Below are 144,179 nucleotides of genomic sequence, written 5' to 3' on the forward strand. Positions count from 1 at the left end.
ACTACACACAAATATGCCCTGAACCTGTACCCCTCCATAACCTCCTTGTCTCACTGGAACGTACCACTGCAGAACTCAACACAAATATGCCCTGATGCTGTACCCTCCATAACGACCCTGTCTCACTGGAACGTACCAATGCAGAACTCCACACAAATATGCCCTGAACCTGTACCCGTCCATAACCTCCCTGTCTCACTGGAACGTCCCACTGCGCAACTCCACACAAATTTGCTATGAACCTGTACCCTCCATAACCTCCCTGTCTGACTGGAAATTACCAATGCAGAACTCCACACAAATATGCCCTGAAACTGTACCCGTCCATAACCTCCCTGTCTCACTGGAACGTACCACTGCAGAACTCCACACAAATATGCCCTGAACCTGTACCCTGCATAACCTCCCTGTCTCACTGGAACGTACCATTGCAGAACACCACACAAATATGCCCTGAACCTGTACCCCTCCATAACCACCCTGTCTCACTGGAACGTACCAATGCAGAACTCCAAACAAATATGCCCTGAACCTGTACCCGTCCATTACCTCCCTGTCACACTGGAACATACCACTGCAGAACTCAACACAAATATGCCCTGACGCTGTACCCTCCATAACCTCCCTGTCTCACTGGAACGTACCACTGCAGAACTCCACACAAATATGCCCTGAATCTGTACCCTGCATAACCTCCCTGTCTCACTGGAACGTACCATTGCAGAACACCACACAAATATGCCCTGAACCTGTACCCCTCCATAACCTCCTTGTCTCAATGGAACGTACCAATGCAGAACTCCAAACAAATATGCCCTGAACCTGTACCCCTCCATAACCACCCTGTCTCACTGGAACGTACCAATGCAGAACTGCACACAAATATGCCCTGAAACTGTACCCGACCATAACCTCCCTGTCTCACTGGAACGCACCAATGCCGAACTCCACTCAAATATGCCCTGAACCTGTACACTGCATAACCTCCCTGTCTCACTGGAACGTACCATTGCAGAACACCACACAAATATGCCCTGAACCTGTACCCCTCCATAACCACCCTGTTTCACTGGAGCGTCCCAATGCAGAACTCCACACAAATATGCCCTGAAACTGTACCCGTCCATAACCTCCCTGTCTCACTGGAACGTACCACTGCAGAACTCCACACAAATATGCCCTGAACCTGTACCCCTCCATAACCACCCTGTCTCACTGGAACGTACCAATGCAGAACTGCACACAAATATGCCCTGAAACTGTACCCGTCCATAACCTCCCTGTCTCACTGGAACGTACCATTGCAGAACACCACACAAATATGCCCTGAACCTGTACCCCTCCATAACCTCCTTGTCTCAATGGAACGTACCAATGCAGAACTCGAAACAAATATGCCCTGAACATGTACCCGTCCATTACCGTCCTGTCTCACTGGAACGTACCATTGCAGAACACCACACAAATATGCCCTGAACCTGTACCCCTCCATAACCTCCCTGTCTCACTGGAACGTACCAATGCAGAACTCCACACAAATATGCCCTGAACATGTACCCGTCCATATTCTCCCTGTCTCAGTGGAACGTCCCACTGCAGAACTCCAAACAAATATGCCCTGAACCTGTACCCGTCCATTACCTCCCTGTCTCACTGGAACGTACCACTGCAGAAATCAACACAAATATGCCCTGATGCTGTTCCCTCCATAACCTCCCTGTCTCACTGGAATGTACCAATGCAGAACTACACACAAATATGCCCTGAACCTGTACCCCTCCATAACCTCCTTGTCTCACTGGAACGTACCAATGCAGAACTCCACACAAATATGCCCTGAACATGTACCCCTCCATAAACTCCCTGTCTCACTTGAACATACCAATGCAGAACTCCACACAAATATGCCCTGAACCTGTACACCTTCATAACCACCCTGTCTCACTGGAACGTACCAATGCAGAACTGCACACAAATGTGCCCTGAAACTGTACCCGTCCACAACCTCCCTGTCTCACTGGAGCGCACCAATGCCGAACTCCACTCAAATATGCCCTGAACCTGTACCCTGCATAACCACCTTGTCTCACTGGAACGTACCATTGCAGAACACCACACAAATATGCCCTGAACCTGTACCCCTCCATAACCACCCTATCTCACTGGAACGTACCAATGCAGAACTCCACACAAATATGCCCTGAACCTGTACCCTGCATAACCTCCCTGTCTCACTGGAACGTACCACTGCAGAACACCACACAAATATGCCCTGAACCTGTACCCCTCCATAACCGCTCTGTCTCACTGGAACATACCAATGCAGAACTCCACACAAATATGCCCTGAACCTGTACCCGTCCATAACCACCCTGTCTCACTGGAACATACCAATGCAGAACTCCACACAAATATGCCCTGAAACTGTACCCGTCCATAACCTCCCTGTCTCACTGGAACGCACCAATGCCGAACTCCACTCAAATATGCCCTGAACCTGTACCCTGCATAACCACCCTGTCTCACTGGAACGTACCATTGCAGAACACCACACAAATATGCCCTGAACCTGTACCCCTCCATAACAACCCTGTCTCACTGGAACGTACCACTGCAGAACACCACACAAATATGCCCTGAACTTGTACACCTCCATAACCGCCCTGTCTCACTGGAACGTACTAATGCAGAACTCCACACAAATATGCACTGAACATCTACCCGTCCATATTCTCACTGTCTCAGTGGAACGTCCCACTGCAGTACTCCACACAAATAATCATTGAAACTGTACCCTCCATAACCTCCCTGTCTCACTGGAATGTACCAATGCAGAACTACACACAAATATGCCCTGAACCTGTACCCCTCCATAACCTCCTTGTCTCACTGGAACGTACCACTGCAGAACTCAACACAAATATGCCCTGATGCTGTACCCTCCATAACGACCCTGTCTCACTGGAACGTACCAATGCAGAACTCCACACAAATATGCCCTGAACCTGTACCCGTCCATAACCTCCCTGTCTCACTGGAACGTCCCACTGCGCAACTCCACACAAATTTGCTATGAACCTGTACCCTCCATAACCTCCCTGTCTGACTGGAAATTACCAATGCAGAACTCCACACAAATATGCCCTGAAACTGTACCCGTCCATAACCTCCCTGTCTCACTGGAACGTACCACTGCAGAACTCCACACAAATATGCCCTGAACCTGTACCCTGCATAACCTCCCTGTCTCACTGGAACGTACCATTGCAGAACACCACACAAATATGCCCTGAACCTGTACCCCTCCATAACCACCCTGTCTCACTGGAACGTACCAATGCAGAACTCCAAACAAATATGCCCTGAACCTGTACCCGTCCATTACCTCCCTGTCACACTGGAACATACCACTGCAGAACTCAACACAAATATGCCCTGACGCTGTACCCTCCATAACCTCCCTGTCTCACTGGAACGTACCACTGCAGAACTCCACACAAATATGCCCTGAATCTGTACCCTGCATAACCTCCCTGTCTCACTGGAACGTACCATTGCAGAACACCACACAAATATGCCCTGAACCTGTACCCCTCCATAACCTCCTTGTCTCAATGGAACGTACCAATGCAGAACTCCAAACAAATATGCCCTGAACCTGTACCCGTCCATTACCTCCCTGTCTCACTGGAACGTACCACTGCAGAAATCAACACAAATATGCCCTGATGCTGTTCCCTCCATAACCTCCCTGTCTCACTGGAATGTACCAATGCAGAACTACACACAAATATGCCCTGAACCTGTACCCCTCCATAACCTCCTTGTCTCACTGGAACGTACCAATGCAGAACTCCACACAAATATGCCCTGAACATGTACCCCTCCATAAACTCCCTGTCTCACTTGAACATACCAATGCAGAACTCCACACAAATATGCCCTGAACCTGTACACCTTCATAACCACCCTGTCTCACTGGAACGTACCAATGCAGAACTGCACACAAATGTGCCCTGAAACTGTACCCGTCCACAACCTCCCTGTCTCACTGGAGCGCACCAATGCCGAACTCCACTCAAATATGCCCTGAACCTGTACCCTGCATAACCACCCTGTCTCACTGGAACGTACCATTGCAGAACACCACACAAATATGCCCTGAACCTGTACCCCTCCATAACCACCCTATCTCACTGGAACGTACCAATGCAGAACTCCACACAAATATGCCCTGAACCTGTACATTGCATAACCTCCCTGTCTCACTGGAACGTACCACTGCAGAACACCACACAAATATGCCCTGAACCTGTACCCCTCCATAACCGCTCTGTCTCACTGGAACATACCAATGCAGAACTCCACACAAATATGCCCTGAACCTGTACCCGTCCATAACCACCCTGTCTCACTGGAACATACCAATGCAGAACTCCACACAAATATGCCCTGAAACTGTACCCGTCCATAACCTCCCTGTCTCACTGGAACGCACCAATGCCGAACTCCACTCAAATATGCCCTGAACCTGTACCCTGCATAACCACCCTGTCTCACTGGAACGTACCATTGCAGAACACCACACAAATATGCCCTGAACCTGTACCCCTCCATAACAACCCTGTCTCACTGGAACGTACCACTGCAGAACACCACACAAATATGCCCTGAACTTGTACACCTCCATAACCGCCCTGTCTCACTGGAACGTACTAATGCAGAACTCCACACAAATATGCACTGAACATCTACCCGTCCATATTCTCACTGTCTCAGTGGAACGTCCCACTGCAGTACTCCACACAAATAATCATTGAAACTGTACCCTCCATAACCTCCCTGTCTCACTGGAATGTACCAATGCAGAACTACACACAAATATGCCCTGAACCTGTACCCCTCCATAACCTCCTTGTCTCACTGGAACGTACCACTGCAGAACTCAACACAAATATGCCCTGATGCTGTACCCTCCATAACGACCCTGTCTCACTGGAACGTACCAATGCAGAACTCCACACAAATATGCCCTGAACCTGTACCCGTCCATAACCTCCCTGTCTCACTGGAACGTCCCACTGCGCAACTCCACACAAATTTGCTATGAACCTGTACCCTCCATAACCTCCCTGTCTGACTGGAAATTACCAATGCAGAACTCCACACAAATATGCCCTGAAACTGTACCCGTCCATAACCTCCCTGTCTCACTGGAACGTACCACTGCAGAACTCCACACAAATATGCCCTGAACCTGTACCCTGCATAACCTCCCTGTCTCACTGGAACGTACCATTGCAGAACACCACACAAATATGCCCTGAACCTGTACCCCTCCATAACCACCCTGTCTCACTGGAACGTACCAATGCAGAACTCCAAACAAATATGCCCTGAACCTGTACCCGTCCATTACCTACCTGTCACACTGGAACATACCACTGCAGAACTCAACACAAATATGCCCTGACGCTGTACCCTCCATAACCTCCCTGTCTCACTGGAACGTACCACTGCAGAACTCCACACAAATATGCCCTGAATCTGTACCCTGCATAACCTCCCTGTCTCACTGGAACGTACCATTGCAGAACACCACACAAATATGCCCTGAACCTGTACCCCTCCATAACCTCCTTGTCTCAATGGAACGTACCAATGCAGAACTCCAAACAAATATGCCCTGAACATGTACCCGTCCATTACCGCCCTGTCTGACTGGAACGTACCACTGCAGAACTCAACACAAATATGCCCTGGTGCTGTACCCTCCATAACCTCCCTGTCTCACTGGAATGTACCAATGCAGAACTACACACAAATATGCCCTGATCCTGTACCCCTCCATAACCTCCCTGTCTCACTGGAAAATACCAATGCAGAACTCCACACAAATATGTCCTGAATCTGTACCCCTCCATAACCACCCTGTCTCACTGGAACGTACCAATGCAGAACTCCACACAAATATGCCCTGAAACTGTACCCGTCCATAACCTCCCTGTCTCACTGGAACGCACCAATGCCGAACTCCACTCAAATATGCCCTGAACCTGTACCCTGCATAACAACCCTGTCTCACTGGAACGTACCATTGCAGAACACCACACAAATGTGCACTGAACCTGTACCCCTCCATAACCACCCTGTCTCACTGGAACGTACCAATGCAGAACTCCACACAAATATGCCCTGAAACTGTACCCGTCCATATTCTCCCTGTCTCAGTGGAACGTCCCACTGCAGAACTCCACACAAATATGCATAGAACCTGTACCCTCCATAACCTCCCTGTCTCACTGGAAAGTACCAATGCAGAACTCCAAACAAATATGCCCTGAACCTGTACCCGTCCATTACCTCCCTGTCTCACTGGAACGTATCACTACAGAACTCAACACAAATATGCCCTGATGCTGTACCCTCATAACCTCCCTGTCTCACTGGAATGTACCAATGCAGAACTACACACATATATGCCCTGAACCTGTACCACTCCATAACCTCCTTGTCTCACTGGAACGTACCAATGCAGAACTCCACACAAATATGCCCTGAACCTGTACCCGTCCATAACATCCCTGTCTCACTGGGACGTCCCACTGCAGAACTCCACACAAATTTGCTATGAACCTGTACCCTCCATAACCACCCTGTCTGATTGGAACGTACCAATGCAGAACTCCACACAAATATGCCCTGAACCTGTACCCCTCCATAACCACCCTGTCTCACTGGAACGTACCAATGCAGAACTGCACACAAATATGCCCTGAAACTGTACCCGTCCATAACCTCCCTGTCTCACTGGAACGTACCACTGCAGAACTCCACACAAATATGCCCTGAACCTGTACCCGTCCATTACCTCCCTGTCACACTGGAACATACCACTGCAGAACTCAACACAAGTATGCCCTGACGCTGTACCCTCCATAACCTCCCTGTCTCACTGGAACGTACCACTGCAGAACTCCACACAAATATGCCCTGAACCTGTACCCTGCATAACCTCCCTGTCTCACTGGAACGTACCATTGCAGAACACCACACAAATATGCCCTGAACCTGTACCCCTCCATAACCTCCTTGTCTCAATGGAACGTACCAATGCAGAGCTCCAAACAAATATGCCCTGAACATGTACCCGTCCATTACCGCCCTGTCTGACTGGAACGTACCACTGCAGAACTCAACACAAATATGCCCTGGTGCTGTACCCTCCATAACCTCCCTGTCTCACTGGAATGTACCAATGCAGAACTACACAAAAATATGCCCTGATCCTGTACCCCTCCATAACCTCCCTGTCTCACTGGAAAATACCAATGCAGAACTCCACACAAATATGCCCTGAATCTGTACCCCTCCATAACCACCCTGTCTCACTGGAAAGTACCAATGCAGAACTCCACACAAATATGCCCTGAAACTGTACCCGTCCATAACCTCCCTGTCTCACTGGAACGCACCAATGCCGAACTCCACTCAAATATGCCCTGAACCTGTACCCTGCATAACCACCCTGTCTCACTGGAACGTACCATTGCAGAACACCACACAAATGTGCCCTGAACCTGTACCCCTCCATAACCACCCTGTCTCACTGGAACGTACCAATGCAGAACTCCACACAAATATGCCCTGAAACTGTACCCGTCCATATTCTCCCTGTCTCAGTGGAACGTCCCACTGCAGAACTCCACACAAATATGCATAGAACCTGTACCCTCCATAACCTCCCTGTCTCACTGGAAAGTACCAATGCAGAACTCCAAACAAATATGCCCTGAACCTGTACCCGTCCATTACCTCCCTGTCTCACTGGAACGTATCACTACAGAACTCAACACAAATATGCCCTGATGCTGTACCCTCATAACCTCCCTGTCTCACTGGAATGTACCAATGCAGAACTACACACATATATGCCCTGAACCTGTACCCCTCCATAACCTCCTTGTCTCACTGGAACGTACCAATGCAGAACTCCACACAAATATGCCCTGAACCTGTACCCGTCCATAACATCCCTGTCTCACTGGAACGTCCCACTGCAGAACTCCACACAAATTTGCTATGAACCTGTACCCTCCATAACCACCCTGTCTGATTGGAACGTACCAATGCAGAACTCCACACAAATATGCCCTGAACCTGTACCCCTCCATAACCACCCTGTCACACTGGAACATACCACTGCAGAACTCAACACAAATATGCCCTGACGCTGTACCCTCCATAACCTCCCTGTCTCACTGGAACGTACCACTGCAGAACTCCACACAAATATGCCCTGAACCTGTACCCTGCATAACCTCCCTGTCTCACTGGAACGTACCATTGCAGAACACCACACAAATATGCCCTGAACCTGTACCCCTCCATAACCTCCTTGTCTCAATGGAACGTACCAATGCAGAGCTCCAAACAAATATGCCCTGAACATGTACCCGTCCATTACCGCCCTGTCTGACTGGAACGTACCACTGCAGAACTCAACACAAATATGCCCTGGTGCTGTACCCTCCATAACCTCCCTGTCTCACTGGAATGTACCAATGCAGAACTACACAAAAATATGCCCTGATCCTGTACCCCTCCATAACCTCCCTGTCTCACTGGAAAATACCAATGCAGAACTCCACACAAATATGCCCTGAATCTGTACCCCTCCATAACCACCCTGTCTCACTGGAACGTACCAATGCAGAACTCCACACAAATATGCCCTGAAACTGTACCCGTCCATAACCTCCCTGTCTCACTGGAACGCACCAATGCCGAACTCCACTCAAATATGCCCTGAACCTGTACCCTGCATAACCACCCTGTCTCACTGGAACGTACCATTGCAGAACACCACACAAATGTGCCCTGAACCTGTACCCCTCCATAACCACCCTGTCTCACTGGAACGTACCAATGCAGAACTCCACACAAATATGCCCTGAACCTGTACCCGTCCATATTCTCCCTGTCTCAGTGGAACGTCCCACTGCAGAACTCCACACAAATATGCATAGAACCTGTACCCTCCATAACCTCCCTGTCTCACTGGAAAGTACCAATGCAGAACTCCAAACAAATATGCCCTGAACCTGTACCCGTCCATTACCTCCCTGTCTCACTGGAACGTATCACTACAGAACTCAACACAAATATGCCCTGATGCTGTACCCTCATAACCTCCCTGTCTCACTGGAATGTACCAATGCAGAACTACACACATATATGCCCTGAACCTGTACCCCTCCATAACCTCCTTGTCTCACTGGAACGTACCAATGCAGAACTCCACACAAATATGCCCTGAACCTGTACCCGTCCATAACATCCCTGTCTCACTGGAACGTCCCACTGCAGAACTCCACACAAATTTGCTATGAACCTGTACCCTCCATAACCACCCTGTCTGATTGGAACGTACCAATGCAGAACTCCACACAAATATGCCCTGAACCTGTACCCCTCCATAACCACCCTGTCTCACTGGAACGTACCAATGCAGAACTGCACACAAATATGCCCTGAAACTGTACCCGTCCATAACCTCCCTGTCTCACTGGAACGCACCAATGCCGAACTCCACTCAAATATGCCCTGAACCTGTACACTGCATAACCTCCCTGTCTCACTGGAACGTACCATTGCAGAACACCACACAAATATGCCCTGAACCTGTACCCCTCCATAACCACCCTGTTTCACTGGAGCGTCCCAATGCAGAACTCCACACAAATATGCCCTGAAGCTGTACCCGTCCATAACCTCCCTGTCTCACTGGAACGTACCACTGCAGAACTCCACACAAATATGCCCTGAACCTGTACCCTGCATAACCTCCCTGTCTCACTGGAACGTACCACTGCAGAACACCTCACAAATATGCCCTGAACCTGTACCCTTCCATAACTTCCCTGTCTCAATGGAACGTACCAATGCAGAACTCCACACAAATATGCCCTGAACCTGTACCCGTCCATAACATCCCTGTCTCACTGGAACGTCCCACTGCAGAACTCCACACAAATTTGCTATGAACCTGTACCCTACATAACCACCCTGTCTGATTGGAACGTACCAATGCAGAACTCCACACAAATATGCCCTGAACCTGTACCCCTCCATAACCTCCCTGTCTCACTGGAAAGTACCAATCCAAAACTCCAAACAAATATGCCCTGAACCTGTACCTTTCCATTAGCTCCCTGTCTCACTGGAACGTACCACTGCAGAACTCAACACAAATATGCCCTGATGCTGTACCCTCCATAACCTCCCTGTCTCACGGGAAATTAAAAATGCAGAACTACACACAAATATGCCCTGAACCTGTACCCCTCCATAACCTCCTTGTCTCACTGGAACGTACCAATGCAGAACACTTCACAAATATGCCCTGAACCTGTACCCCTCCATAACCTCCCTGTCTCACTGGAACATACCAATGCAGAATTCCACACAAATATGCCCTGAAACTGTACCCATCCATAACCACCCTGTCTCACTGGAACGTACCAATTCAGAACTCCACACAAATATGCCCTGAAACTGTAGCCGTCCATAACCTCCCTGTCTCACTGGAACGCACCAATGCCGAACTCCACTCAAATATGCCCTGAACCTGTACCCTGCATAACCACCCTGTCTCACTGGAATGTACCACTGCAGAACACCACACAAATATGCACTGAACTTGTACCCCTGCATAACCGCCCTGTCTCACTGGAACGTACCAATGCAGAACTCCACACAAATATGCCCTGAAACGGTACCCCTCCATAACCACCCTGTCTCACTGGAACGTACCAATGCAGAACTCCACACAAATATGCCCTGAACCTGTACCCCTCCATAAACTCCCTGTCTCACTGAAACGTACCAATGCAGAGCTCCACACAAATATGCCCTGAACCTGTACCCCTCCAAAACTTCCCTGTCTCACTGGAACGTACCAATGCAGAACTCCACACAAATATGCCCTGAACCTGTATCCGTCCATAACATCCCTGTCTCACAGGAACGTCCCACTGCAGAACTCCACACAAATATGCCCTGAACCTGTACCCCTCCATTACCACCCTGTCTCACTGGAACGTACCAATGCAGAACTCCACACAAATATGCCCTGAAACTGTACCCCTCCATAACCTCCTTGTCTCACTGGAACGTACCATTGCAGAACTCCACACAAATATGCCCTGAACCTGTACCCTGCATAACCTCCCTGTCTCACTGGAAAGTACCAATCCAAAACTCCAAACAAATATGCCCAGAACCTGTACCCGTCCATTACCTCCCTGTCTCACTGGAACGTACCACTGCAGAACTCAACGCAAATATGCCCTGATGCTGTACCCTCCATAACCTCCCTGTCTCACTGGAATGTACCAATGCAGAACTACACACAAATATGCCCTGAACCTGTACCACTCCATAACCTGCTTGTCTCACTGGAACGTACCAATGCAGAACTCCGCACAAATATGCCCTGAACCTGTACCCCTCCATAACCTCCCTGTCTCACTGAAACGTACCACTGCAGAACACCACACAAATATGCCCTGAACCTGTACCCCTCCATAACCGCTCTTTCTCACTGGAACGTACCAATGCAGAACTCCACACAAATATGCCCTGAACATGTACCCGTCCATATTCTCCCTGTCTCAGTGGAACGTCCCACTGCAGAACTCCACACACATATGCATTGAACCTGTACCCTCCAAAACCTCCCTGTCTCACTGGAAAGTACCAATGCAGAACTCCAAACAAATATGCCCTGAACCTGTACCCGTCCATTACCTCCCTGTCTCACTGGAACGTACCACTGCAGAACTCAACACAAATATGCCCTGATGCTGTACCCTCCATAACCTCCCTGTCTCACGGGAAATTACCAATGCAGAACTACACACAAATATGCCCTGAACCTGTACACCTCCATAACCTCCTTGTCTCACTGGAACGTACCAATGCAGAACTCCACACAAATATGCCCTGAACCTGTACCCCTCCATAACCTCCCTGTCTCACTGGAACATACCAATGCAGAACTCCACACAAATATGCCCTGAACGTGTACCACTCCATAACCACCCTGTCTCACTGGAACGTACCAATGCAGAACTCCACACAAATATGCCCTGAAACTGTACCCGTCCATAACCTCCCTGTCTCACTGGAACGCACCAATGCCGAACTCCACTCAAATATGCCCTGAACCTGTACCCTGCATGACCACCCTGTCTCACTGTAACGTACCATTGCAGAACACCACACAAATAACCCCTGAACCTGTACCCCTCCATAACCACCCTGTCTCACTGGAACGTACCAATGCAGAACTCCACACAAATATGCCCAGAAACTGTACCCCTCCATAACCTCCCTGTCTCACTGGAACGTACCAATGCAGAACTCCACACAAATATGCCCTGAAACTGTAACCATCCATAACCACCCTGTCTCACTGGAACGTACCAATGCAGAACTCCACACAAATATGCCCTGAAACTGTAGCCGTCCATAACCTCCCTGTCTCACTGGAACGCACCAATGCCGAACTCCACTCAAATATGCCCTGAACCTGTACCCTGCATAACCACCCTGTCTCACTGGAATGTACCACTGCAGAACACCAAACAAATATGCACTGAACTTGTACCCCTCCATAACCGCCCTGTCTCACTGGAACGTACCAATGCAGAACTCCACACAAATATGCACTGAACATGTACCCTTCCATATTCTCACTGTCTCAGTGGAACGTCCCACTGCAGTACTCCACACAAATATGCATTCAACCTGTACCCGTCCATAACCTCCCTGTCACACTGGAACGTCCCACCGCAGAACTCCACACAAATTTGCCCTGAAACTGTACCCGTCCATAACCTCCCTGTCTCACTGGAACGTACCACTGCAGAACTCCACACAAATATGCCCTGAACCTGTACCCTGCATAACCTCCCTGTCTCCCTGGAACGTACCATTGCAGAACACCACACAAATATGCCCTGAACCTGTACCCCTCCATAACCACCCTGTCTCACTGGAACGTACCAATGCAGAACTCCAAACAAATATGCCCTGAACCTGTACCCGTCCATAACCACCCTGTCTCACTGGAACGTACCAATGCAGAACTCCACACAAATATGCCCTGAAACGGTACCCGTCCATATTCTCCCTGTCTCAGTGGAACGTCCCACTGCAGAACTCCACACAAATATGCATAGAACCTGTACCCTGCATAACCTCCCTGTCTCACTGGAAAGTACCAATGCTGAACTCCAAACAAATATGCCCTGAACCTGTACCCGTCCATTACCTCCCTGTCTCACTGGAACGTATCACTACAGAACTCAACACAAATATGCCATGATGCTGTACCCTCCATAACCTCCCTGTCACACTGAAATGTACCAATGCAGAACTACACACATATATGCCCTGAACCTGTACCCCTGCATAACCTCCTTGTCTCACTGGAACGTACCAATGCAGAACTCCACACAAATATGCCCTGAACCTGTACCCCTCGATAAACTCCCTGTCTCACTGAAACGTACCAATGCAGAGCTCCACACAAATATGCCCTGAACCTGTACCAATCCATAACTTCCCTGTCTCACCGGAACGTACCAATGCAGAACTCCACACAAATATGCCCTGAACCTTTATCCGTCCATAACAACCCTGTCTCACTGGAACGTCCCACTGCAGAACTCCACACAAATATGCCCTGAATCTGTACCCCTCCATAACCACCCTGTCTCACTGGAACGTACCAATGCAGAACTCCACACAAATATGCCGTGAAACTGTACCCCTCCATAACCTCCTTGTCTCACTGGAACGTACCAATGCAGAACTCCACACAAATATGCCCTGAACCTGTACCCTGCATAACCACCCTGTCTCACTGGAACGTACCACTGCAGAACACCACACAAATATGCCCTGAACCTGTACCCCTCATTAACCGCTCTGTCTCACTGGAACTTACCAATGCAGAACTCCACACAAATATGCCCTGAACATGTACCCGTCCATATCCTCCCTGTCTCAGTGGAACGTCCCACTGCAGAACTCCACACACATATGCATTGAACCTGTACCCTCCAAAACCTCCCTGTCTCACTGGAAAGTACCAATGCAGAACTCCAAACAAATATGCCCTGAACCTGTACCCGTCCATAACCTCCCTGTCTCACGGGAAATTACCAATGCAGAACTACACACAAATATGCCCTGAACCTGTACCCCTCCATAACCTCCTTGTCTCACTGGAACGTACCAATGCAGAACTCCACACAAATATGCCCTGAACCTGTACCCCTCCATAACCTCCCTGTCTCACTGGAACATACCAATGCAGAACTCCACACAAATATGCCCTGAACGTGTACCACTCCATAACCACCCTGTCTCACTGGAACGTACCAATGCAGAACTCCACACAAATATGCCCTAAACTGTACCCGTCCATAACCTCCCTGTCTCACTGGAACGCACCCATGCCGAACTCCACTCAAATATGCCCTGAACCTGTACCCTGCATGACCACCCTGTCTCACTGTAACGTACCATTGCAGAACACCACACAAATATCCCCTGAACCTGTACCCCTCCATAACCACCCTGTCTCACTGGAACGTACCAATGCAGAACTCCACACAAATATGCCCAGAAACTGTACCCCTCCATAACCTCCCTGTCTCACTGGAACGTACCAATGCAGAACTCCACACAAATATGCCCTGAAACTGTAACCATCCATAACCACGCTGTCTCACTGGAACGTACCAATGCAGAACTCCACACAAATATGCCCTGAAACTGTAGCCGTCCATAACCTCCCAGTCTCACTGGAACGCACCAATGCCGAACTCCACTCAAATATGCCCTGAACCTGTACCCTGCATAACCACCCTGTCTCACTGGAACGTACCAAAGAAGAACTCCACACAAATATGCACTGAACATGTACCCGTCCATATTCTCACTGTCTCAGTGGAACGTCCCACTGCAGGACTCCACACAAATATGCATTTAACCTGTACCCGTCCATAACCTCCCTGTCACACTGGAACGTCCCACCGCAGAACTCCACACAAATTTACTATGAACCTGTACCCTCCATAACCTCCCTGTCTGACTGGAAAGTACCAATGCAGAACTCCACACAAATATGCCCTGAAATGTAAAATGAAGAATGTAAAAGGAAACTTAAGAAAGAGATTAGAAAAGCTAAAAGAAGTTACGAGTTTGGTTTGGCAAATAAGGTGGAAGTAAATCCGAAAGGCTTCTACAGTTATATTAAAAGCAAGAGGATAGTGAGGGATAAAATTGGTCCCTTAGAGAATCAGGGTGGTCAGCTATGTGTGGAGCCGAGGGAGATGGGAGAGATTTTGAACGATTTCTTCTCTTCGGTATTCACTAAGGAGAAGGATATCGAATGGTGTAAGGTGTGGGAAACAAGTAAGGAAGTTATGGAACCTATGACAATTAAAGAGGTGGAAGTACTGGCGCTTTTAAGAAATTTAAAAGTGGATAAATCTCCGGGTCCTGACCGGATATTCCCCAGGACCTTGAGGGAAGTTTGTGTAGAGATAGCAGGAGCTCTGACGGAGATCTTTCAGATGTCATTAGAAACAGGGATTGTGCCGGAGGATTGGCGTATTGCTCATGTGGTTCCATTGTTTAAAAAGGGTTCTAGAAGTAAGCCTGGCAATTATAGACCTGTCAGTTTGACATCAGTGGTGGGTAAATTAATGGAAAGTATTCTTAGAGATAGTATTTATAATTATCTGGATAGACAGGATCTGATTAGGAGTAGCCAGCATGGATTTGTGCGTGGAAGGTCATGTTTGACAAACCTTATTGAATTTTTTGAAGTAGTTACGAGGAATGTTGACGAGGGTAAGGCAGTGGATGTAGTCTATATGGACTTCAGCAAGGCCTTTGACAAAGTTCCACATGGAAGGTTAGTTAAGAAGGTTCAGTCGTTAGGTATTAGTGCTGGAGTAATAAAATGGATTCAACAGTGGCTAGATGGGAGATGCCAGAGAGTAGTGGTGGATAATTGTTTATCGGGATGGAGGCCGGTGACTAGCGGGGTGCCTCAGGGATCTGTTTTGGGCCCAATGTTGTTTGTAATATACATAAATGATCTGGATGATGGGGTGGTAAATTGGATTAGTAAGTATGCTGATGATACTAAGGTAGGAGGTGTTGTGGATAATGAGGTGGGTTTTCAAAGCTTGCAGGGAGATTTATGCCGGTTAGAAGAATGGGCGGAACGTTGGCAGATGGAGTTTAATGCTGAGAAGTGTGAGGTTCTACATTTTGGCAGGAATAATCCAAATAGAACATACAGGGTAAATGGTAGGGCATTGAGGAATGCAGTGGAACAGAGAGATCTAGGAATAACAGTGCATAGTTCCCTGAAGGTGGAGTCTCATGTAGATAGGGTGGTGAAGAAGGCTTTTGGAACGCTGGCCTTTATAAATCAGAGCATTGAGTACAGAAGTTGGGATGTAATGTTAAAATTGTACAAGGCATTGGTAAGGCCAAATTTGGAATATTGTGTACAGTTCTGGTCACCGAATTATAGGAAAGATATCAATAAATTAGAGAGAGTGCAGAGACGATTTACTAGGATGTTACCAGGGTTTCAGCACTTAAGTTACAGAGAAAGGTTGAACAAGTTAGGTCTCTATTCATTGGAGCGTAGAAGGTTGAGGGGGGATTTGATCGAGGTATTTAAAATGTTGAGAGGGATAGATAGAGTTGACGTGAATAGGCTGTTTCCATTGAGAGTAGGGGAGATTCAAACGAGAGGACATGATTTGAGAGTTAGGGGGCAAAAGTTTAAGGGAAACACGAGGGGGTATTTCTTTACTCAGAGAGTGATAGCTGTGTGGAATGAGCTTCCTGTAGAAGTAGTAGAGGCCAGATCAGTTGTGTCATTTAAGGTAAAATTGGATAGGTATATGGATAGGAAAGGAGTGGAGGGTTATGGGCTGAGTGCGGGTAGGTGGGACTAGGTGAGATTAAGAGTTCGGCACGGACTAGGAGGGCCGGAATGGCCTGTTTCCGTGCTGTGATTGTTATATGGTTATATGGTTATATGAAACTGTACCCGTCCATAACCTCCCTGTCTCACTGGAACGTACCACTGCAGAACTCCACACAAATATGCCCTGAACCTGTACCCTGCGTAACCTCCCTGTCTCACTGGAACGTACCATTGCAGAACACCACACAAATATGCCCTGAACCTGTACCCCTCCATAACCACCCTGTCTCACTGGAACGTACCAATGCAGAACTCCAAACAAATATGCCCTGAACCTGTACCCCTCCATAACCACCCTGTCTCACTGGAACGTACCAAAGAAGAACTCCACACAAATATGCCCTGAAACGGTACCCGTCCATATTCTCCCTGTCTCACTGGAACGTACCATTGCAGAACACCACACAAATATGCCCTGAACCTGTACCCCTCCATAACCACCCTGTCTCACTGGAAAGTACCAATGCAGAACTCCAAACAAATATGCCCTGAACCTGTACCCGTCCATTACCTCCCTGTCTCACTGGAACGTATCACTACAGAACTCAACACAAATATGCCATGATGCTGTACCCTCCATAACCTCCCTGTCACACTGAAATGTACCAATGCAGAACTACACACATATATGCCCTGAACCTGTACCCCTGCATAACCTCCTTGTCTCACTGGAACGTACCAATGCAGAACTCCACACAAATATGCCCTGAACCTGTACCCCTCGATAAACTCCCTGTCTCACTGAAACGTACCAATGCAGAGCTCCACACAAATATGCCCTGAACCTGTACCCCTCCATAACTTCCCTGTCTCACTGGAACGTACCAATGCAGAACTCCACACAAATATGCCCTGAACCTGTATCCGTCCATAACATCCCTGTCTCACTGGAACGTCCCACTGCAGAACTCCACACAAATATGCCCTGAACCTGTACACCTCCATAACCACCCTGTCTCACTGGAACGTACCAATGCAGAACTCCACACAAATATGCCCTGAAACTGTACCCCTCCATAACCTCCTTGTCTCCCTGGAACGTACCAATGCAGAACTCCACACAAATATGCCCTGAACCTGTACCCTGCATAACCACCCTGTCTCACTGGAACGTACCAATGCAGAACTCCACACAAATATGCCCAGAAACTGTACCCCTCCATAACCTCCCTGTCTCACTGGAACGTACCAATGCAGAACTCCACACAAATATGCCCTGAAACTGTAACCATCCATAACCACCCTGTCTCACTGGAACGTACCAATGCAGAACTCCACACAAATATGCCCTGAAACTGTAGCCGTCCATAACCTCCCTGTCTCACTGGAACGCACCAATGCCGAACTGCACTCAAATATGCCCTGAACCTGTACCCTGCATAACCACCCTGTCTCACTGGAATGTACCACTGCAGAACACCAAACAAATATTGACTGAACTTGTACCCCTCCATAACCGCCCTGTCTCACTGGAACGTACCAATGCAGAACTCCACACAAATATGCACTGAACATGTACCCGTCCATATTCTCACTGTCTCAGTGGAACGTCCCACTGCAGTACTCCACACAAATATGCATTCAACCTGTACCCGTCCATAACCTCCCTGTCACACTGGAACGTCCCACCGCAGAACTCCACACAAATTTGCTATGAACCTGTACCCTCCATAACCTCCCTGTCTGACTGGAAAGTACCAATGCAGAACTCCACACAAATATGCCCTGAAACTGTACCCGTCCATAACCTCCCTGTCTCACTGGAACGTACCACTGCAGAACTCCACACAAATATGCCCTGAACCTGTACCCTGCATAACCTCCCTGTCTCACTGGAACGTACCATTGCAGAACACCACACAAATATGCCCTGAACCTGTACCCCTCCATAACCACCCTGTCTCACTGGAACGTACCAATGCAGAACTCCAAACAAATATGCCCTGAACCTGTACCCCTCCATTACCTCCCTGTCTCACTGGAACGTATCACTACAGAACTCAACACAAATATGCCATGATGCTGTACCCTCCAAAACCTCCCTGTCACACTGAAATGTACCTGGACCCCTGCATAACCTCCTTGTCTCACTGGAACGTACCAATGCAGAACTCCACACAAATATGCCCTGAACCTGTACCCCTCGATAAACTCCCTGTCTCACTGAAACGTACCAATGCAGAGCTCCACACAAATATGCCCTGAACCTGTACCCCTCCATAACTTCCCTGTCTCACTGGAACGTACCAATGCAGAACTCCACACAAATATGCCCTGAACCTGTATCCGTCCATAACCACCCTGTCTCACTGGAACGTACCAATGCAGAACTCCACACAAATATGCCCTGAAACTGTAGCCGTCCATAACCTCCCTGTCTCACTGGAACGCACCAATGCCGAACTCCACTCAAATATGCCCTGAACCTGTACCCTGCATAACCACCCTGTCTCACTGGAATGTACCACTGCAGAACACCAAACAAATATTGACTGAACTTGTACCCCTCCATAACCGCCCTGTCTCACTGGAACGTACCAATGCAGAACTCCACACAAATATGCACTGAACATGTACCCGTCCATATTCTCACTGTCACACTGGAACGTCCCACCGCAGAACTCCACACAAATTTGCTATGAACCTGTACCCTCCATAACCTCCCTGTCTGACTGGAAAGTACCAATGCAGAACTCCACACAAATATGCCCTGAAACTGTACCCGTCCATAACCTCCCTGTCTCACTGGAACGTACCACTGCAGAACTCCACACAAATATGCCCTGAACCTGTACCCTGCATAACCTCCCTGTCTCACTGGAACGTACCATTGCAGAACACCACACAAATATGCCCTGAACCTGTACCCCTCCATAACCACCCTGTCTCACTGGAACGTACCAATGCAGAACTCCAAACAAATATGCCCTGAACCTGTACCCGTCCATTACCTCCCTGTCTCACTGGAACGTATCACTACAGAACTCAACACAAATATGCCATGATGCTGTACCCTCCATAACCTCCCTGTCACACTGAAATGTACCAATGCAGAACTACACACATATATGCCCTGAACCTGTACCCCTGCATAACCTCCTTGTCTCACTGGAACGTACCAATGCAGAACTCCACACAAATATGCCCTGAACCTGTACCCCTCGATAAACTCCCTGTCTCACTGAAACGTACCAATACAGAGCTCCACACAAATATGCCCTGAACCTGTACCCCTCCATAACCACCCTGTCTCACTGGAACGTACCAATGCAGAACTCCACACAAATATGCCCTGAAACTGTACCCCTCCATAACCTCCTTGTCTCACTGGAACGTACCAATGCAGAACTCCACACAAATATGCCCTGAACCTGTACCCTGCATAACCACCCTGTCTCACTGGAACGTACCAATGCAGAACTCCACACAAATATGCCCAGAAACTGTACCCCTCCATAACCTCCCTGTCTCACTGGAACGTACCAATGCAGAACTCCACACAAATATGCCCTGAAACTGTAACCATCCATAACCACCCTGTCTCACTGGAACGTACCAATGCAGAACTCCACACAAATATGCCCTGAACCTGTACCCTCCATAACCTCCTTGTCTCACTGGAACGTACCAATGCAGAACTCCACACAAACATGCCCTGAACCTGTACCCTGCATAACCACCCTGTCTCACTGGAACGTACCACTGCAGAACACCACACAAATATGCCCTGAACCTGTACCCCTCATTAACCGCTCTGTCTCACTGGAACGTACCAATGCAGAACTCCACACAAATATGCCCTGAACATGTACCCCTCCATATTCTCCCTGTCTCAGTGGAACGTCCCACTGCAGAACCCCACACCAATATGCATTGAACCTGTACCCTCCATAACCTCCCTGTCTCACTGGAAAGTACCAATGCAGAACTCCGAACAAATATTACCTGATCCTGTACCCGTCCATTACCTCCCTGTCTCACTGGAACGTACCACTGTAGAACTCAACGCAAATATGCCCTGATTCTGTACCCTCCATAACCTCCCTGTCTCACTGCAATGTACCAATGCAGAACTACACACAAATTTGCCCTGAACCTGTACCCCTCCATAACCTCCTTGTCTCACTGGAACGTACCAATGCAGAACTCCACACAAATATGCCCTGAACCTGTACCCCTCCATAACCTCCCTGTCTCACTGAAACGTACCACTGCAGAACACCACACAAATATGCCCTGAACCTGTACCTCTCCATAACCGCTCTGTCTCACTGGAACGTACCAATGCAGAACTCCACACAAATATGCCCTGAACATGTACCCGTCCATATTCTCCCTGTCTCAGTGGAACGTCGCACTGCAGAACTCCACACAAATATGCATTGAACCTGTACCCTCCATAACCTCCCTGTCTCATGGAAAGTAACAATGCAGAACACCAAACAAATATGCCCTGAACCTGTACCCGTCCATAACCACCCTGTCTCACTGGAACGTACCAATGCAGAACTCCAAACAAATATGCCCTGAACCTGTACCCGTCCATTACCTCCCTGTCTCACTGGAACGTATCACTACAGAACTCAACACAAATATGCCATGATGCTGTACCCTCCATAACCTCCCTGTCACACTGAAATGTACCAATGCAGAACTACACACATATATGCCCTGAACCTGTACCCCTGCATAACCTCCTTGTCTCACTGGAACGTACCAATGCAGAACTCCACACAAATATGCCCTGAACCTGTACCCCTCGATAAACTCCCTGTCTCACTGAAACGTACCAATACAGAGCTCCACACAAATATGCCCTGAACCTGTACCCCTCCATAACCACCCTGTCTCACTGGAACGTACCAATGCAGAACTCCACACAAATATGCCCTGAAACTGTACCCCTCCATAACCTCCTTGTCTCACTGGAACGTACCAATGCAGAACTCCACACAAATATGCCCTGAACCTGTACCCTGCATAACCACCCTGTCTCACTGGAACGTACCAATGCAGAACTCCACACAAATATGCCCAGAAACTGTACCCCTCCATAACCTCCCTGTCTCACTGGAACGTACCAATGCAGAACTCCACACAAATATGCCCTGAAACTGTAACCATCCATAACCACCCTGTCTCACTGGAACGTACCAATGCAGAACTCCACACAAATATGCCCTGAAACTGTAGCCGTCCATAACCTCCCTGTCTCACTGGAACGCACCAATGCCGAACTCCACTCAAATATGCCCTGAACCTGTACCCTGCATAACCACCCTGTCTCACTGGAATGTACCACTGCAGAACACCAAACAAATATTGACTGAACTTGTACCCCTCCATAACCGCCCTGTCTCACTGGAACGTACCAATGCAGAACTCCACACAAATATGCACTGAACATGTACCCGTCCATATTCTCACTGTCTCAGTGGAACGTCCCACTGCAGTACTCCACACAAATATGCATTCAACCTGTACCCGTCCATAACCTCCCTGTCACACTGGAACGTCCCACCGCAGAACTCCACACAAATATGCCCTGAACCTGTACCCTGCATAACCACCCTGTCTCACTGGAACGTACCAATGCAGAACTCCACACAAATATGCCCAGAATCTGTACCCCTCCATAACCTCCCTGTCTCACTGGAACGTACCAATGCAGAACTCCACACAAATATGCCCTGAAACTGTAACCATCCATAACCACCCTGTCTCACTGGAACGTACCAATGCAGAACTCCACACAAATATGCCCTGAAACTGTTGCCGTCCATAACCTCCCTGTCTCACTGGAACGCACCAATGCCGAACTCCACTCAAATATGCCCTGAACCTGTACCCTGCATAACCACCCTGTCTCACTGGAATGTACCACTGCAGAACACCAAACAAATATTGACTGAACTTGTACCCCTCCATAACCGCCCTGTCTCACTGGAACGTACCAATGCAGAACTCCACACAAATATGCACTGAACATGTACCCGTCCATATTCTCACTGTCTCAGTGGAACGTCCCACTGCAGTACTCCACACAAATATGCATTCAACCTGTACCCGTCCATAACCTCCCTGTCACACTGGAACGTCCCACCGCAGAACTCCACACAAATTTGCTATGAACCTGTACCCTCCATAACCTCCCTGTCTGACTGGAAAGTACCAATGCAGAACTCCACACAAATATGCCCTGAAACTGTACCCCTCGATAAACTCCCTGTCTCACTGGAACGTACCAATGCAGAACTCCAAACAAATATGCCCTGAACCTGTACCCCTGCATAACCTCCTTGTCTCACTGGAACGTACCAATGCAGAACTCCACACAAATATGCCCTGAACCTGTATCCGTCCATAACATCCCTGTCTCACTGGAACGTCCCACTGCAGAACTCCACACAAATATGCCCTGAACCTGTACCCCTCCATAACCACCCTGTCTCACTGGAACGTACCAATGCAGAACTCCACACAAATATGCCCTGAAACTGTACCCCTCCATAACCTCCTTGTCTCACTGGAACGTACCAATGCAGAACTCCACACAAACATGCCCTGAACCTGTACCCTGCATAACCACCCTGTCTCACTGGAACGTACCACTGCAGAACACCACACAAATATGCCCTGAACCTGTACCCCTCATTAACCGCTCTGTCTCACTGGAACGTACCAATGCAGAACTCCACACAAATATGCCCTGAACATGTACCCCTCCATATTCTCCCTGTCTCAGTGGAACGTCCCACTGCAGAACCCCACACCAATATGCATTGAACCTGTACCCTCCATAACCTCCCTGTCTCACTGGAAAGTACCAATGCAGAACTCCGAACAAATATTACCTGATCCTGTACCCGTCCATTACCTCCCTGTCTCACTGGAACGTACCACTGTAGAACTCAACGCAAATATGCCCTGATTCTGTACCCTCCATAACCTCCCTGTCTCACTGCAATGTACCAATGCAGAACTACACACAAATTTGCCCTGAACCTGTACCCCTCCATAACCTCCTTGTCTCACTGGAACGTACCAATGCAGAACTCCACACAAATATGCCCTGAACCTGTACCCCTCCATAACCTCCCTGTCTCACTGAAACGTACCACTGCAGAACACCACACAAATATGCCCTGAACCTGTACCTCTCCATAACCGCTCTGTCTCACTGGAACGTACCAATGCAGAACTCCACACAAATATGCCCTGAACATGTACCCGTCCATATTCTCCCTGTCTCAGTGGAACGTCGCACTGCAGAACTCCACACAAATATGCATTGAACCTGTACCCTCCATAACCTCCCTGTCTCATGGAAAGTAACAATGCAGAACACCAAACAAATATGCCCTGAACCTGTACCCGTCCATTACTTCCCTGTCTCACTGGAACGTACCACTGCAGAACTCAACACAAATATGCCCTGATGCTGTTCCCTCCATAACCTCCCTGTCTCACTGGAATCTACCAATGCAGAACTACACACAAATATGCCCTTAAACTGTACCCCTCCATAACCTCCCTGTCTGCCTGGAACATACCATTGCAGAACACCACACAATTATGCCCTGAACCTGTACCCCTCCATAACCACCCTGTCTCACTGGAACGTACCAATGCAGAACTCCACACAAATATGCCCTGAAACTGTACCCGTCCATAACCTCCGTGTCTCACTGGAACGTACCACTGCAGAACTCCACACAAATATGCCCTGAACCTGTACCCAGCATATCCTCCCTGTCTCACTGGAACGTACCAATGCGGAACTCCACACAAATATGCCCTGAACATGTAACCGTCCATATTCTCCCTGTCTCAGTGGAACGTCCCACTGCAGAACTCCACACAAATATGCATTGAACCTGTACCCTCCATAACCTCCCTGTCTCACTGGAAAGTACCAATGCAGAACTCCAAACAAATATGCCCTGAACCTGTACCCGTCCATTACCTCCCTGTCTTACTGGAACGTACCACTGCAGAACTCAACACAAATATGCCCTGATGCTGTACCCGCCATAAACTCCCTGTCTCACTGGAATCAACCAATGCAGAACTACACACAAATATGCCCTGAACCTGTACCCCTCCATAACCACCCTGTCTCACTGGAACGTACCAATGCAGAACTCCACACAAATATGCCCAGAAACTGTACCCGTCCATAACCTCCCTGTCTGACTGGAACGTACCACTGCAGAACTCCACACAAATATGCCCTGAACCTGTACATTGCATAAGCTCCCTGTCTCACTGGAACGTACCACTGCAGAACACCACACAAATATGCCCTGAACCTGTACCCCTCCATAACCGCTCTGTCTCACTGGAACATACCAATGCAGAACTCCACACAAATATGCCCTGAACCTGTACCCTCCATAACCACCCTGTCTCACTGAAACGTACCAATGCAGAGCTCCACAGAAATATGCCCTGAAACTGTACCCATCCATAACCACCCTGTCTCACTGGAACGTACTAATGCAGAACTCCACACAAATATGCCCTGAAACTGTAGCCGTCCATAACCTCCCTGTCTCACTGGAACGCACCAATGCCGAACTCCACTCAAATATGCCCTGAACCTGTACCCTGCATAACCACCCTGTCTCACTGGAATGTACCACTGCAGAACACCACACAAATATGCACTGAACTTGTACCCCTCCATAACCGCCCTGTCTCACTGGAACGTACCAATGCAGAACTCCACACAAATATGCACTGAACATGTACCCGTCCATATTCTCACTGTCTCAGTGGAACGTCCCACTGCAGTACTCCACACAAATATGCATTGAACCTGTACCCGTCCATAACCTCCCTGTCTCACTGGAACCTCCCACCGCAGAACTCCACACAAATTTGCTATGAACCTGTACCCTCCATAACCTCCCTGTCTGACTGGAAAGTACCAATGCAGAACTCCACACAAATATGCCCTGAAACTGTACCCGTCCATAACCTCCCTGTCTCACTGGAACGTACCACTGCAGAACTCCACACAAATATGCACTGAACCTGTACCCTGCATAACCTCCCTGTCTCACTGGAACGTACCACTGCAGAACAGCACACAAATATGCCCTGAACCTGTACCCCTCATTAACCGCTCTGTCTCACTGGAACGTACCAATGCAGAACTCCACACAAATATGCCCTGAACATGTACCCCTCCATATTCTCCCTGTCTCAGTGGAACGTCCCACTGCAGAACCCCACACCAATATGCATTGAACCTGTACCCTCCATAACCTCCCTGTCTCACTGGAAAGTACCAATGCAGAACTCCGAACAAATATGCCCTGATCCTGTACCCGTCCATTACCTCCCTGTCTCACTGGAACGTACCACTGTAGAACTCAACGCAAATATGCCCTGATACTGTACCCTCCATAACCTCCCTGTCTCACTGCAATGTACCAATGCAGAACTACACACAAATTTGCCCTGAACCTGTACCCCTCCTTAACCTCCTTGTCTCACTGGAACGTACCAATGCAGAACTCCACACAAATATGCCCTGAACCTGTACCCCTCCATAACCTCCCTGTCTCACTGAACCGTACCACTGCAGAACACCACACAAATATGCCCTGGACCTGTACCCCTCCATAACCGCTCTGTCTCACTGGAACGTACCAATGCAGAACTCCACACAAATATGCCCTGAACATGTACCCGTCCATATTCTCCCTGTCTCTGTGGAACGTCGCACTGCAGAACTCCACACAAATATGCATTGAACCTTTACCCTCCATAACCTCCCTGTCTCATGGAAAGTACCAATGCAGAACACCAAACAAATATGCCCTGAACCTGTACCCGTCCATTACTTCCCTGTCTCACTGGAACGTACCACTGCAGAACTCAACACAAATATGCCCTGATGCTGTACCCTCCATAACCTCCCTGTCTCACTGGAACGTACCATTGCAGAACACCACACAAATATGCCCTGAACCTGTACCCCTCCATAACCACCCTGTCTCACTGGAACGTACCAATGCAGAACTCCAAACAAATATGCCCTGAACCTGTACCCCTCCATAACCACCCTGTCTCACTGGAACGTACCAATGCAAAACTACACACAAATATGCCCTGAAACGGTACCCGTCCATATTCTCCCTGTCTCAGTGGAACGTCCCACTGCAGAACTCCACACAAATATGCATAGAACCTGTACCCTGCATAACCTCCCTGTCTGACTGGAAAGTACCAGTGCAGAACTCCAAACAAATATGCCCTGAACCTGTACCCGTCCATTACCTCCCTGTCTCACTGGAACGTATCACTACAGAACTCAACACAAATATGCCATGATGCTGTACCCTCCATAACCTCCCTGTCACACTGAAATGTACCAATGCAGAACTACACACATATATGCCCTGAACCTGTATCCGTCCATAACATCCCTGTCTCACTGGAACGTCCCACTGCAGAACTCCGCACAAATATGCCCTGAACCTGTACCCCTCCATAACCACCCTGTCTCACTGGAACGTACCAATGCAGAACTCCACACAAATATGCCCTGAAACTGTACCCCTCCATAACCTCCTTGTCTCACTGGAACGTACCAATGCAGAACTCCACACAAATATGCCCTGAACCTGTACCCTGCATAACCTCCCTGTCTCACTGGAACGTACCACTGCAGAACACCACACAAATATGCCCTGAACCTGTACCCCTCATTAACCGCTCTGTCTCACTGGAACGTACCAATGCAGAACTCCACACAAATATGCCCTGAACATGTACCCCTCCATATTCTCCCTGTCTCAGTGGAACGTCCCACTGCAGAACCCCACACCAATATGCATTGAACCTGTACCCTCCATAACCTCCCTGTCTCACTGCAAAGTACCAATGCAGAACTCAGAACAAATATGCCCTGATCCTGTACCCGTCCATTACCTCCCTGTCTCACTGGAACGTACCACTGTAGAACTCAACGCAAATATGCCCTGATACTGTACCCTCCATAACCTCCCTGTCTCACTGCAATGTACCAATGCAGAACTACACACAAATTTGCCCTGAACCTGTACTCCTCCATAACCTCCTTGTCTCACTGGATCTTACCAATGCAGAACTCCACACAAATATGCCCTGAACCTGTACCCCTCCATAACCTCCCTGTCTCACTGAAACGTACCACTGCAGAACACCACACAAATATGCCCTGAACCTGTACCCCTCCATAACCGCTCTGTCTCACTGGAACGTACCAATGCAGAACTCCACACAAATATGCCCTGAACATGTACCCGTCCTTATTCTCCCTGTCTCTGTGGAACGTCGCACTGCAGAACTCCACACAAATATGCATTGAACCTGTACCCTCCATAACCTCCCTGTCTCATGGAAAGTACCAATGCAGAACACCAAACAAATATGCCCTGAACCTGTACCCGTCCATTACTTCCCTGTCTCACTGGAACGTACCACTGCAGAACTCAACACAAATATGCCCTGATGCTGTACCCTCCATAACCTCCCTGTCTCACTGGAATCTACCAATGCAGAACTACACACAAATATGCCCTTAAACTGTACCGCTCCATAACCTCCCTGTCTGCCTGGAACATACCATTGCAGAACACCACACAAATATGCCCAGAACCTGTACCCCTCCATAACCACCCTGTCTCACTGGAAAGTACCAATGCAGAACTCCACACAAATATGCCCTGAAACTGTACCCGACCATAACCTCCCTGTCTCACTGGAACGTACCACTGCAGAACTCCACACAAATATGCCCTGATCCTGTACCCTGCATAACCTCCCTGTCTCACTGGAACGTACCATTGCAGAACACCACACAAATATGCCCTGAACCTGTACCCCTCCATAACCACCCTGTCTCACTGGAACGTACCAATGCAGAACTCCAAACAAATATGCCCTGAACCTGTACCCGTCCATTACCTCCCTGTCTCACTGGAACGTATCACTACAGAACTCAACACAAATATGCCATGATGCTGTACCCTCCATAACCTCCCTGTCACACTGAAATGTACCAATGCAGAACTACACACATATATGCCCTGAACCTGTACCCCTGCATAACCTCCTTGTCTCACTGGAACGTACCAATGCAGAACTCCACACAAATATGCCCTGAACCTGTGCCCCTCGATAAACTCCCTGTCTCACTGAAACGTACCAATGCAGAGCTCCACACAAATATGCCCTGAACCTGTACCCCTCCATAACTTCCCTGTCTCACTGGAACGTACCAATGCAGAACTCCACTCAAATATGCCCTGAACCTGTATCCGTCCATAACATCCCTGTCTCACTGGAACGTCCCACTGCAGAACTCCACACAAATATGCCCTGAACCTGTACCCCTCCATAACCACCCTGTCTCACTGGAACGTACCAATGCAGAACTCCACACAAATATGCCCTGAAACTGTACCCCTCCATAACCTCCTTGTCTCACTGGAACGTACCAATGCAGAACTCCACACAAATATGCCCTGAACCTGTACCCTGCATAACCACCCTGTCTCACTGGAACGTACCAATGCAGAACTCCACACAAATATGCCCAGAAACTGTACCCCTCCATAACCTCCCTGTCTCACTGGAACGTACCAATGCAGAACTCCACACAAATATGCCCTGAAACTGTAACCATCCATAACCACCCTGTCTCACTGGAACGTACCAATGCAGAACTCCACACAAATATGCCCTGAAACTGTAGCCGTCCATAACCTCCCTGTCTCACTGGAACGCACCAATGCCGAACTCCACTCAAATATGCCCTGAACCTGTACCCTGCATAACCACCCTGTCTCACTGGAATGTACCACTGCAGAACACCAAACAAATATTGACTGAACTTGTACCCCTCCATAACCGCCCTGTCTCACTGGAACGTACCAATGCAGAACTCCACACAAATATGCACTGAACATGTACCCGTCCATATTCTCACTGTCTCAGTGGAACGTCCCACTGCAGTACTCCACACAAATATGCATTCAACCTGTACCCGTCCATAACCTCCCTGTCACACTGGAACGTCCCACCGCAGAACTCCACACAAATATGCCCTGAACCTGTACCCTGCATAACCACCCTGTCTCACTGGAACGTACCAATGCAGAACTCCACACAAATATGCCCAGAAACTGTACCCCTCCATAACCTCCCTGTCTCACTGGAACGTACCAATGCAGAACTCCACACAAATATGCCCAGAAACTGTTCCCCTCCATAACCTCCCTGTCTCACTGGAACGTACCAATGCAGAACTCCACACAAATATGCCCTGAAACTGTACCCCTCCATAACCGCCCTGTCTCACTGGAACGTACCAATGCAGAACTCCACACAAATATGCACTGAACATGTACCCGTCCATATTCTCACTGTCTCAGTGGAACGTCCCACTGCAGTACTCCACACAAATATGCATTCAACCTGTACCCGTCCATAACCTCCCTGTCACACTGGAACGTCCCACCGCAGAACTCCACACAAATTTGCTATGAACCTGTACCCTCCATAACCTCCCTGTCTGACTGGAAAGTACCAATGCAGAACTCCACACAAATATGCCCTGAAACTGTACCCCTCGATAAACTCCCTGTCTCACTGGAACGTACCAATGCAGAACTCCAAACAAATATGCCCTGAACCTGTACCCCTGCATAACCTCCTTGTCTCACTGGAACGTACCAATGCAGAACTCCACACAAATATGCCCTGAACCTGTATACGTCCATAATATCCCTGTCTCACTGGAACGTCCCACTGCAGAACTCCACACAAATATGCCCTGAACCAGTACCCCTCCATAACCACCCTGTCTCACTGGAACGTACCAATGCAGAACTCCACACAAATATGCCCTGAAACTGTACCCCTCCATAACCTCCTTGTCTCACTGGAACGTACCAATGCAGAACTCCACACAAATATGCCCTGAACCTGTACCCTGCTTAACCACCCTGTCTCACTGGAACGTACCACAGCAGAACACCACACAAATATGCCCTGAACCTGTACCCCTCATTAACCGCTCTGTCTCACTGGAACGTACCAATGCAGAACTCCACACAAATATGCCCTGAACATGTACCCCTCCATATTCTCCCTGTCTCAGTGGAACGTCGCACTGCAGAACTCCACACAAATATGCATTGAACCTGTACCCTCCATAACCTCCCTGTCTCATGGAAAGTACCAATGCAGAACACCAAACAAATATGCCCTGAACCTGTACCCGTCCATTACTTCCCTGTCTCACTGGAACGTACCACTGCAGAACTCAACACAAATATGCCCTGATGCTGTACCCTCCATAACCTCCCTGTCTCACTGGAATCTACCAATGCAGAACTACACACAAATATGCCCTTAAACTGTACCCCTCCATAACCTCCCTGTCTGCCTGGAACATACCATTGCAGAACAACACACAATTATGCCCTGAACCTGTACCCCTCCATAACCCCCCTGTCTCACTGGAACGTACCAATGCAGAACTCCACACAAATATGCCCTGAAACTGTACCCGTCCATAACCTCCGTGTCTCACTGGAAAGTACCACTGCAGAACTCCACACAAATATGCCCTGAACCTGTACCCAGCATATCCTCCCTGTCTCACTGGAACGTACCAATGCGGAACTCCACACAATTATGCCCTGAACATGTAACCGTCCATATTCTCCCTGTCTCAGTGGAACGTCCCACTGCAGAACTCCACACAAATATGCATTGAACCTGTACCCTCCATAACCTCCCTGTCTCACTGGAAAGTACCAATGCAGAACTCCAAACAAATATGCCCTGAACCTGTACCCGTCCATTACCTCCTTGTCTTACTGGAACGTACCACTGCAGAACTCAACACAAATATGCCCTGATGCTGTACCCGCCATAAACTCCCTGTCTCACTGGAATCAACCAATGCAGAACTACACACAAATATGCCCTGAACCTGTACCCCTCCATAACCACCCTGTCTCACTGGAACGTACCAATGCAGAACTCCACACAAATATGCCCAGAAACGGTACCCGTCCATAACCTCCCTGTCTGACTGGAACGTACCACTGCAGAACTCCACACAAATATGCCCTGAACCTGTACATTGCATAAGCTCCCTGTCTCACTGGAACGTACCACTGCAGAACACCACACAAATATGCCCTGAACCTGTACCCCTCCATAACTGCTCTGTCTCACTGGAACATACCAATGCAGAACTCCACACAAATATGCCCTGAACCTGTACCCTCCATAACCACCCTGTCTCACTGAAACGTACCAATGCAGAGCTCCACAGAAATATGCCCTGAAACTGTACCCATCCATAACCACCCTGTCTCACTGGAACGTACCAATGCAGAACTCCACACAAATATGACCTGAAACTGTAGCCGTCCATAACCTCCCTGTCTCACTGGAACGCACCAATGCCGAACTCCACTCAAATATGCCCTGAACCTGTACCCTGCATAACCACCCTGTCTCACTGGAATGTACCACTGCAGAACACCACACAAATATGCACTGAACTTGTACTCCTCCATAACCGCCCTGTCTCACTGGAACGTAACAATGCAGAACTCCACACAAATATGCACTGAACATGTACACGTCCATATTCTCACTGTCTCAGTGGAACGTCCCACTGCAGTACTCCACACAAATATGCATTGAACCTGTACCCGTCCATAACCTCCCTGTCTCACTGGAACCTCCCACCGCAGAACTCCACACAAATTTGCTATGAACCTGTACCCTCCATAACCTCCCTGTCTGACTGGAAAGTACCAATGCAGAACTCCACACAAATATGCCCTGAAACTGTACCCGTCCATAACCTCCCTGTCTCACTGGAACGTACCACTGCAGAACTCCACACAAATATGCACTGAACCTGTACCCTGCATAACCTCCCTGTCTCACTGGAACGTACCACTGCAGAACAGCACACAAATATGCCCTGAACCTGTACCCCTCATTAACCGCTCTGTCTCACTGGAACGTACCAATGCAGAACTCCACACAAATATGCCCTGAACATGTACCCCTCCATATTCTCCCTGTCTCAGTGGAACGTCCCACTGCAGAACCCCACACCAATATGCATTGAACCTGTACCCTCCATAACCTCCTTGTCTCACTGGAAAGTACCAATGCAGAACTCCGATCAAATATGCCCTGATCCTGTACCCGTCCATTACCTCCCTGTCTCACTGGAACGTACCACTGTAGAACTCAACGCAAATATGCCCTGATACTGTACCCTCCATAACCTCCCTGTCTCACTGCAATGTACCAATGCAGAACTACACACAAATTTGCCCTGAACCTGTACCCCTCCATAACCTCCTTGTCTCACTGGAACGTACCAATGCAGAACTCCACACAAATATGCCCTGAACCTGTACCCCTCCATAACCTGCCTGTCTCACTGAACCGTACCACTGCAGAACACCACACAAATATGCCCTGAACCTGTACCCCTCCATAACCGCTCTGTCTCACTGGAACGTACCAATGTAGAACTCCACACAAATATGCCCTGAACATGTACCCGTCCATATTCTCCCTGTCTCTGTGGAACGTCGCACTGCAGAACTCCACACAAATATGCATTGAACCTGTACCCTCCATAACCTCCCTGTCTCATGGAAAGTACCAATGCAGAACACCAAACAAATATGCCCTGAACCTGTACCCGTCCATTACTTCCCTGTCTCACTGGAACGTACCACTGCAGAACTCAACACAAATATGCCCTGATGCTGTACCCTCCATAACCTCCCTGTCTCACTGGAACGTACCATTGCAGAACACCACACAAATATGCCCTGAACCTGTACCCCTCCATAACCACCCTGTCTCACTGGAACGTACCAATGCAGAACTCCAAACAAATATGCCCTGAACCTGTACCCCTCCATAACCACCCTGTCTCACTGGAACGTACCAATGCAGAACTCCACACAAATATGCCCTGAAACGGTACCCGTCCATATTCTCCCTGTCTCAGTGGAACGTCCCACTGCAGAACTCCACACAAATATGCATAGAACCTGTACCCTGCATAACCTCCCTGTCTCACTGGAAAGTACCAGTGCAGAACTCCAAACAAATATGCCCTGAACCTGTACCCGTCCATTACCTCCCTGTCTCACTGGAACGTATCACTACAGAACTCAACACAAATATGCCATGATGCTGTACCCTCCATAACCTCCCTGTCACACTGAAATGTACCAATGCAGAACTACACACATATATGCCCTGAACCTGTATCCGTCCATAACATCCCTGTCTCACTGGAACGTCCCACTGCAGAACTCCACACAAATATGCCCTGAACCTGTACCCCTCCATAACCACCCTGTCTCACTGGAACGTACCAATGCAGAACTCCACACAAATATGCCCTGAAACTGTACCCCTCCATAACCTCCTTGTCTCACTGGAACGTACCAATGCAGAACTCCACACAAATATGCCCTGAACCTGTACCCTGCATAACCTCCCTGTCTCACTGGAACGTACCACTGCAGAACACCACACAAATATGCCCTGAACCTGTACCCCTCATTAACCGCTCTGTCTTACTGGAACGTACCAATGCAGAACTCCACACAAATATGCCCTGAACATGTACCCCTCCATATTTTCCCTGTCTCAGTGGAACGTCCCACTGCAGAACCCCACACCAATATGCATTGAACCTGTACCCTCCATAACCTCCCTGTCTCACTGCAAAGTACCAATGCAGAACTCAGAACAAATATGCCCTGATCCTGTACCCGTCCATTACCTCCCTGTCTCACTGGAACGTACCACTGTAGAACTCAACGCAAATATGCCCTGATACTGTACCCTCCATAACCTCCCTGTCTCACTGCAATGTACCAATGCAGAACTACACACAAATTTGCCCTGAACCTGTACTCCTCCATAACCTCCTTGTCTCACTGGAACTTACCAATGCAGAACTCCACACAAATATGCCCTGAACCTGTACCCCTCCATAACCTCCCTGTCTCACTGAAACGTACCACTGCAGAACACCACACAAATATGCCCTGAACCTGTACCCCTCCATAACCGCTCTGTCTCACTGGAACGTACCAATGCAGAACTCCACACAAATATGCCCTGAACATGTACCCGTCCTTATTCTCCCTGTCTCTGTGGAACGTCGCACTGCAGAACTCCACACAAATATGCATTGAACCTGTACCCTCCATAACCTCCCTGTCTCATGGAAAGTACCAATGCAGAACACCAAACAAATATGCCCTGAACCTGTACCCGTCCATTACTTCCCTGTCTCACTGGAACGTACCACTGCAGAACTCAACACAAATATGCCCTGATGCTGTACCCTCCATAACCTCCCTGTCTCACTGGAATCTACCAATGCAGAACTACACACAAATATGCCCTTAAACTGTACCCCTCCATAACCTCCCTGTCTGCCTGGAACATACCATTGCAGAACACCACACAAATATGCCCAGAACCTGTACCCCTCCATAACCACCCTGTCTCACTGGAACGTACCAATGCAGAACTCCACACAAATATGCCCTGAAACTCTACCCGTCCATAACCTCCGTGTCTCACTGGACCGTACCACTGCAGAACTCCACACAAATATGCCCTGAACCTGTACCCAGCATATCCTCCCTGTCTCACTGGAACGTACCAATGCGGAACTCCACACAAATATGCCCTGAACATGTAACCGTCCATATTCTCCCTGTCTCAGTGGAACGTCCCACTGCAGAACTCCACACAAATATGCATTGAACCTGTACCCTCCATAACCTCCCTGTCTCACTGGAAAGTACCAATGCAGAACTCCAAACAAATATGCCCTGAACCTGTACCCGTCCATTACCTACCTGTCTCACTGGAACGTACCACTGCAGAACTCAACACAAATATGCCCTGATGCTGTACCCTCCATAAACTCCCTGTCTCACTGGAATCAACCAATGCAGAACTCCACACAAATATGCCCAGAAACTGTACCCGTCCATAACCTCCCTGTCTGACTGGAACGTACCACTGCAGAACTCCACACAAATATGCCCTGAACCTGTACATTGCATAAGCTCCCTGTCTCACTGGAACGTACCACTGCAGAACACCACATAAATATGCCCTGAACCTGTACCCCTCCATAACCGCTCTGTCTCACTGGAACATACCAATGCAGAACTCCACACAAATATGCCCTGAACCTGTACCCCTCCATAACCACCCTGTCTCACTGAAACGTACCAATGCAGAGCTCCACAGAAATATGCACTGAAACTGTACCCATCCATAACCACCCTGTCTCACTGGAACGTACCAATGCAGAACTCCACACAAATATGCCCTGAAACTGTAGCCGTCCATAACCTCCCTGTCTCACTGGAACGCACCAATGCCGAACTCCACTCAAATATGCCCTGAACCTGTACCCTGCATAACCACCCTGTCTCACTGGAATGTACCACTGCAGAACACCACACAAATATGCACTGAACTTGTACCCCTCCATAACCGCCCTGTCTCACTGGAACGTACCAATGCAGAACTCCACACAAATATGCACTGAACATGTACCCGTCCATATTCTCACTGTCTCAGTGGAACGTCCCACTGCAGTACTCCACACAAATATGCATTGAACCTGTACCCGTCCATAACCTCCCTGTCTCACTGGAACGTCCCACCGCAGAACTCCACACAAATTTGCTAAGAAACTGTACCCGACCATAACCTCCCTGTCTCACTGGAACGTACCACTGCAGAACTCCACACAAATATGCCCTGAACCTGTACCCTGCATAACCTCCCTGTCTCACTGGAACGTAGCACTGCAGAACACCACACAAATATGCCCTGAACCTGTACCCCTCATTAACCGCTCTGTCTCACTGGAACGTACCAATGCAGAACTCCACACAAATATGCCCTGAACATGTACCCCTCCATATTCTCCCTGTCTCAGTGGAACGTCCCACTGCAGAACCCCACACCACTATGCATTGAACCTGTACCCTCCATAACCTCCCTGTCTCACTTGAACGTCCCACCGCAGATCTCCACACAAATTTGCTATGAGCCTGTACACTCCATAACCTCCCTGTCTGACTGGAAAGTACCAATGCAGAACTCCACACAAATATGCCCTGAAACTGTACCCGTCCATAACCTCCCTGTCTCGCTGGAACGTACCATTGCAGAACACCACACAAATATGCCCTGAACCTGTACCCCTCCATAACCACCCTGTCTCACTGGAACGTACCAATGCAGAACTCCAAACAAATATGCCCTGAACCTGTACCCCTCCATAACCACCCTGTCTCACTGGAACGAACCAATGCAGAACTCCACACAAATATGCCCTGAAACGGTACCCGTCCATATTCTCCCTGTCTCAGTGGAACGTCCCACTGCAGAACTCCACACAAATATGCATAGAACCTGTACCCTGCATAACCTCCCTGTCTCACTGGAAAGTACCAATGCAGAACTCCAAACAAATATGCCCTGAACCTGTACCCGTCCATTACCTCCCTGTCTCACTGGAACGTATCACTACAGAACTCAACAAACATATGCCATGATGCTGTACCCTCCATAACCTCCCTGTCACACTGAAATGTACCAATGCAGAACTACACACATATATGCCCTGAACCTGTACCCCTGCATAACCTCCTTGTCTCACTGGAACGTACAAATGCAGAACTCCACACAAATATGCCCTGAAACTGTACCCCTCCATAACCTCCTTGTCTCACTGGAACGTACCAATGCAGAACTCCACACAAATATGCCCTGAACCTGTACCCTGCATAACCTCCCTGTCTCACTGGAACGTACCACTGCAGAACACCACACATATATGCCCTGAACCTGTACCCCTCCATAACCGCTCTGTCTCACTGGAACGTACCAATGCAGAACTCCACACAAATATGCCCTGAACATGTACCCCTCCATATTCTCCCTGTCTCAGTGGAACGTCCCACTGCAGAACCCCACACCAATATGCATTGAACCTGTACCCTCCATAACCTCCCTGTCTCACTGGAAAGTACCAATGCAGAACTCCGAACAAATATGCCCTGAACCTGTACCCGTCCATTACCTCCCTGTCTCACTGGAACGTACCACTGTAGAACTCAACGCAAATATGCCCTGATACTGTACCCTCCATAACCTCCCTGTCTCACTGCAATGTACCAATGCAGAACTACACACAAATTTGCCCTGAACCTGTACCCCTCCATAACCTCCTTGTCTCACTGGAACGTACCAATGCAGAACTCCACACAAATATGGCCTGAACCTGTACCCCTCCATAACCTCCCTGTCTCACTGAAACGTACCACTGCAGAACTCCACACAAATATGCCCTGAACCTGTACCCCTCCATAACCGCTCTGTCTCACTGGAACGTACCAATGCTGAACTCCACACAAATATGCCCTGAACATGTACCCGTCCATATTCTCCCTGTCTCAGTGGAACGTCGCACTGCAGAACTCCACACAAATATGCATTGAACCTGTACCCTCCATAACCTCCCTGTCTCACTGGAATCTACCAATGCAGAACTCCACACAAATATGCCCTTAAACTGTACCCCTCCATAACCTCCCTGTCTGCCTGGAACATACCATTGCAGAACACCACACAAATATGCCCTGAACCTGTACCCAGCATATCCTCCCTGTCTCACTGGAACGTACCAATGCAGAACTCCACACAAATATGCCCTGAACATGTACCCGTCCATATTCTCCCTGTCTCAGTGGAACGTCCCACTGCAGAACTCGACACAAATATGCATTGAACCTGTACCCTCCATAACCTCCCTGTCTCACTGGAAAGTACCAATGCAGAACTCCAAACAAATATGCCCTGAACCTGTACCCGTCCATTACCTCCCTGTCTCACTGGAACGTACCACTGCAGAACTCAACACAAATATGCCCTGATGCTGTACCCTCCATAAACTCCCTGTCTCACTGGAATGTACCAATGCAGAACTACACACAAATATGCCCTGAACCTGTACCCCTCCATAACCACCCTGTCTCACTGGAACGTACCAATGCAGAACTCCACACAAATATGCCCAGAATCTGTACCCGTCCATAACCTCCCTGTCTGACTGGAACGTACCACTGCAGAACTCCACACAAATATGCCCTGAACCTGTACATTGCATAAGCTCCCTGTCTCACTGGAACGTACCACTGCAGAACACCACACAAATATGCCCTGAACCTGTACCCCTCCATAACCGCTCTGTCTCACTGGAACATACCAATGCAGAACTCCACACAAATATGCCCTGAACCTGTACCCCTCCATAACCACCCTGTCTCACTGAAACGTACCAATGCAGAGCTCCACAGAAATATGCCCTGAAACTGTACCCGTCCATAACCTCCCTGTCTCACAGGAACGCACCAATGCCGAACTCCACTCAAATATGCCCTGAACCTGTACCCTGCATAACCACCCTGTCTCACTGGAACGTACCACTGCAGAACTCCACACAAATATGCCCTGAACCTGTACATTGCATAAGCTCCCTGTCTCACTGGAACGTGCCACTGCAGAACACCACACAAATATGCCCTGAACCTGTACCCCTCCATAACCACCCTGTCTCACTGGAACGTACCAATGCAGAACTCCAAACAAATATGCCCTGAACCTGTACCCCTCCATAACCACCCTGTCTCACTGAAACGTACCAATGCAGAGCTCCACAGAAATATGCCCTGAAACTGTACCCGTCCATAACCTCCCTGTCTCACTGGAACGCACCAATGCCGAACTCCACTCAAATATGCCCTGAACCTGTACCCTGCATAACCACACTGTCTCACTGGAACGTACCACTGCAGAACACCACACAAATATGCACTGAACTTGTACCCCTCCCTAACCGCCCTGTCACACTGGAACGTACCAATGCAGAACTCCACACAAATATGCACTGAAAATGTATCCGTCCATATTCTCACTGTCTCATTGGAACGTCCCACTGCAGTACTCCACACAAATATGCATTGAACCTGTACCCGTCCATAACCTCCCTGTCTCACTGGAACGTCCCACCGCAGATCTCCACACAAATTTGCTATGAGCCTGTACCCTCCATAACCTCCCTGTCTGACTGGAAAGTACCAATGCAGAACTCCACACAAATATGCCCTGAACCTGTACCCTACATAACCTCCCTGTCTCACTGGAACGTACCACTGCAGAACTCCACACAAATATGCCCTGAACCTGTACCCTACATAACCTCCCTGTCTCACTGGAACGTACCATTGCAGAACACCACACAAATATGCCCTGAACCTGTACCCCTCCATAACCACCCTGTCTCACTGGAACGTACCAATGCAGAACTCCAAACAAATATGCCCTGAACCTGTACCCCTCCATAACCACCCTGTCTCACTGGAACGTACCAATGCAGAACTCCACACAAATATGCCCTGAAACGGTACACGTCCATATTCTCCCTGTCTCAGTGGAACGTCCCACTGCAGAACTCCACACAAATATGCATAGAACCTGTACCCTGCATAACATCCCTGTCTCACTGGAAAGTACCAATGCAGAACTCCAAACAAATATGCCCTGAACCTGTACCCGTCCATTACCTCCCTGTCTCACTGGAACGTATCACTACAGATCTCAACAAAAATATGCCATGATGCTGTACCCTCCATAACCTCCCTGTCACACTGAAATGTACCAATGCAGAACTACACACATATATGCCCTGAACCTGTACCCCTGCATAACCTCCTTGTCTCACTGGAACGTACAAATGCAGAACTCCACACAAATATGCCCTGAACCTGTACCCCTCCATAAACTCCCTGTCTCACTGGAACGTACCAATGCAGAGCTCCACACAAATATGCCCTGAACCTGTACCCCTCCATAACTTCCCTGTCTCACTGGAACGTACCAATGCAGAACTCCACACAAATATGCCCTGAACCTGTATCCGTCCATAACATCCCTGTCTCACTGGAACGTCCCACTGCAGAACTCCACACAAATATGCCCTGAACCTGTACCCCTCCATAACCACTCTGTCTCACTGGAACGTACCAATGCAGAACTCCACACAAATATGCCCTGAAAATGTACCCCTCCATAACCTCCTTGTCTCACTGGAACGTACCAATGCAGAACTCCAGACAAATATGCCCTGAACCTGTACCCTGCATAACCTCCCTGTCTCACTGGAACGTACCACTGCAGAACACCACACAAATATGCCCTGAACCTGTACCCCTCCATAACCGCTCTGTCTCACTGGAACGTACCAATGCAGAACTCCACACAAATATGCCCTGAACATGTACCCCTCCATAGTCTCCCTGTCTCAGTGGAACGTCCCACTGCAGAACCCCACACCAATATGCATTGAACCTGTACCCTCCATAACCTCCCTGTCTCACTGGAAAGTACCAATGCAGAACTCCGAACAAATATGCCCTGAACCTGTACCCGTCCATTACCTCCCTGTCTCACTGGAACGTACCACTGTAGAACTCAACGCAAATATGCCCTGATACTGTACCCTCCATAACCTCCCTGTCTCACTGCAATGTACCAATGCAGAACTACACTCAAATTTGCCCTGAACCTGTACCCCTCCATAACCTCCTTGTCTCACTGGAACGTACCAATGCAGAACTCCACACAAATATGCCCTGAACCTGTACCCCTCCATAACCTCCCTGTCTCACTGAAACGTACCACTGCAGAACACCACACAAATATGCCCTGTACCTGTACCCCTCCATAACCGCTCTGTCTCACTGGAACGTACCAATGCAGAACTCCACACAAATATGCCCTGAACATGTACCCGTCCATATTCTCCCTGTGTCAGTGGAACGTCGCACTGCAGAACTCCACACAAACATGCATTGAACCTGTACCCTCCATAACTTCCCTGTCTCACTGGAACGTACCAATGCAGAACTCCACACAAATATGCCCTGAACCTGTATCCGTCCATAACATCCCTGTCTCACTGGAACGTCCCACTGCAGAACTCCACACAAATATGCCCTGAACCTGTACCCCTCCATAACCACCCTGTCTCACTTGAACGTACCAATGCAGAACTCCACACAAATATGCCCTGAAACTGTACCCCTCCATAACCTCCTTGTCTCACTGGAACGTACCAATGCAGAACTCCACACAAATATGCCCTGAACCTGTACCCTGCATAACCTCCCTGTCTCACTGGAAAGTACCACTGCAGAACACCACACAAATATGCCCTGAACCTGTACCCCTCCATAACCGCTCTGTCTCACTGGAACGTACCAATGCAGAACTCCACACAAATATGCCCTGAACATGTACCCCTCCATATTCTCCCTGTCTCAGTGGAACGTCCCACTGCAGAACCCCACACCAATATACATTGAACCTGTACCCTCCATAACCTCCCTGTCTCACTGGAAAGTACCAATGCAGAACTCCGAACAAATATGCCCTGAACCTGTACCCGTCCATTACCTCCCTGTCTCACTGGAACGTACCACTGTAGAACTCAACGCAAATATGCCCTGATACTGTACCCTCCATAACCTCCCTGTCTCACTGCAATGTACCAATGCAGAACTACACACAAATTTGCCCTGAACCTGTACCCCTCCATAACCTCCTTGTCTCACTGGAACGTACCAATGCAGAACTCCACACAAATATGCCCTGAACCTGTACCCCTCCATAACCTCCCTGTCTCACTGAAACGTACCACTGCAGAACACCACACAAATATGCCCTGATACTGTACCCTCCATAACCTCCCTGTCTCACTGCAATGTACCAATGCAGAACTACACACAAATTTGCCCTGAACCTGTACCCCTCCATAACCTCCTTGTCTCACTGGAACGTACCAATGCAGAACTCCACACAAATATGCCCTGAACCTGTACCCCTCCATAACCTCCCTGTCTCACTGAAACGTACCAATGCAGAACTCCACACAAATATGCCCTGAACATGTACCCGTCCATATTCTCCCTGTCTCAGTGGAACGTCGCACTGCAAAACTCCACACAAATATGCATTGAACCTGTACCCTCCATAACCTCCCTGTCTCATGGAAAGTACCAATGCAGAACACCAAACAAATATGCCCTGAACCTGTACCCGTCCATTACTTCCCTGTCTCTCTGGAACGTACCACTGCAGAACTCAACACAAATATGCCCTGATGCTGTACCCTCCATAACCTCCCTGTCTCACTGGAATCTACCAATGCAGAACTACACACAAATATGCCCTTAAACTGTACCCCTCCATAACCTCCCTGTCTGCCTGGAACATACCATTGCAGAACACCACACAATTATGCCCTGAACCTGTACCCCTCCATAACCACCCTGTCTCACTGGAACGTACCAATGCAGAACTCCACACAAATATGCCCTGAAACTGTACCCGTCCATAACCTCCGTGTCTCACTGGAACGTACCACTGCAGAACTCCACACAAATATGCCCTGAACCTGTACCCAGCATATCCTCCCTGTCTCACTGGAACGGACCAATGCAGAACTCCACACAAATATGCCCTGAACATGTACCCGTCCATATTCTCCCTGTCTCAGTGGAACGTCCCACTGCAGAACTCGACACAAATATGCATTGAACCTGTACCCTCCATAACCACCCTGTCTCACTGGAACGTACCAATGCAGAACTCCACACAAATATGCCCTGATGCTGTACCCTCCATAAACTCCCTGTCTCACTGGAATGTGCCAATGCAGAACTACACACAAATATGCCCTGAACCTGTACCCCTCCATAACCACCCTGTCTCACTGGAACGTACCAATGCAGAACTCCACACAAATATGCCCAGAAACTGTACCCGTCCATAACCTCCCTGTCTGACTGGAACGTACCACTGCAGAACTCCACACAAATATGCCCTGAACCTGTACATTGCATAAGCTCCCTGTCTCACTGGAACGTACCACTGCAGAACACCACACAAATATGCCCTGAACCTGTACCCCTCCATAACCGCTCTGTCTCACTGGAACATACCAATGCAGAACTCCACACAAATATGCCCTGAACCTGTACCCCTCCATAACCACCCTGTCTCACTGAAACGTACCAATGCAGAGCTCCACAGAAATATGCCCTGAAACTGTACCCGTCCATAACCTCCCTGTCTGACTGGAACGCACCAATGCCGAACTCCACTCAAATATGCCCTGAACCTGTACCCTGCATAACCACCCTGTCTCACTGGAACGTACCATTGCAGAACACCACACAAATATGCCCTGAACCTGTACCCCTCCATAACAACCCTGTCTCACTGGAACGTACCAATGCAGAACTCCACACAAATATGCCCTGAAAATGTAACCCTCCATAACAACCCTGTCTCACTGGAACGTTCCAATGCAGAACTCCACACAAATATGCCCTGAAACTGTAGCAGTCCATAACCTCCCTGTATCACTGGAACGCACCAATGCCGAACTCCACTCAAATATGCCCTGAACCTGTACCCTGCATAACCAGCCTGTCTCACTGGAATGTACCACTGCAGAATACCACACAAATATGCACTGAACTTGTACCCCTCCATAACCGCCCTGTCTCACTGGAACGTACCAATGCAGAACTCCACACAAATATGCACTGAACATATACCCGTCCATATTCTCACTGTCTCAGTGGAACGTCCCACTGCAGTACTCCACACAAATATGCATTGAACCTGTACCCGTCCATAACCTCCCTGTCTCACTGGAACGTCCCACCGCAGAACTCCACACAAATTTGCTATGAACCTGTACCCTCCATAACCTCCCTGTCTGACTGGAAAGTACCAATGCAGAACTCCACACAAATATGCCCTGAAACTGTACCCGTCCATAACCTCCCTGTCTCACTGGAACGTACCACTGCAGAACTCCACACAAATCTGCCCTGAACCTGTACCCTGCATAACCTCCCTGTCTCACTGGAACGTACCATTGCAGAACACCACACAAATATGCCCTGAACCTGTACCCCTCCATAACCACCCTGTCTCGCTGGAACGTACCTATGCAGAACTCCACACAAATATGCCCTGAACCTGTACCCCTCCATAACCGCTCTGTCTCACTGGAACGTACCAATGAAGAACTCCACACAAATATGCCCTGATACTGTACCCTCCATAACCTCCCTGTCTCACTGCAATGTACCAATGCAGAACTACACACAAATATGCATTGAACCTGTACCCTCCATAACTTCCCTGTCTCACTGGAACGTACCAATGCAGAACTCCACACAAATATGCCCTGAACCTGTATCCGTCCATAACATCCCTGTCTCACTGGAACGTCCCACTGCAGAACTCCACACAAATATGCCCTGAACCTGTACCCCTCCATAACCACCCTGTCTCACTGGAACGTACCAATGCAGAACTCCACACAAATATGCCCTGAAACTGTACCCCTCCATAACCTCCTTGTCTCACTGGAACGTACCAATGCAGAACTCCACACAAATATGCCCTGAACCTGTACCCGGCATAACCTCCCTGTCTCACTGGAAAGTACCACTGCAGAACACCACACAAATATGCCCTGAATCTGTACCCCTCCATAACCGCTCTGTCTCACTGGAACGTACCAATGCAGAACTCCACACAAATATGCCCTGAACATGTACCCCTCCATATTCTCCCTGTCTCAGTGGAACGTCCCACTGCAGAACCCCACACCAATATGCATTGAACCTGTACCCTCCATAACCTACCTGTCTCACTGGAAAGTACCAATGCAGAACTCCGAACAAATATGCCCTGAACCTGTACCCGTCCATTACCTCCCTGTCTCACTGGAACGTACCACTGTAGAACACAACGCAAATATGCCCTGATACTGTACCCTCCATAACCTCCCTGTCTCACTGCAATGTACCAATGCAGAACTACAAACAAATTTGCCCTGAACCTGTACCCCTCCATAACCTCCTTGTCTCACTGGAACGTACCAATGCAGAACTCCACACAAATATGCCCTGAACCTGTACCCCTCCATAACCTCCCTGTCTCACTGAAACGTACCACTGCAGAACACCACACAAATATGCCCTGAACCTGTACCCCTCCATAACCGCTCTGTCTCACTGGAACGTACCAATGCAGAACTCCACACAAATATGCCCTGAACATGTACCCGTCCATATTCTCCCTGTCTCAGTGGAACGTCGCACTGCAGAACTCCACACAAATATGCATTGAACCTGTACCCTCCATAACCTCCCTGTCTCATGGAAAGTACCAATGCAGAACACCAAACAAATATGCCCTGAACCTGTACCCGTCCATTACTTCCCTGTCTCACTGGAACGTACCACTGCAGAACTCAACACAAATATGCCCTGATGCTGTACCCTCCATAACCTCCCTGTCTCACTGGAATCTACCAATGCAGAACTACACACAAATATGCCCTTAAACTGTACCCCTCCATAACCTCCCTGTCTGCCTGGAACATACCATTGCAGAACACCACACAAATATGCCCTGAACCTGTACCCCTCCATAACCACCCTGTCTCACTGGAACGTACCAATGCAGAACTCCACACAAATATGCCCTGAAACTGTACCCTCCATAACCACCCTGTCTCACTGGAACGTACCAATGCAGAACTCCACACAAATATGCCCTGATGCTGTACCCTCCATAAACTCCCTGTCTCACTGGAATGTGCCAATGCAGAACTACAAACAAATATGCCCTGAACCTGTACCCCTCCATAACCACCCTGTCTCACTGAACGTACCAATGCAGAACTCCACACAAATATGCCCAGAAACTGTACCCGTCCATAACCTCCCTGTCTGACTGGAACGTACCACTGCAGATCTCCACACAAATATGCCCTTAACCTGTACATTGCATAAGCTCCCTGTCTCACTGGAACGTACCACTGCAGAACACCACACAAATATGCCCTGAACCTGTACCCCTCCATAACCGCTCTGTCTCACTGGAACATACCAATGCAGAACTCCACACAAATATGCCCTGAACCTGTACCCCTCCATAACCACCCTGTCTCACTGAAACGTACCAATGCAGAGCTCCACAGAAATATGCCCTGAAAATGTACCCGTCCATAACCTCCCTGTCTCACTGGAACGCACCAATGCCGAACTCCACTCAAATATGCCCTGAACCTGTACCCTGCATAACCACCCTGTCTCACTGGAACGTACCATTGCAGAACACCACACAAATATGCCCTGAACCTGTACCCCTCCATAACAACCCTGTCTCACTGGAACGTACCAATGCAGAACTCCACACAAATATGCCCTGAAAATGTAACCCTCCATAACAACCCTGTCTCACTGGAACGTTCCAATGCAGAACTCCACACAAATATGCCCTGAAACTGTAGCCGTCCATAACCTCCCTGTCTCACTGGAACGCACCAATGCCGAACTCCACTCAAATATGCCCTGAACCTGTACCCTGCATAACCAGCCTGTCTCACTGGAATGTACCACTGCAGAATACCACACAAATATGCACTGAACTTGTACCCCTCCATAACCGCCCTGTCTCACTGGAACGTACCAATGCAGAACTCCACACAAATATGCACTGAACATATACCCGTCCATATTCTCACTGTCTCAGTGGAACGTCCCACTGCAGTACTCCACACAAATATGCATTGAACCTGTACCCGTCCATAACCTCCCTGTCTCACTGGAACGTCCCACCGCAGAACTCCACACAAATTTGCTATGAACCTGTACCCTCCATAACCTCCCTGTCTGACTGGAAAGTACCAATGCAGAACTCCACACAAATATGCCCTGAAACTGTACCCGTCCATAACCTCCCTGTCTCACTGGAACGTACCACTGCAGAACTCCACACAAATCTGCCCTGAACCTGTACCCTGCATAACCTCCCTGTCTCACTGGAACGTATCATTGCAGAACACCACACAAATATGCCCTGAACCTGTACCCCTCCATAACCACCCTGTCTCACTGGAACGTACCTATGCAGAACTCCAAACAAATATGCCCTGAACCTGTACCCCTCCATAACCACCCTGTCTCACTGGAACGTACCAATGCAGAACTCCACACAAATATGCTCTGAACCTGTAACCCTCCATTACCTCCCTGTCTCACTGGAACGTACCAATGCAGAACTCCACACAAATATGCCCTGAACCTGTACCCTGCATAACCTCCCTGTCTCACTGGAACGTACCACGGCAGAACACCACTCAAATATGCCCTGAACATGTACCCGTCCATAATCTCCCTGTCTCAGTAGAACGTCGCACTGCAGAACACCACACAAATATGCATTGAACCTGTACCCTCCATAACCTCCCTGTCTCATGGAAAGTACCAATGCAGAACACCACACAAATATGCCCTGAACCTGTACCCCTCCATAACCGCTCTGTCAAACTGGAACATACCAATGCAGAACTCCACACAAATATGCCCTGAACCTGTACCCCTCCATAACCACCCTGTCTCACTGAAACGTACCAATGCAGAGCTCCACAGAAATATGCCCTGAAACTGTACCCGTCCATAACCTCCCTGTCTCACTGGAACGCACCAATGCCGAACTCCACTCAGATATGCCCTGAACCTGTACCCTGCATAACCACCCTGTCTCACAGGAACGTACCATTGCAGAACACCACACAAATATGCCCTTAACCTGTACACCTCCATAACAACCCTGTCTCACTGGAACGTACCAATGCAGAACTCCACACAAATATGCCCTGAAACTGTAGCCGTCCATAACCTCCCTGTCTCACTGGAACGCACCAATGCCGAACTCCACTCAAATATGCCCTGAACCTGTACCCTGCATAACCACCCTGTCTCACTGGAATGTACCACTGCAGAACACCACACAAATATGCACTGAACTTGTACACCTCCATAACCGCCCTGTCTCACTGGAACGTACCAATGCAGAACTCCACACAAATATGCACTGAACATGTACCCGTCCATATTCTCACTGTCTCAGTGGAACGTCCCACTGCAGTACTCCACACAAATATGCATTGAACCTGTACCCGTCCATAACCTCCCTGTCTCACTGGAACGTCCCACCGCAGAACTCCACACAAATTTGCTATGAACCTGTACCCGTCCATAACCTCCCTGTCTCACTGGAACGTACCACTGCAGAACTCCACACAAATATGCCCTGAACCTGTACCCTGCATAACCTCCCTGTCTCACTGGAACGTACCATTGCAGAACACCACACAAATATGCCCTGAACCTGTACCCCTCCATAACCACCCTGTCTCACTGGAACGTACCAATGCAGAACTCCAAACAAATATGCCCTGAACCTGAACCCCTCCATAACCACCCTGTCTCACTGGAACGTACCAATGCAGAACTCCACACAAATATGCCCTGAAACGGTACCCGTCCATATTCTCCCTGTCTCAGTGGAACGTCCCACTGCAGAACTCCACACAAATATGAATAGAACCTGTACCCTGCATAACCTCCCTGTCTCACTGGAAAGTACCAATGCAGAACTCCACACAAATATGCCCTGAACCTGTACCCGTCCATAACATCCCTGTGTCAGTGGAACGTCGCACTGCAGAACTCCACACAAATATGCATTGAACCTGTACGCTCCATAACTTCCCAGTCTCACTGGAACGTACCAATGCAGAACTCCACACAAATATGCCCTGAACCTGTATCCGTCCATAACATCCCTGTCTCACTGGAACGTCCCACTGCAGAACTCCACACAAATATGCCCTGAACCTGTACCCCTCCATAACCACCCTGTCTCACTGGAACGTACCAATGCAGAACTCCACACAAATATGCCCTGAAACTGTACCCCTCCATAACCTCCTTGTCTCACTGGAACGTACCAATGCAGAACTCCACACAAATATGCCCTGAACCTTTACCCTGCATAACCTCCCTGTCTCACTGGAAAGTACCACTGCAGAACACCACACAAATATGCCCTGAACCTGTACACCTCTATAACCGCTCTGTCTCACTGGAACGTACCAATGCAGAACTCCACACAAATATGCCCTGAACATGTACCCCTCCATATTCTCCCTGTCTCAGTGGAACGTCCCACTGCAGAACCCCACACCAATATGCATTGAACCTGTACCCTCCATAACCTCCCTGACTCACTGGAAAGTACCAATGCAGAACTCCGAACAAATATGCCCTGAACCTGTACCCGTCCATTACCTCCCTGTCTCACTGGAACGTACCACTGTAGAACTCAACGCAAATATGCCCTGATACTGTACCCTCCATAACCTCCCTGTCTCACTGCAATGTACCAATGCAGAACTACACACAAATTTGCCCTGAACCTGTACCCCTCCATAACCTCCTTGTCTCACTGGAACGTACCAATGCCGAACTCCACACAAATATGCCCTGAACCTGTACCCCTCCATAACCTCCCTGTCTCACTGAAACGTACCACTGCAGAACACCACACAAATATGCCCTGAACCTGTACCCCTCCATAACCTCCTTGTCTCACTGGAACGTACCAATGCCGAACTCCACACAAATATGCCCTGAACCTGTACCCCTCCATAACCTCCCTGTCTCACTGAAACGTACCACTGCAGAACACCACACAAATATGCCCTGAACCTGTACCCCTCCATAACCGCTCTGTCTCACTGGAACGTACCACTGCAGAACTCCACACAAATATGCCCTGAACATGTACCCGTCCATATTCTCCCTGTCTCAGTGGAACGTCGCACTGCAGAACTCCACACAAATATGCATTGAACCTGTACCCTCCATAACCTCCCTGTCTCATGGAAAGTACCAATGCAGAACACCAAACAAATATGCCCTGAACCTGTACCCGTCCATTACTTCCCTGGCTCACTGGAACGTACCACTGCAGAACTCAACACAAATATGCCCTGATGCTGTACCCTCCATAACCTCCCTGTCTCACTGGAATCTACCAATGCAGAACTCCACACAAATATGCCCTGAAACTGTACCCGTCCATAACCTCCGTGTCTCACTGGAACGTACCACTGCAGAACTCCACACAAATATGCCCTGAACCTGTACCCAGCATATCCTCCCTGTCTCACTGGAACGGACCAATGCAGAACTCCACACAAATATGCCCTGAACATGTACCCGTCCATATTCTCCCTGTCTCAGTGGAACGTCCCACTGCAGAACTCGACACAAATATGCATTGAACCTGTACCCTCCATAACCACCCTGTCTCACTGGAACGTACCAATGCAGAACTCCACACAAATATGCCCTGATGCTGTACCCTCCATAAACTCCCTGTCTCACTGGAATGTGCCAATGCAGAACTACACACAAATATGCCCTGAACCTGTACCCCTCCATAACCACCCTGTCTCACTGAACGTACCATTGCAGAACACCACACAAATATGCCCTGAACCTGTACCCCTCCATAACAACCCTGTCTCACTGGAACGTACCAATTCAGAACTCCACACAAATATGCCCTGAAAATGTAACCCTCCATAACAACCCTGTCTCACTGGAACGTTCCAATGCAGAACTCCACACAAATATGCCCTGAAACTGTAGCAGTCCATAACCTCCCTGTCTCACTGGAACGCACCAATGCCGAACTCCACTCAAATATGCCCTGAACCTGTACCCTGCATAACCAGCCTGTCTCACTGGAATGTACCACTGCAGAATACCACACAAATATGCACTGAACTTGTACCCCTCCATAACCGCCCTGTCTCACTGGAACGTACCAATGCAGAACTCCACACAAATATGCACTGAACATATACCCGTCCATATTCTCACTGTCTCAGTGGAACGTCCCACTGCAGTACTCCACACAAATATGCATTGAACCTGTACCCGTCCATAACCTCCCTGTCTCACTGGAACGTCCCACCGCAGAACTCCACACAAATTTGCTATGAACCTGTACCCTCCATAACCTCCCTGTCTGACTGGAAAGTACCAATGCAGAACTCCACACAAATATGCCCTGAAACTGTACCCGTCCATAACCTCCCTGTCTCACTGGAACGTACCACTGCAGAACTCCACACAAATCTGCCCTGAACCTGTACCCTGCATAACCTCCCTGTCTCACTTTAACGTACCATTGCAGAACACCACACAAATATGCCCTGAACCTGTACCCCTCCATAACCACCCTGTCTCGCTGGAACGTACCTATGCAGAACTCCACACAAATATGCCCTGAACCTGTACCCCTCCATAACCGCTCTGTCTCACTGGAACGTACCAATGAAGAACTCCACACAAATATGCCCTGAACATGTACCCGTCCATATTCTCCCTGTGTCAGTGGAACGTCGCACTGCAGAACTCCACACAAATATGCATTGAACCTGTACCCTCCATAACTTCCCTGTCTCACTGGAACGTACCAATGCAGAACTCCACACAAATATGCCCTGAACCTGTATCAGTCCATAACATCCCTGTCTCACTGGAACGTCCCACTGCAGAACTCCACACAAATATGCCCTGAACCTGTACCCCTCCATAACCACCCTGTCTCACTGGAACGTACCAATGCAGAACTCCACACAAATATGCCCTGAAACTGTACCCCTCCATAACCTCCTTGTCTCACTGGAACGTACCAATGCAGAACTCCACACAAATATGCCCTGAACCTGTACCCTGCATAACCTCCCTGTCTCACTGGAATGTACCACTGCAGAACACCACACAAATATGCCCTGAACCTGTACCCCTCCATAACCGCTCTGTCTCACTGGAACGTACCAATGCAGAACTCCACACAAATATGCCCTGAACATGTACCCCTCCATATTCTCCCTGTCTCAGTGGAACGTCCCACTGCAGAACCCCACACCAATATGCATTGAACCTGTACCCTCCATAACCTCCCTGTCTCACTGGAAAGTACCAATGCAGAACTCCGAACAAATATGCCCTGAACCTGTACCCGTCCATTACCTCCCTGTCTCACTGGAACGTACCACTGTAGAACACAACGCAAAAATGCCCTGATACTGTACCCTCCATAACCTCCCTGTCTCACTGCAATGTACCAATGCAGAACTACACACAAATTTGCCCTGAACCTGTACCCCTCCATAACCTCCTTGTCTCACTGGAACGTACCAATGCAGAACTCCACACAAATATGCCCTGAACCTGTACCCCTCCATAACCTCCCTGTCTCACTGAAACGTACCACTGCAGAACACCACACAAATATGCCCTGAACCTGTACCCCTCCATAACCGCTCTGTCTCACTGGAACGTACCAATGCAGAACTCCACACAAATATGCCCTGAACATGTACCCGTCCATATTCTCCCTGTCTCAGTGGAACGTCGCACTGCAGAACTCCACACAAATATGCATTGAACCTGTACCCTCCATAACCTCCCTGTCTCATGGAAAGTACCAATGCAGAACACCAAACAAATATGCCCTGAACCTGTACCCGTCCATTACTTCCCTGTCTCACTGGAACGTACCACTGCAGAACTCAACACAAATATGCCCTGATGCTGTACCCTCCATAACCTCCCTGTCTCACTGGAATCTACCAATGCAGAACTACACACAAATATGCCCTTAAACTGTACCCCTCCATAACCTCCCTGTCTGCCTGGAACATACCATTGCAGAACACCACACAAATATGCCCTGAACCTGTACCCCTCCATAACCACCCTGTCTCACTGGAACGTACCAATGCAGAACTCCACACAAATATGCCCTGAAACTGTACCCTCCATAACCACCCTGTCTCACTGGAACGTACCAATGCAGAACTCCACACAAATATGCCCTGATGCTGTACCCTCCATAAACTCCCTGTCTCACTGGAATGTGCCAATGCAGAACTACACACAAATATGCCCTGAACCTGTACCCCTCCATAACCACCCTGTCTCACTGAACGTACCAATGCAGAACTCCACACAAATATGCCCAGAAACTGTACCCGTCCATAACCCCCCTGTCTGACTGGAACGTACCACTGCAGAACTCCACACAAATATGCCCTTAACCTGTACATTGCATAAGCTCCCTGTCTCACTGGAACGTACCACTGCAGAACACCACATAAATATGCCCTGAACCTGTACCCCTCCATAACCGCTCTGTCTCACTGGAACATACCAATGCAGAACTCCACACAAATATGCCCTGAACCTGTACCCCTCCATAACCACCCTGTCTCACTGAAACGTACCAATGCAGAGCTCCACAGAAATATGCCCTGAAACTGTACCCGTCCATAACCTCCCTGTCTCACTGGAACGCACCAATGCCGAACTCCACTCAAATATGCCCTGAACCTGTACCCTGCATAACCACCCTGTCTCACTGGAACGTACCATTGCAGAACACCACACAAATATGCCCTGAACCTGTACCCCTCCATAACAACCCTGTCTCACTGGAACGTACCAATGCAGAACTCCACACAAATATGCCCTGAAAATGTAACCCTCCATAACAACCCTGTCTCACTGGAACGTTCCAATGCAGAACTCCACACAAATATGCCCTGAAACTGTAGCCGTCCATAACCTCCCTGTCTCACTGGAACGCACCAATGCCGAACTCCACTCAAATATGCCCTGAACCTGTACCCTGCATAACCAGCCTGTCTCACTGGGATGTACCACTGCAGAATACCACACAAATATGCACTGAACTTGTACCCCTCCATAACCGCCCTGTCTCACTGGAACGTACCAATGCAGAACTCCACACAAATATGCACTGAACATATACCCGTCCATATTCTCACTGTCTCAGTGGAACGTCCCACTGCAGTACTCCACACAAATATGCATTGAACCTGTACCCGTCCATAACCTCCCTGTCTCACTGGAACGTCCCACCGCAGAACTCCACACAAATTTGCTATGAACCTGTACCCTCCATAACCTCCCTGTCTGACTGGAAAGTACCAATGCAGAACTCCACACAAATATGCCCTGAAACTGTACCCGTCCATAACCTCCCTGTCTCACTGGAACGTACCACTGCAGAACTCCACACAAATCTGCCCTGAACCTGTACCCTGCATAACCTCCCTGTCTCACTGGAACGTATCATTGCAGAACACCACACAAATATGCCCTGAACCTGTACCCCTCCATAACCACCCTGTCTCACTGGAACGTACCTATGCAGAACTCCAAACAAATATGCCCTGAACCTGTACCCCTCCATAACCACCCTGTCTCACTGGAACGTACCAATGCAGAACTCCACACAAATATGCTCTGAACCTGTAACCCTCCATTACCTCCCTGCCTCACTGGAACGTACCAATGCAGAACTCCACACAAATATGCCCTGAACCTGTACCCTGCATAACCTCCCTGTCTCACTGGAACGTACCACGGCAGAACACCACTCAAATATGCCCTGAACATGTACCCGTCCATAATCTCCCTGTCTCAGTGGAACGTCGCACTGCAGAACACCACACAAATATGCATTGAACCTGTACCCTCCATAACCTCCCTGTCTCATGGAAAGTACCAATGCAGAACACCACACAAATATGCCCTGAACCTCTACCCCTCCATAACCGCTCTGTCTCACTGGAACATACCAATGCAGAACTCCACACAAATATGCCCTGAACCTGTACCCCTCCATAACCACCCTGTCTCACTGAAACGTACCAATGCAGAGCTCCACAGAAATATGCCCTGAAACTGTACCCGTCCATAACCTCCCTGTCTCACTGGAACGCACCAATGCCGAACTCCACTCAAATATGCCCTGAACCTGTACCCTGCATAACCACCCTGTCTCACAGGAACGTACCATTGCAGAACACCACACAAATATGCCCTTAACCTGTACACCTCCATAACAACCCTGTCTCACTGGAACGTACCAATGCAGAACTCCACACAAATATGCCCTGAAACTGTACCCATCCATAACCACCCTGTCTCACTGGAACGTACCAATGCAGAACTCCACACAAATATGCCCTGAAACTGTAGCCGTCCATAACCTCCCTGTCTCACTGGAACGCACCAATGCCGAACTCCACTCAAATATGCCCTGAACCTGTACCCTGCATAACCACCCTGTCTCACTGGAATGTACCACTGCAGAACACCACACAAATATGCACTGAACTTGTACACCTCCATAACCGCCCTGTCTCACTGGAACGTACCAATGCAGAACTCCACACAAATATGCACTGAACCTGTACCCTGCATAACCTCCCTGTCTCACTGGAACGTACCACGGCAGAACACCACTCAAATATGCCCTGAACATGTACCCGTCCATAATCTCCCTGTCTCAGTGGAACGTCGCACTGCAGAACACCACACAAATATGCATTGAACCTGTACCCTCCATAACCTCCCTGTCTCATGGAAAGTACCAATGCAGAACACCACACAAATATGCCCTGAACCTCTACCCCTCCATAACCGCTCTGTCTCACTGGAACATACCAATGCAGAACTCCACACAAATATGCCCTGAACCTGTACCCCTCCATAACCACCCTGTCTCACTGAAACGTACCAATGCAGAGCTCCACAGAAATATGCCCTGAAACTGTACCCGTCCATAACCTCCCTGTCTCACTGGAACGCACCAATGCCGAACTCCACTCAAATATGCCCTGAACCTGTACCCTGCATAACCACCCTGTCTCACAGGAACGTACCATTGCAGAACACCACACAAATATGCCCTTAACCTGTACACCTCCATAACAACCCTGTCTCACTGGAACGTACCAATGCAGAACTCCACACAAATATGCCCTGAAACTGTACCCATCCATAACCACCCTGTCTCACTGGAACGTACCAATGCAGAACTCCACACAAATATGCCCTGAAACTGTAGCCGTCCATAACCTCCCTGTCTCACTGGAACGCACCAATGCCGAACTCCACTCAAATATGCCCTGAACCTGTACCCTGCATAACCACCCTGTCTCACTGGAATGTACCACTGCAGAACACCACACAAATATGCACTGAACTTGTACACCTCCATAACCGCCCTGTCTCACTGGAACGTACCAATGCAGAACTCCACACAAATATGCACTGAACAAGTACCCGTCCATATTCTCACTGTCTCAGTGGAACGTCCCACTGCAGTACTCCACACAAATATGCATTGAACCTGTACCCGTCCATAACCTCCCTGTCTCACTGGAACGTCCCACCGCAGAACTCCACACAAATTTGCTATGAACCTGTACCCGTCCATAACCTCCCTGTCTCACTGGAACGTACCACTGCAGAACTCCACACAAATATGCCCTGAACCTGTACCCTGCATAACCTCCCTGTCTCACTGGAACGTACCATTGCAGAACACCACACAAATATGCCCTGAACCTGTACCCCTCCATAACCACCCTGTCTCACTGGAACGTACCAATGCAGAACTCCAAACAAATATGCCCTGAACCTGAACCCCTCCATAACCACCCTGTCTCACTGGAACGTACCAATGCAGAACTCCACACAAATATGCCCTGAAACGGTACCCGTCCATATTCTCCCTGTCTCAGTGGAACGTCCCACTGCAGAACTCCACACAAATATGAATAGAACCTGTACCCTGCATAACCTCCCTGTCTCACTGGAAAGTACCAATGCAGAACTCCACACAAATATGCCCTGAACCTGTACCCGTCCATAACATCCCTGTGTCAGTGGAACGTCGCACTGCAGAACTCCACACAAATATGCCTTGAACCTGTACCCTCCATAACTTCCCAGTCTCACTGGAACGTACCAATGCAGAACTCCACACAAATATGCCCTGAAACTGTACCCATCCATAACCACCCTGTCTCACTGGAACGTACCAATGCAGAACTCCACACAAATATGCCCTGAAACTGTAGCCGTCCATAACCTCCCTGTCTCACTGGAACGCACCAATGCCGAACTCCACTCAAATATGCCCTGAACCTGTACCCTGCATAACCACCCAGTCTCACTGGAATGTACCACTGCAGAACACCACACAAATATGCACTGAACTTGTACCCCTCCATAACCGCCCTGTCTCACTGGAACGTACCAATGCAGAACTCCACACAAATATGCACTGAACATGTACCCGTCCATATTCTCACTGTCTCAGTGGAACGTCCCACTGCAGGACTCCACACAAATATGCATTGAACCTGTACCCGTCCATAACCTCCCTGTCTCACTGGAACGTCCCACCGCAGAACTCCACACAAATTTGCTATGAACCTGTACCCTCCATAACCTCCCTGTCTGACTGGAAAGTACCAATGCAGAACTCCACACAAATATGCCCTGAAACTGTACCCGTCCATAACCTCCCTGTCTCACTGGAACGTACCACTGCAGAACTCCACACAAATATGCCCTGAACCTGTACCCTGCATAACCTCCCTGTCTCACTGGAACGTACCATTGCAGAACTCCACACAAATATGCCCTGAACCTGTACCCCTCCATAACCACCCTGTCTCACTGTAACGTACCAATGCAGAACTCCAAACAAATATGCCCTGAACCTGTACCCCTCCATAACCACCCTGTCTCACTGGAACGTACCAATGCAGAACTCCACACAAATATGCCCTGAAACGGTACCCGTCCATATTCTCCCTGTCTCAGTGGAACGTCCCACTGCAGAACTCCACACAAATATGCATAGAACCTGTACCCTGCATAACCTCCCTGTCTCACTGGAAAGTACCAATGCAGAACTCCACACAAATATGCCCTGAACCTGTACCCCTCCATAACCACCCTGTCTCACTGTAACGTACCAATGTAGAACTCCACACAAATATGCCCTGAACCTGTACCCTGCATAACCTCCCTGTCTCACTGGAACGTACCACTGCAGAACACCACACAAATATGCCCTGAACCTGTACCCCTCCATAACCGCTCTGTCTCACTGGAACGTACCAATGCAGAACTCCACACAAATATGCCCTGAACATGTACCCCTCCATATTCTCCCTGTCTCAGTGGAACGTCCCACTGCAGAACCCCACACCAATATGCATTGAACCTGTACCCTCCATAACCTCCCTGTCTCACTGGAAAGTACCAATGCAGAACTCCGAACAAATATGCCCTGAACCTGTACCCGTCCATTACCTCCCTGTCTCACTGGAACGTACCACTGTAGAACTCAACGCAAATATGCCCTGATGCTGTACCCTCCATAACCTCCCTGTCTCACTGCAATGTACCAATGCAGAACTACACACAAATTTGCCCTGAACCTGTACCCCTCCATAACCTCCTTGTCTCACTGGAACGTACCAATGCAGAACTCCACACAAATATGCCTTGAACCTGTACCCCTCCATAACCTCCCTGTCTCACTGAAACGTACCACTGCAGAACACCACACAAATATGCCCTGAACCTGTACCCCTCCATAACCGCTCTGTCTCACTGGAAAATACCAATGCAGAACTCCACACAAATATGCCCTGAACCTGTACCCCTCCATAACCACCCTGTCTCACTGAAACGTACCAATGCAGAGCTCCACAGAAATATGCCCTGAAACTGTACCCGTCCATAACCTCCCTGTCTCACTGGAACGCACCAATGCCGAACTCCACTCAAATATGCCCTGAACCTGTACCCTGCATAACCACCCTGTCTCACTGGAACGTACCATTGCAGAACACCACACAAATATGCCCTTAACCTGTACCCCTCCATAACAACCCTGTCTCACTGGAACGTACCAATGCAGAACTCCACACAAATATGCCCTGAAACTGTACCCATCCATAACCACCCTGTCTCACTGGAACGTACCAATGCAGAACTCCACACAAATATGCCCTGAAACTGTAGCCGACCATAACCTCCCTGTCTCACTGGAACGCACCAATGCCGAACTCCACTCAAATATGCCCTGAACCTGTGCCCTGCATAACCACCCAGTCTCACTGGAATGTACCACTGCAGAACACCACACAAATATGCACTGAACTTGTACCCCTCCATAACCGCCCTGTCTCACTGGAACGTACCAATGCAGAACTCCACACAAATATGCACTGAACATGTACCCGTCCATATTCTCACTGTCTCAGTGGAACGTCCCACTGCAGGACTCCACACAAATATGCATTGAACCTGTACCCGTCCATAACCTCCCTGTCTCACTGGAACGTCCCACCGCAGAACTCCACACAAATTTGCTATGAACCTGTACCCTCCATAAACTCCCTGTCTGACTGGAAAGTACCAATGCAGAACTCCACACAAATATGCCCTGAAACTGTACCCGTCCATAACCTCCCTGTCTCACTGGAACGTACCACTGCAGAACTCCACACAAATATGCCCTGAACCTGTACCCTGCATAACCTCCCTGTCTCACTGGAACGTACCATTGCAGAACTCCACACAAATATGCCCTGAACCTGTACCCCTCCATAACCACCCTGTCTCACTGTAACGTACCAATGCAGAACTCCAAACAAATATGCCCTGAACCTGTACCCCTCCATAACCACCCTGTCTCACTGGAACGTACCAATGCAGAACTCCACACAAATATGCCCTGAAACGGTACCCGTCCATATTCTCCCTGTCTCAGTGGAACGTCCCACTGCAGAACTCCACACAAATATGCATAGAACCTGTACCCTGCATAACCTCCCTGTCTCACTGGAAAGTACCAATGCAGAACTCCACACAAATATGCCCTGAACCTGTACCCCTCCATAACCACCCTGTCTCACTGTAACGTACCAATGTAGAACTCCACACAAATATGCCCTGAACCTGTACCCTGCATAACCTCCCTGTCTCACTGGAACGTACCACTGCAGAACACCACACAAATATGCCCTGAACCTGTACCCCTCCATAACCGCTCTGTCTCACTGGAACGTACCAATGCAGAACTCCACACAAATATGCCCTGAAACGGTACCCGTCCATATTCTCCCTGTCTCAGTGGAACGTCCCACTGCAGAACTCCACACAAATATGCATAGAACCTGTACCCTGCATAACCTCCCTGTCTCACTGGAAAGTACCAATGCAGAACTCCACACAAATATGCCCTGAACCTGTACCCCTCCATAACCACCCTGTCTCACTGTAACGTACCAATGTAGAACTCCACACAAATATGCCCTGAACCTGTACCCTGCATAACCTCCCTGTCTCACTGGAACGTACCACTGCAGAACACCACACAAATATGCCCTGAACCTGTACCCCTCCATAACCGCTCTGTCTCACTGGAACGTACCAATGCAGAACTCCACACAAATATGCCCTGAACATGTACCCCTCCATATTCTCCCTGTCTCAGTGGAACGTCCCACTGCAGAACCCCACACCAATATGCATTGAACCTGTACCCTCCATAACCTCCCTGTCTCACTGGAAAGTACCAATGCAGAACTCCGAACAAATATGCCCTGAACCTGTACCCGTCCATTACCTCCCTGTCTCACTGGAACGTACCACTGTAGAACTCAACGCAAATATGCCCTGATGCTGTACCCTCCATAACCTCCCTGTCTCACTGCAATGTACCAATGCAGAACTACACACAAATTTGCCCTGAACCTGTACCCCTCCATAACCTCCTTGTCTCACTGGAACGTACCAATGCAGAACTCCACACAAATATGCCTTGAACCTGTACCCCTCCATAACCTCCCTGTCTCACTGAAACGTACCACTGCAGAACACCACACAAATATGCCCTGAACCTGTACCCCTCCATAACCGCTCTGTCTCACTGGAACATACCAATGCAGAACTCCACACAAATATGCCCTGAACCTGTACCCCTCCATAACCACCCTGTCTCACTGAAACGTACCAATGCAGAGCTCCACAGAAATATGCCCTGAAACTGTACCCGTCCATAACCTCCCTGTCTCACTGGAACGCACCAATGCCGAACTCCACTCAAATATGCCCTGAACCTGTACCCTGCATAACCACCCTGTCTCACTGGAACGTACCATTGCAGAACACCACACAAATATGCCCTTAACCTGTACCCCTCCATAACAACCCTGTCTCACTGGAACGTACCAATGCAGAACTCCACACAAATATGCCCTGAAACTGTACCCATCCATAACCACCCTGTCTCACTGGAACGTACCAATGCAGAACTCCACACAAATATGCCCTGAAACTGTAGCCGTCCATAACCTCCCTGTCTCACTGGAACGCACCAATGCCGAACTCCACTCAAATATGCCCTGAACCTGTACCCTGCATAACCACCCAGTCTCACTGGAATGTACCACTGCAGAACACCAGACAAATATGCACTGAACTTGTACACCTCCATAACCGCCCTGTCTCACTGGAACGTACCAATGCAGAACTCCACACAAATATGCACTGAACATGTACCCGTCCATATTCTCACTGTCTCAGTGGAACGTCTCACTGCAGGACTACACACAAATATGCATTGAACCTGTACCCGTCCATAACCTCCCTGTCTCACTGGAACGTCCCACCGCAGAACTCCACACAAATTTGCTATGAACCTGTACCCTCCATAACCTCCCTGTCTGACTGGAAAGTACCAATGCAGAACTCCACACAAATATGCCCTGAAACTGTACCCGTCCATAACCTCCCTGTCTCACTGGAACGTACCACTGCAGAACTCCACACAAATATGCCCTGAACCTGTACCCTGCATAACCTCCCTGTCTCACTGGAACGTACCATTGCAGAACTCCACACAAATATGCCCTGAACCTGTACCCCTCCATAACCACCCTGTCTCACTGGAACGTACCAATGCAGAACTCCAAACAAATATGCCCTGAACCTGTACCCCTCCATAACCACCCTGTCTCACTGGAACGTACCAATGCAGAACTCCACACAAATATGCCCTGAAACGGTACCCGTCCATATTCTCCCTGTCTCAGTGGAACGTCCCACTGCAGAACTCCACACAAATATGCATAGAACCTGTACCCTGCATAACCTCCCTGTCTCACTGGAAAGTACCAATGCAGAACTCCAAACAAATATGCCCTGAACCTGTACCCGTCCATTACCTCCCTGTCTCACTGGAACGTATCACTACAGAACTCAACACAAATATGCCATGATGCTGTACCCTCCATAACCTCCCTGTCACACTGAAATGTACCAATGCAGAACTACACACATATATGCCCTGAACCTGTACCCCTCCATAACCTCCTTGTCTCACTGGAACGTACCAATGCAGAACTCCACACAAATATGCCCTGAACCTGTACCCCCCCATAAACTCCCTGTCTCACTGGAACGTACCAATGCAGAGCTCCACACAAATATGCCCTGAACCTGTACCCCTCCATAACTTCCCTGTCTCACTGGAACGTACCAATGCAGAACTCCACACAAATATGCCCTGAACCTGTATCCGTCCAAAACATCCCTGTCTCACTGGAACGTCCCACTGCAGAACTCCACACAAATTTGCTATGAACCTGTACCCTCCATAACCACCCTGTCTGATTGGAACGTACCAATGCAGAACTCCACACAAATATGCCCTGAACCTGCACCCCTCCATAACCACCCTGTCTCACTGGAACGTACCAATGCAGAACTCCACACAAATATGCCCTGAACCTGTACCCTGCATAACCTCCCTGTCTCACTGGAACGTACCACTGCAGAACACCACACAAATATGCCCTGAACCTGTACCCCTCCATAACCGCTCTGTCTCACTGGAACGTACTAATGCAGAACTCCACACAAATATGCCCTGAACATGTACCCCTCCATATTCTCCCTGTCTCAGTGGAACGTCCCACTGCAGAACCCCACACCAATATGCATTGAACCTGTACCCTCCATAACCTCCCTGTCTCACTGGAAAGTACCAATGCAGAACTCCGAACAAATATGCCCTGAACCTGTACCCGTCCATTAACTCCCTGTCTCACTGGAACGTACCACTGTAGAACTCAACGCAAATATGCCCTGATGCTGTACCCTCCATAACCTCCCTGTCTTACTGCAATGTACCAATGCAGAACTACACACAAATTTGCCCTGAACCTGTACCCGGCATAACCTCCCTGTCTCACTGGAAAGTACCAATGCAGAACTCCAAACAAATATGCCCTGAACCTGTACCCGTCCATTACCTCCCTGTCTCACTGGAACGTATCACTACAGAACTCAACACAAATATGCCATGATGCTGTACCCTCCATAACCTCCCTGTCACACTGAAATGTACCAATGCATAACTACACACATATATGCCCTGAACCTGTACCCCTCCATAACCTCCTTGTCTCACTGGAACGTACCAATGCAGAACTCCACACAAATATGCCCTGAACCTGTACCCCTCCATAAACTCCCTGTCTCACTGGAACGTACCAATGCAGAGCTCCACACAAATATGCCCTGAACCTGTACCCCTCCATAACTTCCCTGTCTCACTGGAACGTACCAATGCAGAACTCCACACAAATATGCCCTGAACCTGTATCCGTCCATAACATCCCTTTCTCACTGGAACGTACCAATGCAGAACTCCAAACAAATATGCCCTGAACCTGTACCCCTCCATAACCACCCTGTCTCACTGGAACGTACCAATGCAGAACTCCACACAAATATGCCCTGAAACGGTACCCGTCCATATTCTCCCTGTCTCAGTGGAACGTCCCACTGCAGAACTCCACACAAATATGCATAGAACCTGTACCCTGCATAATCTCCCTGTCTCACTGGAAAGTACCAATGCAGAACTCCAAACAAATATGCCCTGAACCTGTACCCGTCCATTACCTCCCTGTCTCACTGGAACGTATCACTACAGAACTCAACACAAATATGCCATGATGCTGTACCCTCCATAACCTCCCTGTCACACTGAAATGTACCAATGCAGAACTACACACATATATGCCCTGAACCTGTACCCCTCCATAACCTCCTTGTCTCACTGGAACGTACCAATGCAGAACTCCACACAAATATGCCCTGAACCTGTACCCCTCCATAAACTCCCTGTCTCACTGGAACGTACCAATGCAGAGCTCCACACAAATATGCCCTGAACCTGTACCCCTCCATAACTTCCCTGTCTCACTGGAACGTACCAATGCAGAACTCCACACAAATATGCCCTGAACCTGTATCCGTCCAAAACATCCCTGTCTCACTGGAACGTCCCACTGCAGAACTCCACACAAATTTGCTATGAACCTGTACCCTCCATAACCACCCTGTCTGATTGGAACGTACCAATGCAGAACTCCACACAAATATGCCCTGAACCTGCACCCCTCCATAACCACCCTGTCTCACTGGAACGTACCAATGCAGAACTCCACACAAATATGCCCTGAACCTGTACCCTGCATAACCTCCCTGTCTCACTGGAACGTACCACTGCAGAACACCACACAAATATGCCCTGAACCTGTACCCCTCCATAACCGCTCTGTCTCACTGGAAAGTACCAATGCAGAACTCCGAACAAATATGCCCTGAACCTGTACCCGTCCATTAACTCCCTGTCTCACTGGAACGTACCACTGTAGAACTCAACGCAAATATGCCCTGATGCTGTACCCTCCATAACCTCCCTGTCTTACTGCAATGTACCAATGCAGAACTACACACAAATTTGCCCTGAACCTGTACCCGGCATAACCTCCCTGTCTCACTGGAAAGTACCAATGCAGAACTCCAAACAAATATGCCCTGAACCTGTACCCGTCCATTACCTCCCTGTCTCACTGGAACGTATCACTACAGAACTCAACACAAATATGCCATGATGCTGTACCCTCCATAACCTCCCTGTCACACTGAAATGTACCAATGCATAACTACACACATATATGCCCTGAACCTGTACCCCTCCATAACCTCCTTGTCTCACTGGAACGTACCAATGCAGAACTCCACACAAATATGCCCTGAACCTGTACCCCTCCATAAACTCCCTGTCTCACTGGAACGTACCAATGCAGAGCTCCACACAAATATGCCCTGAACCTGTACCCCTCCATAACTTCCCTGTCTCACTGGAACGTACCAATGCAGAACTCCACACAAATATGCCCTGAACCTGTATCCGTCCATAACATCCCTTTCTCACTGGAACGTCCCACTGCAGAACTCCACACAAATTTGCTATGAACCTGTACCCTCCATAACCACCCTGTCTGATTGGAACGTACCAATGCAGAACTCCACACAAATATGCCCTGAACCTGTACCCCTCCATAACCACCCTGACTCACTGGAACATACCAATGCAGAACTCCACACAAATATTCCCTGAAACTGTACCCCTCCATAAGCTCCTTGTCTCACTGGAACGTACCAATGCAGAACTCCACACAAATATGCCCTGAACCTGTACCCTGCATTACCTCACTGTCTCACTGGAACGTACCACTGCAGAACACCACACAAATATGCCCTGAACCTGTACCCCTCCATAACCGCTCTGTCTCACTGGAACGTACCAATGCAGAACTCCACACAAATATGCCCTGAACATGTACCTCTCCATATTCTCCCTGTCTCAGTGGAACGTCCCACTGCAGAACCCCACACCAATATGCATTGAACCTGTACCCTCCATAACCTCCCTGTCTCACTGGAAAGTACCAATGCAGAACTCCGGACAAATATGCCCGGAACCTGTACCCGTCCATTACCTCCCTGTCTCACTGGAACGTACCACTGTAGAACTCAACGCAAATATGCCCTGATGCTGTACCCTCCATAACCTCCCTGTCTCACTGCAATGTACCAATGCAGAACTACACACAAATTTGCCCTGAACCTGTACCCCTCCATAACCTCCTTGTCTCACTGGAACGTACCAATGCAGAACTCCACACAAATATGCCCTGAACCTGTACCCCTCCATAACCTCCCTGTCTCACTGAAACGTACCACTGCAGAACACCACACAAATATTCCCTGAACCTGTACCCCTCCATAACCTCTCTGACTCACTGGAACGTACCAATGCAGAACTCCACACAAATATGCCCTGAACATGTACCCGTCCATATTCTCCCTGTCTCAGTGGAACGTCGCACTGCAGAACTCCACACAAATATGCATTGAACCTGTACCCTCCATAACCTCCCTGTCTCATGGAAAGTACCAATGCAGAACACCAAACAAATATGCCCTGAACCTGTACCCGTCCATTACCTCCCTGTCTCACTGGAACGTACCAATGCAGAACTCCACACAAATATGCCCAGAAACTGTACCCGTCCATAACCTCCCTGTCTCACTGGAACGTACCACAGCAGAACTCAACGCAAATATGCCCAGATGCTGTACCCTCCATAACCTCCCTGTCTCACTGGAATGTACCAATGCAGAACTACACACAAATATGACCTGAACCTGTCCCCCTCCATAACCTGCTAGTCTCACTGGAACGTACCAATGCAGAACTCCACACAAATATGCCCTGAACCTGTACCCCTCCATAACCTCCCTGTCTCACTGAAACGTACCACTGCAGAACACCACACAAATATGCCCTGAACCTGTAACCCTCCATAACCGCTCTTTCTCACTGGAACGTACCACAGCAGAACTCCACACAAATATGCCCTGAACATGTACCCGTCCATATTCTCCCTGTCTCAGTGGAACGTCCCACTGCAGAACTCCACACAAATATGCATTGAACCTGTACCCGCCATAACCTCCCTGTCTCACTGGAAAGTACCAATGCAGAACTCCAAACAAATATGCCCTGAACCTGTACCCGTCCATTACCTCCCTGTCTCACTGGAACGTACCACTGCAGAACTCAACACAAATATGCCCTGATGCTGTACCCTACATAACCTCCCTGCCTCACTGGAAATTACCAATGCAGAACTACACACAAATATGCCCTGAACCTGTACCCCTCCATAACCTCCTTGTCTCACTGGAACGTACCAATGCAGAACTCCACACAAATATGCCCTGAACCTGTACCCCTCCATAACCTCCCTGTCTCACTGAAACGTACCACTGCAGAACACCACACAAATATGCCCTGAACCTGTACCCCTCCATAACCGCTCTTTCTCACTGGAACGTACCAATGCAGAACTCCACACAAATATGCCCTGAACATGTACCCGTCCATATTCTCCCTGTCTCAGTGGAACGTCCCACTGCAGAACTCCACACAAATATGCATTGAACCTGTACCCTCCATAACCTCCCTGTCTCACTGGAAATTACCAATGCAGAACTACACACAAATATGCCCTGAACCTGTACCCCTCCATAACCTCCTTGTCTCACTGGAACGTACCAATGCAGAACTCCACACAAATAAGCCCTGAACCTATACCGCTCCATAACCTCCCTGTCTCACTGGAACCTACCAATGCCGAACTCCACTCAAATATGCCCTGAACCTGTACCCTGCATAACCACCCTGTCTCACTGGAACGTACCATTGCAGAACACCACACAAATATGCCCTTAACCTGTACCCCTCCATAACAACCCTGTCTCACTGGAACGTACCAATGCAGAACTCCACACAAATATGCCCTGATACTGTACCCATCCATAACCACCCTGTCTCACTGGAACGTACCAATGCAGAACTCCACACACATATGCCCTGAAACTGTAGCCGTCCATAACCTCCCTGTCTCACTGGAACGCACCAATGCCGAACTCCACTCAAATATGCCCTGAACCTGTACCCTGCATAACCACCCAGTCTCACTGGAATGTACCACTGCAGAACACCACACAAATATGCACTGAACTTGTACCCCTCCATAACCGCCCTGTCTCACTGGAATCTAACAATGCAGAACAACACACAAATAGGCCCTTAAACTGTACCCCTCCATAACCTCCCTGTCTGACTGGAACATGCCATTGCAGAACACCACACAAATATGCCCTGAACCTGTACCCCTCCATAACCACCCTGTCTCACTGGAACGTACCAATGCAGAACTCCACACAAATATGCCCTGAAACTGTACCCGTCCATAACCTCCTTGTCTCACTGGAACGTACCACTGCAGAACTCCACACAAATATGCCCTGAACCTGTACCCAGCATTTCCTCCCTGTCTCACTGGAACGTACCAATGCAAAACTCCACACAAATATGCCATGAACATGTACCTGTCTATATTCTCCCTGTCTCAGTGGAACGTCCCACTGCAGAACTCCACACAAATATGCATTGAACCTGTACCCTCCATAACCTCCCTGTCTCACTGGAAAGTACCAATGCAGAACTCCAAACAAATATGCCCTGAACCTGTACCAGTCCATTACCTCCCTGTCTCACTGGAACGTACCAATGCAGAACTCCACACAAATATGCCCAGAAACTGTACCCGTCCATAACCTCCCTGTCTCACTGGAACGTACCACAGCAGAACTCAACGCAAATATGCCCAGATGCTGTACCCTCCATAACCTCCCTGTCTCACTGGAATGTACCAATGCAGAACTACACACAAATATGCCCTGAACCTGTCCCCCTCTATAACCTGCTTGTCTCACTGGAACGTACCAATGCAGAACTCCACACAAATATGCCCTGAACCTGTACCCCTCCAAAACCTCCCTGTCTCACTGAAACGTACCACTGCAGAACACCATACAAATATGCCCTGAACCTGTACCCCTCCATAACCGCTCTTTCTCACTGGAACGTACCAATGCAGAACTCCACACAAATATGCCCTGAACATGTACCCGTCCATATTCTCCCTGTCTCAGTGGAACGTCCCACTGCAGAACTCCACACAAATATGCATTGAACCTGTACCCTCCATAACCTCCCTGTCTCACTGGAATGTACCAATGCAGAACTACACACAAATATGCCCTGAACCTGTCCCCCTCTATAACCTGCTTGTCTCACTGGAACGTACCAATGCAGAACTCCACACAAATATGCCCTGAACCTGTACCCCTCCAAAACCTCCCTGTCTCACTGAAACGTACCACTGCAGAACACCATACAAATATGCCCTGAACCTGTACCCCTCCATAACCGCTCTTTCTCACTGGAACGTACCAATGCAGAACTCCACACAAATATGCCCTGAACATGTACCCGTCCATATTCTCCCTGTCTCAGTGGAACGTCCCACTGCAGAACTCCACACAAATATGCTTTGAACCTGTACCCTCCATAACCTCCCTGTCTCACTGGAAAGTACCAATGCAGAACTCCAAACAAATATGCCCTGAACCTGTACCCGTCCATTACCTCCCTGTCTCACTGGAACGTACCACTGCAGAACTCAACACAAATATGCCCTGATGCTGTACCCTCCATAACCTCCCTGTCTCATGGAACGTACCACTGCAGAACTCCACACAAATATGCCCTGAACCTGTACCCTGCATAACCTCCCTGTCTCACTGGAACGTACCATTGCAGAACACCACACAAATATGCCCTGAACCTGAACCCCTCCATAACCACCCTGTCTCACTGGAACGTACCAATGCAGAACTCCACACAAATATGCCCTGAAACGGTACCCGTCCATATTCTCCCTGTCTCAGTGGAACGTCCCACTGCAGAACTCCACACAAATATGAATAGAACCTGTACCCTCCATAACATCCCTGTCTCATGGAACGTACCACTACAGAACTCAACACAAATATGCCATGATGCTGTACCCTCCATAACCTCCCTGTCACACTGAAATGTACCAATGCAGAACTACACACATATATGCCCTGAACCTGTACCCCTCCATAACCTCCTTGTCTCACTGGAACGTACCAATGCAGAACTCCAAACAAATATGCCCTGAACCTGTACCCCTCCATAAACTCCCTGTCTCACTGGAACGTACCAATGCAGAGCTCCACACAAATATGCCCTGAACCTGTACCCCTCCATAACTTCCCTGTCTCACTGGAACGTACCAATGCAGAACTCCACACAAATATGCCCTGAACCTGTATCCGTCCATAACATCCCTGTCTCACTGGAACGTCCCACTGCAGAACTCCACACAAATTTGCTATGAACCTGTACACTCCATAACCACCCTGTCTGATTGGAACGTACCAATGCAGAACTCCACACAAATATGCCCTGAACCTGTACCCCTCTATAACCACCCTGTCTCACTGGAACGTACCAATGCAGAACTCCACACAAATATGCCCTGAAACTGTACCCCTCCATAACCTCCTTGTCTCACTGGAACGTACCAATGCAGAACTCCACACAAATATGCCCTGAACCTGTACCCTGCATAACCTCCCTGTCTCACTGGAACGTACCACTGCAGAACACCACACAAATATGCCCTGAACCTGTACCCCTCCATAACCACTCTGTCTCACTGGAACGTACTAATGCAGAACTCCACACAAATATGCCCTGAACATGTACCCCTCCATATTCTCCCTGTCTCAGTGGAACGTCCCACTGCAGAACCCCACACCAATATGCATTGAACCTGTACCCCTCCATAACCACCCTGTCTCACTGGAACGTACCAATGCAGAACTCCAAACAAATATGCCCTGAACCTGTACCCCTCCATAACCACCCTGTCTCACTGGAACGTACCAATGCAGAACTCCACACAAATATGCCCTGAAACGGTACCCGTCCATATTCTCCCTGTCTCAGTGGAACGTCCCACTGCAGAACTCCACACAAATATGCATAGAACCTGTACCCTGCATAACCTCCCTGTCTCACTGGAAAGTACCAATGCAGAACTCCAAACAAATATGCCCTGAACCTGTACCCGTCCATTACCTCCCTGTCTCACTGGAACGTATCACTACAGAACTCAACACAAATATGCCATGATGCTGTACCCTCCATAACCTCCCTGTCACACTGAAATGTACCAATGCAGAACTCCACACAAATATGCCCTGAACCTGTACTCCTCCATAAACTCCCTGTCTCACTGGAACGTACCAATGCAGAGCTCCACACAAATAAGCCCTGAACCTGTACCCCTCCATAACTTCCCTGTCTCACTGGAACGTACCAATGAGGAACTCCACACAAATATGCCCTGAAACTGTACCCCTCCATAACCTCCTTGTCTCACTGGAACGTACCAATGCAGAACTCCACACAAATATGCCCTGAACCTGTACCCTGCATAACCTCCCTGTCTCACTGCAATGTACCAATGCAGAACTACACACAAATGTGCCCTGAACCTGTACCCCTCCATAACCTCCTTGTCTCACTGGAACGTACCAATGCAGAACTCCACACAAATATGCCCTGAACCTGTACCCCTCCATAACCTCCCTGTCTCACTGAAACGTACCACTGCAGAACACCACACAAATATGCCCTGAACCTGTACCCCTCCATAACCGCTCTGTCTCACTGGAACATACCAATGCAGAACTCCACACAAATATGCCCTGAACCTGTACCCCTCCATAACCACCCTGTCTCACTGAAACGTACCAATGCAGAGCTCCACAGAAATATGCCCTGAAACTGTACCCGTCCATAACCTCCCTGTCTCACTGGAACGCACCAATGCCGAACTCCACTCAAATATGCCCTGAACCTGTACCCTGCATAACCACCCTGTCACACTGGAACGTACCATTGCAGAACACCACACAAAAATGCCCTTAACCTGTACCCCTCCATAACCTCCCTGTCTCACTGGAACGTACCAATGCAGAACTCCACACAAATATGCCCTGAAACTGTACCCATCCATAACCACCCTGTCTCACTGGAACGTACCAATGCAGAACTCCACACAAATATGCCCTGAAACTGTAGCCGCCCATAACCTCCCTGTCTCACTGGAACGCACCAATGCCGAACTCCACTCAAATATGCCCTGAACCTGTACCCTGCATAACCACCCAGTCTCACTGGAAGGTACCACTGCAGAACACCACACAAATATGCACTGAACTTGTTCCCCTCCATAACCGCCCTGTCTCACTGGAACGTACCAATGCAGAACTCCACACAAATATGCACTGAACATGTACCCGTCCATATTCTCACTGTCTCAGTGGAACGTCCCACTGCAGGACTCCACACAAATATGCATTGAACCTGTACCCGTCCATAACCTCCCTGTCTCACTGGAACGTCCCACCGCAGAACTCCACACAAATTTGCTATGAGCCTGTACCCTCCATAACCTCCCTGTCTGACTGGAAAGTACCAATGCAGAACTCCACACAAATATGCCCTGAAACTGTACCCGTCCATAACCTCCCTGTCTCACTGGAACGTACCACTGCAGAACTCCACACAAATATGCCCTGAACCTGTACCCTGCATAACCTCCCTGTCTCACTGGAACGTACCATTGCAGAACACCACACAAATATGCCCTGAACCTGTACCCCTCCATAACCACCCTGTCTCACTGTAACGTACCAATGCAGAACTCCAAACAAATATGCCCTGAACCTGTACCCCTCCATAACCACCCTGTCTCACTGGAACGTACCAATGCAGAACTCCACACAAATATGCCCTGAAACGGTACCCGCCCATATTCTCCCTGTCTCAGTGGAACGTCCCACTGCAGAACTCCACACAAATATGCATAGAACCTGTGCCCTGCATAACCTCCCTGTCTCACTGGAAAGTACCAATGCAGAACTCCAAACAAATATGCCCTGAACCTGTACCCGTCCATTACCTCCCTGTCTCAATGGAACGTATCACTACAGAACTCAACACAAATATGCCATGATGCTGTACCCTCCATAACCTCCCTGTCACACTGAAATGTACCAATGCAGAACTACACACATATATGCCCTGAACCTGTACCCCTCCATAACCTCCTTGTCTCACTGGAACGTACCAATGCAGAACTCCACACAAATATGCCCTGAACCTGTACCCCTCCATAAACTCCCTGTCTCACTGGAACGTACCAATGCAGAGCTCCACACAAATATGCCCTGAACCTGTACCCCTCCATAACTTCCCTGTCTCACTGGAACGTACCAATGCAGAACTCCACACAAATATGCCCTGAACCTGTATCCGTCCACAACATCCCTGTCTCACTGGAACGTCCCACTGCAGAACTCCACACAAATTTGCTATGAACCTGTACCCTCCATAACCACCCTGTCTGACTGGAACGTACCAATGCAGAACTCCACACAAATATGCCCTGAACCTGCACCCCTCCATAACCACCATGTCTCACTGGAACGTACCAATGCAGAACTCCACACAAATATGCCCTGAACCTGTACCCTGCATAACCTCCCTGTCTCACTGGAACGTACCACTGCAGAACACCACACAAATATGCCCTGAACCTGTACCCCTCCATAACCGCTCTGTCTCACTGGAACGTACTAATGCAGAAGTCCACACAAATATGCCCTGAACATGTACCCCTCCATATTCTCCCTGTCTCAGTGGAACGTCCCACTGCAGAACCCCACACCAATATGCATTGAACCTGTACCCTCCATAACCTCCCTGTCTCACTGGAAAGTACCAATGCAGAACTCCGAACAAATATGCCCTGAACCTGTACCCGTCCATTACCTCCCTGTCTCACTGGAACGTACCACTGTAGAACTCAACGCAAATATGCCCTGATGCTGTACCCTCCATAACCTCCCTGTCTCACTGCAATGTACCAATGCAGAACTACACACAAATTTGCCCTGAACCTGTACCCGGCATAACCTCCCTGTCTCACTGGAAAGTACCAATGCAGAACTCCAAACAAATATGCCCTGAACCTGTACCCGTCCATTACCTCCCTGTCTCACTGGAACGTATCACTACAGAACTCAACACAAATATGCCATGATGCTGTACCCTCCATAACCTCCCTGTCACACTGAAATGTACCAATGCAGAACTACACACATATATGCCCTGAACCTGTACCCCTCCATAACCTCCTTGTCTCACTGGAACGTACCAATGCAGAACTCCACACAAATATGCCCTGAACCTGTACCCCTCCATAAACTCCCTGTCTCACTGGAACGTACCAATGCAGAGCTCCACACAAATATGCCCTGAACCTGTACCCCTCCATAACTTCCCTGTCTCACTGGAACGTACCAATGCAGAACTCCACACAAATATGCCCTGAACCTGTATCCGTCCATAACATCCCTTTCTCACTGGAACGTCCCACTGCAGAACCCCACACAAATTTGCTATGAACCTGTACCCTCCATAACCACCCTGTCTGATTGGAACGTACCAATGCAGAACTCTACACAAATATGCCCTGAACCTGTACCCCTCCATAACCACCCTGTCTCACTGGAACATACCAATGCAGAACTCCACACAAATATGCCCTGAAACTGTACCCGTCCATAAGCTCCTTGTCTCACTGGAACGTACCAATGCAGAACTCCACACAAATATGCCCTGAACCTGTACCCTGCATAACCTCCCTGTCTCACTGGAACGTACCACTGCAGAACACCACACAAATATGCCCTGAACCTGTACCCCTCCATAACCGCTCTGTCTCACTGGAACGTACCAATGCAGAACTCCACACAAATATGCCCTGAACATGTACCTCTCCATATTCTCCCTGTCTCAGTGGAACGTCCCACTGCAGAACCCCACACAAATATGCCCTGAACCTGTACCCCTCCATAACCTCCCTGTCTCACTGAAACGTACCACTGCAGAACACCACACAAATATGCCCTGAAACGGTACCCGTCCATATTCTCCCTGTCTCAGTGGAACGTCCCACTGCAGAACTCCACAGAAATATGCATAGAAACTGTACCCTGCATAACCTCCCTGTCTCACTGGAAAGTACCAATGCAGAACTCCAAACAAATATGCCCTGAACCTGTACCCGTCCATTACCTCCCTGTCTCAATGGAACGTATCACTACAGAACTCAACACAAATATGCCATGATGCTGTACCCTCCATAACCTCCCTGTCACACTGAAATGTACCAATGCAGAACTACACACATATATGCCCTGAACCTGTACCCCTCCATAACCTCCTTGTCTCACTGGAACGTACCAATGCAGAACTCCACACAAATATGCCCTGAACCTGTACACCTCCATAAACTCCCTGTCTCACTGGAACGTACCAATGCAGAGCTCCACACAAATATGCCCTGAACCTGTACCCCTCCATAACTTCCCTGTCTCACTGGAACGTACCAATGCAGATCTCCACACAAATATGCCCTGAACCTCTATCCGTCCATAACATCCCTGTCTCACTGGAACGTCCCACTGCAGAACTCCACACAAATTTGCTATGAACCTGTACCCTCCATACCCACCCTGTCTGATTGGAACGTACCAATGCAGAACTCCACACAAATATGCCCTGAACCTGCACCCCTCCATAACCACCCTGTCTCACTGGAACGTACCAATGCAGAACTCCACACAAATATGCCCTGAACCTGTACCCTGCATAACCTCCCTGTCTCACTGGAACGTACCACTGCAGAACACCACACAAATATGCCCTGAACCTGTACCCCTCCATAACCGCTCTGTCTCACTGGAACGTACTAATGCAGAACTCCACACAAATATGCCCTGAACATGTACCCCTCCATATTCTCCCTGTCTCAGTGGAACGTCCCACTGCAGAACCCCACACCAATATGCATTGAACCTGTACCCTCCATAACCTCCCTGTCTCACTGGAAAGTACCAATGCAGAACTCCGAACAAATATGCCCTGAACCTGTACCCGTCCATTACCTCCCTGTCTCACTGGAACGTACCACTGTAGAACTCAACGCAAATATGCCCTGATGCTGTACCCTCCATAACCTCCCTGTCTCACTGCAATGTACCAATGCAGAACTACACACAAATTTGCCCTGAACCTGTACCCGGCATAACCTCCCTGTCTCACTGGAAAGTACCAATGCAGAACTCCAAACAAATATGCCCTGAACCTGTACCCGTCCATTACCTCCCTGTCTCACTGGAACGTATCACTACAGAACTCAACACAAATATGCCATGATGCTGTACCCTCCATAACCTCCCTGTCACACTGAAATGTACCAATGCAGAACTACACACATATATGCCCTGAACCTGTACCCCTCCATAACCTCCTTGTCTCACTGGAACGTACCAATGCAGAACTCCACACAAATATGCCCTGAACCTGTACCCCTCCATAACCTCCTTGTCTCACTGGAACGTACCAATGCAGAACTCCACACAAATATGCCCTGAACCTGTACCCCTCCATAACTTCCCTGTCTCACTGGAACGTACCAATGCAGAACTCCACACAAATATGCCCTGAACCTGTATCCGTCCATAACATCCCTTTCTCACTGGAACGTCCCACTGCAGAACTCCACACAAATTTGCTATGAACCTGTACCCTCCATAACCACCCTGTCTGATTGGAACGTACCAATGCAGAACTCCACACAAATATGCCCTGAACCTGTACCCCTCCATAACCACCCTGTCTCACTGGAACATACCAATGCAGAACTCCACACAAATATGCCCTGAAACTGTACCCCTCCATAAGCTCCTTGTCTCACTGGAACGTACCAATGCAGAACTCCACACAAATATGCCCTGAACCTGTACCCTGCATAACCTCCCTGTCTCACTGGAACGTACCACTGCAGAACACCACACAAATATCCCCTGAACCTGTACCCCTCCATAACCGCTCTGTCTCACTGGAACGTACCAATGCAGAACTCCACACAAATTGCCCTGAACATGTACCCCTCCATATTCTCCCTGTCTCACTGGAAAGTACCAATGCAGAACTCCGGACAAATATGCCCTGAACCTGTACCCGTCCATTACCTCCCTGTCTCACTGGAACGTACCACTGTAGAACTCAACGCAAATATGCCCTGATGCTGTACCCTCCATAACCTCCCTGTCTCACTGCAATGTACCAATGCAGAACTACACACAAATTTGCCCTGAACCTGTACCCCTCCATAACCTCCTTGTCTCACTGGAACGTACCAATGCAGAACTCCACACAAATATGCCCTGAACCTGTACCCCTCCATAACCTCCCTGTCTCACTGAAACGTACCACTGCAGAACACCACACAAATATGCCCTGAACCTGTACCCCTCCATAACCTCTCTGTCTCACTGGAACGTACCAATGTAGAACTCCACACAAATATGCCCTGAACATGTACCCGTCCATATTCTCCCTGTCTCAGTGGAACGTCGCACTGCAGAACTCCACACAAATATGCATTGAACCTGTACCCTCCATAACCTCCCTGTCTCATGGAAAGTACCAATGCAGAACACCAAACAAATATGCCCTGAACCTGTACCCGTCCATTACCTCCCTGTCTCACTGGAACGTACCACTGCAGAACTCCAAACAAATATGCCCTGAACCTGTACCCGTCCATTACCTCCCTGTCTCACTGGAACGTACCAATGCAGAACTCCACACAAATATGCCCAGAAACTGTACCCGTCCATAACCTCCCTGTCTCACTGGAACGTAACACAGCAGAACTCAACGCAAATATGCCCAGATGCTGTACCCTCCATAACCTCCCCGTCTCACTGAAACGTACCACTGCAGAACACCACACAAATATGCCCTGAACCTGTACCCCTCCATAACCGCTCTTTCTCACAGGAACGTACCAAACCAGAACTCCACACAAATATGCCCTGAACATGTACCCGTCCATATTCTCCCTGTCTCAGTGGAACGTCCCACTGCAGAACTCCACACAAATATGCATTGAACCTGTACCCTCCATAACCTCCCTGTCTCACTGGAAATTACCAATGCAGAACTACACACAAATATGCCCTGAACCTGTACCCCTCCATAACCTCCTTGTCTCACTGGAACGTACCAAAGCAGAACTCCACACAAATATGCCCTGAACCTGTACCCCTCCATAACCTCCCTGTCTCACTGGAACCTACCAATGCCGAACTCCACTCAAATATGCCCTGAACCTGTACCCTGCATAACCACCCTGTCTCACTGGAACGTACCAATGCAGAACTCCACACAAATATGCCCTGAACTTGTACCCCTCCATAACCGCCATGTCTCACTGGAACGTACCAATGCAGAACTCAACACAAATATGCCCTGATGCTGTACCCTCCATAACCTCCCTGTCTCACTGGAATCTACCAATGCAGAACAACACACAAATAGTCCCTTAAACTGTACCCCTCCATAACCTCCCTGTCTGACTGGAACATGCCATTGCAGAACACCACACAAATATGCCCTGAACCTGTACCCCTCCATAACCACCCTGTCTCACTGGAACGTACCAATGCAGAACTCCACACAAATATGCCCTGAAACTGTACCCGTCCATAACCTCCGTGTCTCACTGGAACGTACCACTGCAGAACTCCACACAAATATGCCCTGAACCTGTACCCAACATTTCCTCCCTGTCTCACTGGAACGTACCAATGCAAAACTCCACACAAATATGCCCTGAACATGTACCCGTCCATATTCTCCCTGTCTCAGTGGAACGTCCCACTGCAGTACTCCACACAAATATGCATTGAACCTGTACCCGTCCATAACCTCCCTGTCTCACTGGAACGTCCCACCGCAGAACTCCACACAAATTTGCTATGAACCTGTACCCTCCATAACCTCCCTGTCTGACTGGAAAGTACCAATGCAGAACTCCACACAAATATGCCCTGAAACTGTACCCGTCCATAACCTCCCTGTCTCACTGGAACGTACCACTGCAGAACTCCACACAAATATGCCCTGAACCTGTACCCTGCATAACCTCCCTGTCTCACTGGAACGTACCATTGCAGAACTCCACACAAATATGCCCTGAACCTGTACCCCTCCATAACCTCCCTGTCTGACTGGAACATGCCATTGCAGAACACCACACAAATATGCATAGAACCTGTACCCTGCATAACCTCCCTGTCTCACTGGAAAGTACCAATGCAGAACTCCAAACAAATATGCCCTGAACCTGTACCCGTCCATTACCTCCCTGTCTCAATGGAACGTATCACTACAGAACTCAACACAAATATGCCATGATGCTGTACCCTCCATAACCTCCCTGTCACACTGAAATGTACCAATGCAGAACTACACACATATATGCCCTGAACCTGTACCCCTCCATAACCTCCTTGTCTCACTGGAACGTACCAATGCAGAACTCCACACAAATATGCCCTGAACCTGTACCCCTCCATAAACTCCCTGTCTCACTGGAACGTACCAATGCAGAGCTCCACACAAATATGCCCTGAACCTGTACCCCTCCATAACTTCCCTGTCTCACTGGAACGTACCAATGCAGATCTCCACACAAATATGCCCTGAACCTCTATCCGTCCATAACATCCCTGTCTCACTGGAACGTCCCACTGCAGAACTCCACACAAATTTGCTATGAACCTGTACCCTCCATACCCACCCTGTCTGATTGGAACGTACCAATGCAGAACTCCACACAAATATGCCCTGAACCTGCACCCCTCCATAACCACACTGTCTCACTGGAACGTACCAATGCAGAACTCCACACAAATATGCCCTGAACCTGTACCCTGCATAACCTCCCTGTCTCACTGGAACGTACCACTGCAGAACACCACACAAATATGCCCTGAACCTGTACCCCTCCATAACCGCTCTGTCTCACTGGAACGTACTAATGCAGAACTCCACACAAATATGCCCTGAACATGTACCCCTCCATATTCTCCCTGTCTCAGTGGAACGTCCCACTGCAGAACCCCACACCAATATGCCCTGAACCTGTACCCCTCCATAACCTCCTTGTCTCACTGGAACGTACCAATGCAGAACTCCACACAAATATGCCCTGAACCTGTATCCGTCCATAACATCCCTTTCTCACTGGAACGTCCCACTGCAGAACTCCACACAAATTTGCTATGAACCTGTACCCTCCATAACCACCCTGTCTGATTGGAACGTACCAATGCAGAACTCCACACAAATATGCCCTGAACCTGTACCCGTCCATATTCTCCCTGTCTCAGTGGAACGTCCCACTGCAGAACTCCACACAAATATGCATTGAACCTGTACCCTCCATAACCTCCCTGTCTCACTGGAAATTACCAATGCAGAACTACACACAAATATGCCCTGAACCTGTACCCCTCCATAACCTCCTTGTCTCACTGGAACGTACCAAAGCAGAACTCCACACAAATATGCCCTGAACCTGTACCCCTCCATAACCTCCCTGTCTCACTGGAACCTACCAATGCCGAACTCCACTCAAATATGCCCTGAACCTGTATCCGTCCATAACATCCCTTTCTCACTGGAACGTCCCACTGCAGAACTCCACACAAATTTGCTATGAACCTGTACCCTCCATAACCACCCTGTCTGATTGGAACGTACCAATGCAGAACTCCACACAAATATGCCCTGAACCTGTACCCCTCCATAACCACCCTGTCTCACTGGAACATACCAATGCAGAACTCCACACAAATATGCCCTGAAACTGTACCCCTCCATAAGCTCCTTGTCTCACAGGAACGTACCAAACCAGAACTCCACACAAATATGCCCTGAACATGTACCCGTCCATATTCTCCCTGTCTCAGTGGAACGTCCCACTGCAGAACTCCACACAAATATGCATTGAACCTGTACCCTCCATAACCTCCCTGTCTCACTGGAAATTACCAATGCAGAACTACACACAAATATGCCCTGAACCTGTACCCCTCCATAACCTCCTTGTCTCACTGGAACGTACCAAAGCAGAACTCCACACAAATATGCCCTGAACCTGTACCCCTCCATAACCTCCCTGTCTCACTGGAACCTACCAATGCCGAACTCCACTCAAATATGCCCTGAACCTGTACCCTGCATAACCACCCTGTCTCACTGGAACGTACCATTGCAGAACACCACACAAATATGCCCTTAACCTGTATCCCTCCATAACAACCCTGTCTCACTGGAACGTACCAATGCAGAACTCCACACAAATATGCCCTGAACTTGTACCCCTCCATAACCGCCATGTCTCACTGGAACGTACCAATGCAGAACTCAACACAAATATGCCCTGATGCTGTACCCTCCATAACCTCCCTGTCTCACTGGAATCTACCAATGCAGAACAACACACAAATAGGCCCTTAAACTGTACCCCTCCATAACCTCCCTGTCTGACTGGAACATGCCATTGCAGAACACCACACAAATATGCCTTGAACCTGTACCCCTCCATAACCACCCTGTCTCACTGGAACGTACCAATGCAGAACTCCACACAAATATGCCCTGAAACTGTACCCGTCCATAACCTCCGTGTCTCACTGGAACGTACCACTGCAGAACTCCACACAAATATGCCCTGAACCTGTACCCAGCATTTCCTCCCTGTCTCACTGGAACGTACCAATGCAAAACTCCACACAAATATGCCCTGAACATGTACCCGTCCATATTCTCCCTGTCTCAGTGGAACGTCCCACTGCAGTACTCCACACAAATATGCATTGAACCTGTACCCGTCCATAACCTCCCTGTCTCACTGGAACGTCCCACCGCAGAACTCCACACAAATTTGCTATGAACCTGTACCCTCCATAACCTCCCTGTCTGACTGGAAAGTACCAATGCAGAACTCCACACAAATATGCCCTGAAACTGTACCCGTCCATAACCTCCCTGTCTCACTGGAACGTACCACTGCAGAACTCCACACAAATATGCCCTGAACCTGTACCCTGCATAACCTCCCTGTCTCACTGGAACGTACCATTGCAGAACACCACACAAATATGCCCTGAACCTGTACCCCTCCATAACCTCCCTGTCTCACTGAAACGTACCACTGCAGAACACCACACAAATATGCCCTGAAACGGTACCCGTCCATATTCTCCCTGTCTCAGTGGAACGTCCCACTGCAGAACTCCACAGAAATATGCATAGAACCTGTACCCTGCATAACCTCCCTGTCTCACTGGAAAGTACCAATGCAGAACTCCAAACAAATATGCCCTGAACCTGTACCCGTCCATTACCTCCCTGTCTCAATGGAACGTATCACTACAGAACTCAACACAAATATGCCATGATGCTGTACCCTCCATAACCTCCCTGTCACACTGAAATGTACCAATGCAGAACTACACACATATATGCCCTGAACCTGTACCCCTCCATAACCTCCTTGTCTCACTGGAACGTACCAATGCAGAACTCCACACAAATATGCCCTGAACCTGTACCCCTCCATAAACTCCCTGTCTCACTGGAACGTACCAATGCAGAGCTCCACACAAATATGCCCTGAACCTGTACCCCTCCATAACTTCCCTGTCTCACTGGAACGTACCAATGCAGATCTCCACACAAATATGCCCTGAACCTCTATCCGTCCATAACATCCCTGTCTCACTGGAACGTCCCACTGCAGAACTCCACACAAATTTGCTATGAACCTGTACCCTCCATACCCACCCTGTCTGATTGGAACGTACCAATGCAGAACTCCACACAAATATGCCCTGAACCTGCACCCCTCCATAACCACCCTGTCTCACTGGAACGTACCAATGCAGAACTCCACACAAATATGCCCTGAACCTGTACCCTGCATAACCTCCCTGTCTCACTGGAACGTACCACTGCAGAACACCACACAAATATGCCCTGAACCTGTACCCCTCCATAACCGCTCTGTCTCACTGGAACGTACTAATGCAGAACTCCACACAAATATGCCCTGAACATGTACCCCTCCATATTCTCCCTGTCTCAGTGGAACGTCCCACTGCAGAACCCCACACCAATATGCATTGAACCTGTACCCTCCATAACCTCCCTGTCTCACTGGAAAGTACCAATGCAGAACTCAACGCAAATATGCCCTGATGCTGTACCCTCCATAACCTCCCTGTCTCACTGCAATGTACCAATGCAGAACTACACACAAATTTGCCCTGAACCTGTACCCGGCATAACCTCCCTGTCTCACTGGAAAGTACCAATGCAGAACTCCAAACAAATATGCCCTGAACCTGTACCCGTCCATTACCTCCCTGTCTCACTGGAACGTATCACTACAGAACTCAACACAAATATGCCATGATGCTGTACCCTCCATAACCTCCCTGTCACACTGAAATGTACCAATGCAGAACTACACACATATATGCCCTGAACCTGTACCCCTCCATAACCTCCTTGTCTCACTGGAACGTACCAATGCAGAACTCCACACAAATATGCCCTGAACCTGTACCCCTCCATAACTTCCCTGTCTCACTGGAACGTACCAATGCAGAACTCCACACAAATATGCCCTGAACCTGTATCCGTCCATAACATCCCTTTCTCACTGGAACGTCCCACTGCAGAACTCCACACAAATTTGCTATGAACCTGTACCCTCCGTAACCACCCTGTCTGATTGGAACGTACCAATGCAGAACTCCACACAAATATGCCCTGAACCTGTACCCCTCCATAACCACCCTGTCTCACTGGAACATACCAATGCAGAACTCCACACAAATATGCCCTGAAACTGTACCCCTCCATAAGCTCCTTGTCTCACTGGAACGTACCAATGCAGAACTCCACACAAATATGCCCTGAACCTGTACCCTGCATAACCTCCCTGTCTCACTGGAACGTACCACTGCAGAACACCACACAAATATCCCCTGAACCTGTACCCCTCCATAACCGCTCTGTCTCACTGGAACGTACCAATGCAGAACTCCACACAAATTGCCCTGAACATGTACCCCTCCATATTCTCCCTGTCTCACTGGAAAGTACCAATGCAGAACTCCGGACAAATATGCCCTGAACCTGTACCCCTCCATAACCTCCTTGTCTCACTGGAACGTACCAATGCAGAACTCCACACAAATATGCCCTGAACCTGTACCCCTCCATAACCTCCCTGTCTCACTGAAACGTACCACTGCAGAACACCACACAAATATGCCCTGAACCTGTACCCCTCCATAACCTCTCTGTCTCACTGGAACGTACCAATGTAGAACTCCACACAAATATGCCCTGAACATGTACCCGTCCATATTCTCCCTGTCTCAGTGGAACGTCGCACTGCAGAACTCCACACAAATATGCATTGAACCTGTACCCTCCATAACCTCCCTGTCTCATGGAAAGTACCAATGCAGAACACCAAACAAATATGCCCTGAACCTGTACCCGTCCATTACCTCCCTGTCTCACTGGAACGTACCACTGCAGAACTCCAAACAAATATGCCCTGAACCTGTACCCGTCCATTACCTCCCTGTCTCACTGGAACGTACCAATGCAGAACTCCACACAAATATGCCCAGAAACTGTACCCGTCCATAACCTCCCTGTCTCACTGGAACGTAACACAGCAGAACTCAACGCAAATATGCCCAGATGCTGTACCCTCCATAACCTCCCCGTCTCACTGAAACGTACCACTGCAGAACACCACACAAATATGCCCTGAACCTGTACCCCTCCATAACCGCTCTTTCTCACAGGAACGTACCAAACCAGAACTCCACACAAATATGCCCTGAACATGTACCCGTCCATATTCTCCCTGTCTCAGTGGAACGTCCCACTGCAGAACTCCACACAAATATGCATTGAACCTGTACCCTCCATAACCTCCTTGTCTCACTGGAAATTACCAATGCAGAACTACACACAAATATGCCCTGAACCTGTACCCCTCCATAACCTCCTTGTCTCACTGGAACGTACCAAAGCAGAACTCCACACAAATATGCCCTGAACCTGTACCCCTCCATAACCTCCCTGTCTCACTGGAACCTACCAATGCCGAACTCCACTCAAATATGCCCTGAACCTGTACCCTGCATAACCACCCTGTCTCACTGGAACGTACCATTGCAGAACACCACACAAATATGCCCTTAACCTGTATCCCTCCATAACAACCCTGTCTCACTGGAACGTACCAATGCAGAACTCCACACAAATATGCCCTGAACTTGTACCCCTCCATAACCGCCATGTCTCACTGGAACGTACCAATGCAGAACTCAACACAAATATGCCCTGATGCTGTACCCTCCATAACCTCCCTGTCTCACTGGAATCTACCAATGCAGAACAACACACAAATAGGCCCTTAAACTGTACCCCTCCATAACCCCCCTGTCTGACTGGAACATGCCATTGCAGAACACCACACAAATATGCCCTGAACCTGTACCCCTCCATAACCACCCTGTCTCACTGGAACGTACCAATGCAGAACTCCACACAAATATGCCCTGAAACTGTACCCGTCCATAACCTCCGTGTCTCACTGGAACGTACCACTGCAGAACTCCACACAAATATGCCCTGAACCTGTACCCAGCATTTCCTCCCTGTCTCACTGGAACGTACCAATGCAAAACTCCACACAAATATGCCCTGAACATGTACCCGTCCATATTCTCCCTGTCTCAGTGGAACGTCCCACTGCAGTACTCCACACAAATATGCATTGAACCTGTACCCGTCCATAACCTCCCTGTCTCACTGGAACGTCCCACCGCAGAACTCCACACAAATATGCCCTGAAACTGTACCCGTCCATAACCTCCCTGTCTCACTGGAACGTACCACTGCAGAACTCCACACAAATATGCCCTGAACCTGTACCCTGCATAACCTCCCTGTCTCACTGGAACGTACCATTGCAGAACACCACACAAATATGCCCTGAACCTGTACCCCTCCATAACCACCCTGTCTCACTGGAACGTACCAATGCAGAACTCCAAACAAATATGCCCTGAACCTGAACCCCTCCATAACCACCCTGTCTCACTGGAACGTACCAATGCAGAACTCCACACAGATATGCCCTGAAACGGTACCCGTCCATATTCTCCCTATCTCAGTGGAACGTCCCACTGCAGAACTCCACACAAATATGAATAGAACCTGTACCCTGCATAACCTCCCTGACTCACTGGAAAGTACCAATGCAGAACTCCAAACAAATATGCCCTGAACCTGTACCCGTCCATTACCTCCCTGTCTCACTGGAACGTATCACTACAGAACTCAACACAAATATGCCATGATGCTGTACCCTCCATAACCTCCCTGTCACACTGAAATGTACCAATGCAGAACTACACACATATATGCCCTGAACCTGTACCCCTCCATAACCTCCTTGTCTCACTGGAACGTACCAATGCAGAACTCCACACAAATATGCCCTGAACCTGTACCCCTCCATAAACTCCCTGTCTCACTGGAACGTACCAATGCAGAGCTCCACACAAATATGCCCTGAACCTGTACCCCTCCATAACTTCCCTGTCTCACTGGAACGTACCAATGCAGAACTCCACACAAATATGCCCTGAACCTGTATCCGTCCATAACATCCCTGTCTCACTGGAACGTCCCACTGCAGAACTCCACACAAATTTGCTATGAACCTGTACCCTCCATAACCACCCTGTCTGATTGGAACGTACCAATGCAGAACTCCACACAAATATGCCCTGAACCTGTACCCCTCCATAACCACCCTGTCTCACTGGAACGTACCAATGCAGAACTCCACACAAATATGCCCTGAACCTGTACCCAGCATTTCCTCCCTGTCTCACTGGAACGTACCAATGCAAAACTCCACACAAATATGCCCTGAACATGTACCCGTCCATATTCTCCCTGTCTCAGTGGAACGTCCCACTGCAGAACTCCACACAAATATGCATTGAACCTGTACCCTCCATAACCGCTCTGTCTCACTGGAACGTACTAATGCAGAACTCCACACAAATATGCCCTGAACATGTACCCCTCCATATTCTCCCTGTCTCAGTGGAACGTCCCACTGCAGAATCCCACACCAATATGCATTGAACCTGTACCCCTCCATAACCACCCTGTCTCACTGGAACGTACCAATGCAGAACTCCAAACAAATATGCCCTGAACCTGTTCCCCTCCATAACCACCCTGTCTCACTGGAACGTACCAATGCAGAACTCCACACAAATATGCCCTGAAACGGTACCCGTCCATATTCTCCCTGTCTCAGTGGAACGTCCCACTGCAGAACTCCACACAAATATGCATAGAACCTGTACCCTGCATAACCTCCCTGTCTCACTGGAAAGTACCAATGCAGAACTCCAAACAAATATGCCCTGAACCTGTACCCGTCCATTACCTCCCTGTCTCACTGGAACGTATCACTACAGAACTCAACACAAATATGCCATGATGCTGTACCCTCCATAACCTCCCTGTCACACTGAAATGTACCAATGCAGAACTACACACATATATGCCCTGAACCTGTACCCCTCCATAACCTCCTTGTCTCACTGGAACGTACCAATGCAGAACTCCACACTAATATGCCCTGAACCTGTACCCCTCCATAAACTCCCTGTCTCACCGGAACGTACCAATGCAGAGCTCCACACAAATATGCCCTGAACCTGTACCCCTCCATAACTTCCCTGTCTCACTGGAACGTACCAATGCAGAACTCCACACAAATATGCACTGAACATGTACCCGTCCATATTCTCACTGTCTCAGTGGAACGTCCCACTGCAGTACTCCACACAAATATGCATTGAACCTGTACCAGTCCATAACCTCCCTGTCTCACTGGAACGTCCCACCGCAGAACTCCACACAAATTTGCTATGAACCTGTACCCTCCATAACCTCCCTGTCTGACTGGAAAGTACCAATGCAGAACTCCACACAAATATGCCCTGAAACTGTTCCCGTCCATAACCTCCCTGTCTCACTGGAACGTACCACTGCAGAACTCCACACAAATCTGCCCTGAACCTGTACCCTGCATAACCTCCCTGTCTCACTGGAACGTACCATTGCAGAACACCACACAAATATGCCCTGAACCTGTACCCCTCCATAACCACCCTGTCTCACTGGAACGTACCTATGCAGAACTCCACACAAATATGCCCTGAACCTGTACCCCTCCATAACCTCCCTGTCTCACTGAAACGTACCACTGCAGAACACCACACAAATATGCCCTGAACCTGTACCCCTCCATAACCGCTCTGTCTCACTGGAACGTACCAATGCAGAACTCCACACAAATATGCCCTGAACATGTACCCGTCCATATTCTCCCTGTGTCAGTGGAACGTCGCACTGCAGAACTCCACACAAATATGCATTGAACCTGTAACCTCCATAACTTCCCTGTCTCACTGGAACGTACCAATGCAGAACTCCACACAAATATGCCCTGAACCTGTATCCGTCCATAACACCCCTGTCTCACTGGAACGTCCCACTGCAGAACTCCACACAAATATGCCCTGAACCTGTACCCCTCCATAACCACCCTGTCTCACTGGAACGTACCAATGCAGAACTCCACACAAATATGCCCTGAAACCGTACCCCTCCATAACCTCCTTGTCTCACTGGAACGTACCAATGCAGAACTCCACACAAATATGCCCTGAACCTGTACCCTGCATAACCTCCCTGTCTCACTGGAAAGTACCACTGCAGAACACCACACAAATATGCCCTGAACCTGTACCCCTCCATAACCGCTCTGTCTCACTGGAACGTACCAATGCAGAACTCCACACAAATATGCCCTGAACATGTACCCGTCCATATTCTCCCTGTCTCAGTGGAACGTCGCACTGCAGAACTCCACACAAATATGCATTGAACCTGTACCCTCCATAACCTCCCTGTCTCATGGAAAGTACCAATGCAGAACACCAAACAAATATGCCCTGAACCTGTACCCGTCCATTACTTCCCTGGCTCACTGGAACGTACCACTGCAGAACTCAACACAAATATGCCCTGATGCTGTACCCTCCATAACCTCCCTGTCTCACTGGAATCTACCAATGCAGAACTACACACAAATATGCCCTTAAACTGTACCCCTCCATAACCTCCCTGTCTGCCTGGAACATACCATTGCAGAACACCACACAAATATGCCCTGAACCTGTACCCCTCCATAACCACCCTGTCTCACTGGAACGTACCAATGCAGAACTCCACACAAATATGCCCTGAAACTGTACCCGTCCATAACCTCCGTGTCTCACTGGAACGTACCACTGCAGAACTCCACACAAATATGCCCTGAACCTGTACCCAGCATATCCTCCCTGTCTCACTGGAACGGACCAATGCAGAACTCCACACAAATATGCCCTGAACATGTACCCGTCCATATTCTCCCTGTCTCAGTGGAACGTCCCACTGCAGAACTCGACACAAATATGCATTGAACCTGTACCCTCCATAACCACCCTGTCTCACTGGAACGTACCAATGCAGAACTCCACACAAATATGCCCTGATGCTGTACCCTCCATAAACTCCCTGTCTCACTGGAATGTGCCAATGCAGAACTGCACACAAATATGCCCTGAACCTGTACCCCTCCATAACCACCCTGTCTCACTGTAACGTACCAATGCAGAACTCCACACAAATATGCCCAGAAACTGTACCCGTCCATAACCTCCCTGTCTGACTGGAACGTACCACTGCAGAACTCCACACAAATATGCCCTGAACCTGTACATTGCATAAGCTCCCTGTCTCACTGGAACGTACCACTGCAGAACACCACACAAATATGCCCTGAACCTGTACCCCTCCATAACCGCTCTGTCTCACTGGAACATACCAATGCAGAACTCCACACAAATATGCCCTGAACCTGTACCCCTCCATAACCACCCTGTCTCACTGAAACGTACCAATGCAGAGCTCCACAGAAATATGCCCTGAAACTGTACCCGTCCATAACCTCCCTGTCTCACTGGAACGCACCAATGCCGAACTCCACTCAAATATGCCCTGAACCTGTACCCTGCATAACCACCCTGTCTCACTGGAACGTACCATTGCAGAACACCACACAAATATGCCCTGAACCTGTACCCCTCCATAACAACCCTGTCTCACTGGAACGTACCAATGCAGAACTCCACACAAATATGCCCTGAAAATGTAACCCTCCATAACAACCCTGTCTCACTGGAACGTACCAATGCAGAACTCCACACAAATATGCCCTGAAACAGTAGCCGTCCATAACCTCCCTGTCTCACTGGAACGCACCAATGCCGAACTGCACTCAAATATGCCCTGAACCTGTACCCTGCATAACCAGCCTGTCTCACTGGAATGTACCACTGCAGAACACCACACAAATATGCACTGAACTTGTACCCCTCCATACCGCCCTGTCTCACTGGAACGTACCAATGCAGAACTCCACACAAATATGCACTGAACATGTACCCGTCCATATTCTCACTGTCTCAGTGGAACGTCCCACTGCAGTACTCCACACAAATATGCATTGAACCTGTACCCCTCCATAACCACCCTGTCTCACTGGAACGTACCTATGCAGAACTCCACACAAATATGCCCTGAACCTGTACCCCTCCATAACCTCCCTGTCTCACTGAAACGTACCACTGCAGAACACCACACAAATATGCCCTGAACCTGTACCCCTCCATAACCGCTCTGTCTCACTGGAACGTACCAATGCAGAACTCCACACAAATATGCCCTGAACATGTACCCGTCCATATTCTCCCTGTGTCAGTGGAACGTCGCACTGCAGAACTCCACACAAATATGCATTGAACCTGTACCCTACATAACTTCCCTGTCTCACTGGAACGTACCAATGCAGAACTCCACACAAATATGCCCTGAACCTGTATCCGTCCATAACATCCCTGTCTCACTGGAACGTCCCACTGCAGAACTGCACACAAATATGCCCTGAACCTGTACCCCTCCATAACCACCCTGTCTCACTGGAACGTACCAATGCAGAACTCCACACAAATATGCCCTGAAACTGTACCCCTCCATAACCTCCTTGTCTCACTGGAACGTACCAATGCAGAACTCCACACAAATATGCCCTGAACCTGTACCCTGCATAACCTCCCTGTCTCACTGGAAAGTACCACTGCAGAACACCACACAAATATGCCCTGAACCTGTACCCCTCCATAACCGCTCTGTCTCACTGGAACGTACCAATGCAGAACTCCACACAAATATGCCCTGAACATGTACCCGTCCATATTCTCCCTGTCTCCTTGGAACGTCGCACTGCAGAACTCCACACAAATATGCATTGAACCTGTACCCTCCATAACCTCCCTGTCTCATGTAAAGTACCAATGCAGAACACCAAACAAATATGCCCTGAACCTGTACCCGTCCATTACTTCCCTGGCTCACTGGAACGTACCACTGCAGAACTCAACACAAATATGCCCTGATGCTGTACCCTCCATAACCTCCCTGTCTCACTGGAATCTACCAATGCAGAACTACACACAAATATGCCCTTAAACTGTACCCCTCCATAACCTCCCTGTCTGCCTGGAACATACCATTGCAGAACACCACACAAATATGCCCTGAACCTGTACCCCTCCATAACCACCCTGTCTCACTGGAACGTACCAATGCAGAACTCCACACAAATATGCCCTGAAACTGTACCCGTCCATAACCTCCGTGTCTCACTGGAACGTACCACTGCAGAACTCCACACAAATATGCCCTGAACCTGTACCCAGCATATCCTCCCTGTCTCACTGGAACGGACCAATGCAGAACTCCACACAAATATGCCCTGAACATGTACCCGTCCATATTCTCCCTGTCTCAGTGGAACGTCCCACTGCAGAACTCGACACAAATATGCATTGAACCTGTACCCTCCATAACCACCCTGTCTCACTGGAACGTACCAATGCAGAACTCCACACAAATATGCCCTGATGCTGTACCCTCCATAACTTCCCTGTCTCACTGGAATGTGCCAATGCAGAACTGCACACAAATATGCCCTGAACCTGTACCCCTCCATAACCACCCTGTCTCACTGTAACGTACCAATGCAGAACTCCACACAAATATGCCCAGAAACTGTACCCGTCCATAACCTCCCTGTCTGACTGGAACGTACCACTGCAGAACTCCACACAAATATGCCCTGAACCTGTACATTGCATAAGCTCCCTGTCTCACTGGAACGTACCACTGCAGAACACCACACAAATATGCCCTGAACCTGTACCCCTCCATAACCGCTCTGTCTCACTGGAACATACCAATGCAGAACTCCACACAAATATGCCCTGAACCTGTACCCCTCCATAACCACCCTGTCTCACTGAAACGTACCAATGCAGAGCTCCACAGAAATATGCCCTGAAACTGTACCCGTCCATAACCTCCCTGTCTCACTGGAACGCACCAATGCCGAACTCCACTCAAATATGCCCTGAACCTGTACCCTGCATAACCACCCTGTCTCACTGGAACGTACCATTGCAGAACACCACACAAATATGCCCTGAACCTGTACCCCTCCATAACAAACCTGACTCACTGGAACGTACCAATGCAGAACTCCACACAAATATGCCCTGAAAATGTAACCCTCCATAACAACCCTGTCTCACTGGAACGTACCAATGCAGAACTCCACACAAATATGCCCTGAAACTGTAGCCGTCCATAACCTCCCTGTCTCACTGGAACGCACCAATGCCGAACTCCACTCAAATATGCCCTGAACCTGTACCCTGCATAACCAGCCTGTCTCACTGGAATGTACCACTGCAGAACACCACACAAATATGCACTGAACTTGTACCCCTCCATAACCGCCCTGTCTCACTGGAACGTACCAATGCAGAACTCCACACAAATATGCACTGAACATGTACCCGTCCATATTCTCACTGTCTCAGTGGAACGTCCCACTGCAGTACTCCACACAAATATGCATTGAACCTGTACCCCTCCATAACCACCCTGTCTCACTGGAACGTACCTATGCAGAACTCCACACAAATATGCCCTGAACCTGTACCCCTCCATAACCTCCCTGTCTCACTGAAACGTACCACTGCAGAACACCACACAAATATGCCCTGAACCTGTACCCCTCCATAACCGCTCTGTCTCACTGGAACGTACCAATGCAGAACTCCACACAAATATGCCCTGAACATGTACCCGTCCATATTCTCCCTGTGTCAGTGGAACGTCGCACTGCAGAACTCCACACAAATATGCATTGAACCTGTACCCTACATAACTTCCCTGTCTCACTGGAACGTACCAATGCAGAACTCCACACAAATATGCCCTGAACCTGTATCCGTCCATAACATCCCTGTCTCACTGGAACGTCCCACTGCAGAACTCCACACAAATATGCCCTGAACCTGTACCCCTCCATAACCACCCTGTCTCACTGGAACGTACCAATGCAGAACTCCACACAAATATGCCCTGAAACTGTACCCCTCCATAACCTCCTTGTCTCACTGGAACGTACCAATGCAGAACTCCACACAAATATGCCCTGAACCTGTACCCTGCATAACCTCCCTGTCTCACTGGAAAGTACCACTGCAGAACACCACACAAATATGCCCTGAACCTGTACCCCTCCATAACCGCTCTGTCTCACTGGAACGTACCAATGCAGAACTCCACACAAATATGCCCTGAACATGTACCCGTCCATATTCTCCCTGTCTCATTGGAACGTCGCACTGCAGAACTCCACACAAATATGCATTGAACCTGTACCCTCCATAACCTCCCTGTCTCATGGAAAGTACCAATGCAGAACACCAAACAAATATGCCCTGAACCTGTACCCGTCCATTACTTCCCTGGCTCACTGGAACGTACCACTGCAGAACTCAACACAAATATGCCCTGATGCTGTACCCTCCATAACCTCCCTGTCTCACTGGAATCTACCAATGCAGAACTACACACAAATATGCCCTTAAACTGTACCCCTCCATAACCTCCCTGTCTGCCTGGAACATACCATTGCAGAACACCACACAAATATGCCCTGAACCTGTACCCCTCCATAACCACCCTGTCTCACTGGAACGTACCAATGCAGAACTCCACACAAATATGCCCTGAAACTGTACCCGTCCATAACCTCCGTGTCTCACTGGAACGTACCACTGCAGAACTCCACACAAATATGCCCTGAACCTGTACCCAGCATATCCTCCCTGTCTCACTGGAACGGACCAATGCAGAACTCCACACAAATATGCCCTGAACATGTACCCGTCCATATTCTCCCTGTCTCAGTGGAACGTCCCACTGCAGAACTCGACACAAATATGCATTGAACCTGTACCCTCCATAACCACCCTGTCTCACTGGAACGTACCAATGCAGAACTCCACACAAATATGCCCTGATGCTGTACCCTCCATAAACTCCCTGTCTCACTGGAATGTGCCAATGCAGAACTGCACACAAATATGCCCTGAACCTGTACCCCTCCATAACCACCCTGTCTCACTGTAACGTACCAATGCAGAACTCCACACAAATATGCCCAGAAACTGTACCCGTCCATAACCTCCCTGTCTGACTGGAACGTACCACTGCAGAACTCCACACAAATATGCCCTGAACCTGTACATTGCATAAGCTCCCTGTCTCACTGGAACGTACCACTGCAGAACACCACACAAATATGCCCTGAACCTGTACCCCTCCATAACCGCTCTGTCTCACTGGAACATACCAATGCAGAACTCCACACAAACATGCCCTGAACCTGTACCCCTCCATAACCACCCTGTCTCACTGAAACGTACCAATGCAGAGCTCCACAGAAATATGCCCTGAAACTGTACCCGTCCATAACCTCCCTGTCTCACTGGAACGCACCAATGCCGAACTCCACTCAAATATGCCCTGAACCTGTACCCTGCATAACCACCCTGTCTCACTGGAACGTACCATTGCAGAACACCACACAAATATGCCCTGAACCTGTACCCCTCCATAACAACCCTGTCTCACTGGAACGTACCAATGCAGAACTCCACACAAATATGCCCTGAAAATGTAACCCTCCATAACAACCCTGTCTCACTGGAACGTACCAATGCAGAACTCCACACAAATATGCCCTGAAACTGTAGCCGTCCATAACCTCCCTGTCTCACTGGAACGCACCAATGCCGAACTCCACTCAAATATGCCCTGAACCTGTACCCTGCATAACCAGCCTGTCTCACTGGAATGTACCACTGCAGAACACCACACAAATATGCACTGAACTTGTACCCCTCCATAACCGCCCTGTCTCACTGGAACGTACCAATGCAGAACTCCACACAAATATGCACTGAACATGTACCCGTCCATATTCTCACTGTCTCAGTGGAACGTCCCACTGCAGTACTCCACACAAATATGCATTGAACCTGTACCCGTCCATAACCTCCCTGTCTCACTGGAACGTCCCACCGCAGAACTCCACACAAATTTGCTATGAACCTGTACCCTCCATAACCTCCCTGTCTGACTGGAAAGTACCAATGCAGAACTCCACACAAATATGCCCTGAAACTGTACCCGTCCATAACCTCCCTGTCTCACTGGAACGCACCACTGCAGAACTCCACACAAATCTGCCCTGAACCTGTACCCTGCATAACCTCCCTGTCTCACTGGAACGTACCATTGCAGAACACCACACAAATATGCCCTGAACCTGTACCCCTCCATAACCACCCTGTCTCACTGGAACGTACCTATGCAGAACTCCAAACAAATATGCCCTGAACCTGTACCCCTCCTTAACCACCCTGTCTCACTGGAACGTACCAATGCAGAACTCCACACAAATATGCTCTGAACCTGTAACCCTCCATTACCTCCCTGTCTCACTAAAACGTACCAATGCAGAACTCCACACAAATATGCCCTGAAACTGTACCCTGCATAACCTCCCTGTCTCACTGGAACGTACCACTGCAGAACACCACTCAAATATGCCCTGAACCTGTACCCCTCCATAACCGCTCTGTCTCACTGGAACGTGCCAATGCAGAACTCCACACAAATATGCCCTGAAATGTACCCCTCCATATTCTCCCTGTCTCAGTGGAACGTCCCACTGCAGAACACCACACCAATATGCATTGAACCTGTACCCTCCATAACCTCCCTGTCTCACTGGAAAGTACCAATGCAGAACTCCGAACAAATATGCCCTGAACCTGTACCCGTCCATTACATCCCTGTCTCACTGGAACGTACCACTGCAGAACTCAACGCAAATATGCCCTGATGCTGTACCCTCCATAACCTTCCTGTCTCACTGCAATGTACCAATGCATAACTACACACAAATTTGCCCTGAACCTGTACCCCTCCATAACCTCCTTGTCTCACTGGAACGTACCAATGCAGAACTCCACTCAAATATGCCCTGAACCTGTACCCCTCCATAACCTCCGTGTCTCACTGAAACGTACCACTGCAGAACACCACACAAATATGCCCTGAACCTGTACCCCTCCATAACCGCTCTGTCTCACAGGAACGTACCAATGCAGAACTCCACACAAATATGCCCTGAACATGTACCCGTCCATAATCTCCCTGTCTCAGTGGAACGTCCCACTGCAGAACACCACACAAATATGCATTGAACCTGTACCCTCCATAACCTCCCTGTCTCATGGAAAGTACCAATGCAGAACACCACACAAATATGCCCTGAACCTGTACCCTGCATAACCACCCTGTCTCACTGGAACGTACCATTGCAGAACACCACACAAATATGCCCTTAACCTGTACACCTCCATAACAACCCTGTCTCACTGGAACGTACCAATGCAGATCTCCACACAAATATGCCCTGAAACTGTACCCATCCATAACCACCCTGTCTCACTGGAACGTACCAATGCAGAACTCCACACAAATATGCCCTGAAACTGTAGCCGTCCATAACCTCCCTGTCTCACTGGAACGCACCAATGCCGAACTCCACTCAAATATGCCCTGAACCTGTACCCTGCATAACCACCCTGTCTCACTGGAACGTACCAATGCAGAACTCCACACAAATATGCACTGAACATGTACCCGTCCATATTCTCACTGTCTCAGTGGAACGTCCCATTGCAGTACTCCACACAAATATGCATTGAACCTGTACACGTCCATAACCTCCCTGTCTCACTGGAACGTCCCACCGCAGAACTCCACACAAATTTGCTATGAACCTGTACCCTCCATAACCTCCCTGTCTGACTGGAAAGTACCAATGCAGAACTCCACACAAATATGCCCTGAAACGGTACCCGTCCATATTCTCCCTGTCTCAGTGGAACGTCCCACTGCAGAACTCCACACAAATATGAATAGAACCTGTACCCTGCATAACCTCCCTGTCTCACTGGAAAGTACCAATGCAGAACTCCAAACAAATATGCCCTGAACCTGTACCCGTCCATTACCTCACTGTCTCAATGGAACGTATCACTACAGAACTCAACACAAATATGCCATGATGCTGTACCCTCCATAACCTCCCTGTCACACTGAAATGTACCAATGCAGAACTACACACATATATGCCCTGAACCTGTACCCCTCCATAACCTCCTTGTCTCACTGGAACGTACCAATGCAGAACTCCACACAAATATGCCCTGAACCTGTACCCCTCCATAAACTCCCTGTCTCACTGGAACGTACCAATGCAGAGCTCCACACAAATATGCCCTGAACCTGTACCCCTCCATAACTTCCCTGTCTCACTGGAACGTACCAATGCAGAACTCCACACAAATATGCCCTGAACCTGTATCCGTCCATAACATCCCTGTCTCACTGGAACGTCCCACTGCAGAACTCCACACAAATTTGCTATGAACCTGTACCCTCCATAACCACCCTGTCTGATTGGAACGTACCAATGCAGAACTCCACACAAATATGCCCTGAACCTGTACCCCTCCATAACCACCCTGTCTCACTGGAACGTACCAATGCAGAACTCCACACAAATATGCCCTGAAACTGTACCCCTCCATAACCTCCTTGTCTCACTGGAACGTACCAATGCAGAACTCCACACAAATATGCCCTGAACCTGTACCCTGCATAACCTCCCTGTCTCACTGGAACGTACCACTGCAGAACACCACACAAATATGCCCTGAACCTGTACCCCTCCATAACCGCTCTGTCTCACTGGAACGTACTAATGCAGAACTCCACACAAATATGCCCTGAACATGTACCCCTCCATATTCTCCCTGTCTCAGTGGAACGTCCCACTGCAGAACCCCACACCAATATGCATTGAACCTGTACCCCTCCATAACCACCCTGTCTCACTGGAACGTACCAATGCAGAACTCCAAACAAATATGCCCTGAACCTGTACCCCTCCATAACCACCCTGTCTCACTGGAACGTACCAATGCAGAACTCCACACAAATATGCCCTGAAACGGTACCCGTCCATATTCTCCCTGTCTCAGTGGAACGTCCCACTGCAGAACTCCACACAAATATGCATAGAACCTGTACCCTGCATAACCTCCCTGTCTCACTGGAAAGTACCAATGCAGAACTCCAAACAAATATGCCCTGAACCTGTACCCGTCCATTACCTCCCTGTCTCACTGGAACGTATCACTACAGAACTCAACACAAATATGCCATGATGCTGTACCCTCCATAACCTCCCTGTCACACTGAAATGTACCAATGTAGAACTACACACATATATGCCCTGAACCTGTACCCCTCCATAACCTCCTTGTCTCACTGGAACGTACCAATGCAGAACTCCACACAAATATGCCCTGAACCTGTACCCGTCCATAACCTCCCTGTCTCACTGGAACGTCCCACCGCAGAACTCCACACAAATTTGCTATGAACCTGTACCCTCCATAACCTCCCTGTCTGACTGGAAAGTACCAATGCAGAACTCCACACAAATATGCCCTGAAACTGTACCCGTCCATAACCTCCCTGTCTCACTGGAACGTACCACTGCAGAACTCCACACAAATATGCCCTGAACCTGTACCCTGCATAACCTCCCTGTCTCACTGGAACGTACCATTGCAGAACACCACACAAATATGCCCTGAACCTGTACCCCTCCATAACCACCCTGTTTCACTGGAACGTACCAATGCAGAACTCCAAACAAATATGCCCTGAACCTGAACCCCTCCATAACCACCCTGTCTCACTGGAACGTACCAATGCAGAACTCCACACAAATATGCACTGAACATGTACCCGTCCATATTCTCACTGTCTCAGTGGAACGTCCCACTGCAGGACTCCACACAAATATGCATTGAACCTGTACACCTCCATAACAACCCTGTCTCACTGGAACGTACCAATGCAGAACTCCAAACAAATATGCCCTGAACCTGAACCCCTCCATAACCACCCTGTCTCACTGGAACGTACCAATGCAGAACTCCACACAAATATGCACTGAACATGTACCCGTCCATATACTCACTGTCTCAGTGGAACGTCCCACTGCAGGACTCCACACAAATATGCATTGAACCTGTACACCTCCATAACAACCCTGTCTCACTGGAACGTACCAATGCAGAACTCCACACAAATATGCCCTGAAACTGTACCCATCCATAACCACCCTGTCTCACTGGAACGTACCAATGCAGAACTCCACACAAATATGCCCTGAAACTGTAGCCGTCCATAACCTCCCTGTCTCACTGGAACGCACCAATGCCGAACTCCACTCAAATATGCCCTGAACCTGTACCCTGCATAACCACCCTGTCTCACTGGAACGTACCAATGCAGAACTCCACACAAATATGCACTGAACATGTACCCGTCCATATTCTCACTGTCTCAGTGGAACGTCCCACTGCAGTACTCCACACAAATATGCATTGAACCTGTACACGTCCATAACCTCCCTGTCTCACTGGAACGTCCCACCGCAGAACTCCACACAAATTTGCTATGAACCTGTACCCTCCATAACCTCCTGGTCTGACTGGAAAGTACCAATGCAGAACTCCACACAAGTATGCCCTGAACCTGTACCCTGCATAACCTCCCTGTCTCACTGGAACGTACCATTGCAGAACACCACACAAATATGCCCTGAACCTGTACCCCTCCATAACCACCCTGTCTCACTGGAACGTACCAATGCAGAACTCCAAACAAATATGCCCTGAACCTGAATCCCTCCATAACCACCCTGTCTCACTGGAACGTACCAATGCAGAACTCCACACAAATATGCTCTGAAACGGTACCCGTCCATATTCTCCCTGTCTCAGTGGAACGTCCCACTGCAGAACTCCACACAAATATGAATAGAACCTGTACCCTGCATAACATCCCTGTCTCACTGGAAAGTACCAATGCAGAACTCCAAACAAATATGCCCTGAACCTGTACCCGTCCATTACCTCCCTGTCTCAATGGAACGTATCACTACAGAACTCAACACAAATATGCCATGATGCTGTACCCTCCATAACCTCCCTGTCACACTGAAATGTACCAATGCAGAACTACACACATAAATGCCCTGAACCTGTACCCCTCCATAACCTCCTTGTCTCACTGGAACGTACCAATGCAGAACTCCACACAAATATGCATTGAACCTGTACACCTCCATAACCACCCTGTCTCACTGGAACGTACCAATGCAGAACTCCACACAAATATGCCCTGAAACTGTACCCCTCCATAACCTCCTTGTCTCACTGGAACGTACCAATGCAGAACTCCACACAAATATGCCCTGAACCTGTACCCTGCATAACCTCCCTGTCTCACTGGAACGTACCACTGCAGAACACCACACAAATATGCCCTGAACCTGTACCCCTCCATAACCGCTCTGTCTCACTGGAACGTACTAATGCAGAACTCCACACAAATATGCCCTGAACATGTACCCCTCCATATTCTCCCTGTCTCAGTGGAACGTCCCACTGCAGAACCCCACACCAATATGCATTGAACCTGTACCCCTCCATAACCACCCTGTCTCACTGGAACGTACCAATGCAGAACTCCAAACAAATATGCCCTGAACCTGTACCCCTCCATAACCACCCTGTCTCACTGGAACGTACCAATGCAGAACTCCACACAAATATGCCCTGAAACGGTACCCGTCCATATTCTCCCTGTCTCAGTGGAACGTCCCACTGCAGAACTCCACACAAATATGCATAGAACCTGTACCCTGCATAACCTCCCTGTCTCACTGGAAAGTACCAATGCAGAACTCCAAACAAATATGCCCTGAACCTGTACCCGTCCATTACCTCCCTGTCTCACTGGAACGTATCACTACAGAACTCAACACAAATATGCCATGATGCTGTACCCTCCATAACCTCCCTGTCACACTGAAATGTACCAATGTAGAACTACACACATATATGCCCTGAACCTGTACCCCTCCATAACCTCCTTGTCTCACTGGAACGTACCAATGCAGAACTCCACACAAATATGCCCTGAACCTGTACCCGTCCATAACCTCCCTGTCTCACTGGAACGTCCCACCGCAGAACTCCACACAAATTTGCTATGAACCTGTACCCTCCATAACCTCCCTGTCTGACTGGAAAGTACCAATGCAGAACTCCACACAAATATGCCCTGAAACTGTACCCGTCCATAACCTCCCTGTCTCACTGGAACGTACCACTGCAGAACTCCACACAAATATGCCCTGAACCTGTACCCTGCATAACCTCCCTGTCTCACTGGAACGTACCATTGCAGAACACCACACAAATATGCCCTGAACCTGTACCCCTCCATAACCACCCTGTTTCACTGGAACGTACCAATGCAGAACTCCAAACAAATATGCCCTGAACCTGAACCCCTCCATAACCACCCTGTCTCACTGGAACGTACCAATGCAGAACTCCACACAAATATGCACTGAACATGTACCCGTCCATATTCTCACTGTCTCAGTGGAACGTCCCACTGCAGGACTCCACACAAATATGCATTGAACCTGTACACCTCCATAACAACCCTGTCTCACTGGAACGTACCAATGCAGAACTCCAAACAAATATGCCCTGAACCTGAACCCCTCCATAACCACCCTGTCTCACTGGAACGTACCAATGCAGAACTCCACACAAATATGCACTGAACATGTACCCGTCCATATACTCACTGTCTCAGTGGAACGTCCCACTGCAGGACTCCACACAAATATGCATTGAACCTGTACACCTCCATAACAACCCTGTCTCACTGGAACGTACCAATGCAGAACTCCAAACAAATATGCCCTGAACCTGTACCCGTCCATTACCTCCCTGTCTCACTGGAACGTATCACTACAGAACTCAACACAAATATGCCATGATGCTGTACCCTCCATAACCTCCCTGTCACACTGAAATGTACCAATGTAGAACTACACACATATATGCCCTGAACCTGTACCCCTCCATAACCTCCTTGTCTCACTGGAACGTACCAATGCAGAACTCCACACAAATATGCCCTGAACCTGTACCCGTCCATAACCTCCCTGTCTCACTGGAACGTCCCACCGCAGAACTCCACACAAATTTGCTATGAACCTGTACCCTCCATAACCTCCCTGTCTGACTGGAAAGTACCAATGCAGAACTCCACACAAATATGCCCTGAAACTGTACCCGTCCATAACCTCCCTGTCTCACTGGAACGTACCACTGCAGAACTCCACACAAATATGCCCTGAACCTGTACCCTGCATAACCTCCCTGTCTCACTGGAACGTACCATTGCAGAACACCACACAAATATGCCCTGAACCTGTACCCCTCCATAACCACCCTGTTTCACTGGAACGTACCAATGCAGAACTCCAAACAAATATGCCCTGAACCTGAACCCCTCCATAACCACCCTGTCTCACTGGAACGTACCAATGCAGAACTCCACACAAATATGCACTGAACATGTACCCGTCCATATTCTCACTGTCTCAGTGGAACGTCCCACTGCAGGACTCCACACAAATATGCATTGAACCTGTACACCTCCATAACAACCCTGTCTCACTGGAACGTACCAATGCAGAACTCCAAACAAATATGCCCTGAACCTGAACCCCTCCATAACCACCCTGTCTCACTGGAACGTACCAATGCAGAACTCCACACAAATATGCACTGAACATGTACCCGTCCATATACTCACTGTCTCAGTGGAACGTCCCACTGCAGGACTCCACACAAATATGCATTGAACCTGTACACCTCCATAACAACCCTGTCTCACTGGAACGTACCAATGCAGAACTCCACACAAATATGCCCTGAAACTGTACCCATCCATAACCACCCTGTCTCACTGGAACGTACCAATGCAGAACTCCACACAAATATGCCCTGAAACTGTAGCCGTCCATAACCTCCCTGTCTCACTGGAACGCACCAATGCCGAACTCCACTCAAATATGCCCTGAACCTGTACCCTGCATAACCACCCTGTCTCACTGGAACGTACCAATGCAGAACTCCACACAAATATGCACTGAACATGTACCCGTCCATATTCTCACTGTCTCAGTGGAACGTCCCACTGCAGTACTCCACACAAATATGCATTGAACCTGTACACGTCCATAACCTCCCTGTCTCACTGGAACGTCCCACCGCAGAACTCCACACAAATTTGCTATGAACCTGTACCCTCCATAACCTCCTGGTCTGACTGGAAAGTACCAATGCAGAACTCCACACAAGTATGCCCTGAACCTGTACCCTGCATAACCTCCCTGTCTCACTGGAACGTACCATTGCAGAACACCACACAAATATGCCCTGAACCTGTACCCCTCCATAACCACCCTGTCTCACTGGAACGTACCAATGCAGAACTCCAAACAAATATGCCCTGAACCTGAATCCCTCCATAACCACCCTGTCTCACTGGAACGTACCAATGCAGAACTCCACACAAATATGCTCTGAAACGGTACCCGTCCATATTCTCCCTGTCTCAGTGGAACGTCCCACTGCAGAACTCCACACAAATATGAATAGAACCTGTACCCTGCATAACATCCCTGTCTCACTGGAAAGTACCAATGCAGAACTCCAAACAAATATGCCCTGAACCTGTACCCGTCCATTACCTCCCTGTCTCAATGGAACGTATCACTACAGAACTCAACACAAATATGCCATGATGCTGTACCCTCCATAACCTCCCTGTCACACTGAAATGTACCAATGCAGAACTACACACATAAATGCCCTGAACCTGTACCCCTCCATAACCTCCTTGTCTCACTGGAACGTACCAATGCAGAACTCCACACAAATATGCCCTGAACCTGTACCCCTCCATAAACTCCCTGTCTCACTGGAACGTACCAATGCAGAGCTCCACACAAATATGCCCTGAAGCTGTACCCCTCCATAACTTCCCTGTCTCACTGGAACGTACCAATGCAGAACTCCACACAAATATGCCCTGAACCTGTATCCGTCCATAACATCCCTGTCTCACTGGAACGTCCCACTGCAGAACTCCACACAAATTTGCTATGAACCTGTACCCTCCATAACCACCCTGTCTGATTGGAACGTACCAATGCAGAACTCCACACAAATATGCCCTGAACCTGTACCCCTCCATAACCACCCTGTCTCACTGGAACGTACCAATGCAGAACTCCACACAAATATGCCCTGAACCTGTACCCCTCCATAACCTCCCTGTCTCACTGAAACGTACCACTGCAGAACACCACACAAATATGCCCTGAACCTGTACCCCTCCATAACCGCTCTGTCTCACTGGAACGTACCAATGCAGAACTCCACACAAATATGCCCTGAACATGTACCCGTCCATAATCTCCCTGTCTCAGTGGAACGTCCCACTGCAGAACACCACACAAATATGCATTGAACCTGTACCCTCCATAACCTCCCTGTCTCATGGACAGTACCAATGCAGAACACCACACAAATATGCCCTGAACCTGTACCCTGCATAACCACCCTGTCTCACTGGAACGTACCATTGCAGAACACCACACAAATATGCCCTTAACCTGTACACCTCCATAACAACCCTGTCTCACTGGAACGTACCAATGCAGAACTCCACACAAATATGCCCTGAAACTGTAGCCGTCCATAACCTCCCTGTCTCACTGGAACGCACCAATGCCGAACTCCACTCAAATATGCCCTGAACCTGTACCCTGCATAACCACCCTGTCTCACTGGAACGTACCAATGCAGAACTCCACACAAATATGCACTGAACATGTACCCGTCCATATTCTCACTGTCTCAGTGGAACGTCCCACTGCAGTACTCCACACAAATATGCATTGAACCTGTACACGTCCATAACCTCCCTGTCTCACTGGAACGTCCCACCGCAGAACTCCACACAAATTTGCTATGATCCTGTACCCTCCATAACCTCCCTGTCTGACTGGAAAGTACCAATGCAGAACTCCACACAAATATGCCCTGAAACTGTACCCGTCCATAACCTCCCTGTCTCACTGGAACGTACCACTGCAGAACTCCACACAAGTATGCCCTGAACCTGTACCCTGCATAACCTCCCTGTCTCACTGGAACGTACCATTGCAGAACACCACAAAAATATGCCCTGAACCTGTACCCCTCCATAACCACCCTGTCTCACTGGAACGTACCAATGCAGAACTCCAAACAAATATGCCCTGAACCTGTACCCCTCCATAACCACCCTGTCTCACTGGAACGTACCAATGCAGAACTCCAAACAAATATGCCCTGAACCTGAACCCCTCCATAACCACCCTGTCTCACTGGAACGTACCAATGCAGAACTCCACACAAATATGCACTGAACATGTACCCGTCCATATTCTCACTGTCTCAGTGGAACGTCCCACTGCAGGACTCCACACAAATATGCATTGAACCTGTACACCTCCATAACAACACTGTCTCACTGGAACGTACCAATGCAGAACTCCACACAAATATGCCCTGAAACTGTACCCATCCATAACCACCCTGTCTCACTGGAACGTACCAATGCAGAACTCCACACAAATATGCCCTGAAACTGTAGCCGTCCATAACCTCCCTGTCTCACTGGAACGCACCAATGCCGAACTCCACTCAAATATGCCCTGAACCTGTACCCTGCATAACCACCCTGTCTCACTGGAACGTACCAATGCAGAACTCCACACAAATATGCACTGAACATGTACCCGTCCATATTCTCACTGTCTCAGTGGAACGTCCCACTGCAGTACTCCACACAAATATGCATTGAACCTGTACACGTCCATAACCTCCCTGTCTCACTGGAACGTCCCACCGCAGAACTCCACACAAATTTGCTATGAACCTGTACCCTCCATAACCTCCTGGTCTGACTGGAAAGTACCAATGCAGAACTCCACACAAATATGCCCTGAAACTGTACCCGTCCAAAACCTCCCTGTCTCACTGGAACGTACCACTGCAGAACTCCACACAAATATGCCCTGAAACTGTAGCCGTCCATAACCTCCCTGTCTCACTGGAACGCACCAATGCCGAACTCCACTCAAATATGCCCTGAACCTGTACCCTGCATAACCACCCTGTCTCACTGGAACGTACCAATGCAGAACTCCACACAAATATGCACTGAACATGTACCCGTCCATATTCTCACTGTCTCAGTGGAACGTCCCACTGCAGTACTCCACACAAATATGCATTGAACCTGTACACGTCCATAACCTCCCTGTCTCACTGGAACGTCCCACCGCAGAACTCCACACAAATTTGCTATGATCCTGTACCCTCCATAACCTCCCTGTCTGACTGGAAAGTACCAATGCAGAACTCCACACAAATATGCCCTGAAACTGTACCCGTCCATAACCTCCCTGTCTCACTGGAACGTACCACTGCAGAACTCCACACAAGTATGCCCTGAACTTGTACCCTGCATAACCTCCCTGTCTCACTGGAACGTACCATTGCAGAACACCACAAAAATATGCCCTGATTCTGTACCCCTCCATAACCACCCTGTCTCACTGGAACGTACCAATGCAGAACTCCAAACAAATATGCCCTGAACCTGAACCCCTCCATAACCACCTTGTCTCACTGGAACGTACCAATGCAGAACTCCACACAAATATGCACTGAACATGTACCCGTCCATATTCTCACTGTCTCAGTGGAACGTCCCACTGCAGGACTCCACACAAATATGCATTGAACCTGTACACCTCCATAACAACCCTGTCTCACTGGAACGTACCAATGCAGAACTCCACACAAATATGCCCTGAAACTGTACCCATCCATAACCACCCTGTCTCACTGGAACGTACCAATGCAGAACTCCACACAAATATGCCCTGAAACTGTAGCCGTCCATAACCTCCCTGTCTCACTGGAACGCACCAATGCCGAACTCCACTCAAATATGCCCTGAACCTGTACCCTGCATAACCACCCTGTCTCACTGGAACGTACCAATGCAGAACTCCACACAAATATGCACTGAACATGTACCCGTCCATATTCTCACTGTCTCAGTGGAACGTCCCACTGCAGTACTCCACACAAATATGCATTGAACCTGTACACGTCCATAACCTCCCTGTCTCACTGGAACGTCCCACCGCAGAACTCCACACAAATTTGCTATGAACCTGTACCCTCCATAACCTCCTGGTCTGACTGGAAAGTACCAATGCAGAACTCCACACAAATATGCCCTGAAACTGTACCCGTCCATAACCTCCCTGTCTCACTGGAACGTACCACTGCAGAACTCCACACAAGTATGCCCTGAACCTGTACCCTGCATAACCTCCCTGTCTCACTGGAACGTACCATTGCAGAACACCACACAAATATGCCCTGAACCTGTACCCCTCCATAACCACCCTGTCTCACTGGAACGTACCAATGCAGAACTCCAAACAAATATGCCCTGAACCTGAATCCCTCCATAACCACCCTGTCTCACTGGAACGTACCAATGCAGAACTCCACACAAATATGCCCTGAAACGGTACCCGTCCATATTCTCCCTGTCTCAGTGGAACGTCCCACTGCAGAACTCCACACAAATATGAATAGAACCTGTACCCTGCATAACATCCCTGTCTCACTGGAAAGTACCAATGCAGAACTCCAAACAAATATGCCCTGAACCTGTACCCGTCCATTACCTCCCTGTCTCAATGGAACGTATCACTACAGAACTCAACACAAATATGCCATGATGCTGTACCCTCCATAACCTCCCTGTCACACTGAAATGTACCAATGCAGAACTACACACATAAATGCCCTGAACCTGTACCCCTCCATAACCTCCTTGTCTCACTGGAACGTACCAATGCAGAACTCCACACAAATATGCCCTGAACCTGTACCCCTCCATAAACTCCCTGTCTCACTGGAACGTACCAATGCAGAGCTCCACACAAATATGCCCTGAACCTGTACCCCTCCATAACTTCCCTGTCTCACTGGAACGTACCAATGCAGAACTCCACACAAATATGCCCTGAACCTGTATCCGTCCATAAAATCCCTGTCTCACTGGAACGTCCCACTGCAGAACTCCACACAAATTTGCTATGAACCTGTACCCTCCATAACCACCCTGTCTGATTGGAACGTACCAATGCAGAACTCCACACAAATATGCCCTGAACCTGTACCCCTCCATAACCACCCTGTCTCACTGGAACGTACCAATGCAGAACTCCACACAAATATGCCCTGAACCTGTACCCCTCCATAACCTCCCTGTCTCACTGAAACGTACCACTGCAGATCACCACACAAATATGCCCTGAACCTGTACCCCTCCATAACCGCTCTGTCTCACTGGAACGTACCAATGCAGAACTCCACACAAATATGCCCTGAACATGTACCCGTCCATAATCTCCCTGTCTCAGTGGAACGTCCCACTGCAGAACACCACACAAATATGCATTGAATCTGTACCCTCCATAACCTCCCTGTCTCATGGAAAGTACCAATGCAGAACACCACACAAATATGCCCTGAACCTGTACCCTGCATAACCACCCTGTCTCACTGGAACGTACCATTGCAGAACACCACACAAATATGCCCTTAACCTGTACACCTCCATAACAACCCTGTCTCACTGGAACGTACCAATGCAGAACTCCACACAAATATGCCCTGAAACTGTACCCATCCATAACCACCCTGTCTCACTGGAACGTACCAATGCAGAACTCCACACAAATATGCCCTGAAACTGTAGCCGTCCATAACCTCCCTGTCTCACTGGAACGCACCAATGCCGAACTCCACTCAAATATGCCCTGAACCTGTACCCTGCATAACCACCCTGTCTCACTGGAACGTACCAATGCAGAACTCCACACAAATATGCACTGAACATGTACCCGTCCATATTCTCACTGTCTCAGTGGAACGTCCCACTGCAGTACTCCACACAAATATGCATTGAACCTGTACACGTCCATAACCTCCCTGTCTCACTGGAACGTCCCACCGCAGAACTCCACACAAATTTGCTATGAACCTGTACCCTCCATAACCTCCCTGTCTGACTGGAAAGTACCAATGCAGAACTCCACACAAATATGCCCTGAAACTGTACCCGTCCATAACCTCCCTGTCTCACTGGAACGTACCACTGCAGAACTCCACACAAGTATGCCCTGAACCTGTACCCTGCATAACCTCCCTGTCTCACTGGAACGTACCATTGCAGAACACCACAAAAATATGCCCTGAACCTGTACCCCTCCATAACGACCCTGTCTCACTGGAACGTACCAATGCAGAACTCCAAACAAATATGCCCTGAACCTGAACCCCTCCATAACCACCCTGTCTCACTGGAACGTACCAATGCAGAACTCCACACAAATATGCCCTGAAACGGTACCCGTCCATATTCTCCCTGTCTCAGTGGAACGTCCCACTGCAGAACTCCACACAAATATGAATAGAACCTGTACCCTGCATAACCTCCCTGTCTCACTGGAAAGTACCAATGCAGAACTCCAAACAAATATGCCCTGAACCTGTACCCGTCCATTACCTCCCTGTCTCAATGGAACGTATCACTACAGAACTCAACACAAATATGCCATGATGCTGTAACCTCCATAACCTCCCTGTCACACTGAAATGTACCAATGCAGAACTACACACATATATGCCCTGAACCTGTACCCCTCCATAACCTCATTGTCTCACTGGAACGTACCAATGCAGAACTCCACACAAATATGCCCTGAACCTGTACCCCTCCATAAACTCCCTGTCTCACTGGAACGTACCAATGCAGAGCTCCACACAAATATGCCCTGAACCTGTACCCCTCCATAACTTCCCTGTCTCACTGGAACGTACCAATGCAGAACTCCACACAAATATGCCCTGAACCTGTATCCGTCCATAACATCCCTGTCTCACTGGAACGTCCCACTGCAGAACTCCACACAAATTTGCTATGAACCTGTACCCTCCATAACCACCCTGTCTGATTGGAACGTACCAATGCAGAACTCCACACAAATATGCCCTGAACCTGTACCCCTCCATAACCACCCTGTCTCACTGGAACGTACCAATGCAGAACTGCACACAAATATGCCCTGAAACTGTACCCCTCCATAACCTCCTTGTCTCACTGGAACGTACCAATGCAGAACTCCACACAAATATGCCCTGAACCTGTACCCTGCATAACCTCCCTGTCTCACTGGAACGTACCACTGCAGAACACCACACAAATATGCCCTGAACCTGTACCCCTCCATAACCGCTCTGTCTCACTGGAACGTACTAATGCAGAACTCCACACAAATATGCCCTGAACATGTACCCCTCCATATTCTCCCTGTCTCAGTGGAACGTCCCACTGCAGAACCCCACACCAATATGCATTGAACCTGTACCCCTCCATAACCACCCTGTCTCACTGGAACGTACCAATGCAGAACTCCAAACAAATATGCCCTGAACCTGTACCCCTCCATAACCACCCTGTCTCACTGGAACGTACCAATGCAGAACTCCACACAAATATGCCCTGAAACGGTACCCGTCCATATTCTCCCTGTCTCAGTGGAACGTCCCACTGCAGAACTCCACACAAATATGCATAGAACCTGTACCCTGCATAACCTCCCTGTCTCACTGGAAAGTACCAATGCAGAACTCCAAACAAATATGCCCTGAACCTGTACCCGTCCATTACCTCCCTGTCTCACTGGAACGTATCACTACAGAACTCAACACAAATATGCCATGATGCTGTACCCTCCATAACCTCCCTGTCACACTGAAATGTACCAATGCAGAACTACACACATATATGCCCTGAACCTGTACCCCTCCATAACCTCCTTGTCTCACTGGAACGTACCAATGCAGAACTCCACACAAATATGCCCTGAACCTGTACCCGTCCATAACCTCCCTGTCTCACTGGAACGTCCCACCGCAGAACTCCACACAAATTTGCTATGAACCTGTACCCTCCATAACCTCCCTGTCTGACTGGAAAGTACCAATGCAGAACTCCACACAAATATGCCCTGAAACTGTACCCGTCCATAACCTCCCTGTCTCACTGGAACGTACCACTGCAGAACTCCACACAAATATGCCCTGAACCTGTACCCTGCATAACCTCCCTGTCTCACTGGAACGTACCATTGCAGAACACCACACAAATATGCCCTGAACCTGTACCCCTCCATAACCACCCTGTTTCACTGGAACGTACCAATGCAGAACTCCAAACAAATATGCCCTGAACCTGAACCCCTCCATAACCACCCTGTCTCACTGGAACGTACCAATGCAGAACTCCACACAAATATGCACTGAACATGTACCCGTCCATATTCTCACTGTCTCAGTGGAACGTCCCACTGCAGGACTCCACACAAATATGCATTGAACCTGTACCCGTCCATAACCTCCCTGTCTCACTGGAACGTCCCACCGCAGAACTCCACACAAATTTGCTATGAACCTGTACCCTCCATAACCTCCCTGTCTGACTGGAACGTACCACTGTAGAACTCAACGCAAATATGCCCTGATGCTGTAACCTCCATAACCTCCCTGTCTCACTGCAATGTACCAATGCAGAACTACACACAAATTTGCCCTGAACCTGTACCCGGCATAACCTCCCTGTCTCACTGGAAAGTACCAATGCAGAACTCCAAACAAATATGCCCTGAACCTGTACCCGTCCATTACCTCCCTGTCTCACTGGAACGTATCACTACAGAACTCAACACAAATATGCCATGATGCTGTACCCTCCATATCCTCCCTGTCACACTGAAATGTACCAATGCAGAACTACACACATATATGCCCTGAACCTGTACCCCTCCATAACCTCCTTGTCTCACTGGAACGTACCAATGCAGAACTCCACACAAATATGCCCTGAACCTGTACCCGTCCATAAACTCCCTGTCTCACTGGAACGTACCAATGCAGAGCTCCACACAAATATGCCCTGAACCTGTACCCCTCCATAACTTCCCTGTCTCACTGGAACGTACCAATGCAGAACTCCACACAAATATGCCCTGAACCTGTATCCCTCCATAACATCCCTTTCTCACTGGAACGTCCCACTGCAGAACTCCACACAAATTTGCTATGAACCTGTACCCTCCATAACCACCCTGTCTGATTGGAACGTACCAATGCAGAACTCCACACAAATATGCCCTGAACCTGTACCCCTCCATTACCTCCCTGTCTCAATGGAACGTTTCACTACAGAACTCAACACAAATATGCCATGATGCTGTACCCTCCATAACCTCCCTGTCACACTGAAATGTACCAATGCAGAACTACACACATAAATGCCCTGAACCTGTACCCCTCCATAACCTCCTTGTCTCACTGGAACGTACCAATGCAGAACTCCACACAAATATGCCCTGAACCTGTACCCCTCCATAAACTCCCTGTCTCACTGGAACGTACCAATGCAGAGCTCCACACAAATATGCCCTGAACCTGTACCCCTCCATAACTTCCCTGTCTCACTGGAACGTACCAATGCAGAACTCCACACAAATATGCCCTGAACCTGTATCCGTCCATAACATCCCTGTCTCACTGGAACGTCCCACTGCAGAACTCCACACAAATTTGCTATGAACCTGTACCCTCCATAACCACCCTGTCTGATTGGAACGTACCAATGCAGAACTCCACACAAATATGCCCTGAACCTGTACCCCTCCATAACCACCCTGTCTCACTAGAACGTACCAATGCAGAACTCCACACAAATATGCCCTGAACCTGTACCCCTCCATAACCTCCCTGTCTCACTGAAACGTACCACTGCAGAACACCACACAAATATGCCCTGAACCTGTACCCCTCCATAACCGCTCTGTCTCACTGGAACGTACCAATGCAGAACTCCACACAAATATGCCCTGAACATGTACCCGTCCATAATCTCCCTGTCTCAGTGGAACGTCCCACTGCAGAACACCACACAAATATGCATTGAATCTGTACCCTCCATAACCTCCCTGTCTCATGGAAAGTACCAATGCAGAACACCACACAAATATGCCCTGAACCTGTACCCTGCATAACCACCCTGTCTCACTGGAACGTACCATTGCAGAACACCACACAAATATGCCCTTAACCTGTACACCTCCATAACAACCCTGTCTCACTGGAACGTACCAATGCAGAACTCCACACAAATATGCCCTGAAACTGTACCCATCCATAACCACCCTGTCTCACTGGAACGTACCAATGCAGAACTCCACACAAATATGCCCTGAAACTGTAGCCGTCCATAACCTCCCTGTCTCACTGGAACGCACCAATGCCGAACTCCACTCAAATATGCCCTGAACCTGTACCCTGCATAACCACCCTGTCTCACTGGAACGTACCAATGCAGAACTCCACACAAATATGCACTGAACATGTACCCGTCCATATTCTCACTGTCTCAGTGGAACGTCCCACTGCAGTACTCCACACAAATATGCATTGAACCTGTACACGTCCATATTCTCCCTGTCTCAGTGGAACGTCCCACTGCAGAACTCCACACAAATATGAATAGAACCTGTACCCTGCATAACCTCCCTGTCTCACTGGAAAGTACCAATGCAGAACTCCAAACAAATATGCCCTGAACCTGTACCCGTCCATTACCTCCCTGTCTCAATGGAACGTATCACTACAGAACTCAACACAAATATGCCATGATGCTGTAACCTCCATAACCTCCCTGTCACACTGAAATGTACCAATGCAGAACTACACACATATATGCCCTGAACCTGTACCCCTCCATAACCTCATTGTCTCACTGGAACGTACCAATGCAGAACTCCACACAAATATGCCCTGAACCTGTACCCCTCCATAAACTCCCTGTCTCACTGGAACGTACCAATGCAGAGCTCCACACAAATATGCCCTGAACCTGTACCCCTCCATAACTTCCCTGTCTCACTGGAACGTACCAATGCAGAACTCCACACAAATATGCCCTGAACCTGTATCCGTCCATAACATCCCTGTCTCACTGGAACGTCCCACTGCAGAACTCCACACAAATTTGCTATGAACCTGTACCCTCCATAACCACCCTGTCTGATTGGAACGTACCAATGCAGAACTCCACACAAATATGCCCTGAACCTGTACCCCTCCATAACCACCCTGTCTCACTGGAACGTACCAATGCAGAACTGCACACAAATATGCCCTGAAACTGTACCCCTCCATAACCTCCTTGTCTCACTGGAACGTACCAATGCAGAACTCCACACAAATATGCCCTGAACCTGTACCCTGCATAACCTCCCTGTCTCACTGGAACGTACCACTGCAGAACACCACACAAATATGCCCTGAACCTGTACCCCTCCATAACCGCTCTGTCTCACTGGAACGTACTAATGCAGAACTCCACACAAATATGCCCTGAACATGTACCCCTCCATATTCTCCCTGTCTCAGTGGAACGTCCCACTGCAGAACCCCACACCAATATGCATTGAACCTGTACCCCTCCATAACCACCCTGTCTCACTGGAACGTACCAATGCAGAACTCCAAACAAATATGCCCTGAACCTGTACCCCTCCATAACCACCCTGTCTCACTGGAACGTACCAATGCAGAACTCCACACAAATATGCCCTGAAACGGTACCCGTCCATATTCTCCCTGTCTCAGTGGAACGTCCCACTGCAGAACTCCACACAAATATGCATAGAACCTGTACCCTGCATAACCTCCCTGTCTCACTGGAAAGTACCAATGCAGAACTCCAAACAAATATGCCCTGAACCTGTACCCGTCCATTACCTCCCTGTCTCACTGGAACGTATCACTACAGAACTCAACACAAATATGCCATGATGCTGTACCCTCCATAACCTCCCTGTCACACTGAAATGTACCAATGCAGAACTACACACATATATGCCCTGAACCTGTACCCCTCCATAACCTCCTTGTCTCACTGGAACGTACCAATGCAGAACTCCACACAAATATGCCCTGAACCTGTACCCGTCCATAACCTCCCTGTCTCACTGGAACGTCCCACCGCAGAACTCCACACAAATTTGCTATGAACCTGTACCCTCCATAACCTCCCTGTCTGACTGGAAAGTACCAATGCAGAACTCCACACAAATATGCCCTGAAACTGTACCCGTCCATAACCTCCCTGTCTCACTGGAACGTACCACTGCAGAACTCCACACAAATATGCCCTGAACCTGTACCCTGCATAACCTCCCTGTCTCACTGGAACGTACCATTGCAGAACACCACACAAATATGCCCTGAACCTGTACCCCTCCATAACCACCCTGTTTCACTGGAACGTACCAATGCAGAACTCCAAACAAATATGCCCTGAACCTGAACCCCTCCATAACCACCCTGTCTCACTGGAACGTACCAATGCAGAACTCCACACAAATATGCACTGAACATGTACCCGTCCATATTCTCACTGTCTCAGTGGAACGTCCCACTGCAGGACTCCACACAAATATGCATTGAACCTGTACCCGTCCATAACCTCCCTGTCTCACTGGAACGTCCCACCGCAGAACTCCACACAAATTTGCTATGAACCTGTACCCTCCATAACCTCCCTGTCTGACTGGAACGTACCACTGTAGAACTCAACGCAAATATGCCCTGATGCTGTAACCTCCATAACCTCCCTGTCTCACGGCAATGTACCAATGCAGAACTACACACAAATTTGCCCTGAACCTGTACCCGGCATAACCTCCCTGTCTCACTGGAAAGTACCAATGCAGAACTCCAAACAAATATGCCCTGAACCTGTACCCGTCCATTACCTCCCTGTCTCACTGGAACGTATCACTACAGAACTCAACACAAATATGCCATGATGCTGTACCCTCCATATCCTCCCTGTCACACTGAAATGTACCAATGCAGAACTACACACATATATGCCCTGAACCTGTACCCCTCCATAACCTCCTTGTCTCACTGGAACGTACCAATGCAGAACTCCACACAAATATGCCCTGAACCTGTACCCGTCCATAAACTCCCTGTCTCACTGGAACGTACCAATGCAGAGCTCCACACAAATATGCCCTGAACCTGTACCCCTCCATAACTTCCCTGTCTCACTGGAACGTACCAATGCAGAACTCCACACAAATATGCCCTGAACCTGTATCCGTCCATAACATCCCTTTCTCACTGGAACGTCCCACTGCAGAACTCCACACAAATTTGCTATGAACCTGTACCCTCCATAACCACCCTGTCTGATTGGAACGTACCAATGCAGAACTCCACACAAATATGCCCTGAACCTGTACCCCTCCATAACCACCCTGTCTCACTGGAACATACCAATGCAGAACTCCACACAAATATGCCCTGAAACTGTACCCCTCCATAAGCTCCTTGTCTCACTGGAACGTACCAATGCAGAACTCCACACAAATATGCCCTGAACCTGTACCCTGCATAACCTCCCTGTCTCACTGGAACGTACCACTGCAGAACACCACACAAATATGCCCTGAACCTGTACCCCTCCATAACCGCTCTGTCTCACTGGAACGTACCAATGCAGAACTCCACACAAATATGCCCTGAACATGTACCCCTCCATATTCTCCCTGTCTCAGTGGAACGTCCCACTGCAGAACACCACACCAATATGCATTGAACCTGTACCCTCCATAACCTCCCTGTCTCACTGGAAAGTACCAATGCAGAACTCCGGACAAATATGCCCTGAACCTGTACCCGTCCATTACCTCCCTGTCTCACTGGAACGTACCACTGTAGAACTCAACGCAAATATGCCCTGATGCTGTACCCTCCATAACCTCCCTGTCTCACTGCAATGTACCAATGCAGAACTACACACAAATTTGCCCTGAACCTGTACCCCTCCATAACCTCCTTGTCTCACTGGAACGTACCAATGCAGAGCTCCACACAAATATGCCCTGAACCTGTACCCCTCCATAACTTCCCTGTCTCACTGGAACGTACCAATGCAGAACTCCACACAAATATGCCCTGAACCTGTATCCGTCCATAACATCCCTGTCTCACTGGAACGTCCCACTGCAGAACTCCACACAAATTTGCTATGAACCTGTACCCTCCATAACCACCCTGTCTGATTGGAACGTACCAATGCAGAACTCCACACAAATATGCCCTGAACCTGTACCCCTCCATAACCACCCTGTCTCACTGGAACGTACCAATGCAGAACTGCACACAAATATGCCCTGAAACTGTACCCCTCCATAACCTCCTTGTCTCACTGGAACGTACCAATGCAGAACTCCACACAAATATGCCCTGAACCTGTACCCTGCATAACCTCCCTGTCTCACTGGAACGTACCACTGCAGAACACCACACAAATATGCCCTGAACCTGTACCCCTCCATAACCGCTCTGTCTCACTGGAACGTACTAATGCAGAACTCCACACAAATATGCCCTGAACATGTACCCCTCCATATTCTCCCTGTCTCAGTGGAACGTCCCACTGCAGAACCCCACACCAATATGCATTGAACCTGTACCCCTCCATAACCACCCTGTCTCACTGGAACGTACCAATGCAGAACTCCAAACAAATATGCCATGAACCTGTACCCCTCCATAACCACCCTGTCTCACTGGAACGTACCAATGCAGAACTCCACACAAATATGCCCTGAAACGGTACCCGTCCATATTCTCCCTGTCTCAGTGGAACGTCCCACTGCAGAACTCCACACAAATATGCATAGAACCTGTACCCTGCATAACCTCCCTGTCTCACTGGAAAGTACCAATGCAGAACTCCAAACAAATATGCCCTGAACCTGTACCCGTCCATTACCTCCCTGTCTCACTGGAACGTATCACTACAGAACTCAACACAAATATGCCATGATGCTGTACCCTCCATAACCTCCCTGTCACACTGAAATGTACCAATGCAGAACTACACACATATATGCCCTGAACCTGTACCCCTCCATAACCTCCTTGTCTCACTGGAACGTACCAATGCAGAACTCCACACAAATATGCCCTGAACCTGTACCCGTCCATAACCTCCCTGTCTCACTGGAACGTCCCACCGCAGAACTCCACACAAATTTGCTATGAACCTGTACCCTCCATAACCTCCCTGTCTGACTGGAAAGTACCAATGCAGAACTCCACACAAATATGCCCTGAAACTGTACCCGTCCATAACCTCCCTGTCTCACTGGAACGTACCACTGCAGAACTCCACACAAATATGCCCTGAACCTGTACCCTGCATAACCTCCCTGTCTCACTGGAACGTACCATTGCAGAACACCACACAAATATGCCCTGAACCTGTACCCCTCCATAACCACCCTGTTTCACTGGAACGTACCAATGCAGAACTCCAAACAAATATGCCCTGAACCTGAACCCCTCCATAACCACCCTGTCTCACTGGAACGTACCAATGCAGAACTCCACACAAATATGCACTGAACATGTACCCGTCCATATTCTCACTGTCTCAGTGGAACGTCCCACTGCAGGACTCCACACAAATATGCATTGAACCTGTACCCGTCCATAACCTCCCTGTCTCACTGGAACGTCCCACCGCAGAACTCCACACAAATTTGCTATGAACCTGTACCCTCCATAACCTCCCTGTCTGACTGGAACGTACCACTGTAGAACTCAACGCAAATATGCCCTGATGCTGTAACCTCCATAACCTCCCTGTCTCACTGCAATGTACCAATGCAGAACTACACACAAATTTGCCCTGAACCTGTACCCGGCATAACCTCCCTGTCTCACTGGAAAGTACCAATGCAGAACTCCAAACAAATATGCCCTGAACCTGTACCCGTCCATTACCTCCCTGTCTCACTGGAACGTATCACTACAGAACTCAACACAAATATGCCATGATGCTGTACCCTCCATATCCTCCCTGTCACACTGAAATGTACCAATGCAGAACTACACACATATATGCCCTGAACCTGTACCCCTCCATAACCTCCTTGTCTCACTGGAACGTACCAATGCAGAACTCCACACAAATATGCCCTGAACCTGTACCCGTCCATAAACTCCCTGTCTCACTGGAACGTACCAATGCAGAGCTCCACACAAATATGCCCTGAACCTGTACCCCTCCATAACTTCCCTGTCTCACTGGAACGTACCAATGCAGAACTCCACACAAATATGCCCTGAACCTGTATCCGTCCATAACATCCCTTTCTCACTGGAACGTCCCACTGCAGAACTCCACACAAATTTGCCATGAACCTGTACCCTCCATAACCACCCTGTCTGATTGGAACGTACCAATGCAGAACTCCACACAAATATGCCCTGAACCTGTACCCCTCCATAACCACCCTGTCTCACTGGAACATACCAATGCAGAACTCCACACAAATATGCCCTGAAACTGTACCCCTCCATAAGCTCCTTGTCTCACTGGAACGTACCAATGCAGAACCCCACACCAATATGCATTGAACCTGTACCCTCCATAACCTCCCTGTCTCACTGGAAAGTACCAATGCAGAACTCCGGACAAATATGCCCTGAACCTGTACCCGTCCATTACCTCCCTGTCTCACTGGAACGTACCACTGTAGAACTCAACGCAAATATGCCCTGATGCTGTACCCTCCATAACCTCCCTGTCTCACTGCAATGTACCAATGCAGAACTACACACAAATTTGCCCTGAACCTGTACCCCTCCATAACCTCCTTGTCTCACTGGAACGTACCAATGCAGAACTCCACACAAATATGCCCTGAACCTGTACCCCTCCATAACCTCCCTGTCCCACTGAAACGTACCACTGCAGAACACCACACAAATATGCCCTGAACCTGTACCCCTCCATAACCTCTCTGTCTCACTGGAACGTACCAATGCAGAACTCCACACAAATATGCCCTGAACATGTACCCGTCCATATTCTCCCTGTCTCAGTGGAACGTCGCACTGCAGAACTCCACACAAATATGCATTGAACCTGTACCCTCCATAACCTCCCTGTCTCATGGAAAGTAGCAATGCAGAACACCAAACAAATATGCCCTGAACCTGTACCCGTCCATTACTTCCCTGTCTCACTGGAACGTACCACTGCAGAACTCCAAACAAATATGCCCTGAACCTGTACCCGTCCATTACCTCCCTGTCTCACTGGAACGTACCAATGCAGAACTCCACACAAATATGCCCAGAAACTGTACCCGTCCATAACCTCCCTGTCTCACTGGAACGTACCACAGCAGAACTCAACGCAAATATGCCCAGATGCTGTACCCTCCATAACCTCCCTTTCTCACTGGAACGTACCAAAGCAGAACTCCACACAAATATGCCCTGAACATGTACCCGTCCATATTCTCCCTGTCTCAGTGGAACGTCCCACTGCAGAACTCCACACAAATATGCATTGAACCTGTACCCGCCATAACCTCCCTGTCTCACTGGAAAGTACCAATGCAGAACTCCAAACAAATATGCCCTGAACCTGTACCCGTCCATTACCTCCCTGTCTCACTGGAACGTACCACTGCAGAACTCAACACAAATATGCCCTGATGCTGTACCCTCCATAACCTCCCTGTCTCACTGGAAATTACCAATGCAGAACTACACACAAATATGCCCTGAACCTGTACCCCTCCATAACCTCCTTGTCTCACTGGAACGTACCAATGCAGAACTCCACACAAATATGCCCTGAACCTGTACCCCTCCATAACCTCCCTGTCTCACTGAAACGTACCACTGCAGAACACCACACAAATATGCCCTGAACCTGTACCCCTCCATAACCGCTCTTTCTCACTGGAACGTACCAATGCAGAACTCCACACAAATATGCCCTGAACATGTACCCGTCCATATTCTCCCTGTCTCAGAGGAACGTCCCACTGCAGAACTCCACACAAATATGCATTGAACCTGTACCCTCCATAACCTCCCTGTCTCACTGGAAATTACCAATGCAGAACTGCACACAAATATGCCCTGAACCTGTACCGCTCCATAACCTCCTTGTCTCACTGGAACGTACCAATGCAGAACTCCACACAAATATGCCCTGAACCTGTACCGCTCCATAACCTCCCTGTCTCACTGGAACCTACCAATGCCGAACTCCACTCAAATATGCCCTGAACCTGTACCCTGCATAACCACCCTGTCTCACTGGAACGTACCATTGCAGAACACCACACAAATATGCCCTTAACCTGTACCCCTCCATAACAACCCTGTCTCACTGGAACGTAGCAATGCAGAACTCCACACAAATATGCCCTGAAACTGTACCCATCCATAACCACCCTGTCTCACTGGAACGTACCAATGCAGAACTCCACACACATATGCCCTGAAACTGTAGCCGTCCATAACCTCCCTGTCTCACTGGAACGCACCAATGCCGAACTCCACTCAAATATGCCCTGAACCTGTACCCTGCATAACCACCCAGTCTCACTGGAATGTACCACTGCAGAACACCACACAAATATGCACTGAACCTGTACCCCTCCATAACTTCCCTGTCTCACTGGAACGTACCAATGCAGAACTCCACACAAATATGCCCTGAACCTGTATCCGTCCATAACATCCCTTTCTCACTGGAACGTCCCACTGCAGAACTCCACACAAATTTGCTATGAACCTGTACCCTCCATAACCACCCTGTCTGATTGGAACGTACCAATGCAGAACTCCACACAAATATGCCCTGAACCTGTACCCCTCCATAACCACCCTGTCTCACTGGAACATACCAATGCAGAACTCCACACAAATATGCCCTGAAACTGTACCCCTCCATAAGCTCCTTGTCTCACTGGAACGTACCAATGCAGAACCCCACACCAATATGCATTGAACCTGTACCCTCCATAACCTCCCTGTCTCACTGGAAAGTACCAATGCAGAACTCCGGACAAATATGCCCTGAACCTGTACCCGTCCATTACCTCCCTGTCTCACTGGAACGTACCACTGTAGAACTCAACGCAAATATGCCCTGATGCTGTACCCTCCATAACCTCCCTGTCTCACTGCAATGTACCAATGCAGAACTACACACAAATTTGCCCTGAACCTGTACCCCTCCATAACCTCCTTGTCTCACTGGAACGTACCAATGCAGAACTCCACACAAATATGCCCTGAACCTGTACCCCTCCATAACCTCCCTGTCCCACTGAAACGTACCACTGCAGAACACCACACAAATATGCCCTGAACCTGTACCCCTCCATAACCTCTCTGTCTCACTGGAACGTACCAATGCAGAACTCCACACAAATATGCCCTGAACATGTACCCGTCCATATTCTCCCTGTCTCAGTGGAACGTCGCACTGCAGAACTCCACACAAATATGCATTGAACCTGTACCCTCCATAAACTCCCTGTCTCATGGAAAGTAGCAATGCAGAACACCAAACAAATATGCCCTGAACCTGTACCCGTCCATTACTTCCCTGTCTCACTGGAACGTACCACTGCAGAACTCCAAACAAATATGCCCTGAACCTGTACCCGTCCATTACCTCCCTGTCTCACTGGAACGTACCAATGCAGAACTCCACACAAATATGCCCAGAAACTGTACCCGTCCATAACCTCCCTGTCTCACTGGAACGTACCACAGCAGAACTCAACGCAAATATGCCCAGATGCTGTACCCTCCATAACCTCCCTTTCTCACTGGAACGTACCAAAGCAGAACTCCACACAAATATGCCCTGAACATGTACCCGTCCATATTCTCCCTGTCTCAGTGGAACGTCCCACTGCAGAACTCCACACAAATATGCATTGAACCTGTACCCGCCATAACCTCCCTGTCTCACTGGAAAGTACCAATGCAGAACTCCAAACAAATATGCCCTGAACCTGTACCCGTCCATTACCTCCCTGTCTCACTGGAACGTACCACTGCAGAACTCAACACAAATATGCCCTGATGCTGTACCCTCCATAACCTCCCTGTCTCACTGGAAATTACCAATGCAGAACTACACACAAATATGCCCTGAACCTGTACCCCTCCATAACCTCCTTGTCTCACTGGAACGTACCAATGCAGAACTCCACACAAATATGCCCTGAACCTGTACCCCTCCATAACCTCCCTGTCTCACTGAAACGTACCACTGCAGAACACCACACAAATATGCCCTGAACCTGTACCCCTCCATAACCGCTCTTTCTCACTGGAACGTACCAATGCAGAACTCCACACAAATATGCCCTGAACATGTACCCGTCCATATTCTCCCTGTCTCAGAGGAACGTCCCACTGCAGAACTCCACACAAATATGCATTGAACCTGTACCCTCCATAACCTCCCTGTCTCACTGGAAATTACCAATGCAGAACTACACACAAATATGCCCTGAACCTGTACCGCTCCATAACCTCCTTGTCTCACTGGAACGTACCAATGCAGAACTCCACACAAATATGCCCTGAACCTGTACCGCTCCATAACCTCCCTGTCTCACTGGAACCTACCAATGCCGAACTCCACTCAAATATGCCCTGAACCTGTACCCTGCATAACCACCCTGTCTCACTGGAACGTACCATTGCAGAACACCACACAAATATGCCCTTAACCTGTACCCCTCCATAACAACCCTGTCTCACTGGAACGTACCAATGCAGAACTCCACACATATATGCCCTGAACCTGTACCCCTCCATAACCTCCTTGTCTCACTGGAACGTACCAATGCAGAACTCCACACAAATATGCCCTGAACCTGTACCCGTCCATAACCTCCCTGTCTCACTGGAACGTCCCACCGCAGAACTCCACACAAATTTGCTATGAACCTGTACCCTCCATAACCTCCCTGTCTGACTGGAAAGTACCAATGCAGAACTCCACACAAATATGCCCTGAAACTGTACCCGTCCATAACCTCCCTGTCTCACTGGAACGTACCACTGCAGAACTCCACACAAATATGCCCTGAACCTGTACCCTGCATAACCTCCCTGTCTCACTGGAACGTACCATTGCAGAACACCACACAAATATGCCCTGAACCTGTACCCCTCCATAACCACCCTGTTTCACTGGAACGTACCAATGCAGAACTCCAAACAAATATGCCCTGAACCTGAACCCCTCCATAACCACCCTGTCTCACTGGAACGTACCAATGCAGAACTCCACACAAATATGCACTGAACATGTACCCGTCCATATTCTCACTGTCTCAGTGGAACGTCCCACTGCAGGACTCCACACAAATATGCATTGAACCTGTACACCTCCATAACAACCCTGTCTCACTGGAACGTACCAATGCAGAACTCCAAACAAATATGTCCTGAACCTGAACCCCTCCATAACCACCCTGTCTCACTGGAACGTACCAATGCAGAACTCCACACAAATATGCACTGAACATGTACCCGTCCATATACTCACTGTCTCAGTGGAACGTCCCACTGCAGGACTCCACACAAATATGCATTGAACCTGTACACCTCCATAACAACCCTGTCTCACTGGAACGTACCAATGCAGAACTCCACACAAATATGCCCTGAAACTGTACCCATCCATAACCACCCTGTCTCACTGGAACGTACCAATGCAGAACTCCACACAAATATGCCCTGAAACTGTAGCCGTCCATAACCTCCCTGTCTCACTGGAACGCACCAATGCCGAACTCCACTCAAATATGCCCTGAACCTGTACCCTGCATAACCACCCTGTCTCACTGGAACGTACCAATGCAGAACTCCACACAAATATGCACTGAACATGTACCCGTCCATATTCTCACTGTCTCAGTGGAACGTCCCACTGCAGTACTCCACACAAATATGCATTGAACCTGTACACGTCCATAACCTCCCTGTCTCACTGGAACGTCCCACCGCAGAACTCCACACAAATTTGCTATGAACCTGTACCCTCCATAACCTCCTGGTCTGACTGGAAAGTACCAATGCAGAACTCCACACAAATATGCCCTGAAACTGTACCCGTCCATAACCTCCCTGTCTCACTGGAACGTACCACTGCAGAACTCCACACAAGTATGCCCTGAACCTGTACCCTGCATAACCTCCCTGTCTCACTGGAACGTACCATTGCAGAACACCACACAAATATGCCCTGAACCTGTACCCCTCCATAACCACCCTGTCTCACTGGAACGTACCAATGCAGAACTCCAAACAAATATGCCCTGAACCTGAATCCCTCCATAACCACCCTGTCTCACTGGAACGTACCAATGCAGAACTCCACACAAATATGCCCTGAAACGGTACCCGTCCATATTCTCCCTGTCTCAGTGGAACGTCCCACTGCAGAACTCCACACAAATATGAATAGAACCTGTACCCTGCATAACATCCCTGTCTCACTGGAAAGTACCAATGCAGAACTCCAAACAAATATGCCCTGAACCTGTACCCGTCCATTACCTCCCTGTCTCAATGGAACGTATCACTACAGAACTCAACACAAATATGCCATGATGCTGTACCCTCCATAACCTCCCTGTCACACTGAAATGTACCAATGCAGAACTACACACATAAATGCCCTGAACCTGTACCCCTCCATAACCTCCTTGTCTCACTGGAACGTACCAATGCAGAACTCCACACAAATATGCCCTGAACCTGTACCCCTCCATAAACTCCCTGTCTCACTGGAACGTACCAATGCAGAGCTCCACACAAATATGCCCTGAAGCTGTACCCCTCCATAACTTCCCTGTCTCACTGGAACGTACCAATGCAGAACTCCACACAAATATGCCCTGAACCTGTATCCGTCCATAACATCCCTGTCTCACTGGAACGTCCCACTGCAGAACTCCACACAAATTTGCTATGAACCTGTACCCTCCATAACCACCCTGTCTGATTGGAACGTACCAATGCAGAACTCCACACAAATATGCCCTGAACCTGTACCCCTCCATAACCACCCTGTCTCACTGGAACGTACCAATGCAGAACTCCACACAAATATGCCCTGAACCTGTACCCCTCCATAACCTCCCTGTCTCACTGAAACGTACCACTGCAGAACACCACACAAATATGCCCTGAACCTGTACCCCTCCATAACCGCTCTGTCTCACTGGAACGTACCAATGCAGAACTCCACACAAATATGCCCTGAACATGTACCCGTCCATAATCTCCCTGTCTCAGTGGAACGTCCCACTGCAGAACACCACACAAATATGCATTGAACCTGTACCCTCCATAATCTCCCTGTCTCATGGACAGTACCAATGCAGAACACCACACAAATATGCCCTGAACCTGTACCCTGCATAACCACCCTGTCTCACTGGAACGTACCATTGCAGAACACCACACAAATATGCCCTTAACCTGTACACCTCCATAACAACCCTGTCTCACTGGAACGTACCAATGCAGAACTCCACACAAATATGCCCTGAAACTGTACCCATCCATAACCACCCTGTCTCACTGGAACGTACCAATGCAGAACTCCACACAAATATGCCCTGAAACTGTAGCCGTCCATAACCTCCCTGTCTCACTGGAACGCACCAATGCCGAACTCCACTCAAATATGCCCTGAACCTGTACCCTGCATAACCACCCTGTCTCACTGGAACGTACCAATGCAGAACTCCACACAAATATGCACTGAACATGTACCCGTCCATATTCTCACTGTCTCAGTGGAACGTCCCACTGCAGTACTCCACACAAATATGCATTGAACCTGTACACGTCCATAACCTCCCTGTCTCACTGGAACGTCCCACCGCAGAACTCCACACAAATTTGCTATGATCCTGTACCCTCCATAACCTCCCTGTCTGACTGGAAAGTACCAATGCAGAACTCCACACAAATATGCCCTGAAACTGTACCCGTCCATAACCTCCCTGTCTCACTGGAACGTACCACTGCAGAACTCCACACAAGTATGCCCTGAACCTGTACCCTGCATAACCTCCCTGTCTCACTGGAACGTACCATTGCAGAACACCACAAAAATATGCCCTGAACCTGTACCCCTCCATAACCACCCTGTCTCACTGGAACGTACCAATGCAGAACTCCAAACAAATATGCCCTGAACCTGTACCCCTCCATAACCACCCTGTCTCACTGGAACGTACCAATGCAGAACTCCAAACAAATATGCCCTGAACCTGAACCCCTCCATAACCACCCTGTCTCACTGGAACGTACCAATGCAGAACTCCACACAAATATGCACTGAACATGTACCCGTCCATATTCTCATTGTCTCAGTGGAACGTCCCACTGCAGGACTCCACACAAATATGCATTGAACCTGTACACCTCCATAACAACCCTGTCTCACTGGAACGTACCAATGCAGAACTCCACACAAATATGCCCTGAAACTGTACCCATCCATAACCACCCTGTCTCACTGGAACGTACCAATGCAGAACTCCACACAAATATGCCCTGAAACTGTAGCCGTCCATAACCTCCCTGTCTCACTGGAAAGCACCAATGCCGAACTCCACTCAAATATGCCCTGAACCTGTACCCTGCATAACCACCCTGTCTCACTGGAACGTACCAATGCAGAACTCCACACAAATATGCACTGAACATGTACCCGTCCATATTCTCACTGTCTCAGTGGAACGTCCCACTGCAGTACTCCACACAAATATGCATTGAACCTGTACACGTCCATAACTTCCCTGTCTCACTGGAACGTCCCACCGCAGAACTCCACACAAATTTGCTATGAACCTGTACCCTCCATAACCTCCTGGTCTGACTGGAAAGTACCAATGCAGAACTCCACACAAATATGCCCTGAAACTGTACCCGTCCATAACCTCCCTGTCTCACTGGAACGTACCACTGCAGAACTCCACACAAGTATGCCCTGAACCTGTACCCTGCATAACCTCCCTGTCTCACTGGAACGTACCATTGCAGAACACCACACAAATATGCCCTGAACCTGTACCCCTCCATAACCACCCTGTCTCACTGGAACGTACCAATGCAGAACTCCAAACAAATATGCCCTGAACCTGAATCCCTCCATAACCACCCTGTCTCACTGGAACGTACCAATGCAGAACTCCACACAAATATGCCCTGAAACGGTACCCGTCCATATTCTCCCTGTCTCAGTGGAACGTCCCACTGCAGAACTCCACACAAATATGAATAGAACCTGTACCCTGCATAACATCCCTGTCTCACTGGAAAGTACCAATGCAGAACTCCAAACAAATATGCCCTGAACCTGTACCCGTCCATTACCTCCCTGTCTCAATGGAACGTATCACTACAGAACTCAACACAAATATGCCATGATGCTGTACCCTCCATAACCTCCCTGTCACACTGAAATGTACCAATGCAGAACTACACACATAAATGCCCTGAACCTGTACCCCTCCATAACCTCCTTGTCTCACTGGAACGTACCAATGCAGAACTCCACACAAATATGCCCTGAACCTGTACCCCTCCATAAACTCCCTGTCTCACTGGAACGTACCAATGCAGAGCTCCACACAAATATGCCCTGAACCTGTACCCCTCCATAACTTCCCTGTCTCACTGGAACGTACCAATGCAGAACTCCACACAAATATGCCCTGAACCTGTATCCGTCCATAACATCCCTGTCTCACTGGAACGTCCCACTGCAGAACTCCACACAAATTTGCTATGAACCTGTACCCTCCATAACCACCCTGTCTGATTGGAACGTACCAATGCAGAACTCCACACAAATATGCCCTGAACCTGTACCCCTCCATAACCACCCTGTCTCACTGGAACGTACCAATGCAGAACTCCACACAAATATGCCCTGAACCTGTACCCCTCCATAACCTCCCTGTCTCACTGAAACGTACCACTGCAGAACACCACACAAATATGCCCTGAACCTGTACCCCTCCATAACCGCTCTGTCTCACTGGAACGTACCAATGCAGAACTCCACACAAATATGCCCTGAACATGTACCCGTCCATAATCTCCCTGTCTCAGTGGAACGTCCCACTGCAGAACACCACACAAATATGCATTGAATCTGTACCCTCCATAACCTCCCTGTCTCATGGAAAGTACCAATGCAGAACACCACACAAATATGCCCTGAACCTGTACCCTGCAAACCACCCTGTCTCACTGGAACGTACCATTGCAGAACACCACACAAATATGCCCTTAACCTGTACACCTCCATAACAACCCTGTCTCACTGGAACGTACCAATGCAGAACTCCACACAAATATGCCCTGAAACTGTACCCATCCATAACCACCCTGTCTCACTGGAACGTACCAATGCAGAACTCCACACAAATATGCCCTGAAACTGTAGCCGTCCATAACCTCCCTGTCTCACTGGAACGCACCAATGCCGAACTCCACTCAAATATGCCCTGAACCTGTACCCTGCATAACCACCCTGTCTCACTGGAACGTACCAATGCAGAAATCCACACAAATATGCACTGAACATGTACCCGTCCATATTCTCACTGTCTCAGTGGAACGTCCCACTGCAGTACTCCACACAAATATGCATTGAACCTGTACACGTCCATAACCTCCCTGTCTCACTGGAACGTCCCACCGCAGAACTCCACACAAATTTGCTATGAACCTGTACCCTCCATAACCTCCCTGTCTGACTGGAAAGTACCAATGCAGAACTCCACACAAATATGCCCTGAAACTGTACCCGTCCATAACCTCCCTGTCTCACTGGAACGTACCACTGCAGAACTCCACACAAGTATGCCCTGAACCTGTACCCTGCATAACCTCCCTGTCTCACTGGAACGTACCATTGCAGAACACCACAAAAATATGCCCTGAACCTGTACCCCTCCATAACCACCCTGTCTCACTGGAACGTACCAATGCAGAACTCCAAACAAATATGCCCTGAACCTGAACCCCTCCATAACCACCCTGTCTCACTGGAACGTACCAATGCAGAACTCCACACAAATATGCCCTCAAAACGGTACCCGTCCATATTCTCCCTGTCTCAGTGGAACGTCCCACTGCAGAACTCCACACAAATATGCCCAGAAACTGTACCCGTCCATAACCTCCCTGTCTCACTGGAACGTACCACAGCAGAACTCAACGCAAATATGCCCAGATGCTGTACCCTCCATAACCTCCCTTTCTCACTGGAACGTACCAAAGCAGAACTCCACACAAATATGCCCTGAACATGTACCCGTCCATATTCTCCCTGTCTCAGTGGAACGTCCCACTGCAGAACTCCACACAAATATGCATTGAACCTGTACCCGCCATAACCTCCCTGTCTCACTGGAAAGTACCAATGCAGAACTCCAAACAAATATGCCCTGAACCTGTACCCGTCCATTACCTCCCTGTCTCACTGGAACGTACCACTGCAGAACTCAACACAAATATGCCCTGATGCTGTACCCTCCATAACCTCCCTGTCTCACTGGAAATTACCAATGCAGAACTACACACAAATATGCCCTGAACCTGTACCCCTCCATAACCTCCTTGTCTCACTGGAACGTACCAATGCAGAACTCCACACAAATATGCCCTGAACCTGTACCCCTCCATAACCTCCCTGTCTCACTGAAACGTACCACTGCAGAACACCACACAAATATGCCCTGAACCTGTACCCCTCCATAACCGCTCTTTCTCACTGGAACGTACCAATGCAGAACTCCACACAAATATGCCCTGAACATGTACCCGTCCATATTCTCCCTGTCTCAGAGGAACGTCCCACTGCAGAACTCCACACAAATATGCATTGAACCTGTACCCTCCATAACCTCCCTGTCTCACTGGAAATTACCAATGCAGAACTACACACAAATATGCCCTGAACCTGTACCGCTCCATAACCTCCTTGTCTCACTGGAACGTACCAATGCAGAACTCCACACAAATATGCCCTGAACCTGTACCGCTCCATAACCTCCCTGTCTCACTGGAACCTACCAATGCCGAACTCCACTCAAATATGCCCTGAACCTGTACCCTGCATAACCACCCTGTCTCACTGGAACGTACCATTGCAGAACACCACACAAATATGCCCTTAACCTGTACCCCTCCATAACAACCCTGTCTCACTGGAACGTACCAATGCAGAACTCCACACATATATGCCCTGAACCTGTACCCCTCCATAACCTCCTTGTCTCACTGGAACGTACCAATGCAGAACTCCACACAAATATGCCCTGAACCTGTACCCGTCCATAACCTCCCTGTCTCACTGGAACGTCCCACCGCAGAACTCCACACAAATTTGCTATGAACCTGTACCCTCCATAACCTCCCTGTCTGACTGGAAAGTACCAATGCAGAACTCCACACAAATATGCCCTGAAACTGTACCCGTCCATAACCTCCCTGTCTCACTGGAACGTACCACTGCAGAACTCCACACAAATATGCCCTGAACCTGTACCCTGCATAACCTCCCTGTCTCACTGGAACGTACCATTGCAGAACACCACACAAATATGCCCTGAACCTGTACCCCTCCATAACCACCCTGTTTCACTGGAACGTACCAATGCAGAACTCCAAACAAATATGCCCTGAACCTGAACCCCTCCATAACCACCCTGTCTCACTGGAACGTACCAATGCAGAACTCCACACAAATATGCACTGAACATGTACCCGTCCATATTCTCACTGTCTCAGTGGAACGTCCCACTGCAGGACTCCACACAAATATGCATTGAACCTGTACACCTCCATAACAACCCTGTCTCACTGGAACGTACCAATGCAGAACTCCAAACAAATATGTCCTGAACCTGAACCCCTCCATAACCACCCTGTCTCACTGGAACGTACCAATGCAGAACTCCACACAAATATGCACTGAACATGTACCCGTCCATATACTCACTGTCTCAGTGGAACGTCCCACTGCAGGACTCCACACAAATATGCATTGAACCTGTACACCTCCATAACAACCCTGTCTCACTGGAACGTACCAATGCAGAACTCCACACAAATATGCCCTGAAACTGTACCCATCCATAACCACCCTGTCTCACTGGAACGTACCAATGCAGAACTCCACACAAATATGCCCTGAAACTGTAGCCGTCCATAACCTCCCTGTCTCACTGGAACGCACCAATGCCGAACTCCACTCAAATATGCCCTGAACCTGTACCCTGCATAACCACCCTGTCTCACTGGAACGTACCAATGCAGAACTCCACACAAATATGCACTGAACATGTACCCGTCCATATTCTCACTGTCTCAGTGGAACGTCCCACTGCAGTACTCCACACAAATATGCATTGAACCTGTACACGTCCATAACCTCCCTGTCTCACTGGAACGTCCCACCGCAGAACTCCACACAAATTTGCTATGAACCTGTACCCTCCATAACCTCCTGGTCTGACTGGAAAGTACCAATGCAGAACTCCACACAAATATGCCCTGAAACTGTACCCGTCCATAACCTCCCTGTCTCACTGGAACGTACCACTGCAGAACTCCACACAAGTATGCCCTGAACCTGTACCCTGCATAACCTCCCTGTCTCACTGGAACGTACCATTGCAGAACACCACACAAATATGCCCTGAACCTGTACCCCTCCATAACCACCCTGTCTCACTGGAACGTACCAATGCAGAACTCCAAACAAATATGCCCTGAACCTGAATCCCTCCATAACCACCCTGTCTCACTGGAACGTACCAATGCAGAACTCCACACAAATATGCCCTGAAACGGTACCCGTCCATATTCTCCCTGTCTCAGTGGAACGTCCCACTGCAGAACTCCACACAAATATGAATAGAACCTGTACCCTGCATAACATCCCTGTCTCACTGGAAAGTACCAATGCAGAACTCCAAACAAATATGCCCTGAACCTGTACCCGTCCATTACTTCCCTGTCTCAATGGAACGTATCACTACAGAACTCAACACAAATATGCCATGATGCTGTACCCTCCATAACCTCCCTGTCACACTGAAATGTACCAATGCAGAACTACACACATAAATGCCCTGAACCTGTACCCCTCCATAACCTCCTTGTCTCACTGGAACGTACCAATGCAGAACTCCACACAAATATGCCCTGAACCTGTACCCCTCCATAAACTCCCTGTCTCACTGGAACGTACCAATGCAGAGCTCCACACAAATATGCCCTGAACCTGTACCCCTCCATAACTTCCCTGTCTCACTGGAACGTACCAATGCAGAACTCCACACAAATATGCCCTGAACCTGTATCCGTCCATAACATCCCTGTCTCACTGGAACGTCCCACTGCAGAACTCCACACAAATTTGCTATGAACCTGTACCCTCCATAACCACCCTGTCTGATTGGAACGTACCAATGCAGAACTCCACACAAATATGCCCTGAACCTGTACCCCTCCATAACCACCCTGTCTCACTGGAACGTACCAATGCAGAACTCCACACAAATATGCCCTGAACCTGTACCCCTCCATAACCTCCCTGTCTCACTGAAACGTACCACTGCAGAACACCACACAAATATGCCCTGAACCTGTACCCCTCCATAACCGCTCTGTCTCACTGGAACGTACCAATGCAGAACTCCACACAAATATGCCCTGAAAATGTACCCGTCCATAATCTCCCTGTCTCAGTGGAACGTCCCACTGCAGAACACCACACAAATATGCATTGAACCTGTACCCTCCATAACCTTCCTGTCTCATGGACAGTACCAATGCAGAACACCACACAAATATGCCCTGAACCTGTACCCTGCATAACCACCCTGTCTCACTGGAACGTACCATTGCAGAACACCACACAAATATGCCCTTAACCTGTACACCTCCATAACAACCCTGTCTCACTGGAACGTACCAATGCAGAACTCCACACAAATATGCCCTGAAACTGTACCCATCCATAACCACCCTGTCTCACTGGAACGTACCAATGCAGAACTCCACACAAATATGCCCTGAAACTGTAGCCGTCCATAACCTCCCTGTCTCACTGGAACGCACCAATGCCGAACTCCACTCAAATATGCCCTGAACCTGTACCCTGCATAACCACCCTGTCTCACTGGAACGTACCAATGCAGAAATCCACACAAATATGCACTGAACATGTACCCGTCCATATTCTCACTGTCTCAGTGGAACGTCCCACTGCAGTACTCCACACAAATATGCATTGAACCTGTACACGTCCATAACCTCCCTGTCTCACTGGAACGTCCCACCGCAGAACTCCACACAAATTTGCTATGAACCTGTACCCTCCATAACCTCCCTGTCTGACTGGAAAGTACCAATGCAGAACTCCACACAAATATGCCCTGAAACTGTACCCGTCCATAACCTCCCTGTCTCACTGGAACGTACCACTGCAGAACTCCACACAAGTATGCCCTGAACCTGTACCCTGCATAACCTCCCTGTCTCACTGGAACGTACCATTGCAGAACACCACAAAAATATGCCCTGAACCTGTACCCCTCCATAACCACCCTGTCTCACTGGAACGTACCAATGCAGAACTCCAAACAAATATGCCCTGAACCTGAACCCCTCCATAACCACCCTGTCTCACTGGAACGTACCAATGCAGAACTCCACACAAATATGCCCTGAAACGGTACCCGTCCATATTCTCCCTGTCTCAGTGGAACGTCCCACTGCAGAACTCCACACAAATATGCCCAGAAACTGTACCCGTCCATAACCTCCCTGTCTCACTGGAACGTACCACAGCAGAACTCAACGCAAATATGCCCAGATGCTGTACCCTCCATAACCTCCCTTTCTCACTGGAACGTACCAAAGCAGAACTCCACACAAATATGCCCTGAACATGTACCCGTCCATATTCTCCCTGTCTCAGTGGAACGTCCCACTGCAGAACTCCACACAAATATGCATTGAACCTGTACCCGCCATAACCTCCCTGTCTCACTGGAAAGTACCAATGCAGAACTCCAAACAAATATGCCCTGAACCTGTACCCGTCCATTACCTCCCTGTCTCACTGGAACGTACCACTGCAGAACTCAACACAAATATGCCCTGATGCTGTACCCTCCATAACCTCCCTGTCTCACTGGAAATTACCAATGCAGAACTACACACAAATATGCCCTGAACCTGTACCCCTCCATAACCTCCTTGTCTCACTGGAACGTACCAATGCAGAACTCCACACAAATATGCCCTGAACCTGTACCCCTCCATAACCTCCCTGTCTCACTGAAACGTACCACTGCAGAACACCACACAAATATGCCCTGAACCTGTACCCCTCCATAACCGCTCTTTCTCACTGGAACGTACCAATGCAGAACTCCACACAAATATGCCCTGAACATGTACCCGTCCATATTCTCCCTGTCTCAGAGGAACGTCCCACTGCAGAACTCCACACAAATATGCATTGAACCTGTACCCTCCATAACCTCCCTGTCTCACTGGAAATTACCAATGCAGAACTACACACAAATATGCCCTGAACCTGTACCGCTCCATAACCTCCTTGTCTCACTGGAACGTACCAATGCAGAACTCCACACAAATATGCCCTGAACCTGTACCGCTCCATAACCTCCCTGTCTCACTGGAACCTACCAATGCCGAACTCCACTCAAATATGCCCTGAACCTGTACCCTGCATAACCACCCTGTCTCACTGGAACGTACCATTGCAGAACACCACACAAATATGCCCTTAACCTGTACCCCTCCATAACAACCCTGTCTCACTGGAACGTACCAATGCAGAACTCCACACATATATGCCCTGAACCTGTACCCCTCCATAACCTCCTTGTCTCACTGGAACGTACCAATGCAGAACTCCACACAAATATGCCCTGAACCTGTACCCGTCCATAACCTCCCTGTCTCACTGGAACGTCCCACCGCAGAACTCCACACAAATTTGCTATGAACCTGTACCCTCCATAACCTCCCTGTCTGACTGGAAAGTACCAATGCAGAACTCCACACAAATATGCCCTGAAACTGTACCCGTCCATAACCTCCCTGTCTCACTGGAACGTACCACTGCAGAACTCCACACAAATATGCCCTGAACCTGTACCCTGCATAACCTCCCTGTCTCACTGGAACGTACCATTGCAGAACACCACACAAATATGCCCTGAACCTGTACCCCTCCATAACCACCCTGTTTCACTGGAACGTACCAATGCAGAACTCCAAACAAATATGCCCTGAACCTGAACCCCTCCATAACCACCCTGTCTCACTGGAACGTACCAATGCAGAACTCCACACAAATATGCACTGAACATGTACCCGTCCATATTCTCACTGTCTCAGTGGAACGTCCCACTGCAGGACTCCACACAAATATGCATTGAACCTGTACACCTGCATAACAACCCTGTCTCACTGGAACGTACCAATGCAGAACTCCAAACAAATATGTCCTGAACCTGAACCCCTCCATAACCACCCTGTCTCACTGGAACGTACCAATGCAGAACTCCACACAAATATGCACTGAACATGTACCCGTCCATATACTCACTGTCTCAGTGGAACGTCCCACTGCAGGACTCCACACAAATATGCATTGAACCTGTACACCTCCATAACAACCCTGTCTCACTGGAACGTACCAATGCAGAACTCCACACAAATATGCCCTGAAACTGTACCCATCCATAACCACCCTGTCTCACTGGAACGTACCAATGCAGAACTCCACACAAATATGCCCTGAAACTGTAGCCGTCCATAACCTCCCTGTCTCACTGGAACGCACCAATGCCGAACTCCACTCAAATATGCCCTGAACCTGTACCCTGCATAACCACCCTGTCTCACTGGAACGTACCAATGCAGAACTCCACACAAATATGCACTGAACATGTACCCGTCCATATTCTCACTGTCTCAGTGGAACGTCCCACTGCAGTACTCCACACAAATATGCATTGAACCTGTACACGTCCATAACCTCCCTGTCTCACTGGAACGTCCCACCGCAGAACTCCACACAAATTTGCTATGAACCTGTACCCTCCATAACCTCCTGGTCTGACTGGAAAGTACCAATGCAGAACTCCACACAAATATGCCCTGAAACTGTACCCGTCCATAACCTCCCTGTCTCACTGGAACGTACCACTGCAGAACTCCACACAAGTATGCCCTGAACCTGTACCCTGCATAACCTCCCTGTCTCACTGGAACGTACCATTGCAGAACACCACACAAATATGCCCTGAACCTGTACCCCTCCATAACCACCCTGTCTCACTGGAACGTACCAATGCAGAACTCCAAACAAATATGCCCTGAACCTGAATCCCTCCATAACCACCCTGTCTCACTGGAACGTACCAATGCAGAACTCCACACAAATATGCCCTGAAACGGTACCCGTCCATATTCTCCCTGTCTCAGTGGAACGTCCCACTGCAGAACTCCACACAAATATGAATAGAACCTGTACCCTGCATAACATCCCTGTCTCACTGGAAAGTACCAATGCAGAACTCCAAACAAATATGCCCTGAACCTGTACCCGTCCATTACCTCCCTGTCTCAATGGAACGTATCACTACAGAACTCAACACAAATATGCCATGATGCTGTACCCTCCATAACCTCCCTGTCACACTGAAATGTACCAATGCAGAACTACACACATAAATGCCCTGAACCTGTACCCCTCCATAACCTCCTTGTCTCACTGGAACGTACCAATGCAGAACTCCACACAAATATGCCCTGAACCTGTACCCCTCCATAAACTCCCTGTCTCACTGGAACGTACCAATGCAGAGCTCCACACAAATATGCCCTGAAGCTGTACCCCTCCATAACTTCCCTGTCTCACTGGAACGTACCAATGCAGAACTCCACACAAATATGCCCTGAACCTGTATCCGTCCATAACATCCCTGTCTCACTGGAACGTCCCACTGCAGAACTCCACACAAATTTGCTATGAACCTGTACCCTCCATAACCACCCTGTCTGATTGGAACGTACCAATGCAGAACTCCACACAAATATGCCCTGAACCTGTACCCCTCCATAACCACCCTGTCTCACTGGAACGTACCAATGCAGAACTCCACACAAATATGCCCTGAACCTGTACCCCTCCATAACCTCCCTGTCTCACTGAAACGTACCACTGCAGAACACCACACAAATATGCCCTGAACCTGTACCCCTCCATAACCGCTCTGTCTCACTGGAACGTACCAATGCAGAACTCCACACAAATATGCCCTGAAAATGTACCCGTCCATAATCTCCCTGTCTCAGTGGAACGTCCCACTGCAGAACACCACACAAATATGCATTGAACCTGTACCCTCCATAACCTTCCTGTCTCATGGACAGTACCAATGCAGAACACCACACAAATATGCCCTGAACCTGTACCCTGCATAACCACCCTGTCTCACTGGAACGTACCATTGCAGAACACCACACAAATATGCCCTTAACCTGTACACCTCCATAACAACCCTGTCTCACTGGAACGTCCCACCGCAGAACTCCACACAAATTTGCTATGAACCTGTACCCTCCATAACCTCCCTGTCTGACTGGAAAGTACCAATGCAGAAATCCACACAAATATGCACTGAACATGTACCCGTCCATATTCTCACTGTCTCAGTGGAACGTCCCACTGCAGTACTCCACACAAATATGCATTGAACCTGTACACGTCCATAACCTCCCTGTCTCACTGGAACGTCCCACCGCAGAACTCCACACAAATTTGCTATGAACCTGTACCCTCCATAACCTCCCTGTCTGACTGGAAAGTACCAATGCAGAACTCCACACAAATATGCCCTGAAACTGTACCCGTCCATAACCTCCCTGTCTCACTGGAACGTACCACTGCAGAACTCCACACAAGTATGCCCTGAACCTGTACCCTGCATAACCTCCCTGTCTCACTGGAACGTACCATTGCAGAACACCACAAAAATATGCCCTGAACCTGTACCCCTCCATAACCACCCTGTCTCACTGGAACGTACCAATGCAGAACTCCAAACAAATATGCCCTGAACCTGAACCCCTCCATAACCACCCTGTCTCACTGGAACGTACCAATGCAGAACTCCACACAAATATGCCCTGAAACGGTACCCGTCCATATTCTCCCTGTCTCAGTGGAACGTCCCACTGCAGAACTCCACACAAATATGCCCAGAAACTGTACCCGTCCATAACCTCCCTGTCTCACTGGAACGTACCACAGCAGAACTCAACGCAAATATGCCCAGATGCTGTACCCTCCATAACCTCCCTTTCTCACTGGAACGTACCAAAGCAGAACTCCACACAAATATGCCCTGAACATGTACCCGTCCATATTCTCCCTGTCTCAGTGGAACGTCCCACTGCAGAACTCCACACAAATATGCATTGAACCTGTACCCGCCATAACCTCCCTGTCTCACTGGAAAGTACCAATGCAGAACTCCAAACAAATATGCCCTGAACCTGTACCCGTCCATTACCTCCCTGTCTCACTGGAACGTACCACTGCAGAACTCAACACAAATATGCCCTGATGCTGTACCCTCCATAACCTCCCTGTCTCACTGGAAATTACCAATGCAGAACTACACACAAATATGCCCTGAACCTGTACCCCTCCATAACCTCCTTGTCTCACTGGAACGTACCAATGCAGAACTCCACACAAATATGCCCTGAACCTGTACCCCTCCATAACCTCCCTGTCTCACTGAAACGTACCACTGCAGAACACCACACAAATATGCCCTGAACCTGTACCCCTCCATAACCGCTCTTTCTCACTGGAACGTACCAATGCAGAACTCCACACAAATATGCCCTGAACATGTACCCGTCCATATTCTCCCTGTCTCAGAGGAACGTCCCACTGCAGAACTCCACACAAATATGCATTGAACCTGTACCCTCCATAACCTCCCTGTCTCACTGGAAATTACCAATGCAGAACTACACACAAATATGCCCTGAACCTGTACCGCTCCATAACCTCCTTGTCTCACTGGAACGTACCAATGCAGAACTCCACACAAATATGCCCTGAACCTGTACCGCTCCATAACCTCCCTGTCTCACTGGAACCTACCAATGCCGAACTCCACTCAAATATGCCCTGAACCTGTACCCTGCATAACCACCCTGTCTCACTGGAACGTACCATTGCAGAACACCACACAAATATGCCCTTAACCTGTACCCCTCCATAACAACCCTGTCTCACTGGAACGTACCAATGCAGAACTCCACACATATATGCCCTGAACCTGTACCCCTCCATAACCTCCTTGTCTCACTGGAACGTACCAATGCAGAACTCCACACAAATATGCCCTGAACCTGTACCCGTCCATAACCTCCCTGTCTCACTGGAACGTCCCACCGCAGAACTCCACACAAATTTGCTATGAACCTGTACCCTCCATAACCTCCCTGTCTGACTGGAAAGTACCAATGCAGAACTCCACACAAATATGCCCTGAAACTGTACCCGTCCATAACCTCCCTGTCTCACTGGAACGTACCACTGCAGAACTCCACACAAATATGCCCTGAACCTGTACCCTGCATAACCTCCCTGTCTCACTGGAACGTACCATTGCAGAACACCACACAAATATGCCCTGAACCTGTACCCCTCCATAACCACCCTGTTTCACTGGAACGTACCAATGCAGAACTCCAAACAAATATGCCCTGAACCTGAACCCCTCCATAACCACCCTGTCTCACTGGAACGTACCAATGCAGAACTCCACACAAATATGCACTGAACATGTACCCGTCCATATTCTCACTGTCTCAGTGGAACGTCCCACTGCAGGACTCCACACAAATATGCATTGAACCTGTACACCTGCATAACAACCCTGTCTCACTGGAACGTACCAATGCAGAACTCCAAACAAATATGTCCTGAACCTGAACCCCTCCATAACCACCCTGTCTCACTGGAACGTACCAATGCAGAACTCCACACAAATATGCACTGAACATGTACCCGTCCATATACTCACTGTCTCAGTGGAACGTCCCACTGCAGGACTCCACACAAATATGCATTGAACCTGTACACCTCCATAACAACCCTGTCTCACTGGAACGTACCAATGCAGAACTCCACACAAATATGCCCTGAAACTGTACCCATCCATAACCACCCTGTCTCACTGGAACGTACCAATGCAGAACTCCACACAAATATGCCCTGAAACTGTAGCCGTCCATAACCTCCCTGTCTCACTGGAACGCACCAATGCCGAACTCCACTCAAATATGCCCTGAACCTGTACCCTGCATAACCACCCTGTCTCACTGGAACGTACCAATGCAGAACTCCACACAAATATGCACTGAACATGTACCCGTCCATATTCTCACTGTCTCAGTGGAACGTCCCACTGCAGTACTCCACACAAATATGCATTGAACCTGTACACGTCCATAACCTCCCTGTCTCACTGGAACGTCCCACCGCAGAACTCCACACAAATTTGCTATGAACCTGTACCCTCCATAACCTCCTGGTCTGACTGGAAAGTACCAATGCAGAACTCCACACAAATATGCCCTGAAACTGTACCCGTCCATAACCTCCCTGTCTCACTGGAACGTACCACTGCAGAACTCCACACAAGTATGCCCTGAACCTGTACCCTGCATAACCTCCCTGTCTCACTGGAACGTACCATTGCAGAACACCACACAAATATGCCCTGAACCTGTACCCCTCCATAACCACCCTGTCTCACTGGAACGTACCAATGCAGAACTCCAAACAAATATGCCCTGAACCTGAATCCCTCCATAACCACCCTGTCTCACTGGAACGTACCAATGCAGAACTCCACACAAATATGCCCTGAAACGGTACCCGTCCATATTCTCCCTGTCTCAGTGGAACGTCCCACTGCAGAACTCCACACAAATATGAATAGAACCTGTACCCTGCATAACATCCCTGTCTCACTGGAAAGTACCAATGCAGAACTCCAAACAAATATGCCCTGAACCTGTACCCGTCCATTACCTCCCTGTCTCAATGGAACGTATCACTACAGAACTCAACACAAATATGCCATGATGCTGTACCCTCCATAACCTCCCTGTCACACTGAAATGTACCAATGCAGAACTACACACATAAATGCCCTGAACCTGTACCCCTCCATAACCTCCTTGTCTCACTGGAACGTACCAATGCAGAACTCCACACAAATATGCCCTGAACCTGTACCCCTCCATAAACTCCCTGTCTC

The sequence above is a fragment of the Hemitrygon akajei genome, unplaced genomic scaffold (genome assembly GCF_048418815.1).
Source record: "Hemitrygon akajei unplaced genomic scaffold, sHemAka1.3 Scf000049, whole genome shotgun sequence".
In the NCBI taxonomy this organism is placed as follows: domain Eukaryota; kingdom Metazoa; phylum Chordata; class Chondrichthyes; order Myliobatiformes; family Dasyatidae; genus Hemitrygon; species Hemitrygon akajei.